Below are 144179 nucleotides of genomic sequence, written 5' to 3'. Positions count from 1 at the left end.
TGCTTGTGTTGCGATCGAAAGGTCGAGATCTATTATTTTTCTACCTACGTGACTTTACCGAAAGAACCAAAGAGTATGGATTCCTGCAGTCACGAAAGCTTCAAATCAAGAGTGATACCCCGTGTTGGATTTTTTCATGTCATGAGCGGTTGTAAAGGGAATGTGCATCAGAATCGTGTCCATCGAATGACGGGTCATATATTTTTTACTTCCCTCGCCCTTGCAGAGTTTTATTATTCTGTTATCAAACTGCGGGCCGTTGTTCCGCCCTACTCGTGATTGTGTGTTATTCTGCGGGATATTGCTCTGCCCTAACAATCTTGATGTTGCTAAATATTAGCCAGGACGGCTATTTTTTTTAAAGAGAGCGGGGGGTGATGGAGTATAGCAGGGCGGACTGGTGGCCAGAAGTAGTAATTGCGGGTGTACCCACCCAAGGGGAGACAGTATACATGGGAAAGTCCACAAGCGGAAGAACTGGGCCAAGGGTCATGGAAGGGATCCATCTTTGAGCTCCCAGAACCAGCTAGAAGGTTCGAGAAGCGGGCGTGGCCAAGGCAGGGCCGGGCCCCGCTGGAAGCATGTAAGGGGGTGAGAGAGGGAGCGCGGCTGTCCGTGGGAATCGGGGTCGTCTCGCCGTGGAAGTCGTCATCGCCATCGTCGCTGGCGTCCTTGTCATCGCCATCGTCGCCACTGCTGGATAGTCAGCCAGCCATCCAGGCAGTTAGCGCCACCGAACTTGATGCTCAGTGAGTTGTGTAGTGTGAGTACAAAGGTCTCCAGTTATTGTCTCCTACATTACACATGCAAATGTACAATATCTATTCCGACGAGTCCAAGAAGGATTTTCTGTTATAACCGTAACACGCTGACAATATCGCCATTTAATAATAATAATAATCATGCATTTATTTTGTACAGCACATTTCCCACGCGCATGTTAGCACGAATGGGTGGGGGGCCTGGCGGGTGAGAGTCCGGAGAAGTGGGGGTCTGGACGCGTGGTGGCACGGACGGGCGTAGATCCAGATGGGTGGTGGCATGAGCGGGTGGGGGCCCAGACAGGTGGCGGTCTGGACGCGTGTGGGTCTGGATGGGTGGGGGTCTGGACAGGTGGAAGTTGGGACGCGTGTGGGTCTGGATGGGTTGTTTCACGAACGGATGGAGGTGCAGATAAGTGGTGGTCCAGATGGGTAGGTGTCTGGATGGGTCGGGGTCCAGGTGGGTTGGAGCCCGGAGGGGTGAGGGTCCGGATGGATGAGTGTCTGGACGGGTGATGCCATGAACGGTTGGAATCCCAGTCAGGTGGGTGTCCAAACGGGTAGGGGCATGGACGGCTTGCATTTTGGATGTGTGGGGGTCCGAATGTGTGGGGGCACGGACGGGTGGGGGATCGTTTGGGTGGGAGTACGGATGGGTGGGGTTTCAGATGGGTGGGGGCACGGATGGGTGGGGGCACGGATGGGTGAGGTTTCAGATGGGTGGGGGCACGGATGGGTGGGGGCCGGGATGGGTGGGGGCCTGGATTGGTGGGGGGCCGGACGAATGAGTGCCTGGACGGGTGGTGCCATGAACGGCTGGAAGCCCAGTCGGGAGGGTGTCCGCTCGGGTAGGGGCATGGATGGGTTGGAGTCTGGACGTATCGGGGTCCGAATGGGTGGGGGCACGGATGAGTGGGAGCACGGACGGGTGGAAGTCTGGACGACTGGGACAGCTGGGGGAACGGACGGGTGGGGGCTCGTTTGGGTGGGAGTCTGGACGTTTGGGGTCTCCGACGGGTACGTGTCCAGACGAGTGAGGACCTGGACGGGTGGGGGTCTGAGCGGGTGGGGGCCTCGAGTTGATGCTTGTCAGTGGATGATGAGAGCAATGATGGTTGATAGCATCTGCGTATCTTCATTGGGGAAGAGTTCCGGACGGCTGCCCATGCAGCCGGTCGTGGGTGGGATGAGGAAGTGGTGGGGCCGCGACCACGGGGCCGAGCGTCGTCGTCGTCCTCAGCACGGGCTCCCCAGGAGACGAGACGTTGAGACGACTTGCGCACAAAGTGCCACGTTCTCTTGCGCCTGCTCTTGGGTTCGCAAGGCTCACTCGTTTGTGCTGCTGCTGCTGCTGCTGCCTGCGTCACCCACGGGTGTTGGAGAGCTTTTTGTGGGGTGAGTCGCTCTTCTGGGTTCCAACTGAAAAAATAAAAAGTAAGTACACTTCTTAAAATCTTGATTTGAAGCTTTCGTGACTGTAGGAATCCATACATCTTTGGTTATTTCGGTAAAGTCACGTAGGTAGAAAATAGAATTAAAGAAATCACGACATTTCGGGCACAACACTTGACGGACGCTTGTGTTGCACCCGAAACGTCGTGATTTATTTAATTTTATACTCTACGTGACTTTACCGAAATAACGAAATTAAAAATAGACACCGTTCCCCATAACAGAGGTGTTTTGCGTTAGATCGCGGAAACGTGAATGTGTCGTAAAACCCGCCACCACCCGGCAGCCAATTATTAAGGTTCGCTGCGTAAACATGCCAATTAGTTACTGGTTCAACACACCGATGTGCTGGAGCGGAAACCAACAGCATTTACCATCCGAGCCTCGTGACGTTTCGCCAGTAATTACAACCAGCCTCATCAGGTGACAGCCAGAATTGTGGAGAAATCCTCCTAACCCAAGAAAAACCTCTCAGGGATAATATTGGTCGCACAAGCCTACGTATTAAACCTCTTATGGATAATATTGGTCGCACAAGCCTAAGTGTTAAACAAACACTATTGCCTATTTAATTCACGTGTAAATTAACCGCGAATTGTTATTTTCTAAGCGGGGGCAACGTTTATTCACAAAAATCCTTGTGCTTTTTACACGCTTTTATTTAACTCTGTCTGTTGTCGTATCCTCAAAAAATATTGTAACTCAATTTTTACCCACTTCTCAATGTGCTATCGACTGCAAACTTGGTATACTTATGTCATACTGATGACAAGACTATATTCTATTGTAAAAAAATCCAAAACATATATTTTTAATCATTTTACACGCTTTTATTTAACTCACTCCGTCTATTGTCGTATCCTCAAATCTTGTAACTCAATTTCAACCGTCTTCCCAATGCCGTATCGACTGCAAACTTGGTATAGGTGTGTCATACTGATGACAATACTATATTCTATCATTAAAAATATATATTTTTAAACAATCTTTTTTACGGGTATAATTGTCCACGCTCAACTCATGTTGCCTGTAAATCACCACGTGGTCCCTTATGTCACGGCAAGCCTCGGGGAGCCACGCCCAGGGGCGGGGGATGTGGAAGGAGGGGAAGGGCGATGGGGGAAGGGGGAGGGGCGAGGGGGGAATGGAGCACGGGGAGGGGCAGCTCAGAGTTGGCCGGGGGGGGGACGCTCCCTTACGTTGTGGCAAGCTTCGGGGCCACTTCCTGGAGTCGTGGAGTTCTGCCATTACTTGTACGGTACATTTCATTAAAGCGTGTTTTAAAAAAAAAGTTTTTTAAATCATTGTATTTGAAGCCCGTGTCTCACCATTCAAATTATGTGACCATTTTAGGAATATAAAAGTGTGAAGATGACTTTTCCTACTTGACGCATCTCGACAGAGACATTGGGTGAGTGCCGGAGGCTCATCAGTGCCAAGTTGCTGGTGCTTTAAATTTCGATTTAAAGCTTTCGTGACTGCAGGGATTCATCTTCTTGGTTCTTTCGGTAAAGTCACGTAGAAGGGAAATAATAAAATAATAAAAATAAAACATAATAAAATCATTCTCACGACGTTTCGGCCACAACGCAAGCAGCCGTCCTCATGTGAAGAACAGGTCTGTCGGAAAGACAGCGTCTGAATGAACACCACCAGGCTTGGCAGTGTATATTTAAGCTGGGTTGGAGGGGGAAGAGCGCCTTGACAAAGCAATTTGCATTTCAAGAGGAATTTAGCATATTTATGGGAAATGCAGATATGGGATTAGTCACTACTTGTGGAATGCGAAGGAGGTGGGCGGGGGGTTTCAAAGTCATATTGTGCCCGTGCATTATGCTTGCTCCATGCTCATTCTATGCATCCTTTGGTAGGATGCGCTGGCACTGATTGTAACAGAGAGAATTAGAATTTGATTCAGATTTATTCCTATTTTACTTTGGAGGGAAACTATTACGGATGATTATATGCTAAATTCCTCTTGATATGCAAATTCATTTTTCAAGGCGTCCTTCCCGCTCCAATCCAGCTTAAATATACGCTGCCAAGCATGGTGGTGCTCATTCAGACGCTGTCTTTCCGACAGACCTGGTCTTCACCTGAGGACGGCTGCTTGCGTTGTGGCCGAAACGTCGTGAGAATTATTTTATTATGTTTTATTTTTATTATTTTATTATTTCCCTTCTACGTGACTTTACTGAAAGAACCAAGAAGATATTTCCGAACATTATTTGCCCCGGAAACCGAACGAAATCCAGAGGTCGAACGGGCAATCGCGACTTGAAAGAACCTGTACGGCTGAGATGCGTATGGACAGCGTGCATGACGCTTGCCCAGTCAAAGGGGACTCCCCTTAATTCTAGATTTGAAGCTTTCGTGACTGCAAGGATTCATATTCTTAGGTTTTTTCCAGTAAAGTCACGTAGGTAATTTTTTTTTTTAACAAAAGTAAAATGATAATAAAATAAAAATCACGACGTTTCGGAGGCAACACAAGCTTCCATCTTCAGGTGGAACCGTCACAGCACGATTGCTGTATGAAGTGAGAGAACTTCCAAGAAAACAGTCCTTGTATATATACTAGTTGAGGGCGGGAGGAGCCAAGGTAGGCCCTGGATATTATTATTGTGAGGGTCGGCGCGGCTGAAGCACGCTTCTAGGAATGAGCCTTTGTTGTGTAGACTAGGTGCGGCTGCTGTAAATGTGCGTGTAAATGGGACTGAGCCTCTTGTTATGTAGAGGTGGTGCGGCTGAAACCGCTGCCAGGAATGAGTCTTTGTTGTGTAGACTGTTTGAACTGGGAGGTTCTAAGAGTTATGGTGCGGTTGATGTAAAGGACTCCCCTTCCAAACAATAACAGCACCACCACCTCCTCCCCCTCACCACCTTCCACTAAAGCCATCAACTCTCCTTACTATAGGTAAATTGAAGTTCTATGTTCATTTATTTCATTTATTCCATTTATTTATTCATTTATTCCATTTATTGTGTTTCTTGTTTTTTTGTATGATTGTATGCATGTAATTACTGTAAACTTCGTGTAAAAATGCTTTATAATGAGAGATTGCTTGTGTCTGGAACCAATTAATGTCATTTCCATTCATTCTTATGGGGAAAATTAATTCAGTGTTCGAACAAATCGGTGTTCAAATGGCCTTCTGGAACGAATCAAGTTCGATCTCTGGAGGGATACCACTGTACTCATGTCTGCCGCGGGTATTTTCACAAATGCATCCAATAAAATAAAGGGAGATGCCAAAGAGCTGCATGCGGCTCCAGAGCTTCAGGTTGACGACCGCCAGAGGTCGCAACCGGGTACCCGATACCTGTACCCTACCCGATACCCGGCTACCCGTACCCGGCCGGGTACGGGTACCCGTTTGCGACCCTGGTGCGGCCGGGTACGGGTACGGGTAGGCCGTGAGTCACTGGTGAGTCACCGTTTGTCACTCATTTCCCAACGTCTTGTCTCTTCTCACAATTCAAGTTCCTAGAATCAACCCACCCGCGCCTGCAACATGGCTTCATCCCAGAGGTCGCAATCGGGTACCCGTACCCTACCCGATACCCGGCCGGGTACGGTTAGCCGGGTATCGGGTAGGGTACGGGTACCCGTTTTCGACACTGGTGCGGCCGGGTACGAGTACGGGTAAGGAATCAAAGCCCGTTTGCGACCTCTGACGACCGCTAGCCTACGGCATTAGTCTGCTGCCATTAGTGAGCGATGATTGCTGCCTTGTGAGCAATAATCCACATCGAATAACTCGCGGTGTAAGTTTTGAATTTGACAAAACTTTAGCCCTGACGCCGGCCCACAATGGCCTACTCTTGCGACGAATGTCACGGGATCACTGCCTCCTGCTTCGAAGCGCAGAGGTGGCGTGGAGCGTTACCATGTGGTGGTTCTTACATACTCGTTGATAACACTGGTCAACAAAAAAAAAAACATTTTTTCTGGCCTGGACTTTTGCAGCTGTTTTAGACTAATTTCAGGGTGCTGATTCCAAATCTGATCTCAGATTTGCTCTATCACATCTCATTTTTATGCTATCGGCATACCCCATTTTCATTGATTTTACCCGATATTAACTCTGTCACTTATGATTGCAAGTTGTTGCGAGTCAGTGACTGCTTTAGTGTTAAAATATGGTGCTGTATTTTTAGGACAGTGTGTTTATAATACCATTTTATGTAGATATCCACATTTATTAAATATTTTTCTTCTGCAGTTTTTATTGAAAATGCAATATTTGATATCTCAAAAGCCTGATGTGATAGACAAAAACTGATGCCAGATTTGGAATCAGCACCCCAGAATTACCTTAAACCCGTTGGAATACCTTATGCCAGAAAAAGTGTGTTGACCAGTGAAATCAGGTGGGCACAAGTTGCAAGTGAAAAGTGACATTTTCAGTTTCATTTTCATTGATTAGGTAGAGCCCTGTGAGCCATTCGGCTCTTGAATCGGGTGCAACCGCAAGAAACTAAAACGTGAACAAGAAACATCTTAAAGTGACTACGTGCAAACAGAAGAATCCAGGAAAAATCAGCAAAGTCTTCCATAAAAAGCACCATATATCAACGCTGTGTGCAAAAATCCCAGTGGGATGCAAGTCAAACAACAACAACCACAAGACCATTTAGATTAAAGTTGTCCGTCTAACTCTGTACTACAATAGACAAATATGGCTAAATTCTAGATTAGAAGTTTTCATGATTGCAAGGATTCATACTTTTTGTTTTTTTCGGAAAAGTCACGTAGGTGAAACAATAATAAATGAAAAAACAACTAAATTAAATCACGGCGTTTCGGAGGCAACACAAGCTTCCGTCTTCGGGTGGAACCTGTAGTGATTTCGGCTCCGAAACGTCGTGATGTAATTGAGTTGTTTATTTATTTATTTATTCCTACGTAACTTTACCGAAAAAAATATGGCTAAACCAAAACGTTTTCCAAATCACCAAAATAAAGCTATAAAAACAATGTCACAACAGTGATCATAGGACATCGTGATGAGGGGGTGGGGAGGATGAGTTACACGAGGGGACGGCTGCTGTATATTTGTTCTCCCTGTGGTCGTGTGTATTTTTTTCTGGGTCCTACGGTTTTTTCTGCACATTTAGAATCAACATCACGTGTTCAGAGTATTTGACCGTTGCTATAAATTACCAGTTGATGATCAGCCACTTCGTTCAGCTATCATTTGTGGCCAGGTTGCTTCTGAAAAAGAGCCATACAGCTCAGTGGGCATACCTGGTAAAATAAAAAAATAGTTTTGTTTAGATTGGCGGGTGACTGGTCTAGGAGTTTTAGTCGGGAAGATGTGATCGTTCGTTGAGCTCAGTCTGCTAAGTGGGGACATTGCAGGAATATTCCCAATTGCTCCTCCCCACCTCCCATTGTGTCGAAATTCACGTCCGATATGTAATCGGACGTGAATTTGTGAGTAAAATGCCGAGGGAAATTCATAGTGGGACACTTACCGTAGGAGACACCTGATGAAATGTTGGAAATAGCTGCCCAAGCCGTTCAGGAACTTGCCGAGAGGAAAGCAGGGAGGCATTCGTTCGATGCATCCCTCTGTCAGCTGTCCAGATTTGTCTGGGGAAGGGACAACAGATAACGAAATGGATCACAGTAACACATTCTTGCGGAGGGAGCTGGTAGGAACGTTGGGCTGCTCAGTCAATGGCCAGGGTCAACGGCGGCGTGGTGTATTCCGCAAATATGGCCGACTGTGAGGGCGGGCACAAGCCGGCGTGAGTAAGTTAAACGTTGAGTTTTATAAGGGCACCACGGGGTGACCAGCCCCTCTCCACCCAGCCCCACCCCTCCTACCCCCTACCCAGCCCACCCTCCCCACCCAGCCCCTCCCTCCCCACCCAGCCTCTCCCTGCACGACGGACGGACGGACACAATAATCCCCTGTGGGCTGGTGTAACCAGGAGGTTCCTACCAGTATTAGCCTTCTATACAACAACAGCAAAGGTGCAGACAATCATTGAGTGGAAATGCCAATGAGGGAATTCTTCAAGCTAAAGCACGAGACCCCATTGTCATCTAGCGCCGTCCTATTTCCAGAACGTCGGTGGAACGCGGCCACTAATTGAAAACGAATTTATTTGAGAGCTGCTTTTGGTTTTTGATTTAAAGCTTTCGTGACTGCAGGGATTCATATTCTTGATTCTTTCGGTAAAGTCACGTAGAAGGGAAATAATAATAATATAAATATAAAACAATACAAATTCTCACGACGTTTCGACTGCAACACAAGCAATCATCACCAGGTGTTAAATTTTCTTGCTGTGGATTTCACACCTGATGATGATTGCTTGTGTTGCAGTCGAAACGTCGTGAGAATTTTTATTGTTTTATATTAATATTATTTTATTATTTCCCTTCTACGTGACTTTACCGAAAGAACCAAGAATATAGCTGCTTTTGGTGTTTAGTTTGTTGTCCTTCCCTCGGGCAACCTCTGATCTGCATGGTTGGCTACGTACGGTGCGAAAGAAGTTAAACGTACATACATAGCGTAGCACCACTGCATTCCACTCTACTCTCGCGTCCTGCCGATCTCGCCACATTCTCAATTGCGTCCACGTCCATCCACTTAGTGTCCATCATAATTTAGAATGTGTAATGCGCACGGTATTTAATCACTCGCGATGAGAGAATTACGGTCCTCAGAGGCGCAAGTCACCACAGGCAAGCAGGAAGGCAGCCACGCATTGGACTCGAATCAACTGGCTAAGCCTTATGGCTCTCTGTATTTGAACGTGTTATCTATCATACTGGTGGTTTGGCTGCTACAGCTCCTTACTATTAAAATTCCTTCCCTTTATTACTGCTAACCCTACCTCCTCCCTTTGTTGCTGCTAATCCTACATAATGCACGGGCATAATATGACTTTGAGACCCCCCCCCACCTCCTACGCATTCCACAAGTAGTGACTAATCCCATATCTGCATTTTCCATAACTATGCTAAATTCCTCTTGATATGCAAATTCCTTTGTCAAGGCGCCCCTTCCCCCCCCTCCAACCCAGCTTAAATATACGCTCCAAGCCTGGTGGTGTTTCATTCAGACGCTGTCTTTCCGACAGACCTGTTCTTCACCTGAGGACGGCTGCTTGCGTTGTGGCCGAAACGTCGTGAGAATTGTATTATTTTATTATGTTATATTTTTATTATATGTTATATTTTTATTATTTTATTATGTTTTATTTTTATTATTTTATTATCTCCTTTCTACGTGACTTTACTGAAAGAACCAAGAAGATATTTTATACTGTTAAAGTATCCTTTTATATTACAAGACAAGGCCCACTGAGATATGTAGACCTGTTTTATCAGAGAAATGGCTATCACAGACGGTAGCTCAACCAAGTGGTATATCATTACGTCAAGATTTATAGCGGCCAAATACGTTTAAACGCGTGATGTTGATTCTAAATGTGGAGGGGGAAACTGAAGGACGTGGAGGAAAATGCACGCAACCAAGAGGAAAACACTCGAACTCAAAATACAGGCATCAGGGCATCCAATTCGCTTCTAGATGTGAAGCTTTCGTGACTGCAAGGATTCACACTCTTAAGTTCTTTCGGTAAAGTCACGTAGGAGAAAATAATAAAAAGAATAGAAAAAATATCAATTTATAGAAGGTTTTTTTTAAAATCTGTATTATTTATTTGTATTATTTATTTGTATTATTTCTTTGTATTATTTATTTTTTACCTACGTGACTTTACCGAAAAAACCTAAGAGAATCCAATTCGCATCTGCGTTATAAAAAAAATGTGTTTCCGAATGCATTAATCACGCTACATCCATTTCACGTCATTAAAAAAATGCGTTATAGCAGAACTGACTGTCTGTATTTTTCGCTTACCGAAATACATGTTCCGAAGTGGTGCAGCCTCCAGCATTTCTGACGGAGGTCCACCCAGGATCTGGAAATAGATTTCACGTTTTAATAAGTTTTTTTAAAACTCTTTTATCTGCCACAAAACTGACACCTTTTTACAAGGCAAAGGAGGGCTCGTGATGTGAATGCTTACCCCGAGCTCTCAATACTCTGATGGTGGCGTTGTCTTTGAGTTGTGCGCCTTTTGGCGTCATCTGGTCGAACACCGTGTGAGACTAGGCTCTAAGAAAAGCTGTCTCTGGTGTGGACCAATCAATTTCAAGGACAATGCATACATTATCAGAGTGCTGTTTTTTTTTGCATTCTGACCGCAGGTATTGTGGTCAATGCAAAACATGATCCCTTGTAAAAAGGTGTCAGTTTTGTGCCAGATAAAAAGGTAAAATAACCTATTATTATATTTTGCTACTGGCAAAGGTGGTCTCATGAAGTAGATTACACGTCTCTAAGTGTATCGCTGCAAAGTTCAGACTTTCTTGCATTCACGGTTTGATATAAATTTGATTACTTTTCGATGATGCATCCAATCAGTCGGATCGAACCTGCAAGTTGTGCCGTCGCAAATGTCGCATTTCGCAAGCGCTTGCCACTAACAGTTTGAAAACCCCCCCAGCTGCGATGAATTTCCACGTGATGATAAGCCAATTTGTTGAGCTGTCATTGATGGCAAGGTCGCTTCTGCAAAATAAGTTAATCCCTCCGTGGGGGTTGCCTGGTAGGATGGGGATGTACTCTTTGTTTTTTTCGGTAAAGTCACGTAGGTAAAAAATAAAATAAAAATAAATTAAATCACGACGTTTCGGAGGCAACACAAGCTTCCGTCTATTTTTATTTTCTTTTTGACCTACGTGACTTTACCGAAAAAACCAAAAAGTATGGACCCTTGCAGTCACGAAAACTTCAAATCTAGAAAGGATGGGGATGGTTTACTTTTATTTGTTTGTGTTTGGGTGATTTGTTTACTGTGTGTGTACTTTACACTCCTAACGTGTTTTGTACTTTTCGATTTAAAGCTTTCGTGACTGCAGGGATTCATATTCTTGGTTCTTTCGGTAAAGTCACGTAGAAGGGAAATAATAAAATAAAATAAACATTTATTGTTTTTTATTATAAAAGTGCTCTGTGTTTAATGGGTAATCATAGCCACGTGGTTTGGCTTGTCGTAAGGACATTTTAAAGATAAATTGTTATCACCTGTGAATGACAAATTATAGCAACTTTCATATATTATTGCACTTATACAGGCAGTCCTCTACTTACGATGGAGATGCGTTACGACGATCCCATCGTAAGTCGAAAATATCGTAAGTGGAAGATGGCCTAGCCTACCCTGGAGTCTTAAAGAATGGTGATAATTTAGCAAAACAGAGCAATTTACAGTACGTACTGTATAAACTATATACTGTATGTATTTATTAATCACAATACTGTATTGTGCAGTAAAATGTGAAATAAAAACAAGGTACAGTAAATTCTTTGCCTACCTATATGAACTGCAATTGAATAGAAAGTTTTTTCAGGAAACAATCCTATCTGCTGTAAAAACTTTTGACATGCATTGAACGTATCGTATCGTGGTAACCCTAAAATGAAATCGCTAAAGCTACGTATCACACACATGCATTGAACGTATCGTAACGTATCACATTGTACTGTACCCACCAAGATTCTGTCCGTAGTCTGCATACTTGAACGATGTTAGGTTGTTGATGGCAATTTTATCGTATCGCCATCGTAAGATCGAAATATCGTAAGTCGGACCCCATCGCAACTCGGGGACTACCTGTATTCTCCTACAAAACGGCCACGTCACGTGACTCTACAGTGCGGTGACTGTACCTTCGTGAGGCCAGGGACATCCAGCCAGAATTTCCACGTCGGAAGCAGCCTTTTGCCCACCGCCAACTCGGCGAGGATGACGCCAACAGACCAGAGGTCGATGGGCGAGCCGTATGGGAGACCCAGCAGAGCTTCGGGGGCCTTGTAGCCCGGGGTCCCCATCACCTGGACAACTGTACAGAAGGAAGAGACGATGGTGGTGGTCCATTAAGTGTCCTGCCGGAGCGCAAAGTTGTCTTGCGATGTTTTCTCACGCGATGCGCTCAACTAACCCTTGGACGTGTGGATTTACCAGAGGTGTGGACTCGAGTCATGTGACTTGGACTCGAGTCAGACTCGAGTCATGAATTTGATGACTTGCGACTCGACTTGGACTTGCATAACAATGACTTTGTCCCACCTATGAGATGTGGACTCGAGTCATGTGACTTGGACTCGAGTCAGACTCGAGTCATGAATTTGATGACTTGCGACTCGACTTGGACTTGCATAACAATGACTTTGTCCCACCTCTGGGATTTACCCCTGGGATGTGAACCAGAGTTCTGAAGAAGCCCTTCTTTCAATGGATCTAGCATAACCTTAAATTTCGATTTAAAGCTTTCGTGACTGCAGGGATTCATCTTCTTGGTTCTTTCGGTAAAGTCATGTAGAAGGGAAATAATAAAATAATAAAAATAAAACATAATAAAATAATTCTCACGACGTTTCGGCCACAACGCAAGCAGCCGTCCTCAGGTGAAGAACAGGTCGTGAGAATTATTTTATTGTGTTTTATTATTATTTTATTATTTCCCTTCTACGTGACTTTAGCATAACTTTATTACCCAGCGCTTAGGCAGTGTCGCTTATATTAACAGAAAATAGTACTCTAGGAGACATGGTACATTGCAAATAACACCATCCTATTGTAAATTGGTATGATGAACTCGTTGATTTGTTAGTGTCTAGTTACAACGGCATCTCAGGGGTTGTCACGTGCTCCTGTTTGGGGAAGTGAACACCAGATATAACTTACACGGTTCATCTTCGTTAAAGCAGGAGTTGAAGTCGATCATTTTTATGGAGCCCTTGTCATGGTCGTCCACCATTATGTTTCCCTGAAGAAGAGAAAATGTGTGTGCATTAGGCTATAGGTCTGAGCATGACACGTCGCCTGCACACTACACAACTATAGACTGCACTATACTATACACTACACTACTATACACTACACTACTATACACTACACTACTATACACTACACTACTACACACTACTATACACTACTATACACTACACTACTATACACTACACTACTATACACTACTATACACTACACTACTATACACTACTATACACTACACTACTATACACTACACTACTATACACTACTATACACTACACTACTATACACTACTATACACTACACTACTATACACTACTATACACTACACTACTATACACTACACTACTATACACTACTATACACTACACTACTATACACTACACTACTATACACTACTATACACTACGCTACTATACACTACTATACACTACACTACTATACACTACACTACTATACACTACACTACTATACACTACACTACTATACACTACTATACACTACACTACTATACACTACTATACACTACACTACTATACACTACTATACACTACACTACTATACACTACACTACTATACACTACTATACACTACACTACTATACACTACACTACTATACACTACACTACTATACACTACACTACTATACACTACACTACTATACACTACTATACACTACACTACTATACACTACTATACACTACACTACTATACACTACACTACTATACACTACTATACACTACACTACTATACACTACACTACTATACACTACTATACACTACACTACTATACACTACACTACTATACACTACTATACACTACACTACTATACACTACACTACTATACACTACTATACACTACACTACTATACACTACACTACTATACACTACTATACACTACTATACACTACACTACTATACACTACACAACTATACACTGCACTATACTATACACTACACTACTATACACTACTATACACTACACTACTATACACTACACTACTATACACTACACTACTATACACTACACTACTATACACTACTATACACTACACTACTATACACTACTATACACTACACTACTATACACTACACTACTATACACTACTATACACTACACTACTATACACTACACTACTATACACTACTATACACTACACTACTATACACTACACTACTATACACTACACTACTATACACTATACACTACACTACTATACACTACACTACTATACACTACACTACTATACACTACACTACTATACACTACTATACACTACACTACTATACACTACTATACACTACACTACTATACACTACACTACTATACACTACACTACTATACACTACACTATACACTATACACTACACTATACACTACACTACTATACACTACACTACTATACACTACACTATACACTATACACTACACTATACACTACACTACTATACACTACACTACTATACACTACACTACTATACACTACACTACTATACACTACACTATACACTACACTATACACTACACTATACACTACACTACTATACACTACACTACTATACACTACACTATACACTACACTACTATACACTACACTACTATACACTACACTACTATACACTACACTACTATACACTACACCACTATACACTACTATACACTACACTACTATACACTACTATACACTACACTACTATACACTACACTACTATACACTACTATACACTACACTACTATACACTACACTACTATACACTACACTACTATACACTACACTACTATACACCAGAGGTGGGACAAAGTCATTGTTATGCAAGTCCAAGTCGAGTCGCAAGTCATCAAATTCATGACTCGAGTCTGACTCGAGTCCAAGTCACATGACTCGAGTCCACACCTCTGCTATACACTACACTACTATACACTACACTACTATACACTACACTACTATACACTACACTACTATACACTACACTACTATACACTACTATACACTACACTACTATACACTACACTACTATACACTACACTACTATACACTACTATACACTACACTACTATACACTACTATACACTACACTACTATACACTACACTACTATACACTACTATACACTACACTACTATACACTACACTACTATACACTACTATACACTACACTACTATACACTACACTACTATACACTACACTACTATACACTACACTACTATACACTACTATACACTACACTACTATACACTACTATACACTACACTACTATACACTACACTACTATACACTACTATACACTACACTACTATACACTACACTACTATACACTACTATACACTACACTACTATACACTACACTACTATACACTACTATACACTACACTACTATACACTACACTACTATACACTACTATACACTACACTACTATACACTACACTACTATACACTACTATACACTACACTACTATACACTACACTACTATACAGTACTATACACTACACTACTATACACTACTATACACTACACTACTATACACTACTATACACTACTATACACTACACTACTATACACTACACAACTATACACTGCACTATACTATACACTACACTACTATACACTACTATACACTACACTACTATACACTACACTACTATACACTACACTACTATACACTACACTACTATACACTACACTACTATACACTACTATACACTACACTACTATACACTACTATACACTACACTACTATACACTACACTACTATACACTACTATACACTACACTACTATACACTACACTACTATACACTACTATACACTACACTACTATACACTACACTACTATACACTACACTACTATACACTATACACTACACTACTATACACTACACTACTATACACTACACTACTATACACTACACTACTATACACTACACTACTATACACTACTATACACTACACTACTATACACTACTATACACTACTATACACTACTATACACTACTATACACTACACTACTATACACTACACTACTATACACTACACTACTATACACTACACTACTATACACTACACTATACACTACACTATACACTACTATACACTACACTACTATACACTACACTACTATACACTACACTATACACTATACACTACACTATACACTACACTACTATACACTACTATACACTACACTACTATACACTACACTACTATACACTACACTACACTATACACTACACTACTATACACTACACTACTATACACTACACTACTATACACTACTATACACTACACTACTATACACTACTATACACTACACTACTATACACTACTATACACTACTATACACTACACTACTATACACTACACTACTATACACTACTATACACTACTATACACTACACTACTATACACTACACTACTATACACTACACTACTATACACTACACTACTATACACTACTATACACTACACTACTATACACTACACTATACACTATACTATACACTACACTACTATACACTACACTACTATACACTACACTACACTACTATACACTACACTATACACTATACACTACACTATACACTACACTACTATACACTACACTACTATACACTACACTACTATACACTACTATACACTACACTACTATACACTACTATACACTACACTACTATACACTACACTACTATACACTACTATACACTACACTACTATACACTACTATACACTACTATACACTACACTACTATACACTACACTACTATACACTACACTACTATACACTACACTACTATACACTACTATACACTACACTACTATACACTACACTACTATACACTACACTACTATACACTACACTACTATACACTACACTACTCTACACTACTATACACTACACTACTATACACTACACTACTATACACTACACTACTATACACTACACTACTATACACTACACTATACACTACACTACTATACACTACACTACTATACACTACACTACTATACACTACTATACACTACACTACCATACACTACACTACTATACACTACACTATTATACACTACACTACTATACACTACACTACTATACACTATACACTACACTACTATACACTACACTACTATACACTACACTACTATACACTACTATACACTACACTACTATACACTACTATACACTACACTATACACCAGAGGTGTGGACTCGAGTCATGTGACTTGGACTCGAGTCAGACTCGAGTCATGAATTTGATGACTTGCGACTCGACTTGGACTTGCATAACAATGACTTTGTCCCACCTATGAGATGTGGACTCGAGTCATGTGACTTGGACTCGAGTCAGACTCGAGTCATGAATTTGATGACTTGCGACTCGACTTGGACTTGCATAACAATGACTTTGTCCCACCTATGCTATACACTACACTACTATACACTACTATACACTACACTACTATACACTACACTACTATACACTATACACTACACTAGGAGTCTGCAGTATGACATGTGCAGACTCGTCACCAATCACTGCGGCCTCAGTAGCAGTCGTTAGACAGTCACAGATACGAGTTTTCGTCATTACTGTGGGGGTCTTACGGACTATAAGAAAGGCCGTAAAAGCGGAGGGTCGCAAGCCAAACCGTTGTAAGCCAGAGGTCACCTGTATACAGGCAGTCCCCGAGTTACGAGGGTCCGACTTACGATATTTCGATTTTACGATGGCGATAGCGATACGACAAAACCTAACATCGTTCAAGTATGCAGACGACGGACAGAATCTTGGTGAGTAAAGTACAATATGATACGTTACGATACGTTCAATGCTTGTGTGATACCTAGCTTTAGCGATTTCATTTTAAGGTTACCACGATACGATACGTTCAATGCATGTGTGATACCTAGCTTTAGCGATTTCATTTTAAGGTTACCACGATACGATACGTTCAATGCATGTTAAACGTTTTCATAGCAGATAGGATTGTTTCCTGAAAAAACTTTCGATTAAGTTGCAGTTCATATAGGTAGGCCACGAATTTACCTTGTTTTTTTTACTTTACATTTTACTGTGCAATACAGTATTGTAATTAATAAATACATACAGTATATAGTTTATACAGTACGGTACTGTAAATTGCTCTGTTTAGCTAAATCATCACCATTCTTTAAGACTCCCGGGTAGGCTGGGCCATCTTCGGCTTACGATATTTTCGACTTACGATGGGGTCGTCGTAACGCATCTCCGTCGTAAGTCGGGGACTACCTGTATTTTGTCACAACAGATTGGACGCTTTGGTTAACAACAATAGCGCCAAATGTAATATCCACCTAAATTTGTAAGAAAGAAGTCTGATGCTGGATTAAACCTGTCAAGCTCAAGATAACATGAAGTGGAGGCATGCGATGACCTCAACTGTGAGCCTCATTGAGATATGATCCTCCAAACTTACCGGTGTGATGTTCCCATGAACAACTTTCTTTTCCATAAAGAAAGCCACGACCTTCAGCAAAGATCGTGCGTACAATTTAGCAACGTCCAAAGGGAAGGCCCCTTTCTCCCGCTGGACATTCTGAAGATTCCCTCCCCTAAAGACAAAAACACATCCAATACCGGCACAGTCATACATATTCCAATGTAAATGTGCTTACACATCTAATATACATGTGCACTGAATATTGTTACACCGTAATGGTGAGGTGAGGCTTAAGATGTGTACACATTCCTGGAATGTCCATTGATTTAAACCGACTTAAAACATTCCGACTGTTTAAATTTCCATTTAAAGTTTTCGTGACTGCAGGGATTCATCTTCTTGGTTCTTTCGGTAAAGTCACGTAGAAGGGAAATAATAAAATAATAAAAATAAAACATGATAAAAGACATTATTTTATTATTTCCCTTCTATGTGACTTTACCGAAAGAACCAACAAGATTAATTCCGACTGTTTACCAGATGTTTTGCAGCAAATAAAGAAACATTCTTGACAGATTCTATTCTAATCTATATATATATGAAAGGGAAATTTGAGAATGTGTGTGTCTGTCGAAACGTTTAGCGTACTTCCCGACATGCAACAAACTAGACATTTGGCATGTGGGTAGTTTCCGTCTGTACACAATGCAAAAAGTATAAAAATAATACTTTTGTATATTGGGGGGGGGGGGGGACACATGACTCTGTAAAGCAATTTGGTGGAATCCTTACCTGATGAGACTAAGAACGAGGTGCATTTTCCCATTCCACATGAATTCATCCAACAGCCTGATGACCCTCCTGTTTCTCAATTTTTTGAGGAAGGCAGCTTCATGCATACGATCCGCCTCTGTCATGCTGTGTGTAACGAATTCGACACAGATCAGACATCTCATCACAAACTACTACGAACCTCCATAACCGTGTACACCGAGAACTCTTTTAAACTTAACTATTATAGATTCAGTAGTAATAGGTTTTTACTCTTTCAACTGGTACAAAAAGTGACACCTTTATACAAAAAACTGACACCTTTATACAAGGCATCATGTACCAGTTGAAAGCGTAAAAACCTATTACTATATTTTGCCACTGGTAAAGGAGGTCTCATCGCTTACCTCGAGCTCTCAATACTCTGATAGTGCGCTGTTTTTTGAGTTGTACGCCTTTTGGCGTCATCTGGTTCAACACCAATGGAGACTAGGCTCTAAGAAAAGCTGTCTCGGGTTGTGGACCAATCAACTTCAAGGACAGTGCATATCATTATCAGAGTTGTTTCTTTTTGTTTGCATTTTGACTGCTTGTGTTGTGGTTATTGAAAACATGATGCCTTGTATAAAGGTGTCAGTTTTTGTACCAGTTGAAAGGGTAAAAACCTATTACTATATTTTGCCACTGGTAAAGGAGGTCTCATATTATAGATTCGTTTTACAAGGTGAGGCCTATTGAGCCATGTAGTTCTTTTTCAGAAGTGACTTGGCTACAAATGATAAAATATTAAAAAATACTTTTTAAAAACACGCTTTAATGAAATGTACTGTCCGAGCTGCCCCTCCCCCTGCCCCCTTCCCCCATCGCCCCTCCCCTCCTTCCACATGCCCCGCCCCTGGGCGTGGCTCCCTGAGGCTTGCCGTGACGTAAGGGACCGTGGTGATTTACAGCGAACGTGAGTTGAGCGTGGATAATTATAGCCGTAAAAAAGATTGTTTAAAAATGTTTTTTCTTTTCAATGATAGAATATAGTATTGGCATTAGTATGACATAGCTATACGAAGTTTGCAGTCGATACGACATTGGGAATACGGTTGAAATTGAGTTACAAGATTTTTGGATACGACAACACATACAGTAAGTTAAATAAAAGCGTGTAAAAAGTTTTAAAATATTTGTTTTGGATTTTTTATGATAGAATATCGTGTTGTCATCAGTATGACATACCTATACCAATTCTTTGGTTCTTTTCGGTTAAGTCACGTCTAAAAATAAAATAATAAATCAAAATAAAACAACACATTACGACGTTTCGATTGCAACACAAGCAATCGTCATCAGGCATAAAAGAAATAGCAACAACAATCTAACTAGAAAACTATACTCTCAGGTTTTTTCGGTAAAGTCACGTAGGTAAAACATTAAAAGTAATGAAAGTAAAATAAAACAAAACAAAAATAAAAATAAAATTCACGACGTTTCGGAGGCAACACAAGTCTCCGTCATCAGGTGGGACCGTCACAGCCAGATTAGCTGCATCAAGTGAAGCAATGATTCAAGATGTAATCCCTTATAAGCAAGTTGAAGGGGGGGAGGAGAGGGGGGGGGGAGTTCATCAGAATGTGGTAGCCAATGAATGGAACGTATCGGGAGGGAGGGGGGTGGGAGGGGGAGGGAGCCAACAAAACATTTGGCGACGGCTTGGACGCGGCTGCTGCGCACGCCAACACAATGGGCAGAGAGGGGGGAGGGGAGGTCTGATACACATGATAGAACAAAGGAACGAAAATGCCCATGTTTATACCAATGCAGGCTGAAAAATGAAGAGAGTACTGTTAAAAATAACTGGGGATGTTAACACTCGGTGAAGTAAATTAAAATAGTGCCTGTCAGATAAGATGGTCCAAAAAGTGTAATTAAGTCTTTTTTGCGTGGTTAATAACATCTTTCCAGTGATTACTGAGTTTGTACCCATCATCACGGTTGAAATTATGTCTGTGTTTGTATATTTGTATGGCTTCGTGTACAAACCTTTGATGGTAGCCAGGAGGCTTGCAGAGAACCTTGGTCTCGGAAAAGACAATTTCATGAGAGCCCGCCGAGTTGTAGCAATGATCGGCAACGGCCGAAGAATCAGTTCTGCCGTGTTTCAGATCTGACTTGCTACATTGGAGAAACAAAACGTCATGTTGCTGATCGTGTCCGCGAGCACAAGTCAGATCTGAAACACGGCAGAACTGATTCTTCGGCCGTTGCCGATCATTGCTACAACTCGGCGGGCTCTCATGAAATTGTCTTTTCCGAGACCAAGGTTCTCTGCAAGCCTCCTGGCTACCATCAAAGGTTTGTACACGAAGCCATACAAATATACAAACACAGACATAATTTCAACCGTGATGATGGGTACAAACTCAGTAATCACTGGAAAGATGTTATTAACCACGCAAAAAAGACTTAATTACACTTTTTGGACCATCTTATCTGACAGGCACTATTTTAATTTACTTCACCGAGTGTTAACATCCCCAGTTATTTTTAACAGTACTCTCTTCATTTTTCAGCCTGCATTGGTATAAACATGGGCATTTTCGTTCCTTTGTTCTATCATGTGTATCAGACCTCCCCTCCCCCCTCTCTGCCCATTGTGTTGGCGTGCGCAGCAGCCGCGTCCAAGCCGTCGCCAAATGTTTTGTTGGCTCCCTCCCCCTCCCACCCCCCCTCCCTCCCGATACGTTCCATTCATTGGCTACCACATTCTGATGAACTCCCCCCCCCCTCTCCTCCCCCCCTTCAACTTGCTTATAAGGGATTACATCTTGAATCATTGCTTCACTTGATGCAGCTAATCTGGCTGTGACGGTCCCACCTGATGACGGAGACTTGTGTTGCCTCCGAAACGTCGTGAATTTTATTTTTATTTTTGTTTTGTTTTATTTTACTTTCATTACTTTTAATGTTTTACCTACGTGACTTTACCGAAAAAACCTGAGAGTATGAATCATTGCAGTCACGAAAGCTTCAAATCTAGAATTAGAAAACTATAGACCGACATACGACATAAGAATAATTCCTGCAGTCACGAAAGCTCCCAAATTAAGATTGATACCTATACCAAGTTTGCAGTCGATATCACATTGGGGAGTGTGTAGAAATTGAGTTACAAGATTTCTTTTTTGAGGATACAACAGACGAAGTGAGTTAAATAAAAGTGTGTAATAATGGCTCAATGAAGTGGCTGATCATTTGGAAATGTACAGCACCCAAATATACTCTATAATTCTAGATGTGAAGCTGTCGTGACTGCAAGGATTCATACTCTTAGGTTTGTTCGTTAAAGTCACGTGGGTAAAAAATTAAATTAAAAGTTAATGAAAGTAATAATGGAAATAAAATAAAATAATAAATCACGACGTTTCGGAGGCAACACAAGCCTCCGTCATCAGGTGGGACCGTCACAGCTAAAATTACTGCATCAAGTGAGGCAAATTCCAAAAAGACCAGCCCTTAAATACAAGTTAAGGGAGGAGGGGCTTATCTGAATGTGGTAACCAGGGAATGGAACGTGGAGGTGGTGGGCGGGGCTACTAGAGAAATTGGTCAACGTCGACCTGTGCAAGAAAACGGAGCTTTTATTTTATTTCCATTATTACTTTTATTAACTTTTAATTTTATTTTTTACCTACGTAACTTTACCGAAAAAAACCTAAGAGTATGATATACTCTATGAAGCAAGCGTTTCGAAATGTTGAGAGAAAAACCGGCGGACGCGGAGAAAAATGCGCATGACCACGGTGAGAGAGAGAACACGCCAACTCCAAATATACAGCAGGTGAAGCATTAGGGGCCTTCGCTTGAGATCCACAACATTTCAAATGGTAGACTATGAATGGTGCAGGATGCTCAACAAAGAAATGGAATTTGATGGGGAACGCGATACGGCATCCTCCGATTAGCATGGTTGGCTATGTACTGTGTCAAAGAAGTTCAACATACATATGTATTATGCTATACACTACATACTACACTACACACTACACTATACACTACATACCACACTACACACTATACTATACACTACATACAGTAAAACCTTGGATTGCGAGCATAATTCGTTCCGGAAACGTGTTTGTAATCCAAAGCACTCGTATATCAAAGCGCTCGTACATCAGTTGTGATCACGTGCCGCTCGGCAGACACGTATTGCAAGACCTCCCTCGTTTATCAAATTAATATTTATTTTAAAAATGTGCTCGTCTTTCAAAACACTCAGACCAAGTTACTCGCAATCCAAGGTTTTACTGTATTTCACTACACTATACACTACATACTACACAACACACTATACTATACACTACATACTACACTACACACTATACACTACATACTACACAACACACTATACTATACACTACATACTACACTACACACTATACACTACATACTACACAACACACTATACTATACACTACATACTACACACTATACTATACACAACATACTACACTACATACTACACTATACTATACTAAATTAGACTCATTTTTTTACTGCTTTTTGTGTTTAGTTTGTTCGCCTTACCTGACAGACCCCCGATTAGCACGGTTCGCTACGTACAGTGCGAAAGAAGTTCAACATACACCCTTGGAACCTCATTTGCCAGTAGCAAAATATGCTAATTGTTTTTTTACCCTTTTATCTGGCAACAAAACTGACACCTTTTGGCATCATCTGGTCCAACACCATGTGAGACTAGGCTCTAAGGAAAGCTGTCTCGGGTGTGGACCAATCAATTTCAAGGACAGTGCATACATTATCAGAGTTGTGTTTTTTGTTTGCATTCCGACCGCAGGTATTGTGGTCAATGCAAACATGACTCCTTGTAAAAAAGGTGTCAGTTTTGTTGCCAGATAAAAGGGTAAAATAACAATTATCATATTTTGCTACTGGTAAAATGAGGTTCCAATGGTGTAAATGCTTAACCCGAGCTCTCATACTCTGATGGTGCATTGTCTTTGAGTTGTGCGCCTTTTGGCGTCATCTGGTCCAACACCATGTGAGACTAGGCTCTAAGAAAAGCTGTCTCGGGTGTGGACCAATCAATTTCAAGGACAGTGCATACATTATCAGAGTTATGTTTTTTGTTTGCATTCTGACTGCAGGTATTGTGGTCAATGCAAACATGACTCCTTGTAAAAAAGGTGTCAGTTTTGTTGCCAGATAAAAGGGTAAAATAACAATTATCATATTTTGCTACTGGCAAAATGAGGTTCCAATGGTGTAAATGCTTAACCCGAGCTCTCATACTCTGATGGTGCATTGTCTTTGAGTTGTGCGCCTTTTGGCGTCATCTGGTCCAACACCATGTGAGACTAGGCTCTAAGAAAAGCTGTCTCGGGTGTGGACCAATCAACTTCAAGGACAGTGCTGTTACATTATCAGAGTTATGTTTTTTGTTTGCATTCCGACCGCAGGTATTGTGGTCAATGCAAACATGACTCCTTGTAAAAAAAGGTGTCAGTTTTGTTGCCAGATAAAAGGGTAAAAAAACAATTATCAAGTTCAACTCACATTAAGAACCGTTTACTTCTGCAAGTCACGGAGCTTTCCATTGATTTGCTCCCATTTCCCGAGGCAGATCTTTCGAAAAAATTCACAAGCTTGCAAATTAAAATCGTCGTACAAGTTCCAACGTATTCTCACCTGTCAGCATTGTGTGTAACCTTCACTGCTACTTTGATGTTATTCTCGCTGTCCACGCATTCAAATACGTTGCTATATATTCCTGAGCCGAGTTGGGACAAAAGATAATATTGGCGATTGATGTAGAACTTCTGTACCTAGGCATAGGGAAAGGGTTGGGGGGGGGGGTGCGGAAGAGGAATGGGATTAGTGAGTGCAGCACGTGGCAGTTTATACCGTAATGGATATCCATTGTAATACAGTGGTACCTCGGTATACGTCGTTAATTCGTTCCAGAAGGTAGGAGGACTTACACCGAAAATGACGTAGACACCAAACGAATTTTTCCCATAAGAAATAAAGGGAAAGGAAATAATGGCATATTATACATTAATGGGGTTGTATAAAATAATTTAGACACTATTATTACTAAAATTCATACATAAATTAAAATAAATGCATAAATAAATTACAATAAAATAAATTAGAATTTTTTTTTTTACATCACTTTAGCTTGCTGAGAGGAGTTCATAGCCCAAGAGGATGGTGTTGAGGAAGGGGAGGAGTCGTGAACGGGGTCTACGCGGGTACGCGGTGACTCATCCCGACCTATACAAGTTCTAGCAAGACGTTGTATCTCAAGCAAGACGTATCCCAAGCAAGGCATCGTATCCCAAGCAAGACGTTGTATCCCAAGCAAGACGTTGTATCCCAAGCAAGACGTTGTATCCCAAGCAAGACGTTGTATCCCAAGCAGGACGTCGTATCCCAAGCAAGACGTCGTATCCCAAGCAAGACGTCGTATCCCAAGCAAGACGTCGTATCCCAAGCAAGACGTTGTATCCCAAGCAAGACGTCGTATCCCAAGCAAGACGTCGTATCCCAAGCAAGACGTCGTATCCCAAGCAAGGCGTCGTATCCCAAGCAAGACGTATCCCAAGCAAGACGTCGTATCCCAAGCAGGACGTCGTATCCCAAGCAAGACGTCGTATCCCAAGCAAGACGTCGTATCCCAAGCAAGACGTCGTATCCCAAGCAAGACGTCGTATCCCAAGCAAGACGTCGTATCCCAAGCAAGACGTCGTATCCCAAGCAAGACGTCGTATCCCAAGCAAGACGTCGTATCCCAAGCAAGGCGTCGTATCCCAAGCAAGACGTCGTATCCCAAGCAAGGCGTCGTATCCCAAGCAAGGCGTCGTATCCCAAGCAAGGCGTCGTATCCCAAGCAAGACGTCGTATCCCAAGCAAGGCGTCGTATCCCAAGCAAGGCGTCGTATCCCAAGCAAGACGTCGTATCCCAAGCAAGGCGTCGTATCCCAAGCAAGGCGTCGTATCCCAAGCAAGGCGTCGTATCCCAAGCAAGGCGTCGTATCCCAAGACATTTTTTTCTCGTCAAAACACGACGTATACCAAATTCGACGTATTTCAAAGCGGTCGTATGCCGAGGTGTGACTGTAGATGTCATTTGTAATTTATATGCATTCATTACCCCCCCCCCCCCACCATCTCCCTCTGGCCTTCGCACGTGATTGGCTCGCACGTGACGACATGGCATTTATCCTTTCTCTATTTAAGACAGCAACAGGAGTTCTAGATTTGAAGTTTTCGTGACTGCAAGGATTCATACTCTTTGTTTTTTTTTGGTAAAGTCATGTAGGTAAGAAATTAAAATAAATTAAATCACAGTAAATCACTGTATTAAGTGAAGAGAGAGCTTAGAGCTCTCTTCACTTAATACAATAATTTTGCTGTGACGGTTCCACCTGAAGATGGAAGCTTGTGTTGCCTCCGAAACGTCGTAATTTAATTTAATTTCTTACCTACGTGACTTTACCGAAAAAACCAAAGAGTAGAAACAGGAGGTTTTCTCCACAACTCTGGCAGTCGCCTGATGATGCTCTTAATCATTACCGTGTTTACTCTCCAACACACTGGTGTCCTGTCCCAGTAACGAATTGGCATGCTCTGTTTACGTGACAAAACTTACTAATTGGCTGTGTTGGGTGGTGGCGGGTTTAATGGCACATTCAAATGTACGTGATCTAACCCAAAAACATCTATAATTGTTCTTTGGTTCTTTCGGTTAAGTCACGTCTAAAGATAAAATAATAAATTAAAATAATAGCGACGTTTCGATTGCAACACAAGCAATCATCATCAGGCATAAAAGAAATAGCAACAAAAATCTAACTAGAAAACTATAGACAGACATACAAGCAGACAGACATCACAAGGACACACAGAGAGAGGACACATATCGGCACAGAGAGAGTGTGTTGACCGACTCTCTGTGTTGCATTACATCACGTTTCGATATTTTGCGAGGTTATTTAATTTTAGTGTGCCTTCCTAATTTTCAAGCTTGCGTGCCGTGCCACGTCGTCATCTTACTTGCGCAGCAGCAACACGTTGCCGTACACTCATTGATATGCTAATTTTCTCTGCCCCCTCCCTCTCTCCGTCCCCGCCCCCCCCTCTCTATATTTAAGGGACCGTCACAGAAACGACCCCTCTCTCTGTGCCGATATGTGTCCTCTCTCTGTGTGTCCTTGTGATGTCTGTCTGCTTGTATGTCTGTCTATAGTTTTCTAGTTAGATTTTTGTTGCTATTTCTTTTATGCCTGATGATGATTGCTTGTGTTGCAATCGAAACGTCGCTATTATTTTAATTTATTATTTTATCTTTAGACGTGACTTAACCGAAAGAACCAAGAATAATTCCTGCAGTCACGAAAGCTCCAAAATTAAGATCTATAATTGTGTTTAGACAGTAGGTCACACGACCCCCGACCCTGACGACCCCTGACCATGGACGTCCAGATCGCCATGGAAGTCCAGTTCACCATAAAAATCCAGTTTACCATAGAAGTCCAGTTTACCATGGAAGTCTATTTTACCATGGAAATCCAGTTTAGGATGGAAGTTGAGTTTACCATGGAAGTCTAGTTCAACATGGTAGTCAAGTTTACTATGGAAATTCAGTTTACCATGGAAATCCAGTTTACCATGGAATTCCAGTTCGCCATGGAAATCCAGTTTACCATGGAAGTTCAGTTACCATGAAAATCCAGTTCACCATGGAAGTCCAGTTCACCAAGTAATCCAGTTTACCATGGAAGTCCAGTTTAGGATGAAAGTCAAATTTACCATGGAAATCTAGTTTACCATAGCAGTCCAGTTCACCATGGTAGTCAAGTTCACTATGTAAATTAAGTCTACCATGGAATTCCAGTTCACCATGGAAATCCAGTTGACCATGGAAGTCCAGTTCACCATGGAAGTTGTTTACCTTGAAAATCCAGTTTACCATGGAAGTCTAGTTTACCATGGCATGGTAGTCAAGTCCACTGTGGCAATTCAGTTTACCATGGAAATCCAGTTTACCATGGAATTCCAGTTCGCCACGGAAGTCCAGTTTACCATGGAAGTCCAGTTCAACATGGTAGTCAAGTTCACTGTGGCAATTCAGTTTACCATGGAATTCCAGTTCACCATGGAAATCCAGTTGACCATGGAAGTCCAGTTCACCGTGGAAGTTCAGTTTACTTTGAAAATCCAGTTTACCATGGAAGTCTAGTTTACCATGGCAGTCGAGTTCACCATGGTAGTCAAGTTCACTGTGGCAATTCAGTTTACCATGGAAGTCCAGTTCACCATGGAAGTCCAGTTCACCATGGTAGTCAAGTTCACCATGGACATCTAGTTCACAATGGACATCCAGTTTACCATGGAAGTCCAGTTTACCATGGAAGTCCAGTTCACCATGGAAGTCCAGTTCACCATGGTAGTCAAGTTCACCATGGACATCTAGTTCACAATGGACATCCAGTTTACCATGGAAGTCCAGTTTACCATGGAAGTCCAGTTCACCATGGAAGTCCAGTTCACCGTGGAAGATCAGTTCATGGGCAGAGGTCGGCAAGCGTCGTTTCTTGACTTTAATGACGGACCACCATCTTGTATCCAAGTGCATTGTGGCTCTTGAAATATGGATTTTTATTTTCCCCACCGAATTCAACAACAAAAGCGTCTCGCCGTCGTCTTGGTTGCCGACTCGTGGTTGAGTTTGTGTGCTGCTGTAATATTTCCACGCGGTGAAAATGACCGTCGGCTTCGTTGCGCTATAATTTGTGATGGTGAAGTTGCTTTTGAAAAATATCTACACGGGCTCAGTGAGGTCTTCCCTGGTAAACATAAACAAATTGTTTACGTAGTTAAGTTTAATAGTTTAGCTCACCAATTTAAGTTTCATGGCTCTGGAGAAGCCGTGGAAGAGCCCAGTGGAGGCAGGCATGGCTCCACGAGGTGCCGCGTGACGTCACCAGGATGAGTGACGTAACAGCGAATGCGGGAATCTCCTGGCACGTGACCAAAAACGAGAGACGTCATACAAAAAACACATTTTCCTGCGGAGGGAGCTGGTAGGAACGTCGGGTTGCTCGGTCAATGGCCAGGGTCAACGGCGGCGTGGTGTATTCCGCAAATATGCCCGACTGTGAGGGCGGGCACAAGCCGGCGTGAGTAGGTTAAACGTTGAGTTTTATAAGGGCACCACGGGGTGACCAGCCCCTCCCCACCCCCCACCCAGCCCCGCCCTCCCCACCCAGCCCCTCCCCACCCTCCCCTCCCCACCCAGCCCCACCCTCCCCACCCAGCTCCTCCCCACCCTCCCCACCCAGCCCCTCCCCACCCTCCCCACCCAGCCCCTCCCCACCCTCCCCACCCAGCTCCTCCCCACCCTCCCCACCCAGCTCCTCCCCACCCTCCCCACCCAGCCCCTCCCCACCCTCCCCTCCCCACCCAGCCCCTCCCCACCCAGCCCCTCCCCACCCTCCCCACCCAGCCCCTCCCCACCCAGCCCCTACCTCCCCACCCAGCCCCTCGCTGCATGACGGACGGACACAATAATCCTCTGTGGGCTGGTGTAACCAGGAGGTTCCTTACCAGTATGAAGTATTCTCTACAGCACTGTTGTGTAAAGGGGCCATCCATAAATGGCGTCACGCACCTGGGGGGGGGGGGGGGTCAGACATTTGTGACGATGTGTGACCGAAAGAACCAATAATATCATTAAACTTTAAAAAAAAGGTAAATTAAATGATTAAATTAAAATATTTAACTAAACTATCTTAGAATTTAATGTTTAATTTTTATTATTTTATTATTTCCCTTCTACGTGACTTCACCGAAAGAGCCAAAAATATGAATCCGTGCAGTCACGAAAGCTTTAAAAATCGAAATTTAATATGATAGTTTACTAAAATAGTTTAATTTAATAATTAAATTTACTTTCAGACCGAGTCCCGGTCAGAGCACGGAGTGAGACGCGCAAGCTCCACGAAAGCGATCACGTGCCGCGTGACGTCACTGGAAGGAGTGACGTAATAGCCAGGAGTATCTCGGCACGTGACCACTAAGGAGTGACGTCATGCACGCTGAACGCATGCCCCGGGGCACGGAGTGAACAAAAACGTTCACGCGGTTAAGAGGAAAGTGAATAAGTTCGAGTTTAAGAAAACTTCTTTTAAAATTAATGAAATGCACTGTCCGAGCTGCCCCTCCCCCTTCCCCCATCGCCCCTCCCCCCTCCTTCCACATCCCCCGAGGCTTGCCGTGACGTCAGGGACCACGTGGTGATTTACAGGCAACGTGAGTTGAGCGTGGACAATTAGAGACGTAAAAAAGATGGTTTTATATATTTATTTTTAATTTTCTTTTATGCCTACCAGTATAAATGTGATCTTGTTCAAGAGATGCGGTGGATCTCAGCCGACTTTCAACTGGTGCTTCAAATAGGACATCGGACGCTAGAAAAATGATGGTTCAATAAACGATGAACAGACCACACGGTGAATTTAACTCGGCATTGGTATTAATCACAGTCTGGATTAATAATATCACCTTACAATACACACACGTGGTGAGCGAGTGTGGTGAGCGAGTGTGGTGAGCAGTGTGGTGAGATCTGCCCCAGGTATTTCTTAAAAACACCGCGCTCTGGGCAATTATTAGTCTGTTTTTATTAACAGGACCCTGCGGGGTGGGCTGGTAGGAATAATACTAATACCGGTACAGGGATATCGACCGCACACACACGCACACACACACACGCACACACACACACGCACACACACACACATACACGTACACACGCACACACACACGCACACACACCGCACGCACACACACACACGTACACACACATGCACGCACGCACACGCACACGTAATGAAGTTGTGTTGCTACGCTTCCAGTTCGCCGTGAATAACGATCCGAAGCCCAATAGCGCCCATTCATCACGCCGCTCGAGTGGGCCGGACACGCACGCACGCACACACACAGTCACACATATACACACACGCACGCACACACGCACACACAGACACGCACACACACGCGCATACACACGCACACACACGCACGCACGCAAACACACACGCACACGCGCATACACACGCACACACACACGCACACACATACACACACGCACACACATACACACACGCACACACACACGCACACACATACACACACGCACGCACGCTCACACACACGCACCTCTCACCTGCAAGGCAGCGGTCGCCGCTTCTCCTCCCACATCTCTCGTCGCGGCAGCTGTAACGATGGTGCAAGTTTGTTTTTATCATCAATTCCTCCTCCAGCCCTCCCCGCCACTGTTCACCCACCAGAATAAATGAGTTCGCCCAGAGTCAGTCGATCAAAAAGTTTCGCCGTGAGGCGCCGGAAGCGACGGCCATCTTGTTTAATTCACAGATCGCAGGGGGAGCGGGCGGCCATCTTGTCGGGCAGGGTCATGCCAAGTGTTTGCAGTGTGGGGCGATGTTGATACACGGACGGACGGACGGACGGACGGACGGACGGACGGACGGACGGACGGACGGACGGACGGACGGACGGACGGACGGACGGACGGACGGACGGACGGACGGACGGACGGACGGACGGACGGACGGACGGTATAATCTATTGGTGGTCTGGTCCACTTCATTCCTACCAGTATTACCACGCTTTCTATTAACTCACTCTCTCTGTTGTTGTTGTCGTATCCTCAAATCTTGTAACTAAAATTTTGCTCACTTCCCAATGTGGTATCGACTGCAAACTTGGTATACTTATGTCTTACTGATGACAATACTATATTCTATCACTAAAAATAAAATATTTTTTTATAAACCATCTTTTTACACGCTTTCTATTAACTCACTCTCTTGTTGTTGTATCCTCAAATCTTGTAACTCAATTTTTGCCCACTTCCAAATATGGTATCGACTACAAACTTCGTATACTTATGTCATACTGATGACAATAAAACATAAATATTTTTAAACATTCTTTTTTATATGTTATGTTTCGGCTTGGGTCTAATTGTCCACGCTCAACTGACGTTGGCTGTAAATCACCACGGCCCCTTACGTTGTGGCAAGCTTCGGGGTCACTTCCTGGAGTCGTGGAGTTCTTCCATTACCAGTACGGTACATTTCATTAAAGCGTGTTTGTACAAAAGTATTTTTAAATATTACTTATTGTGTTTTAATGATGGTTGCGCTACCAACGGTACACGAGCTGCACAAAGTAAGGCGAGTACAGTAGGGGGATGTTGCCATGTGACGCGGTGACTTTGCGAGGTGGTGGTGATCGTGGTGGTGGTGATGGTGGTGGTCGTGGTTGTGATCGTGGTGGTGATCGTGGTGGTCGTGGTTGTGATCGTGGTGGTGGTGATCGTGGTGGTGGTGATGGTGGTCGTGGTGGTGGTGATTGTGGTGGTGGTCGTGGTGGTGGTGATGGTGGTTGTGATAGTGGTGGTGGTGATAGTGCTAGCCGTGGTTGTGGTGATGGTGGTTGTGATAGTGGTGATGATATTGGTGGTGGTGATCGTGGTGGTTTTGGTGGTGATAGTGGTTGTGATAATAGTGGTAGTGGTCACAGTGGTTATGATTTAGTGGTGGTACTGATAGCGGTGGTGATGGTATTGGTGATGGTGGTTATGATAGTGGTGGTGGTGATAGTTGTGATTATAGGGATGGTGGTGATAGTAGTGATAGTGGTGGTAATGGCGGTGATGATAGTAGTGGTGATGAGTGGTGGTGATAATGGTGATGGCGATAGTGGTGTTGGTGATAGTTGTGGTGATGATAGTGGTGGTGATAGTGATGATAGTGTTGGTGATAATTATATAATAGTGGTGATAGTGTTGGTGGAGATTGTGATATTCGTGGTGATAGCAATGGTGATGATGATGGTGATGATAGTTTTAATAATGGAAGTTGTGAGAGTGATGGTGGTGATGACAATGGTGGTGATCTTGGTGGTGGTGATCATGGTGGTGGTGATCATGGTGGTGGTGATCATGGTGGTGGTGATCATGGTGGTGGTGATCATGGTGGTGGTGATCATGGTGGTGGTGATCATGGTGGTGGTGATCATGGTGGTGGTGATAGGCCTGGGTTAAATGTGAAGTGACATAGCGCTGCCTGTTGTACAGCAGCTGCAACTGCAGGTGGACACTTAGCGCACACGCTGCTGAGCATACACACGGTGTGTGTGTGCCGGCAGGGCGGAGGAACTGGGGCAAGGGTCGTGATAGACCTCGTGGGGAGGCCCCTGGAACCCTCTGGAGGGTTCGAGAAGGGAGGAGGCGTGGCCAGGGCGGAGCCAAGCGTGGTGAGGGCGGAGCCAAGCGTGGCCAGGGCGGAGCCAAGCGTGGTGAGGGCGGAGCCAAGCGTGGTGAGGGCGGAGCCAAGTGGGGCCAGGGCAGAGCCAAGTGGGGCCAGGGCGGAGCCAAGCGTGGCCAGGGCGGAGCCAAGTGTGGTGAGGGCAGAGCCAAGTGGGGCCAGGGCGGAGCCAAGCGTGGCGAGGGCGGAGCCAAGCGTGGTGAGGGTGGAGCCAAGCGTGGTCAGGGCGGAGCCAAGTGGGGCCAGGGCGGAGCCAAGCGTGGTCAGGGCAGAGCCAAGCGGGGCCAGGGCGGAGCCAAGCGTGGCTAGGGCGGAGCCAAGCGTGGCGAGGGCGGAGCCAAGCGTGGTCAGGGCGGAGCCAAGCGGGTCAGGGCGGAGCCAAGTGGGGCCAGGGCGAAGCCAAGCGGGGCGAGGGCAGAGCCAAGCGTGGTCAGGGCGGAGCCAAGTGGGGTCAGGGCGGAGCCAAGCGGGGCGAGGGTGGAGCCAAGCGTGGTCAGGGCGGAGCCAAGTGGGGTCAGGGCGGAGCCAAGTGGGGCCAGGGCAGAGCCAAGTGGGGCCAGGGCAGAGCCAAGCCGTGCCGAGGGGAATAAAAGCAGCGGAGAGCGGGGAGCTCCGGGCTGCCGGTTCTGGGAGTGAACTCGTCTCATCGCCGCCCTCGTCGCTGCCGCCCGATCATTGCGCGGCGGACAGCGGTTGGCTGTCTCGGTCGACGCCGTCGGTGCAACGCGGACAGGGTCGTGTGTGGGACGGGTCGTGCCGCAGCGTGGTGACGAGGGAGAGGGGGCACTAGTGGTGGCGTGAACTCAACAACAATAAGACGACGGTGCCTCCTGCGACCACCTCGTCTTCGACTGAGTGTGTGTGCGACGCACGCCACTCGCACACAAGCCCCGAGCAGAAGAAACGCACACACCGACACTACAAATGTATAATAGGAAGTCCTCGGCTGAGAAACACAATTCTTTTCTGAGACCCGTTCTTAAATCGAACGGTTTGGAAGAACACAACAATGTACTGTATTTAAATGCCCATGACATTTGTTACGATTCAACCACCAGTTTCATCAGTGAAACATCTTGGTAGCGGAATTGTAAATGTGGTGGGTTTACTCTCAAACATATCGGTGTGTTGAACCGGTAACTAATTGCCATGTTTTGTTGACATGAAAACTCTAATAATTGGCTGTGTTGGGTGGTGGCGGGTTTTACGACACATTCACGCGATCCAACCCAAACCACCTCTGTTATGGTACAACAGTCTCTCTGTTAATTTCGTTATTTTACGAAGTGTTCTTTTTTTCCAGTTGGGACCCAGATTAGTGACTCCCCCCAAAAGATGCTCTCCAACACCTGTAGATGACGGGGTATCAGCAGCAGCAGACACCGATGACCCTTGCGGGCCGAAAGAGGAACCGGTTGCTGACGCCTTGATAGGATGTCACGATGATTCTCAAAGGAAGAGGATCCCAACCGAAAATCAGGCGCAAAAGAACGTGGCACTTTCTGCGCAAACTCTTTAATACGTCTCTGCAGTTGTTGTGGAGGTCGTGCTGAGTTTGACGATGCACGGCCACGCGGTAGCAAACACACCGCTTCCTCATCCCACCCACTACCAGCTGCACCCGCAGCCATCCAGAACACTTCTCCGATGCACATAAGCAGCTGCTTGCTATCATCATGAATTCGATCATCATTCACTTCCAGGCAACAGCTGGAGGCCCCCACTTGTCCAGGCCCCCCCCCACCCATCCAGACCCCCACCCAACCAGACCCCCACCCATCCGTGCCACCACCCGACTAAGCCACCGACCCGTCCGTGCCCCCACCCGTCCGTGCTCCCACACGTCCGTGCCCCCACCCAGCCGGGTACGGGTAGGGTACGGTCGGGTACGGGTACCCGTTTGCGACCCTGGTGCGGCCGGGTACGGGTAAGGAATCAAAACCCGTTTGCGACCTCTGCCACTTGGTTCTGGCCACACCACCCCTCGAGTTCTGCATCGGCCCTTCAATCGGCATTGCTCACTCACAGAAATACTATTTATTGACTCACACAATCCAGCCTGGTTAAACCCACGATGGATCGTAGGCTGACCAGCCTAAATGTTTCTAACCGGCGAAGATGTTCCATTCAGGGGGTCCACGTTTCGTAAGTGTAGAGGAGGGCATGACCGTGGCTGAGAAGACCTGAAGCTTCGTGCGGAGCGAGACCAGGTAGCTTCCACACAGCGTTACGCAGGCAAAGAAAAGATAATGCCGCTCGACTGATTCGGAGTGAGACCTCTCCTGTCAAACCGGAGCCTGTCATGAGCACACTGCCCAGGTATGGGAAACTCTCCGCTCTCCCCACAACTGCCCCATCACCGATTGGGAGTTGTGGGGGTGGAGTGTCCGATGGTACAGAATACCCAGGCAGGTGCTTAGTTTTTGTGGGGCTGATGGTTAGTGGCACGCTCCAGGTTCAGCAACAGCGCCTCCAACTCCTCCTATGAGTGAGCAGCAATCACCAGATCGGCAAACATAACATGGTTGACCAATAGGGAGCCATTCCTTGACCGCACCCGGGCATCAATCAGCCTCCAATTGTATCTGTGCAGCTATCGAAGGCCTCACGAATCCACATCTTTATCATCCCATCATCACCACCTTCACCCCCATCACCACCAACTTCATCAGCATGCACCAGTTGCATGATACAGGCGGCCCCCGCTGTTACGTTACAATGCGTTCATGGAAAAGCCGTCGTCATAAATCAGATCATCATAGAACTAGACCCCTATTTTTTTCCCATAGACAGTAAAAACATCAATTGCTGATGTGTTTTTTTTCCTTGCATTGGCCGTATTTAACAGGATTTATTAGGTAAACATCTACACAAACACTCGAGAATAACAAATGCTCAACACCAAAGTCACATCAGAGACGCGTCGGAAGATGCGTCGTAAAATCAAGTTTCTGCGTCGTAAATCGATCCACGATGGCGGTACATAAACGTTGCGAATGTGGACCGCAGTAAACCAGAGACCGCCACCTGCATTTCGACCAATCACAAACAATCGCTTCCGACTTACAAACGGAAATGTCACCACGCGTGTAAAGAAACAACTTTAATAAAACATCACATGATCGTCACGTGTCAGTTACGCGCGAGACACAGAGCAGTGGCGCAGTGGTTAGCGCCTCGCGCTCCGAACCCGCTGACTTTGAACTCAATCCCGGCCATCCGTGCCCCCAAAAAGTAACCTGCAGCGCCACACCTATTACCATCATTAGGGGAAAAAACGGTGATCCAATCTTAGACCCCCAGGAACAGGTTGGCAGATTTGCTGAGCATTTCTGTGAGGTCCTGGGGGAGGGGAAATCCCTCAGCCAGGAAAACATCATGGCACAAAGTGGGGATAACCCTTGCTGAGGCTGCGGTGCCTCAAATATTGGAAGAGGTCACCCAATGTAAGTGGCTGGCTGAGGTGCCATCTGTTGAGGAAGTACTGAAGGCGATCTGGAGTCTGAGACCAGGAAAGGCACCGGGCAGAGATGATCTCCCAAGCGAAATGCTGATAGTGATCCTGGCCAACCGAACCGGTCCTGGGAACCCACCTCTCACCATTCTCCTGCCAGCACTGACCAGCGCGGTGAAGTATGGCTACCGCTGCCTTCATCTAGCAGTGGATCGACCAAGGCTCGTAAACCATCACTATCACTACTCCACAGATGATTCTTGCTTCTGGAAATAACTTTATTTTGCGCCTTAAAAACAATCCGTGACTCAGAAGGGTGCTCAGCAATCTGCGGTAACAGATTTTGGATTCTTGTATCCATCCGTGTGGCGCTTTTCATCGTCACCCACTCGTATACAGCGCGGTGGGATTTCCCCGGGCTCCCGGGACGCGCGCGTCATTTCCCGTGATCCTAAACCACCGCTCCTAAAACTCCACAATCGTTTAAAAATCATTCTCCACAAATTTGCACTTTTGAAACAAACAACCTCTTTCGATTTAAAGCTTTGGCGACTGCAGGGATTCATATTCTTGGTTATTTCCCTTCTACGTGACTTTACCGAAAGAACCAAGAATATAAAACAACCTCTCGTCGCCACACGTGTCAAAATGTCATCCTCCGTTGTCCTTCCCCCACAACCTCCGATGCGAAAGAAGGTCAACGTACGTACAACATATTTGCCGTCATTGCCATGATCCTCAGCCGTGATCAATTCACCGCTGGATGAAGGCCTCCCCACCGGGCCGCCAACCCACGTGCCGATTCCATCGCTCCATCTCCCCCGTTGACGAGCTCCAGAATGCACTCCGTTCCGCACCCACTATGCCTGTGATTTATCCTTGGAACATTTAACAACCTCCCTCCACCCCCCCAACAATGAAACACACACCGCTCCACATGTGACGCAATGAATTGTTCAACAAGGGCACCACGGTGGCAAGATGTTAACTACCTCGCCTGGTGTGCAGGAGGTCGTGGGTTCGATCCCAACCCTGACGACGCCTGCTGCTGTATATTTGGAGTTTGCGTCTCTCTCTCTCATCATCATCACGGTGGCTAGGAGATGTTAACTACCTCGCCTGGTGTGCAGGAGGTTGTGGGTTCGATCCCAACCCTGACGACGCCTGCTGCTGTATATTTGGAGTTTGCGTGTCTCTCTCTCATCATCACCACGGTGGCTAGGAGATGTTAACCACCTCGCCTGGTATACAGGAGGTCGTGGGCTCGATCCCAACCCTGACGACGCCTGCTGCTGTATATTTGGAGTTTGCGTCTCTCTCTCTCTCCCCGTCGTCACGCAGATTTTCCTCTGGATCCTCCGCTTTTCCCCTCCACATTTAGAATCAACATCCCGCGTTCAGAGTATTTTCCACGCGATAAGCCACTTGGCTGAGCTATCATTTGCCGCCGGGTCGCTGCTGAGAAAGCGCTAGTGGGCCTTAGCTGGTGAAGTAAAAACAGTAAAATGTTTTTTTTTTTAGCGAATGCACCAACTCCATAGGATTCTCGCTAAAGCCACGGTCAGTTCATCGTCGACGTTAATTGAAGAGTTTTGCATGCGACTGGCCGCTGGCCACTTTCCCGCACCTCCGTTAAGCGCCGTTGGCTACGCTCGGCGCTAAATAATGTCACCGTTCATACACAAACATGAACAATTTCAACATACACACAAGCATACGTGCGGCTGTGTGAACCAGCAGTACCACCCTTGTGGTGGGGGAGGCGGGGGGGGTGGGACGCTATCCGGCAGTGCGCGTAGCTATGGACTGGGGGTGGGTGGGGGTGGGTGTAAATCCACTGCTTTAGATAATTCAGCACTACTACGATCCAGACACCATCACTATCATTTCGACTCCTCTGCTACCGCCACCACCACCACGGCAGTAGCCCGGGCTAAGCCGAGCCCGTGGTCCCGGGCTCCGGTTTGGGCACCGCTGAGCCCGTCCCACCAGGCGCCGTCCCCGAAGCCGTGCCGACACCACCAACGGCACCGCCAACGGCAGCGGCCGCCACCCCCCGCCACCGTCACCGTCACGGCGTTGTTCGTGGCTCCTCCTGCTGCTCCTGCTGCTGGTCCCGGCGTGCCCGGCTTGCGCAGCACCACCATGGGCTGGCCGTCGACGCCCTCCTGCTTGACGGCGATGAGCTGCGGCACGCCGCCGGCGACGCTCCTCGCCGCGACGCCGGCGCCCAGCGAGGACGACGCCCCCGCCGGCGTCGGCGTCACCGGCTTGCCGGTCACGTCGAGCGACGAGGAGGAGGGCGACGAGGAGGACGAGGAGGACGAGGAGGAGGAGGGCATCACCGAGACGGTGATGCCCGGCGCCAACTTCTGGCTGGGCGCGAGCAGCTTCACCACGGTGGGCGTGCCGCCGGCCGTGGCCATCGTGGCCGACAGGGACGAGGACAGCGAGGAGGCGGTGGCGGGCGACGAGGTGGAGGAGGGCGACGAGGTGGAGGAGGACATCGGCAGGATCTGCGTGGGGAGAAGCCGGGAGGTTTTTTTTTCCGCGGTGGAGGAGCGTTTGTCTGCGTGGGTGCTCGCTAACAGCACTTGCCCCAACAGTCGATTAAGGCTATATGGGAGATCATTGCCTTTGTTTTTTCGTGCGCGTAGCAACATCATCAACGTCGTCATTATTCTATCATCTTCAATAGATCATCATCATCGTCCTAATTTAAACATGGCCAATAGCAGCAAAAACATCAACATTATCGAGTGTGTTTGTGTGCATGTGTGCTAACAGCACTTGCCCCAACAGTCTCTTAAGGCTATCACGGGGGATCTTTGTCTTTGTGTGCGTACGCGTGAGAGTCTCGCTTGGTCCTGGGCCCTCCCCTAGGTCGACTTAGCTTCAAATGAGTACCTGGTGCGGTGGTGTGTAAACACGAGCACTGGGGAGACAAAGGCGGCCGGGCGTGGTGCTGGCCACCCACCCCCCTCGTGTGCCGTGCCGGCCTTCATAGGTGCTGCTCGCTAACAGCACTTGCCCCAACAGTCTGTGAAGGCTATAAAGGGGATTTTGCCTTTGTTGTCTGTGTGCACACGTGTCTGTGTGTCTGTGTGCACACGTGTCTGTGTGTGTCTGTGTGTACACGTGTGTCTGTGTGTGTCTGTGTGCGTCTGTGTGCACACGTGTGTCTGTGTGTACATGTGTGTCTATGTGCACACATGCGTCTGTGTGTGTCTGTGTGCACACGTGTGTCTGTGTGTGTCTGTGTGCACACGTGTGTCTGTGTGTACATGTGTGTCTATGTGCACACGTGCGTCTGTGTGTGTCTGTGTGTACACGTGTGTCTGTGTGTACACGTGCGTCTGTGTGTGTCTGTGTGTGTGTACACGTGTGTCTGTGTGCACACGTGCGTCTGTGTGCACACGTGTGTCTGTGTGTAGACGTGTGTCTGTGTGTGTCTGTGTGTACGCGTGTCTGTGTGTACACGTGTGTCTGTGTGTGTCTGTGTGTGTCTGTGTGTACACGTGTCTCTGTGTGTGTATCTGTGTGTGTGTGTACACGTGTGTCTGTGTGTCTGTGTGTGTGTGTCTGCGTGTACACGTGTCTGTGTGTGTCTGTGTGTGTCTGTGTGTAGACGTGTCTCTGTGTGTGTGTCTGTGTGTACACGTGTCTCTGTGTGTGTGTCTGTGTGTGTCTGTGTGTGTCTGTGTGTGGGATCACCTGTGTGGGGCCGGTGGGGGCCGACACGACGATGAACTTGGGGGGCAGCCCAGACGCGTCGCTGCCCCCCTGCAGGGACGTGGAATAGAGCCCCCCCCCTGAGCCTGGCACCTTGATGATGGTGGAGGAGCGAGGGGGCAGCGCCGTCTGGGGGCTCGCGAGCGAGTGAGGGGCACCGATGGCGCCACGCACCTGGGGGGTGGGCACGGAAGCAACGTCAGCAACGTCGTCGTCATCAACACATCGTCGTCGTGATCAAACTACCCATCGTCGTCGTCGTCGTCCATACAGCGTCACAACTTGCAGGCGAGTTAAGTGGTGGCGGGCTTCAGCCGAGTACAGTGCTGTTCACGTGATGGCGGTGAGTGAAGGTGAGCGCGTGGCGGTTGTTGGGGTTACGACGGAGGGACTGAGGTGGTGAGTTTGAAGCCGCTCACCTGCCGGTGAGTGAAGGTGAGCGTGGGGCGGTTGTCGGGGTTACGACGGAGGGACTGAGGTGGTGAGTTTGAAGCCGCTCACCTGCCGGTGAGTGAAGGTGAGCGTGGGGCGGTTGTCGGGGTTACGACGGAGGGACTGAGGTGGTGAGTTTGAAGCCGCTCACCTGCCGGTGAGTGAAGGTGAGCGTGGGGCGGTTGTCGGGGTTACGACGGAGGGACTGAGGTGATGGTGGTGAGTTTGAAGCTGCTCACCTGTGGGTGAGTGAAGGTGAGCGTGGGGCGGTTGAGCTGCAGGCCCTGAGCGGTGATTGAGGAGGAGGAGGAGCTGACCTGCACGCGGGCCTTGGTGACGTGGGTGCACAGCAGGGGGCCCAGGTGCCCATAATCCGCCTTGTAGGCCTCGGCGCTGTCGGGGCCCGGACGCAGCTTGACCAGCACCGGCGCGCAGTGCTTCTGTTGATCACAAAGCGCAGCCGCGTCACCACCGCTGTACCACCAACACCACACCGCTGTACCACCAACACCACACCGCTGTACCACCAACACCACACCACCAACACCACACCGCTGTACCACCAACACCACACCGCTGTACCACCAACACCACACCACCAACACCACACCGCTGTACCACCAACACCACACCGCTGTACCACCAACACCACACCACACCGCTGTACCACCAACACCACACCACACCGCTGTACCACCAACACCACACCGCTGTACCACCAACACCACACCGCTGTACCACCAACACCACACCGCTGTACCACCAACACCACACTGCTGTACCACCAATACGACACTGCTGTACCACCAATACGACACTGCTGTACCACCAATACGACACCGCTGTAGCACCAACACCACACCACTGTACCACCAACACCACACCACTGTACCACCAACACCACACCACTGTACCACCAACACCACACCACTGTACCACCGACACCACACCACCATCATCATCATCCACTACCGCCTCTCACAACAAAGATCCCCCGTATAGCCTTAACAGACTATAGGTATTATATTCTTGGTTCTTTCGGTAAAGTCACGTAGAAGGGAAATAATAAGATAATATAAATATAAAACAATAAAAATTGTATAGGGGCAAGTGCTGTTAGCGAGCACTTATGAAGGCCGGCACGGCACACGAGGGGGTGGGTGGCCAGCACCACGCCCGACCGCCTTTGTCTCCCCAGTGGCGATGTTTACTCACCGCACCAGGTACTCATTTCAGGCCGAGTCGACCTAGGGGACGCCCAGGACCGGTTCAGATAATCGTCACTGGTGTTGGCCGTGAGTGGGAATCGAACCCGGATCGCCAGGTTCATAGCGCAGCGCGCTAACCGCTACACCACCGCTCCCCACAACTACCGCCCCTCACACCACCACCGCCACACACATACACACAACAACCGCCATTCGCCACTAAGTGGCGGTGACGTCACCACGACGCTTGTGCCAGGCCAAGTGCACCTTGAGGCCACGTGAAGTGTCGAACGCCCGCTGGCAGGAGGTCACGGGGCAGACCCAGCAGGTGCCACGGGTCGACTGACTGAGATGACCGAGATGACTGGCTGATGCGCCACCTGTGCCCCCTACTGTACCAACTTGCTGTGCTTTAGCCACCCGGCGCTCCGCGTGTGTGCACACACACACGCGCACACACACACACACAAGCACACACACACACACACGCACACACACGCTCGTCTGACCAGCAGCAGCGTCTGCACGTGCTGTGCCCCGATCTTGTCGATGTTGCTGATCACTGGGCCCTCCAGCACCTGCCGGATGCGGTCGCCCTCGGCGGGGAGACGCGGGATGACGAGCGTCTTGATCACCTGCGTGCGCACGCGGACAAGGAGGCCGTTGGGGCAAGTGCCGTTAGCGAGTAGCGGCACCGGCGAAGGCCGGCACGGCGCACGAGGGGGCGGGAGACCAGCACCACGCACGGCCGCCTTTGTCTCCCCAGTGGCGATGTTCACTACACACCGCACCAGCTACTCACGTGAAGCTGTTGAGACGACAGTAGTGTGTAGTGTATAGTAATGTGTATTGTATAGTATAGTAGTGTATAGTAGTGTGTATTGTATAGTATAGTAGTGTATAGTAGTGTGTATTGTATAGTATAGTAGTGTATAGTAGTGTGTATTGTATAGTATAGTAGTGTATAGTAATGTGTATTGTATTGTATAGTAGTGTATAGTAATGTGTATTGTATAGTATAGTAGTGTATAGTAGTGTGTATTGTATAGTATAGTAGTGTATAGTAGTGTGTATTGTATAGTATAGTAGTGTATAGTAGTGTGTATTGTATAGTTTAGTAGTGTATAGTAATGTGTATTGTATAGTATAGTAGTGTATAGTAATGTGTATTGTATAGTATAGTAGTGTATAGTAGTGTGTATTGTATAGTATAGTAGTGTATAGTAATGTGTATTGTATAGTATAGTAGTGTATAGTAATGTGTATTGTATAGTATAGTAGTGTATAGTAGTGTATAGTGTATAGTAGTGTAGTGTATAGTAGTATAGTGTAGTGTATAGTAGTGTATAGTAGTATAGTGTAGTGTATAGTAGTGTATAGTAGTATAGTGTAGTGTATAGTAGTGTATAGTAGTATAGTGTAGTGTATAGTAGTGTATAGTAGTATAGTGTAGTGTATAGTAGTGTAGTGTGTATTGGTGATGTTTACTACACACCGCACCAGCTACTCAAGTGAGGCTGTTGAGACGACCTAGGCGAGGCCTAGGATCGGGTCAAATAATCGTCACTGGTGTTGGCCATGAGCGGGAAGTGTATAGTAGTGTATAGTGTATAGTAGTGTATAGTAGTGTGTAGTGTATAGTAGTGTGTAGTGTATAGTAGTGTGTAGTGTATAGTAGTGTAGTGTATAGTGTATATTAGTGTATAGTAGTGTAATGTGTATAGTAGTGTATAGTGTATAGTAGTGTAGTGTATAGTAGTGTGTAGTGTATAGTAGTGTATAGTAGTGTAATGTGTATAGTAGTGTATAGTGTATAGTAGTGTAGTGTATAGTAGTGTGTAGTGTATAGTAGTGTATAGTAGTGTAATGTGTATAGTAGTGTATAGTAGTGTAGTGTATAGTAGTGTATAGTAGTGTATAGTAGTGTATAGTAGTGTATAGTAGTGTATAGTAGTGTAGTGTATAGTATATAGTGTATAGTAGTGTGTAGTGTATAGTAGTGTATAGTAGTGTGTAGTGTATAGTAGTGTGTAGTGTATAGTAGTGTATAGTGTATAGTAGTGTAATGTGTATAGTAGTGTATAGTAGTGTATAGTAGTGTATAGTAGTGTATAGTAGTGTAATGTATAGTAGTGTATAGTGTATAGTAGTGTAGTGTATAGTAGTGTAGTGTATAGTAGTGTGTAGTGTATAGTAGTGTGTAGTGTATAGTAGTGTAGTGTATAGTAGTGTAGTGTATAGCAGAGGTGTGGACTCGAGTCATGTGACTTGGACTCGAGTCAGACTCGAGTCATGAATTTGATGACTTGCGACTCGACTTGGACTTGCATAACAATGACTTTGTCCCACCTCTGGTGTATAGTGTATATTAGTGTATAGTAGTGTAATGTGTATAGTAGTGTATAGTGTATAGTAGTGTAGTGTATAGTAGTGTGTAGTGTATAGTAGTGTATAGTAGTGTAATGTGTATAGTAGTGTATAGTGTATAGTAGTGTAGTGTATAGTAGTGTGTAGTGTATAGTAGTGTATAGTAGTGTAATGTGTATAGTAGTGTATAGTGTATAGTAGTGTAGTGTATAGTAGTGTATAGTAGTGTATAGTAGTGTAGTGTATAGTATATAGTGTATAGTAGTGTGTAGTGTATAGTAGTGTATAGTGTATAGTAGTGTGTAGTGTATAGTAGTGTGTAGTGTATAGTAGTGTATAGTGTATAGTAGTGTAATGTGTATAGTAGTGTATAGTAGTGTATAGTAGTGTATAGTAGTGTATAGTGTATAGTAGTGTAGTGTATAGTATATAGTGTATAGTAGTGTGTAGTGTATAGTAGTGTGTAGTGTATAGTAGTGTGTAGTGTATAGTAGTGTATAGTGTATAGTAGTGTATAGTAGTGTATAGTGTATAGTAGTGTGTAGTGTATAGTAGTGTGTAGTGTATAGTAGTGTGTAGTGTATAGTAGTGTAGTGTATAGTATATAGTGTATAGTAGTGTGTAGTGTATAGTAGTGTGTAGTGTATAGTAGTGTATAGTGTATAGTAGTGTATAGTAGTGTAGTGTATAGTATATAGTGTATAGTAGTGTGTAGTGTATAGTAGTGTGTAGTATATAGTAGTGTGTAGTGTATAGTAGTGTATAGTGTATAGTAGTGTATAGTGTATAGTAGTGTATAGTATATAGTGTATAGTAGTGTGTAGTGTATAGTAGTGTGTAGTGTATAGTAGTGTAGTGTATAGTATATAGTGTATAGTAGTGTGTAGTGTATAGTAGTGTGTAGTGTATAGTGTATAGTAGTGTATAGTGTATAGTAGTGTAGTGTATAGTATATAGCAACAATGACTTTGTCCCACCTATGAGATGTGGACTCGAGTCATGTGACTTGGACTCGAGTCAGACTCGAGTCATGAATTTGATGACTTGCGACTCGACTTGGACTTGCATAACAATGACTTTGTCCCACCTCTGGTATATAGTGTATAGTAGTGTGTAGTGTATAGTAGTGTATAGTGTATAGTAGTGTATAGTAGTGTATAGTGTATAGTAGTGTAGTGTATAGTATATAGTGTATAGTAGTGTGTAGTGTATAGTAGTGTGTAGTGTATAGTAGTGTAGTGTATAGTATATAGTGTATAGTAGTGTGTAGTGTATAGTAGTGTGTAGTGTATAGTAGTGTAGTGTATAGTATATAGTGTATAGTAGTGTGTAGTGTATAGTAGTGTGTAGTGTATAGTAGTGTAGTGTATAGTATATAGTGTATAGTAGTGTATAGTGTATAGTAGTGTAGTGTATAGTATATAGTGTATAGTAGTGTATAGTGTGTAGTAGTGTATAGTGTATAGTAGTGTATAGTATATAGTGTATAGTAGTGTGTAGTGTATAGTAGTGTGTAGTGTATAGTAGTGTGTAGTGTATAGTAGTATATAGTGTATAGTAGTGTATAGTAGTGTATAGTGTATAGTAGTGTAGTGTATAGTAGTGTATAGTAGTGTAGTGTATAGTAGTGTAGTGTATAGTGTATAGTAGTGTATAGTAGTGTATAGTAGTGTGTAGTGTATAGTAGTGTATAGTGTATAGTAGTGTATAGTGTGTAGTGTATAGTAGTGTATAGTAGTGTATAGTAGTGTATAGTAGTCTAGTGTACAGTAGTGTAGTGTATAGTAGTGTATAGTAGTGTAGTGTATAGTAGTGTAGTGTATAGTGTATATTAGTGTATAGTAGTGTAGTGTATAGTAGTGTGTAGTGTATAGTAGTGTAGTGTATAGTAGTGTATAGTAGTGTGTAGTGTATAGTAGTGTATAGTAGTGTATAGTAGTGTATAGTGTATAGTAGTGTGTAGTGTATAGTAGTGTATAGTAGTGTATAGTAGTGTATAGTGTGTAGTAGTGTATAGTGTATAGTAGTGTATAGTATATAGTGTATAGTAGTGTGTAGTGTATAGTAGTGTGTAGTGTATAGTAGTGTGTAGTGTATAGTAGTATATAGTGTATAGTAGTGTATAGTAGTGTATAGTGTATAGTAGTGTAGTGTATAGTAGTGTATAGTAGTGTAGTGTATAGTAGTGTAGTGTATAGTGTATAGTAGTGTATAGTAGTGTATAGTAGTGTGTAGTGTATAGTAGTGTATAGTGTATAGTAGTGTATAGTGTGTAGTGTATAGTAGTGTATAGTAGTGTATAGTAGTGTATAGTAGTCTAGTGTACAGTAGTGTAGTGTATAGTAGTGTATAGTAGTGTAGTGTATAGTAGTGTAGTGTATAGTGTATATTAGTGTATAGTAGTGTAGTGTATAGTAGTGTGTAGTGTATAGTAGTGTAGTGTATAGTAGTGTATAGTAGTGTGTAGTGTATAGTAGTGTATAGTAGTGTATAGTAGTGTATAGTGTATAGTAGTGTGTAGTGTATAGTAGTGTATATTGTAGTGTATAGTAGTGTAGTGTACAGTAGTGTAGTGTATAGTAGTGTATAGTAGTGTATAGTATAGTAGTGTATAGTAGTGTAGTGTACAGTAGTGTAGTGTATAGTAGTGTATAGTAGTGTATAGTATAGTAGTGTATAGTAGTGTGTAGTGTATAGTTGTATGTGTGTACGCATGTTGAACATCTGTTGCACTGTACATAGCCAATCGTGCCCATCGGTGGTGCAGCATCAGAAATGGGGTCAGTGCGACGACCTCCCATTGGCCAACCGGAGTGCCACTGACCAGAGGTCGCAAACGGGTTTTGATTCCTTACCCGTACCCGGCCGCACCAGGGTCGCAAACGGGTACCCGTACACGTAACCGGCCGTACCCGTACCCTACCCGTACCCGGCCGGGTACGGGTAGGGTACGGGTATCGGGTACCCGATTGCGACCTCTGGGATGAAGCCACGTTGCAGGCGCGGGTGGGTTGATTCTAGGAACTTGAATTGTGAGAAGAGACAAGACGTTGGGAAATGAGTGACAAACGGTGACTCACCGGTGACTCACGGCCTACCCGTACCCGGCCGCACCAGGGTCGCAAACGGGTACCCGTACCCGGCCAGGTACGGGTAGCCGGGTATCGGGTACCCGGTTGCGACCTCTGCCGCTGACTGTCACGAGAGGGAGCGGAGGCGGCGTGTGGGGGGGTTGGGGGTTGGAGAGGGGGGGGTTGAGGGGGGGGGTTGAGGGGGGGGGCTGAGGGGGGGGGCTGAGGGGGAGGGGCTCACGTCGAAGCCGAGCTCGGCCAGGCCCGCGATGCAGCCGTAGCGTGTGGTCCACGGCGTCTTGTCGTCGTGCAGACTCTGCGAGACACAAAGTTACACAAAGTCAAAAGATCCCCCCCCCGTATAGCCCTGACGGCCTGCTGGGGCAAGTGTTGCTAGCAAGCATGGCACACGAGGGGGTGGGTGGGTGGCCGGCACGATGGCAGAGCACCTTTGTATCCCCGCCGCTAGCAACAAGCAATGCACACACAGACAGTTGGTGTACTTGGATACGAGAGTTGCGCATTTATAAATTAACTCACTTAACAAAGGTCCCCCGTGTAGCCTTAACATACTTGTGGGGGCAAGTGCTGTTGGCGAGTAGCACCGATGAAGACCGGCACGGCACACGAGGGGGTGGGTGGTCAGCAGAGTGTGAGTGAGTGGAGTTTGTGTGATCTCCCCCTGTTCTACAGAGTGAGTGTAGTTTGTATGATCTACCCCTGTTCTACAGAGTGAGTGAGTGAGTGGAGTTTGTATGATCTACCCCTGTTCTACAGAGTGAGTGAGTAAGTGGAGTTTGTATGATCTCCCCCTGTTCTACAGAGTGAGTGAGTAGAGTTTGTATGATCTCCCCGTTCTGCAGGGTGTGAGTGAGTGGAGTTTGTATGATCTCCCCGTGCTCTACAGAGTGTGTGAGTGAGTGTAGTTTGTGTAATCTCCCCCTGCTCTACAGTGTGTGAGTGAGTGGAGTTTGTATGATCTCCCCCTGTTCCACAGAGTGTGAGTAAGTGGAGATTGTATGATCTCCCCCTGTTCTACAGAGTGAGTGGAGTTTGTATTATCTCCCCCTGTTCTACAGAGTATGTGAGTGGAGTTTGTATGATCTCCCCCTGTCCTACAGAGTGAGTGAGCGGAGTTTGTATCTTATCCCCCGGTACTGCAAGAGTGTGCGAGTAAGTGGAGTTTGTATGATCTCCCCCTGTTCTACAGAGTGTGTGAGTAAGTGGAGTTTGTATGATCTCCCCCTGTTCTACAGAGTGTGTGAGTAAGTGGAGTTTGTATGATCTCCCCCTGTTCTACAGAGTGAGTGAGTAAGTGGAGTTTGTATGATCTCCCCCTGTTCTACAGAGTGTCAGTAAGTGGAGTTTGTATGATCTCCCCCTGTTCTACAGAGTGAGTGGAGTTTGTATGATCTCCTCCTGTTCTACAGAGTGTGAGTGCGTGGAGTTTGTATGATCTCCCCCGGTACTGCAGTGTGAGTGAGCGGAGTTTGTATGTTATCCCCCGGTACTGCAAGAGTGTGTGAGTAAGTGGAGTTTGTATGATCTCCCCCTGTTCTGCAGAGTGTGAGTGAGTGGAGTTTGTGTCATCTCCCCCTGTTCTGCTGAGCGAGTGAGTGGAGTTTGTATGATCTCCCCCTGTTCTACAGAGTGAGTGGAGTTTGTATGATCTCCTCCTGTCCTACAGTGTGAGTGAGTGGAGTTTGTATGATTTACCCCTGTTCTACAGAGTGTGTGAGTGCGTGGAGTTTGTATGATCTCCCCCTGTCCTGCAGGGTATGAGTGAGTGGAGTTTGTATGATCTCCCCCTGTCCTACAGAGTGTGAGTGAGTGGAGTTTGTATGATCTCCCCCTGTCCTACAGAGTGTGAGTGAGTGGAGTTTGTATGATCTCCCCCTGTTCTACAGAGTGAGAGTTAGTGCGTGGAGTTTGTATGATCTCCCCCTGTTCTACAGAGTGTGTGAGTGAGTGGAGTTTGTGTGATCTCCCCCTGTTCTACAGAGTGTGTGAGTGAGTGGAGTTTGTGTGATCTCCTCCTGTTCTACAGAGTGAGTGAGTGGAGTTTGTGTGATCTCCCCCTGTACTACAGAGTGAGTGAGTGGAGTTTGTATGATCTCCCCCTGTCCTACAGAGTGTGTGAGTGGAGTTTGTATGATCTCCCCCTGTCCTACAGAGTGTGAGTGAGTGGAGTTTGTATGATCTCCCCCTGTTCTACAGAGTGAGTGAGTGGAGTTTGTATGATCTCCCCCTGTTCTACAGAGTGAGTGAGTGGAGTTTGTATGATCTCCCCCTGTTCTACAGTGAGAGAGAGTGAGTGGAGTTCGTGTGATCTCCCCCTGTTCTACAGAGTGAGAGTGAGTGAGTGTAGTTTGTATGTTATCCCCCTGTCCTACAGAGTGTGTGAGTGCGTGGAGTTTGTATGATCTCCCCCTGTTCTACAGAGTGAGTGAGTGGAGTTTGTGTGATCTCCCCCTGTCCTACAGTGTGTGAGTGAGTGAGTGGAGTTTGTATGATCTCCCCCTGTTCTACAGAGTGAATGAGTGGAGTTTGTGTGATCTCCCCCTGTTCTACAGAGTGAGAGTGAGTGGAGTTAGTATGATCTCCCCCTGTTCTACAGAGTGAGAGTGAGTGAGTGTAGTTTGTATGTTATCCCCCTGTCCTACAGAGTGTGAGTGAGTGAGTGTAGTTTGTATGATCTCCCCCTGTCCTGCAGAGTGTGAGTGAGTGAGTGGAGTTTGTATGATCTCCCCCTGTCTTACAGAGTGTGTGTGAGTGCGTGGAGTTTGTATGTTCTCTCCCGGTACTGCAAGAGTGAGTGAGTGTAGTTTGTATGTTATCCCCCTGTTCTACAGAGTGAGAGTGAGAGAGTGGAGTTTGTATGATCTCCCCCTGTTCTACAGAGTGAGAGTGAGAGAGTGGAGTTTGTATGATCTCCCCCTGTTCTACAGAGTGAGTGAGTGGAGTTTGTATGATCTCCCCCTGTTCTACAGAGTGTGAGTGAGTGGAGTTTGTATGATCTCCCCCTGTCCTACAGAGTGTGAGTGAGTGGAGTTTGTATGATCTCCTCCTGTTCTACAGAGTGAGAGTGAGTGAGTGGAGTTTGTATGATCTCCCCCTGTTCTACACAGTGATTGAGTGAGTGGAGTTTGTATGATATCCCCCTGTCCTACAGAGTGAGAGTGAGTGGAGTTTGTATGATCTCTCCCGGTACTGCAAGAGTGCGAGAGTGAGTGGAGTTTGTATGATCTACCCCTGTCCTACAGAGTGTGTGAGTGCGTGGAGTTTGTATGTTCTCTCCCGGTACTGCAAGAGTGAGTGAGTGTAGTTTGTATGTTATCCCCCTGTTCTACAGAGTGAGAGTGAGAGAGTGGAGTTTGTATGATCTCCCCCTGTTCTACAGAGTGAGAGTGAGAGAGTGGAGTTTGTATGATCTCCCCCTGTTCTACAGAGTGAGTGAGTGGAGTTTGTATGATCTCCCCCTGTTCTACAGAGTGTGAGTGAGTGGAGTTTGTATGATCTCCCCCTGTCCTACAGAGTGTGAGTGAGTGGAGTTTGTATGATCTCCTCCTGTTCTACAGAGTGAGAGTGAGTGAGTGGAGTTTGTATGATCTCCCCCTGTTCTACACAGTGATTGAGTGAGTGGAGTTTGTATGATATCCCCCTGTCCTACAGAGTGAGAGTGAGTGGAGTTTGTATGATCTCTCCCGGTACTGCAAGAGTGCGAGAGTGAGTGGAGTTTGTATGATCTACCCCTGTCCTACAGAGTGTGTGAGTGCGTGGAGTTTGTATGATCTCCCCCTGTTCTTCAAGGTATGAGTGAGTGGAGTTTGTATGATCTCTCCCTGTTCTACAGTGTGTGAGTGAGTGAGTGGAGTTTGTATGATCTCTCCCTGTTCTACAGAGTGAGTGAGTGGAGTTTGTATGATCTCTCCCTGTTCTACAGTGTGTGAGTGAGTGAGTGGAGTTTGTATGATCTCTCCCTGTCCTACAGAGTGTGTGAGTGCGTGGAGTTTGTATGATCTCCCCCTGTCCTACAGAGTGTGTGAGTGCGTGGAGTTTATATGTTCTCTCCCGGTACTGTAAGAGCGTGAGGCCTCTGCCGGGTCCACGGAGTGCAACGGAGACAGCAAAGGAGGCAATGAGCACCTTCACGAAGGTCTTGGTCGAGCGGGACTGGATGTTGTTCGTCGTAGAGCTGAAGTTCTTGCAGATCTGGGCCATGAGGCGCGCGGCAAAGTCGCGCAGGGCCCAGTGGTTGTCCACGTCGGGGCGCAGGCAGAGCTGGCGGCTCACGATGCACGTCACCACCGCGGGGATCAGCTCGTGCAGCTGCACAACGGGGGACACATCAAGACCAAAGAGTGGGCGGCGCGGTGGTGAGATGGTAACTGGATCACCTGGTATGCAGGAGGTCGTGGGTTCGAGTCCGACGCTGATGCATGCTGCTGTGTATTTGGGTCCTCCGGTTTTGATCTCCGCATTTAGAATCAAAACCGTGCGTTCAGAGCATTTGGCTGCGATATATTTCCACGAGATAAGCCACTTGATTGGGCTATTATTTGAGAAAAAAAAGATCCCCCGTGTAGCCTGTACCAGACTGTAGGGGCAAGTGCTGTTAGCGAGCAGCACCTATGAAGGCCGGCAAGGCACACGAGGGGGTGGGTGGCCAGAACCACGCCCAGCCGCCTTTGTCTCCCTAGTGGCGATGTTTACACACCGCACCGGCTACTCATTTGAGGCCGAGTCGACCTAGGGGGAGGCCCAGGATCGATTCAGAAAATCGTCACTGGTATTGGCGGCCATGAGCAGGAATCGAACTTGGGATGCCGGGTTCGTAGTGGAGCGCACTAAACACTTTGCTACACACGCACAGACACGCACAGACACGCACAGACATACAAACACAAAGATCTCCGGTGTTGCCGTTCAAAGGCTGTTGAAGTATGCAAAGACACACACTCACAAAACGCAGTAAAACACGCATGCGTACAAAGACAAAGATCCTCATAGCCTCAACAGACTGTTGGGGCAAGTGCTGTTGGCGAGTAGCACCAATGAAGACCGGCACACTGTGGCAGACGAGGGGGTGGGTGGGTGGCCAGCACCACGCCTGACGCACGGAGCCACAGACACACAAAGCAACATCATCCTGCGCCCATCTTCGCGGACGGCGTAGAACCACCGAGCGGTGCAGATTCCACATTCCCAAAGCCAGCACCGCTCTCACCAATCTCCCACTGAGGAAGCAGTGTGTGAGCTGGGTGGTGGTGGGTGGTGGGGTGAGGGTGTTCACACGAGCTCACGTATTTCTCCAGGTAGAGCGTCTGGTTGTCCAGCAGTGCCTTGGTCATCCTCATGAGGTAGATGAGCAGAGCCAGGTTGTTCTGAGCGACGTTCACGCGCACCTGCAGGTGCCGGGGGGGTAGTTCACAACGGCAGTGCCAGAGACAATGGTAGTGCCAGAGACAATGGTAGTGTCAGAGACAATGGTAGTGTCAGAGACAATGGTAGTGTCAGAGACAATGGTAGTGTCAGACACAATGGTAGTGTCAGAGACAATGGTAGTGTCAGAGACAATGGAAGTGTCAGAGACAACGGTAGTGTCAGAGACAATGGCAGTGTCAGAGACAACGGTAGTAGTGTCAGAGACAATGGTAGTGTCAGAGACAATGGAAGTGTCAGAGACAATGGTAGTGCCAGAGACAATGGTAGTGTCAGAGACAATGGTAGTGTCAGAGACAATGGAAGTGTCAGAGACAACGGTAGTGTCAGAGACAATGGCAGTGTCAGAGACAACGGTAGTAGTGTCAGAGACAATGGTAGTGTCAGAGACAATGGAAGTGTCAGAGACAACGGTAGTGTCAGAGACAATGGCAGTGTCAGAGACAATGGTAGTGTCAGAGACAATGGTAGTGTCAGAGACAACGGTAGTGTCAGAGACAATGGTAGTGTCAGAGACAATGGTAGTGTCAGAGACAATGGCAGTGTCAGAGACAATGGTAGTGTCAGAGACAATGGTAGTGTCAGAGACAACGGTAGTGTCAGAGACAATGGCAGTGTCAGAGACAATGGTAGTGTCAGAGACAATGGTAGTGTCAGAGACAATGGTAGTAGTGTCAGAGACAATGGTAGTGTCAGAGACAACGGTGATCCTGGGTTCCGGCCCGGAGCAGCCGAGGCTACTGCATGGCGAAGCCGAGTGAACTCACTCCTACTCTTAGGTTTTTTCGGTAAAGTCACGTAGGTAAAAAAATGAAATTAAAAGTTAATAAAATAATGGAAATGAAATTAAATAATAAATGACGATATTTCGGAGGCAACACAAGTCTCCGTCATCAGGTGGGACCGTCACAGCTAAAATTACTGCATCAAGTGAGGAAATTTAGCTGTGACGGTCCCACCTGATGACGGAGACTTGTGTTGCCTCCGAAACGTCGTCATTTATAATTTTACTTTACTTCCATTATCACTTTTATTAACTTTTCATTTTATTTTTTCACCTACGTGACTTTACCGAAAAAACCCAAGAGTATGAATCCTTGCAGTCACGAAAGCTTCGAATCTAGAATTGAACTCACTCCCTCAGAGATGAAGGTGCTGAACCGTGGCAGCATCTGGTACAGCCCCGGGTCGCTAGCGATGCTCTGCAGTGCTTCCTGTAACACGCACAAAGACAAAGATCCACCGTGTAGCCTTAACAGTATGTTGGGACAAGTGTTGTTACAGAGCACCTATGAAGGCTGACACGGCACACGAGGGGGTGGGTGGCCAGCACCACGCCTTTGTATCCCCAGTGGCGATGTTTACTACACACCGCACCAGGTACTCATTTGAGGCACACACACATGACAAGAACAGCAACCGCCATTCGCCACTAAGGGGCGGTGACATCACCACGGTGTCTGTGCCAGGCTATGTGCACGTTGAGGCCATGTGAAGTGTCGAAAGCCTGCTGGAAGACCGTCACGGGGCAGACCCAGGTGCCACGGGTCGACTGACTGAGATGACTGGCTGATGCACCACCTGTGCCCCCTACTGTGCTGACTTGCTGTGCTTTAGCCACCCGGCGCTCCGCTCATTGTTGTGAGCGTCGCTCCTCCGCCCTCCGTTGTTGTTGGAGGGCGACTGCCTCCAACTGCCCAGTAGCGTCCTTCACGAGCTTCCTCTACAGAGCCCGATCTTGACACCGCTGGTACCAGTCATCGGCAAGTCCACTCAGCTCCACGTCCTCTTGTACCACATCACTCCATCTCTTCTCTAGCCCGTGCAGCGCCAATTTAGCCCCCTCTATCCGGCCAAACAAAAGCTGTTTAGGCATGAGGTAACTGGGCATGCGGGCTACATGACCCAGTCAAAGCAGATTTGCCTGCCGGAGGAGGTCACCGATGGAACTTTGTCCAGATCTTTCAAGGATTTGTGAGCTCCTCACACAATCCAGCCTGGTTAAACCCAGGATGGATTGTAGGCAGGCCAGCCTAAATGTTTCTAACCGGTGAAGATGTTCCATTAGGGGGGTCCACGGTTCGCAAGCGTCAAGAAGGGAGGGAATGACTGGCTGAGAAGACCTGAAGCTTCATGTGGAGCGACAGACCAGGTAGCTTCCACACAGCGCTATGCAACCAATGAAAAGATAATGCCGCTCGACTGTTTCGGAGTGAGACCTCTGCTGTCAAACTGGAGCCAGTCATGAGCACACTGCCCAGGTGTGTGAAACTCTCCACTCTCTCCACAACCGCCCCATTATAAATTGGGAGTGGTGGGGGTGGAGTGTCCGATGGTACAAAATACCCAGGCAGGTGCTTAGTTTTGGTGGGCGTGATGGTAAGGCCCCACCTTGTAGTGGCACCCTCCATGTTCAGTAGCAGCACCTCCAACTCCTCCTCTGAGTGAGCAGCAATAACCAAATCATCGGCACACATAACATGGTTGACTAATAGGGAGCCGTCTGTTGACTGCACACGGGTATCGATCAGCCTCCCATTGTATCTGTACCAGATGGAAATTCCTCCGGTACAGCCATGGAAGGCTTCACTAACTACGTGGTCGAAACAGATGTTAAATCATGTGGGAGCCAGAGGACATCCCTGTCGCACCCCAAGATGAAGAGGGAATGGCTCAGACTCCCGGTGACGTAGTTTTGTCCGGGCCCACTCACCATCATGAAGGTCCTTAATGATTGTGAGCAGAGTCAGGGACTCCGAAAGCACGAAGAACCCAGAGCCTAGGTCTACTGATGGTATCATAGGCCTTGACCAGGTCAACAAAGCAGAGATGTAGGTCTTGTTGGAATTCCCTACACCTCTGCTGTAGCAGACTGACAGAAAATATGGCATCTGTGCAGGACCGCCCTTTCCTGAAACCGCATTGGGGCTCCGCAAGCCTCTCCTCAGCGTGCCTAGCAAGGCGATGTTGAATAATCCTTGCCAGGACCTTTCCCGGCACACTGAGGAATGAGATGCCCCTGTAGTTGTTGTGGCAGTCTGTGCGGTCCCCCTTCTTAAAGAGGGAGACCACCAGGGCATCCTTCCAATCTTGCAGAACCCGTCCAGTGGTACAGACTGTTGCTATGATGTCATGTAGGGCAGTCTGTGCACAAACGCTACCCTCCCTTAGCATTTCACTTGAGAGATCATCCCTGCCCAGTGCCTTTCCTGATCTCAACTTCAGTACTTCCTCAACAGATGGCACCTCAGCCAGCCACACACAGGCAGTAACTCCTTCTTCCAATCTTGACTTAAAGCTTTCGTGACGCAGATAGGTTCAAAGATGACGACCGCTTGTGTTGCGATCGAAACGACGTGGCTTTTTTGTTATTTTATTTTAACCTATCTAGGTGACGTCACCGAAAGACCCACAGAATAGACTTCTTCCAATATTTGAGGCACCCCAGCCTCAGCAGGGTCATCCCCACTTGACTCCATGATGTTTTCCAGGCTGAGGGATTTCCCCTCCCCCCCCTCCAAGACCTCACAGAATTGCTCAGCAAATCTGCAAATCTGTTCCTGGGTGTCAGAGGTTGGATCACCCTTCTTTCCCCTAATGATGGAGATAGGTGTGGCGTTGCAAGTTACATTTTTGATGGCATTGAGGCAGATTCCATCTCCTCAGCAACTTACGTAGTGTTTTTTTTTATCTACGTGACTTTACCGAAAGAACCAAGGAATATCGACATGGATTCGTTTTTTGGTTCACAGCACAAAGTTATGGTTCATGATCGATCTCCTGAGGTTAGGCCACACGTAACGATGCAACGTCAACACAAACCACCAAACGCATCCAATCCAATCAAACTGCCACGTGTACAAGATAACCGGCTGTGTGGATATCTGGCTGTGTGGATATCCGGTGACGTGGTTATCAGGCTGTGTGGCTATACAACTATTCATAATATAGGTTTTTGGGTGAGATCGCGTTATTTATAAATGTGTCGTAACCCTCCACCACCCGACACGGCCAAACAGTAAAAAACTGTCACGTTTTTCAAAGGACAAAATAATTCACTTCTTTAGCCCACCGGTGTGTTGAAGAGAGAATCAACAGCATTTTAAAATTTGAGTAGCACGACGTTTCGCTGGTAATTACAATCAGCTTCATCGGGCAAGAATGGTGAAGCTCTCCTACTATCCAACTACAGTAGAACCTCTGGTCACGACCATAATTCGTTCCATAACTTTGGTCGCAACCCCATTTGGTCGTGACTCCAACCTAATTTCCCCATTGGATTGTCCGTAAATACGATTAATCCGTTCCAGACTCCTACGAACTGAATATAAATATTGTTTTTTAAAGATTTTTAAGCACAACAATAGTTAATTATGCCATAGAATTCACAGTGCAATAGTAAACTAAATGTAAAAACATTGAATAACACTGAGACAACCTTGAACAACAGAGAAAACGAACATTTGCCGCGTCAAGGTTTAGAATCGTTCAACAAGATGATTGTTTCGTCTGCTACATCAGTCGGTCGATTCTGAGAGAGAGAATATTCACATGAGCAATTCATGTTTCTATTGAAAGTAAGTTAACAGTAATATTTGGGTACAATATTGTTTTTGGAAGCATTCACCGTAATATCGTGTGAACGTTTACTTCACCGCATCATCGAATGAATGATGCGAGAAGAAATTAACGGGATCTTATGTTAGCGATTTACGTACTCGGCGCTTTCGCTCTCTAAATTACGGCTTGAATGAGGGGGGAGGGGTATGACTACACTCACAAAATTAATATCTTACTAGGAATTCAATATAACAAAAGTTATATATATATATAACTGTTACGCTTTGTGTTGTTTGTAAACAAACAACAGGAAATTTGGCACTTACAAAAGAAAATGGCGCAGAAGGGGAAATCGGCCGCGGCCGTGTTTGATCGCCACCCGAGTTTGTGTTCGTGACCAGATTCCAAAAATTTGTGAATTTTTTGGTCGTAACCCGATTTGGTCGTGGTCAGAAGCGTTTGTGACCAGAAGTTCTCCTGTATGTGGCTATCATCCGGCTGCGTGGCTATCATCCGGCTATGTGGCAATCCGGCTGCGTGGATATCCGGCGGTGTGGATATCCATTGGTGTGGATATCCGGTGGTGTGGATATCCATTGGTGTGGATATCCGGTGGTGTGGATATCCATTGGTGTGGATATCCATTGGTGTGGATATCCATTGGTGTGGATATCCGGTGGTGTGGCAATCCGGCGGTGTGGCTATCCGGCTGCGTGGATATCCGGTGGTGTGGATATCCATTGGTGTGGATATCCATTGGTGTGGATATCCGGTGGTGTGGATATCCGGCGGTGTGGATATCCATTGGTGTGGATATCCGGTGGTGTGGATATCCATTGGTGTGGATATCCGGTGGTGTGGATATCCATTGGTGTGGATATCCGGCGGTGTGGCTATCCGGTGGTGTGGATATCCGGTGGTGTGGATATCCATTGGTGTGGATATCCGGTGGTGTGGATATCCATTGGTGTGGATATCCGGTGGTGTGGATATCCGGTGGTGTGGAAATCCATTGGTGTGGATATCCGGCAGTGTGGCTATCCGGTGGTGTGGCTATCCGGCTGCGCGCGTCACCGCTCGCTTGGACTCGCAGGAGCCGACGCAGGCCTCCGTGATCTCCTTGTAGTAGAGCTGCTGCTCCACGGAGAGCTCGTGCGTGGCGCGCGCCTTCACGCGCACGGCGGCGCCCTCCGCAGGCACCTTCCTCTTGTCCTTGCCTGCGCGAGACGCGGCGGGAGACGGGGCAGAGGGGCAGTGCGGGCGCGTGGGAGACGGAGGGAGAGAGGGCATGGACGTATGGACGTTTGTACTCTAATAATAATAATAGTTCAATTTATAACGCGCACAAATTTGCAGACGTAGTGGCCGCAACTCAGAGGCGCGGAGCCAAGCTCAGAGTCGCTCGAAAGCACGTGGTTGTAGAGGTGAGTTTTTAAGTCTCTCTTGAAGGAGGCGATTGAGGTGATGCTGCGAATGTGCAGAGGGATATCGTTCCAGACTGAAGTTCTTTCGCGCCGTACATAGCCAAACCGTGCGATTCGGAAGTGCGGGCTCATCGGAAGTGCGGACAGACGTGGCGAGGGAGTGGGTGGGAGAGGCCTGGTGTTCGTGGGACTGAGGGTGTGAGTGGGAATCGAACTCGGGCCGCCGGGATTTGTAGAGCGGCGTGCTGACCCCAACCAAAATGCTCCCACCAAGACAAAGAACCCCTGTATAGCCTCAAGAGACTTTATGGGGCAAGTGCTGTTAGCGAGCACCTATGAAGGCCGGCACGGCACACGAGGGGGTGGGTGGCAAGCACCACGCCCGGCCGCCTTTGTCAACCTAGATTTCCTAAAAATCCCTAGTGCCCATTCTTTTTAAACCACACCAGGTACTCATTCGAGGCTGAGTCGACCTAGAACTGGTGCAAATAATCATCACCAATGTGGGCCGTGAGCAGGATTCTTACTCCAGTCGCCGGGTTCGTAGCGCAGTGCGCTAACCGCTGCACTACCACTCCCCCAAACAACAACAACAACCGCCATTCGCCACTAAGTGGCGGTGACGTCACCACGACGCCTGTGCCAGGCCATGTGCACCTTGAGGCCACGTGAAGTATCGAACGCCCGCTGGCAGGAGGTCACGGGGCAGACCCAGCAGGTGCCACGGGTCGACTGACTGAGATGACCGACTCCCCCCACACGCGCCCGCACACAAAGATAAAGATCCCCCATATAGCCTTAACAGACTGTAGGGGCAAGTGCTGTTAGCGAGCACCTATGAAGGCCGGAACGGCGCGCGAGGGGGTGGGTGGCCAGCACCACGCCCGACCGCCTTTGTCTCCCCAGTGGCGATGTTTACACACCGCACCAGGTACTCATTTGAGGCCGAGTCGACCTAGGGGAGGCCCAGGACCGGTTCAGATAATCGTCACTGATGTTGGCCGTGAGCGGGAATCGAACCCGTGTCGCCGGGTTCATAGCGCAGCGCGCTAACCGCTACACTACCGCCTGCACACACACGCACAGACTCACACACACGCACACACGCGCGTGCTCGCACACACACACACACACGCGCGTGCTCGCACACACACACGCGCGTGCGCGCACACACACACACGCGCGTGCTCGCACACACACACACGCGCGTGCTCGCACACACACACACACGCGCGTGCTCGCACACACACACACACACGCGTGCTCGCGCACACACACACACACGCGTGCTCGCGCACACATACGCGCGTGCTCACACACACACACGCGCGTGCTCACACACCCACACACACACACGCGCGTGCTCACACACACACACACACGCGCGTGCTCACACACACACACACACGCGTGCTCACACACACACACACACGCGCGTGCTCACACACGCACACACACACGCGTGCTCACACACGCACACACACGCGCGTGCTCACACACGCACACACACGCGCGTGCTCACACACACACACACACGCGCGTGCTCACACACACACACACACGCGCGTGCTCACACACGCACACACACACGCGTGCTCACACACGCACACACGCACACACACACGTGTGCTCACACACACACACACGTGTGCTCACACACACACGCGTGCTCACACACACACACGCGTGCTCACACACACACACGCGTGCTCACACACACACGCGTGCTCACACACCCACACACACACGCCACACTCATACACACACACGCGTGCTCACACACCCACACACACATGCGTGCTCACACACACACACACACGCGTGCTCACACTCACACACACACGCGTGCTCACACACACTCACACACTCACACACCCACACACACACGCTAACACACCCTTGCCGTCGGAGGTCCCGCTCGTGGAGGCCTTGTGTCCAGGCTTGAGGTTCCCGTCGCTCTGTCCGGGCTTCATGATCCTCATGGGCTCCGTCGCCTCCTTCTTCTGCTGCTCCTTTGGCGCTGGGGGTGGTGGGTGGTGGGAGGGGGGTGGGGTGGGGTGGGCGTGATGAGGGATGCAAAGTTAGTCGGGAATATGGCATTTATCTTGGTTCTTTCGGTAAAGTCACGTAGAAGGGAAGTAACAAAATAATAAAAATAAAACATAATAAAATAATATAATTATATTATAATATAATGTTTTATTTTTATTATTCTATTACTTCCCTTCTACGTGACTTTACCGAAAGAACCAAGAAGATGAATCCCTGCAGTCACGAAAGCTTTAAATCGAAATATGGTATTTGTGCAGGACCGCCCCAGCCTGAAGCCACATTGAGCCTCCAAATTCAATCCCATAGGTTCCAGTGTTGACAATGGTCAGAATGAGTGACCCCCAGACTGTGTCCACTAACAATTACTCAAGTAAACACCTTGACTGTGGGGGAACACAGGCCGCATGGCACATGAAGCTGCTTCAATAATACAAACATACTGCCAAAGCTCTGCGATCCGGCATTTTACCATCCGGAATGTCCCTATTAACCGGCGTCTGTCATAGGCTGCAATACGAATCTTCCTTCAACGTATCCGGAAACATTCCGGCAGCCATCCGGCATCTTCCCCGTGCGCTTATCGTAGGTCCGTTTGTTTTTTACGGGAGATTCGGGACGCTGCCGAGTGGTGGTGGTGCCAGGGGCAGTCTGTCCATACAGTCCGTTCGTCCATCAAAGTTTCAGTTTTTCAGTTTCATTTATTTGGTATAGCCCTGCGAGCCATTCGGCTCTTAAATCGGGTGCAACCGCAACAAAGAAAACATCTTAAAGTGACGATGTGACTTAGTGCCAAACAGAAAAATCCAGGAAAAAACTGAAAAGTCTTCCAGAAAAAAAGCACCGTACACCAACACTGTGTGCAAAAATCCCAGTGGGATGCAAGTCAAACAACAACAACAACCACAAGACAACTTAGATTAAGGCCATCATTCTAACTCCGTACTACAACAAACAAAACATGGCCAAACCAAAAAAACTTTCGAAATCACCAAAATAAATCCATAAAAGCAATGTAACAGTGATCATAGGAACTGTAACCGAATTTTCACAATAAACGACATAAACAACATGTACCTAATACCCTGTAGCCATAGCTGGCTGCATGAGTCACTCCACAACAGCAGGAGCATCAGTAGGAGTACCAACATTTTTCAAATGCACCTTCAAAGGTTGACAATAACCACGACACACGTCATTGGGATGAGGAGTCTGGGGTTCGGTGAAAACGCAGGTGGCTGAAAAGGTCAATCTGAGCCCGAAACACTCCTGGGGCACACTGGACATGCCGTGTTGGTAACAGCCTCCTGGGAGACGGGTCTCTTGATACGGGCCTTGCGCCGTTATCTCTTCAGCATGGCAGTAGTACAGTACGTACAGTAATGTACTGCTGTACACTGTACCCTAATCGGCCCCACTGCTTCTCTGCATTGAACTTAGAGAATACTCAACAACCGTCTTTGTAAAAAGGGTATCTTATTATTATTTATTCTTGTCATCGTTAAAATGTCACATTACGATTTAAAGCTTTCGTGACTGCACGGATTCATAGTCTTGGTTCTTTCGGTAAAGTCACGTGGAAGGGAAATAATAAAATAATAAAAATAAAACAACATTTTCAGATAGTTCAGTTAAATAGTTTAATTGAATAATTTAATTTACCTTTTTTAAAGTTTAATATGATATTCTTGGTTCTTTCGGTAAAGTCACGTAGAAGGGAAGTAATAAAATAATAAAAATAAAACATAATAAAATAATTCTCACGACGTTTCGGCCACAACGCAAGCAGCCGTCCTCAGGCGAAGAACAGAGCTGTCGGATAGACAGCGTCCTAATGGATCATTATTGTTTTATTTTTATTATTTTATTATTTCCCTTCTACGTGACTTTACCGAAAGAACCAAGAATAAAATTATTATTTGTTTCTTTCGGTTAAGTCACGTCTAAAGATAAAATAATAAATTTAATTAAATAATAGAATACGACGTTTCGATTGCAACACAAGCAATCATCATCATCATATTCTATTATTTAATTTAATTTATTATTTTATCTTTAGACGTGACTTAACCGAAAGAAACAAATAATAATTCCTGCAGTCACGAAAGTTCTAAAATCAAGAATAAAATGTCTACATTCGTTTCTTTCTTGAAAAGTGTTTTAATGCTTTCGCTACGTTGTCCCCACCTGAAGTAGGGCGCTTGTGTTTCCCCTGAAACGTCGTGATTTAATTTACTTGCATTATTCACCTGCGTGACTTTACCCAAAAACCCAAAGAGTACCACGTCATGGCCTCGATACACGTGGGGAGTGCTCGTGTAGCGGACAGCGCACTGCACTACGAACCCAGTGACCAGAGTCCGAGTCCCACTCGCAACCAATAACCGTGACGAGAATTTGAACCGATCCTGTGTCTCCCCCCGAAGTCGATTCAACCTTAAATGTCTGGCACGGTGTGTTCTGAACATCGCCACTAGGGATACAAAGGTGATCCGGCATGATACTGGCCACCCACCCCCTCGTGTGCCATGCCGGCTTTTATAGGTGCTCGCTAACAGCACTTGCCCCAAGTCAGTTAAAGGCTATACGGGGGATCTTTGTCTGTGTGTGTTTTTTGTGGTGTAAATACTCACTGGGAGGCGGGTTCTCAGGAATGGACGGCTGAACACCCTCTATGCTCAGCCAGTGAGCTGCAACACATCACAACACATCACAACACACCATCGGAGTCAAGTTGAAACTACAGTGAAACCTTGGATTGCGAGTAACTTGGTCTGCTAGTGTTTTGCAAGACGAGCTAAATTTTTTAATAAATATTAATTTGATAAACGAGCGAGGCCTTGCAATACGAGCAGTGCGTACAGTATACCACTGTAGTACGTACAGTATACCACTGTAGTATGTACAGTATACTACTGTAGTACGTACAGTATACGCTTTGTCTGCCGAGCGTCACGTGATCACAACTGAGCCAATGGTGCTTCTCTCTTTCTCTCGCTGCGCATTGTGGGTAATGGTCTCCCATGCTCGGTCTCAGTCGGCGTGCCTCACTCGTATAGTCAACATCCGTGCGAGCGTTTACCGTTTACTAAAGCGTTGTGACCACGTGTGTGCGTAAAGCATTGTTTTTATTTTGTGTCCAAGTGTAGTGGCTGTTCTTTAGTAACTGTACTGCAACACTGTTTTTGCCACCTCAAGAGGAGGCAAAAGCAAGTGTCGCACGAAAAGAAAAAGATTCCCGTGAGCCAACAGATGGCAGTGATTCCGTTAGTGATCGTGAAAGTCTAGATTTGAAGCTTTCGTGACTGCAAGGATTCATATTCTTAGGTTTTTTCGGTAAAGTAAGGTAGGTAAAAAATTTAAATTAATAAAAGTCAAATAAAAAATAAAATAAAAATCACGACGTTTCGGAGGCAACACAAGCTTCCGTTTTCAGGTGGAACCGTCACAGCACGATAGCTGTATCAAGTGAGAGAAATTCCAAGAAAACAGTCCTTGTATATATACTGGTTGAGGGTGGGAGGAGCCAAGGTAGGCACCTGGATATTATTTTATTTACTTCACAGCGGTGACGGTCGCGGTGGCGATGACATCCTTCGTCGAGCGCGTACAGAGAGCCGTAACACCGCTCCCACCACTCGTTATGAACGTGCCGATGACCTTCACGACAAAACAATTTGTGCAGTGCGCGTGCGGCGTGTGTGTGTGTGGAGGGGAGCTTAGGGCCAACACCAGTGACAATTATCTGAATCGGTCCTGGGCCTCCTCTAGGTTGACTCAGCCTCAAATGAGTACCCGGTGCAATGTGCTAACATAGCCATTGGGGTAGACAAAGGCGGTCGGGGGTTGTGTTGGCCACCCACCCCCTCGTGTGCCGTGCCAGCCTTTATAGGTGCTCGCTAACAGCACTTGCCCCAAGTCAGTTAAAGGCTATATGGGGGGTCTTTATCTTCTGGACCCGAGTTTGATTCCCGCTCATGGCCACAAACTCCAGTGGCCATGACGTGAATATTCCCCTTAGCACTCCACACACGGGCCGATGTCATCGCTCCATCTCCTGGGTGGGACGTCTTATCCCGACGAGTTCCATCAACCTCAGCTGCCGCCGAGTCGTTCGTCCCAGCCGCCTGGCATCGCCGCTAGTGGCCCTGACGTCTCCCTACCCAAGCCCACTCACATCCCTTAAACACTCTCAACGATGCCATTAACCCGCAAACTTCCTCCAATCCACGTGCTCCGCTCTCACGTGACGATTATCACTGACACCAAGTGACGTCCTGGGCCTCCGCTAGGTCGATTCAGCCTCAAATGAGTACCTGGTGCGGTGTAAACATCGCCACCGGGGAGACAAAGGTGGCCGGGTGTGGTGTTGGCCACCCACCCCCTCGTGTGCCGTGCCGGCCTTCATAGGTGCTGCTCGCTAACAGCACTTGCCTCAACAGTCTGTTAAGGCTACACGGGTGATCTTTGTCTTTTGTTTGGGGCGGGGCGGGGTGTGCGTGTGTGGGGGGGGGCTCCCCTGCCCACCCTTGAGGCTGATGTCGAGTGGCACGCGCGGGAGCGGCGTGTTGATCATGTCGCTCAGGTTCACTTCCTGCTCCTCGTAGAAGAACAGCTCCCGCCCTCCTCCGCTCGCGTAGCGGAACGGGATGAACTCGGCCGACTGGAACCCGTACAGGGGCTGAACACGCGAACACGCAGACACACATACACACACGCACACACACATACACACGCACACATACACACGCACATACACACACACATACACACGCACACACATACACACGCACACATACACACGCACATACACACACGCACACACACATACACACATACACACGCACATACACACAGACACACACACATACACACACGCACACACACATACACACGCACATACACACACACATACACACGCACACACATGCACACACACACACACATACACACACACGCACACACACACGACGATTAACACAAAGATCCCCCGTATGGCCTTAACAAACTGTTGGGGCTAGAATCGTTAGCGAGTAGCACCTATGAAGGGCAGCACGAACACACACACACACGTAAGCACATGCTAGCACACGCAAACACACGCATGTGCGCAGGCAGGTGAGCACACAAACACCAATCTATATTTTTTCACCAGTTACTAAAAAAAGGTCACAATCTTCCTGCACAGTAAACAGTCTGGTTTTCCAGAGGATTACTGTACCACCACATCAACGATGGATTTATGACATTTTAGCTTGGGTAACATTGATAAAAGCCACTCTACTACCGTGCACTATTCCTCGACATGTCAAAATTAATTCGACACCGTTGACCATGATATTCTACTGACAATACCTTCCTCGACTAACATTTTCAGACGGTACAGTGAGATTGCTACCTCTCAGACCGTTTTCAAACGGTACATCGTGGTAACGTGTAGTCCACGAATATTTAAAATAACAAAGGGTATTCCAGAAGGTTCCATGCTGGGTCCAATTCTGTTCTTGTATTTAAGCAACATTGGACTAATCTTAAATCACTCAGAACTCAATCCCTTTGCTGACGACAAAGTCATCCTAGTGTAGAGAAGTTCCGACGGACGTACTCGTAGACGGAGGTAAGTTAAGGGCTTCCGATAGGGTTTATTAAAGCTGTTACAATACTACACAGCAGGGTACACAACTCCCAGAGGCTAGGGGTCCTACTCTGAGTCCGGGTCCCTGCCGGCTAGCTCCGGTCTCTTTCTCTCTCGTGTCGCATCGTGGGACTCTGCCGACTCCACCGAGCGGAGAGAGAAGCACCTCTACGGCGACCACCGGCTTCTCCCCAGACTCCCTATTCGATCCCTCTCTCTACCCCTGGTTCCCTCTTCACCCTGCTTACTCTACCCGTTCCCACAGTGACCCCGCTTACGTCACGGGGTCTCCCTTAAGTACCGTAGGAGACGTGACGTCATCGCACTGAACGGCACACCTGACATCACGTCCCCATTTTACTCCTCTACACTAGTATTGGATGCATCCCCCGAGAGGGAAACGTGGGTCGCCGGGTTCATAGCGCAGTGTGCTATGAACCCGCTACTCTAAACTCCTGTTCCCCACTCCACTATGCTCCCACGGGTGTCTGTGTGCGCGTGCTCTCACCGGGAAGATGAGCACACACACAAGCGTGTGACAAAGATCCCCCGTGTAGCCTTAACAGATTGTTGGGGCAAGTGCTGTTAGCGAGCACCTATGAAGGCCGGCACGGCACACGAAGGGGGTGGGTGGCCAGCACCACGTCCAGCTGCCGCCTTTGTCTCCCTAGTGGCGATGTTTACACATCGCACCAGGAACTCATTTGAGGCGGAGTTGTCCTAGGGGAGGCCTTGGACCGTTTCAGATAATCGTCACTGGTGTTGGCCGTGAGCAGGAAACGAACTCGGGTCACCGGATTTATTGCGCAGCGCGCTAACCGCTGCACTACCGCTCACGCAGGCACAAAAACAAAGATCTCCCGTATAGCCTTAACAAACTGTCGGGGCAAGTGCTGTTAGGGAGCACCTATGAAGGCCGGCACAGCACATGAGGTGGTGGGTGGCCAGCACCACACCCAGCCGCCTTTGTCTCCTGAGTGGCGATGTCTTTACACGCTGCACCAGGTAGTCATTTGAGGCCGAGTCGACCTAGGGGAGGCCCAGGAGCGGTTCAGATAATCGTCACCGATATTGGCCGTGAGCTGGAGTCGAAGTCAGATCGCCATGTTCGTAGCACAGCGCGCCAACCGCTACACAGACACACGGGCAGGGACAAACACACACACCTACCTCAATGTTGCGTATCTTCAGGGCGTGGTCGAGGTCGGATGTGCTCAGTTTTTTCCGCTTGCCATGGCGCATGAATTTGGCCGCCTCCTGCACATCACCAACATCGACATCAACAATAGCAAATACTGCAAGGGAGTAATCGGCATCAGCATGATCAACACCAAAAGCAACGTCAACATTCTCATCACTATCAATTACAACATAACCTATAATTGTTTTTTTACCCTTTTATCTGGCAACAAAACTGATACCTTTTTTACAAGGAGTCATGTTTGCATTGACCACAATACCTGCGGTCGGAATGTAAACAAAAAACTCAACATTGATAATATGCACTGTCCTTGAAACTGATTGGTCCACACCCGAGACAGCTTTTCTTCGAGCCTAGTCTCACATGGTGTTGGACCAGATGACGCCAAAAGGCGCACAACTTAAAGACAATGCACCATCAGAGTATGAGAGCTCGGGGTAAGCTACTGGCAAAGGAGGTTCCAATGGTACAACATAACCATCAACACTCCTGCTGCAGCCGCGAGATGTTAACTACCTCGCCTGGTATGCAGGAGGTCGTGGGTTCAGTCCTGACTCTGACGCCTACTGTATATCTGGAGTTCGGATGTCTCTCTCCGCATGGTTGCGTGGATTTTTCTCCGTGTCCTCCGGTATTTTCCTTCCACATTTGGAATCAATGTGCGTTTAAAGTATCTGGCTACTATAAGTTTCCACACGGATGTATGTTGAAATTATTTTGCACGTAGCCAACCGTGTTAGTCGCATGCCCGATGATAAGCCACTAAATTGGACGATCATTTGTGGCCAGGTTGCTTCTGAAAAAGAGCTATTTACCTGGTAAAAAATAAAAAATATTTAGTTTTAGTTTTATTTTTATTCTAAACTAATTAACCCTTTTCCATTCTGATGATGTACGTGTACGTCATTCCGTTCCGGAATCGTGAGAACACCAAAATAAAATAACTCCAATAATAATAATAAGGGTTTTTCCCCTTTTTTTCTGGCAACAAAACTGAAACCTTTTTACAAGTGTAGAGGAGCAGTGAGTGACGTCGCGCGGAGACCCTGGGGGACGGTAACGTCATGTCCCAGGGGGGTATTTAGGGGGAAGCACGTGACGTAAGGGGGGTCGTTGTGGGAGCCGGGAACGGGAGAGGTTGTAGGTTGGGACCCGGGGTAGCGTAGCTCTGACACGAGGCTAAGGGTGGCTACTCACCCGACCGGCCGAAGTGCGGTTCGCCCTCGGCCGTTGCAGGGAGGAGAGCCCAGAAAGCAGAGGTCGCAAACGGGTTTTGATTCCTTACCCGTACCCGTACCCGGCCGCACCAGGGTCGCAAATGGGTATCCGTACCCGGCCAGGTACGGGTACCCGTTCCCTACCCGTACCCTACCCGAAATGAGTGACAAACGGTTACTCACCGGTGACTCACGGCCTACCCGTACCCGGCCGCATCAGGGTCGCAAATGGGTACCCGTACCCGGTGAGGTATGGGTTCCCGTTCCTTACCCGTACCCGTACGCTACCCGAAATGAGTGAAAAACGGTTACTCACCAGTGACTCACGGCCCACCTGTACCCGTACCCGGCCACACCAGGGTCACAAACGGATATCCGTACCCGTACCCGACTGGGTACGGGTAGCCGGGTATCGGGTACCCGGTTGCGACCTCTGCCAGATAGCCGGGGTGGTAGCATCCCCAGGACTCTGTCCCCTGAGGAGTATAGTCTAGGGCGTCCCTTGTTAGGCATAAGCCCCAAATAAACTTGGCGTGAGCCCCCTACAACTCACCTGCCTCCCCGTCGTAGTTTGCACCATAACACAAGGAATCGTGTGTGCATTAACCACAATGCTTGTGGTCAAAATGCAAACAAAATAACACACTCTGATAATATACGCATTGTCCTTGAAACTGATTGGTCCACACCAGAGACGGCTTTCTTTTGAGCCTCGTCTCAATTGGTGCTAGACCAGAGGACGCCAAAAGGCATGAAAAAAAAGTGAAAAACCCCTATTATTATACTCTTAGGTTTTTTCCTATTATTATATTTTGGTACTCGCAAAGGAGGGTCTAATGATAAAACAACTCCATCGGCACATCTTCAGGTTAGAAGACGTACCGAGACTCCCAGAAGGCCGTGCGGGAGGGCATGTGGCAAAGTGCGGCGCCAGCTATCATAGAGTAGTGGCGGTCGTGTCGCAACAGTTCTCTGCGGCGAGTAACAACGTCTTTAAAAACAACGGCGCTACGCCTCCCCAAATAAAATTAACCGAGCCACTTGCACCTTCCGAGATTTGGCGGTGAATGGGACACCTACCCTGCCAGTTGCTGACAGACATCTCGGAAAGGGGATTAAAGGGGATTAAAGAGCGAACGTCTGGCCCCCTCACCTGCGACAGCTCCTTGAGTCGGAAGCCAACCTCCTCTGCGAGCAGCTGACACGCGTCCTCCGACATCTGCGCGAGTCCCACGGACTCGCCGATGAGCTTCACCGACTCGACGGGCAGCAGCGTGCCGCTCACGCGCGACTTCTTCTCCTCCGCCATCGCCCCTCGTGCCAGGCACAGCTGCGCTACGCAACGACGCACGGACAGACGGGGGTGGCGTGGGGGGGGGTCAAGAGTTACAGGGAGATAGGGGGGGCAGGGGGTACAGGGAAATGGGGAGGCAAGGATGTATGTTGAACTTTTTTCGCACCGTACCTTGCCAACCGGAGGTGCGGGGAAAGGACAATAAACTGAACTGAAGAAATTAATTTTCGAATTTAGATTTAAAAGTGCATTGCTCCAGTGGCTTTCTGACCCACCCTACCGGACATCTGTGAAAAATAGCTTTACAACTCATCGGATTCCTCCAGTACAAATGAAGATTCTGAATCTGGCTTCCTAATATCAGAAGGACGAGTGTTCCAGACGGCGGCAGACGCGTATCTGTAAAAGCGCGCGAAGCCAAAGTCCGTCGCTGCGAGGATGCCCGCAGTTCATGCGATGGTTCATGCTCCTTGACGAAATCAGCAAAGCATTGTGGTTCATTTGTCGTAAGCACTTTGTGTGCAATGAAGACATGTCTGTCATACACAAGTGGAACAGACAGTGTATCTAGAACAAGGAGTTGGCAACCGGCAGCTCTGGAGCTGCATGCGGCTCTTTTAGGACTGCTTCGTGATGTTATCTATTAAGGACACGAATTGCGGCTCTTGAAATATTGAGTTTTCTTTTACAGAATTCCCAAAAAAGCCCTCATCTAGAATAACACTGGTCAACACACTTTTCTGGCATAAGGTATTCCAACGGTTTTAAGGTAATTTTTTTAGGGTGCCGATTCCAAATCTGGCATCAGTTTTTGTCTATCACATCAGGTTTTTGAGATATTAAATATTGCATTTTCAATAAAAACTGCAGAAGAAAAATATTAAATAGATGTGGATATCTACATAAAATGATATTATAAACACACTATCCTAAAAATACAGCACCATATTTTAACACTAAAGCAGTCACTGACTCGGAACAACTTGCAATCATAAGTAACAGAGTTAAGATAATTGGTTTTTTACCCTTCTATCTGGCAACAAAACTGACACCTTTTTACAAGGAGTCATGTTTGCATAGACCGCAATACCTGCAGTCATAATACAAACAAAAGAACATAACTCTGATAATGTGCACTGTCCTTGAAGTTGATTGGTCCACACCCGAGACAGCTTTCCTTAGAGCCTAGTCTCACATGGGTTGGACCAGATGACGCCAAAAGGCGCGCCTTTTGGCGTCATCTGGTCGAACACCATATGAGGCTAGGCTCTAAAGAAAGCTGTCTCTGGTGTGGACCAATCAGTTTCAAAGACAATGCATACATTATCAGAGTATTGTTTTTGTTTGAATTTGACTGCAAGTATTGTGGTTAATGTAAACATGATTCCTTGAAAAAGGTGTCAGTTTTGTTGCCAGAAAAAAGGGGAAAAACCCTATTAGTAGATTTTGGTACTGGCAAAGGAGGTCCCATGATGTAGACAAATACATTTAACAAATGCATACAAGATTTGACAATACAACAACGACAACAACAGACATATTGAGTTAAAAGAAAGCGTGTAAAAAGATAGTAAAATTTAATATTTTTCATGTTTTTTTTTATGATAAAATATAGTTTTGTCATCAGTATGACATAAGTATACCAAGTTTGCAGTCGATACCACATTGGGAAGTGGGTTAAAAGTGAGTTACAAGATTTGAGGATACGACAACAACAGACAGAGTGAGTTAGAAGAAAGCGTGTAATAAAAAGAGACCGACAGAGATAAGGCATGGCCACTCAAAGCAGCAGTGTCCTTCTGTAACAATGGCACTCCTACAGAAGGATACTGCTGCTGCATCTAAGCTGGACCCAAAGAACCATCGAAGAAGACGACCTGTAGATGATGATGATGATGCAGGCAGTGATGAAAAGGTACCCAGCACTGTTTAGACACATTGAGTTAGGATGGACAACAACAGGAAAATGTAAAGTGTGTGGTTTGCAAACAATTGAAGGAACCGGGAAAGAGAGGAAAACCTTGATTTGAATGTTTCGTGACTGCAGGAATCCATACTCTTTGGTTCTTTCGGTAAAGTCACGTAGGTAGTTATTTATTTTCTACCTACGTGACTTTACCGAAAGAACCAAAGCGAAAAAGAGGAAGACCTGCTGACAGAGAATGGGTTGACAACGACGACGGTGCCAGAAAGATGTGGCTACTACTTGAGCAATATTGGCACAACGAGCCAGAGGAAAGTGGGAACAATAAAAGAAACCTGTAGTTGACACCTCGGGGGCTATCTGCCCACGGATCGTGGTGATGATGTACTACACTATACACTACAATATACACTACACCACTATACACTTGGCTATATACTATACGATACACTATGATGTGGCACTACTTGAGCATGCTGGCACTACAAGACAGAGGAAAGTGGATGCAAGAAATTACTAAATGTGAAATGGAAACCACCGTTGGCTATCTGCCCATGGATCGTGATGATACACTACACCATCCACTACTATACACTACGTTGTACACTACACTATAATGTGACACTGCTTGAGCATATCGGCATGACAAGACAGAGGATGCAAGAAATGACAAAATGTGCAGTGGACACGTAGGGGACTATCTGCCCATGGATCGTGGTGATGATGATGATACACTACACTATACACTACACCATTAAACACTACTATATACTACAACACTATACACTACACTATGATACACAATATACACTACGCTATACACTACACCACTAAACACTACTATATACTACACCACTATACACTACGCTACTATACACTACACTACTATACACCACACTACTATACACCACGCTACTATACACTACACTACTATACAATACTATACACTACACTATGCTACGCTACTATACACTACACTACTATACACTACACCACTAAACACTATACTACTATACACAACTATACACTACACTACTATACAATATACGTACTATGATGTGGCACTACAGGACAGAGAGGAAAGTGGAAACAACACAAATGACGCAATGTGTAGTGGACGCACACCACAGGCAATCTGCCCGTGATAATTCAGTTTATTTATTTTACCATTTAGTTTCATTTTACTTATTATAACCCTGTGAGCAATGCGGCTCTTGACTCGGGTGCAACCAAAACAAAAACATGAACAAGAAACATCTTAAAGCGACTACAACCCAACAGACAAAAAATCCTGGAAATACAGCAAAAGTTTTCCCAAAAAACACAAAATAATGATGAATGCTCCCAATGCGGTTCGATAAAGATGCTTAGCATTCAATTCAAAGCACGCTTAACAGTACGGCTAATACTACAAATGCACCACAACATAGGTTTGTTTGGGGTAGATCGCGTAAATATATAAATGTGTGTCGTTAAACCCGCCACCACCCGACACAGCGAATTCGTGAAGGTTTGTGGCGTAAACGGAACGTGGCCAATTCGTGTGTTGGGAGAGCAAATCCACAACATTTATAATCAGAGTTCGACGTTTCGCCAGTGATTACGACCGGCATCATCAGGCGGACAGGCAGATGGACAATCTCACACGCGATCAGCCTCAGCTTTGATAATTGTTTTTTTTACCCTTCTATCTGGCAACAAAACTGACACCTTTTTTTACAAGGAGTCATGTTTGTGCATAGACCATAATACCTGCAGTCATAATGCAATCAACTTCAAGGACAGTGCATACATTATCAGAGTTGTCTTTTGTTTGCATTATGACTGCAGGTATTGTGGTCTATGCAAACATGACTTCGTGTAAAAAAAGTGTCAGTTTTGTTGCCAGATAGAAGGGTAAAAAAAAACAATTATCATATTTTTTACTGGCAAATGCTAAATGAAGGCCGCCGCTAAATCTCACAGCCTACCCCTTGTAATGCAACACACCAAAATTAACACATCGTCTGAAGTGATAATGATGATGTATACGTAGGAGACAGTGGCTAGCGAGCGTTAGTGTTAATTTGATTGTTAATACGTTTTAAATCGGGGCTTTCTTACCGAGTTTACGTTGAATCCGATCGGACGTGGACAAACCTCCGAATGGCTTTCCTTGATACGTCGTATATACCTTCGCTTGGCGTCTGTAGAAAACCTAATTTGATATCTATTTTAAAACAACATTTTTTATTCCGTTTCACATTTAACAAAACACTTTAACCCGCATAAAATAATCGGGGCCGACCGTCCCCATCAACAATAGCCCGTGGGTTTCCTGGCCCCCTTCATCGGCCATCTTAGGTAGGGGGGTGGGGAAACAGTGACATCATCAGCTGCTCGTCCACTGTCCAATGGGAACATAGCCCTGAGCAAGATGGCCGCCATAAACCGCCCCTCCCTCCGCCACTTCCCCCTACCCCGCTCCCCTACCCCGCCCCCTCGTCCCGCCCTTCCATACCCCGCCCCCCTACTCCCCCCCTACCCCGCCCCTCTGCCCCGCCCCCATTTACACCTCACTACCTCACCCCCTACAACGCCCCCCCCTACCCCCCTGCCCCGCCCCCCTCTACACCTCACTACCCCACCCCCTACAACGCCCCCCCCTGCCCCACCCCCCTTACCCCCCCTACCCCACCCCCCTTACCCCCCCTACCCCACCCCCCTTACCCCCCCCCACTGCCCCACCCCCCTTACCCCCCCTACCCCGCCCCCCTACAACGCCACCCTCAACCCGCCCCCCTTACCCCCCCCACTGCCCCGCCCCCCTTACCCCCCCTACCCCACCCCCTACCCCGCCCCCCTACAACGCCACCCTCAACCCGCCCCCCTTACCCCCCCAGCCCCGCCCCCCTCGACTCCGCCCCCCTAAATTTTAATACTCCGACTGATGATCCTGCTGTTGTAGAGTGACCCATACAGCCAGCTATGGCTGCAGGGTTTGCTAGTACATGTTATTTATGTCGTTTATTGTGAAAATTCCATCACAGTTCCTACGATCACTGTTTCATTGCTTTTATGGCTTTATTTTGGTGATTTCGAAACGTTTTTTGGTTTGGCCATGTTTGTTTGTTGCAGTACAGAGTTAGACTGATGGCCTTAATCTAAGTTGTCTTGTGGTTGTTGTTGTTGTTTGACTTGCATCCCACTGGGATTTTTGCACACAGCGTTGGTGTACGGTGCTTTTTTTTTCTGCAATGTTTTGCTGTATTTTCTTGGATTTTCTGTTTGCACTTAGTCACATAGTCACTTTAAGATGTTTTTTGTTTATTGCGGTTGCACCCGATTCAAGAGCCGAATGGCTCACAGGGCTACACCTCCTAATAAATTAACTTGAACAACCCGCCCCCTCGACCCCTCCCCCTTTCGTCAACCCACGTGGTTTCGCGAGGTGCCCAATCAGAGACTCCCTCGCCCGCCTCTTAGTAATCCCCGGCAATCGATTCGAATTCATTGATCTTTTATAATCGATTCTTAACGAACGGATAATCGAGAATGGCCGAGGAATCAGAATCTTTCATTGAGACTGGAGAAATCCGATGAGCTGTGAAGTGTAGTAAATGAAAGCTAAATCACGAAACAGATCATTAAAATAGATACTATAATATATAGGGCCGTCCATAAATGACGTCACGCACCTAGGGGGTGGGGGGGGTCAGACATTTGTGACGATGTGTGACGAGGGGGGGGGGGTTCAGAAATGTGACGTCACATCAAAATGCGCAACTTTAAATCAAGTTCAAGTTCATTTATTAGGTATAGCCCTCTTCTTGGTTCTTTCGGTAAAGTCACGTAGAAGGGACATAATAAAATAATAAAAATAAAACATTTATTATGTTATAAAATAAAACATATTTATTATGTTTTATTTTTTTATTTTATTATTTCCCTTCTACGTGACTTTACCGAAAGAACCAAGAAGATGAATCCCTGCAGTCACGAAAGCTTTAAATCGAAAGGTATAGCCCTGTGAGCCATTCGGCTCTTGAATCGGGTGCAACCGCAACAAACAAAAAAAAACATGAACAAGAAAACATCTTAAAGTGAATATGTGACTGAGTACAAACAGAAAATCCAAGAAAAGACAGCAAAATGTTGCAGAAAAAGCACAGTACACCAACGATGTGTGCAAAAAAATCCCAGTGGGATGCAAGTCAAACAACAACAACAACCACAAGACAACTTAGATTAAGGCCATCAGTCTAACTCCGTACTACAACAAACAAACATGGCCAAACCAAAACACTTTTCGAAATCACCAAAATAAAGCCATGAAAGCAATGAAACAGTGGTCATAGGAACTGTGACCGAATTTTCACAATAAATGACGTCACGCGATTTTGGACGATTTTTGACCCCCCCCCCCTTCGTCACACGGCATCACAAAAAGTCAGACCCCCCTCAAATATGACGTCACAAAGCTCTGCCCGCCCCCCCCAAAAAGAAAACATGCTTCAAATCGCTTTAAACTATTGTCATTGTAGTGCGTATTTAATGTGGCGCTGCACTCTGATGTTGTAGGAGAAAACATTTATTAAAAAGTATATTTAATTAAGTAGAACGTGTTGTCTATATTTATTTAAAGTTGTGCATTTTGATGTGACGTCACATTTCTCAACCCCCCCCCCCCCTCGTCACACATCGTCACAAATGTTTGACCCCCCCCCCACCCCTAGGTGCGTGACGTCATTTATGGACGGCCCCTAAACCCACCACAACATTTACAATTACTCTTTGGCTCTGTCGGTAATATCCTTGGTTGGTAAAGTCACGTAGAAGGGAAATAATAAAATAATAAAAATTAAACAATTACATTCTCAGATAGTTTAGTTAAATAATTGAATTTAATAATTAAATTTACCTTTTTAAAAAATAAAGTTTAATATTATATTTTTGGTTCTTTCGGTAAAGTCACGTAGAAGGGAAATAATAAAATAATACAAAAAAACTTTTAAATTCTCAGATAGTTTAGTTAAATAGTTTAATTTAATAATTTAATTTCCCTTTAAAAAAAAAGTTTAATATGTTCTTCGGTTGAAAAAAGTGGCGGTTTAAAAAAAAAATGTTCTTGCTGTGGTCTTCACACCTGATGATGATTGCTTGTGTTGCAATCGTCGTGAGAATTTTATTGTTTTATTTTTAATATTTTATTATTTCCCTTCTACGTGACTTTACCGAAAGAACCAAGAATATCATATTAAACTTTAAAAAAGGTAAATTAAATTATTCAATTAAATTATTAAACTAAACTATCTGATAATGTTATTGTTTTATTTTTAATATTTCCCTTCTACGTGACTTTACCGAAAGAAGCAATAATATCATATTAAACTAAAAAAAAGGTAAATTAAATTATTAAATTAAACTATTTAACTAAACTATCTGATAATTTGATTGCTTTATTATTTTATTATTTCCCTTCTACGTGACTTTACCGAAAGAAGCAATAATATCATATTAAACAAAAAAAAAGGTAAATTAAATTATTAAATTAAACTATTTAACTAAACTATCTGATAATTTGATTGTTTTATTTTTAATATTTTATTATTTCCCTTCTACGTAACTTTACCGAAAGAAGCAATAATATCATATTAAACTTTAAAAAAAGGTAAATTAAATTATTCAATTAAACTATTTAACTAAACTATCTGAGAATTTTATTTTTATTTCCCTTCTACGTGACTTTACCGAAAGAACCAAGAAGATGAATCCCTGCAGTCACGAAAGCTTTAAATAAAAATGTCTTTCGGTAATGTCACGTAGAAAGAAAATTAATTAAATAAATCGGAGTACGACGTTTCGCCCGTAATTACGAGCAGCATCATCAGGTGACATGCGGCTGTTGTGAAACGACCTCCCATCAGCTGTCCTCGAGTGAACCGGCGGAATCGATACACCAAGTCGATTAATTCGGTAATCGATTCCTACAACGCGCAAATAACAATACTGTACTGTAAATTGAATCGAAAATGTGTAATCGGTAATGTTGTGGTAATCGATTCCCTACGCGCGCTTAATCTTGTAGAACATTTCTACAGAATCGATTCCCCCGTTAACACAACAATGAAATCGCTTAAACGATTCGCCACAATCGGCTTCACCGCCTCAACTAAAACCGATTCGCAAAAATCGAATTGATGACAAATCGTTAAACCGATTCACACGCGCGAGGTTTAGCGCTCAAACGCATTCCCCTGGAACGGAATCGATTCCTGCAACGTATGAACCGACACTGATCGAAAATCGATTCTCTCTCCCACACTCCCTTCCCCAATGTTGGGGTTGGTTTTGGGTCGCGGGCAGAGACGGTGGTGGTGGTGGTGAGGCCGAGTTAGTTTAGTTGTGGTGGTGGTGGTGAGGCAGAGTTAGTTTAGTTGTGGTGGTGAGGCCGAGTTTGTGTAGTTGTGGTGGTGGTAGTGGTGAGGCCGAGTTAGTTTAATTGTGGTGGTGGTGGCCGAGTTGGTGGTGGTGAGGCCGTTTGAGTTTAGTTGTGGTGGTGGTGAGGCCGAGTTAGTTGGTGGTGGTGAGGCCGAGTTAGTTTAGTTGTGGTGGTGAGGCAGAGTTAGTTTAGTTGTGGTGGTGGTGGCCGAGTTGGTGGTGGTGGTGGCCGAGTTAGTTGGTGGTGGTGAGGCCGTTTGAGTTTAGTTGTGGTGGTGGTGAGGCCGAGTTAGTTGGTGGTGGTGAGGCCGCCTGAGTTGGTGGTGGTGGTGAGGCCGAGTTAGTTTAGTTGTGGTGGTGGCCGAGTTTGTGGTGGTGGTGGCCGCCTGAGTTGAGTTGTGGTGGTGGTGAGGCCGAGTTAGTTGGTGGTGGTGGTGAGGCCGTTTGAGTTTAGTTGTGGTGGTGGTGAGGCCGTTTGAGTTTAGTTGTGGTGGTGGTGGTGAGGCCGAGTTAGTTGGTGGTGGTGGTGAGGCCGAGTTAGTTGGTGGTGGTGAGGCCGCCTGAGTTGGTGGTGGTGGTGAGGGCATCTGAGTTAATTGGTGGTGAGGGCATCTGGGTTAATTGGTGGTGGTGGTGGTGATGGGCACAGCGGGTGGCGTGGCTTTGAATACATTCGTTGTTTAGGGAGGGAGGGAGGGGTGTTTGGTGGTGGTAGTAGTAGTGGTGGCGATCTTCACCCAACTCGAAAAAAGTTACAGGGAAGTAAGGGGGGGCTCGGTGGGGTGGGTGGTGAGGGGGGCTCGGTGGGGGGGGGGCTCGGAGGTCTACGAGGGGGGTGAGGTGAGGTGAGGAGGTCTACGAGGGGGGTGAGGTGAGGTGAGGAGGTCTACGAGGGGGGTGAGGGGGGTGAGGCGAGGAGCACGTGGCAGCGATGGCGCCAACAACATGGCGACGAAAACAACAACAACAACAACAACAGCCTCGACGGAGAAATCAACAGCGACGGGGTGGCACTCGACCGGCTCGATCGACCACCACCACGAGGCCCAAGCAGCAGCCCTCCAAAGCAACAGCAGCAGCCGCAGCAGGCAACGCCGTCTCGCTCGACCCTCCCGCCGGCGAGGCTCTGCTGCCTCTCGAGAGTTGCATGTGTCCCGTGTGTCTGGACATCCTCGTGGAGCCGGTGACGATGCCGTGCGGACACTCGCTGTGCGCTCCCTGCTTCGCGCAGTGCGTCGAGAAGGCGGCCCTCTGCTGCCCGCTGTGCCGGGCCCGCGTCTCCAGCTGGGCCCGGCGGAGGGCCCGCGAGCCGGGCGGTCTCCTGGACGCGGCGCTGTGGAACAAACTGCGGGCACAGCACCCCGAGCGGTGCCTCAAGAGGATGCGGGAACGTGGTGACGGTGGTGGTGGTGACGGTGGTGACGGTGGTGGTGGTGATGGCGGAGGTGGTGACGGCGGAGGTGGTGATGATGATGGTACGGGGCATGCTGATTTGATGTCATTGGTTTGGTTTGGTGGTGGACGTGGTTGTGGTGGTGATGGTGGTGATGGCGGAGGAGGTGATGATGGTACGGGGCATGCTGATTTGGTGTCATTGGTTTGGTTTGGTGGTGGACGCGGTTGTGGTGGTGGTTGTGGTGGTGATGATGATGGTACAGGGCATGCTGATTTGGTGTCATTTGTTTGGTCTGGTGGTGAACGTGGTTGTGGTGGTGATGATGATGGTACGGGGCATGCTGATTTGGTGTCATTGGTTTGGTTTGGTGGTGGACGTGGTTGTGGTGGTGGTGGTGGTGGTGGTGATGGTGATGATGGTATGGGGCATGCTGATTTGGTGTCATTTGTTTGGTCTGGTGGTGAACGTGGTTGTGGTGGTGGTGGTGATGACGATGGTACGGGGCATCCTGATCTGGTGTCATTGATCTGATCTGGTGGTGGACGTCGTGGGTGGTGGTCGTGGTGACTGGTACGGGCATCCTGATCTGGTGTCATTGATATGATCTGGTGGTGGTGGTGATGACGATGGTATGGGCATCCTGATCTGGTGTCATTGATATGATCTGGTGGTGGTGGTGGTGGTGATGACGATGGTACGGGCATCCTGATCTGGTGTCATTGATCTGATCATGTGGTGGACGTGGTTGTGGTGGTGGTGATGACGATGGTATGGGGCATCCTGATCTGGTGTCATTGATATGATCTGGTGCTGTTACTGGGATTGGTGGTGATGATGGTACGGGGTATCCTGATCTTCTGGCGTCCTTGATCTTTTTTACTGGTGGATGTGGTTGTGGTGGTGGTATGGCGAGCGGTGGCTCAGTGATTAGCACGCTGCGCTAAGAACACAGCAACCTGAGTTCTAAACGATAACCGACGTTGTATTTTACCAAGTAAGGCCCACTGAGCTATGTAGCTCTTTTTCAGAAGCGACTTGGCTCGCTAACAGCACTTGCCTCCGTAGCCTGTTAAGGCTATATGGGGGATCTTTGTCTTTTGGAGATTATAATGGTATGGGGCCTCCTGATCTCCTGGTGTCTTGATCTGATGTTGTGGTTGTAGTGGTGATGGTTGGTGGTGGCGGTGACGATGATATTACAGGTGGTCTGATCTTTTGGTGTCTGAATCTGATCTGGTGCTGGTCGTTGTTGATGAGATGATGGCTGCGGTGGTGATTGTGGACATGATGCTACGGGGCCTGGTGTCTTGATCTGGCAGTAGGGGAATTGATGGTGGCGGTGTTGGAGATGGTGGCGGTGGTGGAGATGACGATGGTGGTGGAGATGACGATGGTGGTGGAGATGACGATGGTGGTGGAGATGACTGGTGGTGAAGATAGTGGTGATGGTAGTGGTAGTGGTGATGGTAGTGGTGGTGGTTGTGGTGATGGTAGTGGTAGTGGTGGAGGTCGTGGTGATGGTGGTAGTGGTAGTAGTGGTGGTGATTGTGGTGGTGGTAGTAGTAGTGGTGATGGTGGTGGAGGTCGTGGTGGTGGTGGAGGTCGTGGTGATGGTGGTAGTGGTGGTGGTGATGTTGGTGTCTCCACGTTGTCCCCAGGGCCGCTGTTTCAAGCTCCCGTGCTCGTCAGTCGACCCGGGGAGGTGTGGCGCGAGTACCAAGAGCAGTACGAGAAGGTGCGGAGACGTGAGCTCACACACACTCCTACCACGTGCACCACACACACGTACCACACACACTCCTACCACACGTACCATACACACGTACCATACACACGTACCACACACACGTACCACACACTCGTACCACACACACATACCACACACACTCCTACCACACGTACCACACACACTCCTACCACACGTACCATACACACGTACCATACACACGTACCACACACACGTACCACACACTCGTACCACACACACGTACCACACACTCGTACCACACACACGTACCACACACACTCCTGCCACACGTACCACACACACAAGTACCACACACGTACCACACACGCACCACACACACGTACCACACACGTACCATACACACTCCTACCACACACACTCCTGCCACACACACGCGCCACACGCACAAGTACCACACGTACCACACACACGTACCACACACACGTACCACACACTCGTACCACACACACTCCTGCCACACGTACCATACACACGTACCACACACGTACCACACACACGCACCACACACACTCCTACCACACGTACCACACACACGTACCACACACGTACCACACACACGTACCACACACACGTACCACACACTCGTACCACACACACGTACCACACACACGTACCACACACTCGTACCACACACACTCCTGCCACACGTACCACACACACGTACCACACACACGTACCACACACACGTACCACACACTCGTACCACACACACGTACCACACACACGTACCACACACACGTACCATACACACGTACCGCACACACGTACCGCACACACGTACTGCACACACGTACCCCACACACACTCCTGCCACACACACGTACCACACACGTACCACACACGTACCACACACTCCTACCACACGTACTACACACACACTCATACCACACGTACCATACACACGTACCACACACGTACCACACACACTCCTGCCACACACACGTACCACACACTCCTGCCACACACACACTCATACCACACGTACCATACACACGTACCACTCGTACCACACACTCCTGCCACACACACGTACCACACACTCCTACCACACGTACTACACACACACTCCTACCAGACACACGTACCACTCGTACCACACGTACCATACACACGTACCACACACACTCCTGCCACACACACGTACCACACACGTACCACACACTCCTACCTCACACGTACTACACACACACTCCTACCACACGTACCATACACACGTACCACACACGTACCACTCGTACCACACACTCGTGTCACACACACGTACCACTCCTACCACACGTACCATACGCACGTACCACACACACTCCTGCCACACACACGTACCACAGACTCCTACCACACGTACCATACGCACGTACCACACACACTCCTGCCACACACACGTACCACAGACTCCTACCACACGTACTACACACAAACTCCTACCACACGTACCACACACACTCCTGCCACACACGTACCACACACACTCCTGCCACACACGTACCACACACACTCCTGCCACACACGTACCACACACACTCCTGCCACACACGTACCACACACACTCCTGCCACACACGTACCACACACACTCCTGCCACACACGTACCACACACACTCCTGCCACACACGTACCACACACACTCCTGCCACACACACGTACCACACATGTACCACACACATACCACACACTCCTACCACACATACTACACGCACGTACCACACACGTACCACACACATACCACACACACTCCTGCCACACACGTGTCACACACATACCACACACGTACCACAAACTCCTACCACACGTACCACACACACGTACCACACACACGTACCACACTCGTACCACTCGTAACACACACTCGTGCCACACACACGTACCACACTCGTACCACTCGTAACACACACTCGTGCCACACACACGTATACCACACACACGTACACCACACACACGTACACCACACACACGTACACCACACACACGTACCACACAAACACTCGTACCACACGTACCACACACACACGTGCCACTTGGACCACACACACACTCGTACTACATGTACCACACATACCACACACACACGTACTACACGTACCACACACACGCACACACGTACCACGTGCACTACACACACACACATGTACCACACACACACGTACCACGTACACCACACACACGTACCACACACGTACCACACAAAGACTCGAACCACACGTACCACACACACGCACCACTTGGACCACACACACACTCGTACTACATGTACCACACATACTACACACACACACGTACTACACGTACCACACACACACACGTAGCATGTGCACCATACACACATGTACCACACACACACGTACCACGCGCAACACACACCACACACACACACTTGTACCACACACGTACCACACACGTACCACACACACGCACACGTACCACACACACACGTACCACACACACACGTACCACATACGTACCATGCACACACACACGTACCATGCACACACACACGTACCACTCGTACCACACACACGTACCACACATACCACACACACACGTATTACACGTACCGCACACACACACATACCACATGCACAACACACACACGTACCACATACACCACACACACACGTACCACGTGCACTACACATACACACACATGTACCACACACACGTACCACACACACAAGTACCACACACGTACCACACACACGCACCACACACACGTACCACACACACAAGTACCACACACGTACCACACACACAAGTACCACACACACGTACCACACACACGTACCATACACACTCCTGCCACACACACTCCTGCCACACACACGCGCCACACACACAAGTACCACACGTACCACACACACGTACCACACACACGTACCACACACACGTACCACACACTCGTACCACACACACACGTACCATACACACGTACCACACACTCCTACCACACGTACCGCACACACTCCTGCCACACACACGTACCACACACACGTACCACACACACGGACCACACACGTACCACACACACGTACCACTCATACAGCACACACGTACCACACACACTCCTGCCACAGTACTACACACACACTCCTGCCACACGTACCATACACTCGTACCACACACTCGTGTCACACACGTACCACACACACGTACCACACACGTACCACACACTCCTACCACACGTACTACACACACACTCCTGCCACACGTACCATACACACGTACCACACACGTACCACTCGTACCACACACTCGTGTCACACACACGTACCACACACACGTACCACACACGTACCACACACTCGTACCACACACACGTACCACACACGTACCACTCGTACCACACACTCGTGTCACACACACGTACCACACACGTAGCACACACGTACCACTCGTACCACACACTCGTGTCACACACACGTACCACACACACGTACCACACACACGTACCACGTACACCACACACACGTACCACACACACACTCGTACTGCATGTACCACACACTCGTACTACATGTACCACACACTCATACCACACGTACTACTCGTAACAACACACACAAGTACCACTCATACCACACACGAACACATACCACACGTACCACACACACGTACCACGTGCACTACACACACATACCACACACACACACCCTCGTACCACACACACACACCCTCGTACCACACACACACGTACTACACGTACCACACACACACACACGTACCACGTGCACTACACACACACACGTACCACACGCACACACCTACCATGCGCACCACACACACCACACACACACACTTTTACCACACACACGTACCACACACACACACACGTACTACACACGTACCACACACACACACACGTACCACGCACACACACACACTCGTACCACACACACACACTCCTGTACCACACACCCACATTTCTACCTCACATACCACACACACGTCCAATGCAATTCCCACAATATTATAGGGCATCAATGCGGACTTTTAAAACGTGTTTTAACGACGACAGAAAGATGGACAATAACTCGATCGGGAATACAAAGAATCTTAACAAGATTTGGAATGTATTGACTAGCCCGGAGATCGAACTTAATTCGTTCCAGAAGGCCATTCGAACACCGATTTGTTCGAACACCGAATACATTTTCCCCATAAGAATGAATGTAAATGACATGAATTGGTTCCAGACAAAAGAAATCTCTCATTATAAAGCATTTTTACACGAAGTTTGCAGTAATTACATGCATAGAATCATACAAAAAAAATCAAAAAACTTGTGTATGGATGAACACCAAGAAAACCACTAAAATAAAGGAAATTACTGAAAAAGTTAAGGGACGATGTTTTGCGGGTCTGCACTGGGTGAGAGCTACGTGTTAACTGAGCCTCTCATATGGTAACAACCTTTGGCCAAGCGTCATGCACACTGGCCATACGGCGTACAGGTTATTTCAAGTTGTGATTGGCCATTCGACCTCCGAATTTCGTTCGGTTTCCGGGGCAAAAAAATGTTCGGAAATATCGTTTGAACACCGATTTGTTCGAGTTCTGGTGCGTTCGATCTCCGAGGTTCTACTGTACAAACGATTCTTCAAAACCCATATTCTTAGGTAGGTAAAAAATTCAACTTAATAAAAGTAAAAAAAATCACGACGTTTCGGAGGCAACACAAGCTTCCGTCTTCAGGTGGAACAGTCACATCACGATAGCTGTATCAAGTGAGAGAAATTCCAAGAAAACCGTATTTGTATATATACTGGTTGAGGGTGGGAGGAGCCAAGGTAGGCCCTGAATATTATTTTTGTGAGGTTCGGTGCGGCTGAAGCACGCTGTTAGGAATGAGCCTTTGTTGTGTAAACCCCACGGCGACATGAACAGCACACGTCTGCACAGCGCCCCCCGCGCGTCAACGATTACAGAACACCGCCTACAACCGATTTCGATTTAAAGCTTTCGTGACTGCAGGGATTCATCTTCTTGGTTCTTTCGGTGAAGTCACGTAACTTTACCGAAAGAACCAAGAAGATGCAACCGACTCTTAAAAAAACTCCCCAGACTCAACCGACGCGCCCCGCCTGTGTGTTGGCGATCACAGGGCACGGTGGCAATGAAACGCGTACAGAAAAAGTAATATTTAAAAATACTTTTTAAAAACACGCTTTAATGAAATGTACCGTACGAGTAATGGAAGAACTCCACGACTCCAGGAAAGTGGCCCCGAAGTTTGCCACAACGTCAGGGACCGTGGTGATTTACAGCCAACGTCAGTTGAGCGTGGACAATTAGACCCAAGCCGAAACATAACATGTAAAAAAGATTGCTTACGAATTTTTTATTTTTAATGATAGAATGTAGTATTGTCATCAGTATGACATACGTATACTAAGTTTGCAGTCGATACCACATTGGGAAGTGGGTTAAAATTGCGTTACAAGATTTGAGGATATAACAACGACAACAACAGAGAGAGTGAGTTAAATGAAAGCGTGTAAAAAGATAGTTTAAAATTATTATTTTCATTTTTTATGATAGAATATAGTATTGTCATCAGTATGACATAACTATACCAAGTTTGCAGTCGATATCACATTGGGAAGTGGGTTAAAATTCCGTTACAAGATTTGAGGATACGACAACAACAGACAGAGTGAGTTCATAGAAAGCGTGCAAAACGATAATGTGGCTACCAACCCCCCACCCCCCCTCCCCCCCACCCTCCACCCCCCCACCCCCCCACCCCCTCCGCCTGCCTCCCGGCTGCAGCTGCAAGCGGAGCGGCTGGCCCAGGACGAGGAGGAGCGGCGTCTGTCGGAGCGCCTCATTGCCCAGCTGGAGGATGAGCAGCAGCAGGAGCTGGCGGCCCGAGCGCAGCAGGAGGCCATGGACAGCGAGTTGGCTCACAGGCTCAGCCTCGCCAGGGTGAGACGCACGCACGCCGTCACACGCACACACGCATGCATGCACGCACGCATGCGTGTCGTACGCGGGTGTCGCTGATACGTACATGACACGCACGCACGCGGTCACACGTACGACACGCACGCAGGCATGCGTGTCGTACGCGGGTGTCACTGATACGTACATGACACGCACGCACGCACGCACGCACGCGGTCACACGCATGCGTGTCGTACGCGGGTGTCGCTGATACGTACATGACACGCACGCACGTGTCACACACGCTGGCGTCACAAACACAAAGATATTTTATTATGTTTTATTTTTATTATTTTATTATTTCCCTTCCACGTGACTTTACCGAAAGAACCAAGAAGATGAATCCCTGCAGTCACGAAAGCGTTCAATCGAAACAAAGGTCCCCCGTATAGCTTGAGCAGACTGTTGGGGCAAGTGCTGTTAACGAGCACCTATGAAGGCCGGCACGGCACACGAGGGGGTGGGGTGGCCAACACCACACCAGGACGCCTTTGTCTACCCAGTGGCGATGTTTACTCACCGCACCAGGTACTAATTCGAGGCCGAGTCGACCTAGGAGAGGCCCGGGACCGGTTCAGATAATCGTCCCTGGTGTTAGCCGTGAGCGGGAATCGAACTCGTGTCGCCGAATTTCGTAGCGCAGCGCTAACCGCCACACCACCACTCCCCGCACGCGTATTGGACAGGCACGTCAGAGGTCGCAAACGGGTTTTGATTCCTTACCCGTACCCGGCCGCACCAGGGTCGCAAACGGGTACCCGTACCCGGCCGTACCCGTACCCTACCCGTACCCCCGGCCGGGTACGGGTAGGGTACGGGTATCGGGTACCCGATTGCGACCTCTGGGATGAAGCCATGTTGCAGGCGCGGGTGGGTTGATTCTAGGCACTTGAATTGTGAGAAGAGACAAGACGTTGGGAAATGAGTGACAAACTGTTAATCACCGGTGACTCACGGCCCACCCGTACCCGGCCGCACCAGGGTCGCAAACGGGTACCCGTACCCGGCCGGGTACGGCCGGGTACGGGTAGCCGGGTATCGGGTAGGGTACGGGTATCGGGTGCCCGGTTGTACCACCAAACTCTGGCTGCAGAGTTTGGTGGTACATGTTGTTTACGTCGTTTATTGTGAAAATTCGGTCACAGTTCCTATGACCACTGTTTCATTGCTTTTATGGCTTTATTTTGGTGATTTTCAAAAGTTTTTTGGTTTGGCCATGTTTGTTTGTTGTAGTACAGAGTTAGACTGATGGCCTTAATCTAAGTTGTCTTGTGGTTGTTGTTGTTGTTTGACTTGCATCCCACTGGGATTTTTGCACACAGTGTTGGTGTACGGTGCTTTTTCTGCAGTATTTTGCTGTCTTTTTTTGGATTTTCTGTTTGCACATAGTAACAAATTCACTTTAAGATGTTTTCTTGTTCATGTTTTTGTTTTTTGTTTGTTGTGGTTGCACCCGATTCAAGAGCCGAATGGCTCACAGGGCTACACCTAATACATGAACTTGAACTTGAATCTTGACCCGTTCCCAACAGACTGCCTCAAGCTCTCTGGCTCTCCGCCTTTTATACCAACTTGCCACCGAGGGGCGGGGCTGTGTGGGATCACGGCATCCCCCCACAGCCCCCCCTCCCCACAGCCCCCCAGGGTGGTAACCGTTGCAGACGTGGATGTGGACACCCCAGTGTAACCGTCCGTTTCCGTCCCGTAACACCCCTACACATGCATACTTGCACACAGCGATAAAACCCACTCTTCGCAACGCGTGCAAAGCCCTGTACACCCCGCTGCCAATCAATGATTTTGACATTAATCATCGCTGGCCCCCGACCTGGTGGTCGGAAATTCCACATTACTGTGACAGGGCTCCGTCCATCCGTGCGTACTGACTGCCGCCCCCCCCCCCACTATCCCTGCCCCCTGTGAAGGAGGAAGAGCCGGTGCAGATGTCATCGTGTTCCTTGATGAATCAGAGGTCGCCTTCGACGACTCTGAGTCCACGCACCCCGGTCCAGGAATCCACATCCGTCTCCAAGGGCATAGAGAGGTCAGTGGCTGACGATGACGACGACGACGATGACGACGATGTTGCCATTGCTGTGGTGATAATGGAAATGGCAACATTATCATCATCATCATATTGGTAGTGATAAAAACATGATCTTGGCAATGGCGTCATCACATCATCGTCATGGTATTGACATGTCAATGACGTCATCATAGTCTCAATGACGTCATCATTGACATCAATGTCATAATACCATGAGATTGTTGACATCACGATGATGTCTTAAAATCACCTGGCCACAAATGATGGCTTTAACGAAGTGGGCTTATCACGTGGAACTTTATTGCGGCCAAATACTCTAAACACACGTTGACTCTGAATGTGGAAGGGAAAAACCGGAGGACCCGGAGAAAAATCCACGCGAACGCGTGGAGAGAGAGAGAGACACGCAGACTCCTATACAGCAGGCGTCAGGGTCGTGATTGAACCCACGACCTCCTCCATACCAGGCGAGGGAGTTAACATCTCGCCATTGCGGCGCCCCTCATAATGATAGAGAGAGGCTGACTCAGAGAGAGAGAGGACGACTTAGGGAGATCTAGACAGAGAGGAGAGAGGGGACGACTCGGAAGAGAGAGGACGACTGAGAGCGATGTCACATCTCCGAGCCACTGCGGCACCCAATGACATCGTTGTCGCCGTGTCCCCCACCCCCCTCGTCGCTCTGTCTCCCGCAGGTTCCTCTCTCCCGTCCGGACACTACCAACGTCTCCATCGCCGCCCGTGCACCACCGCAGAACCGGACTGTCGCTGCAGCCAGGCACCAGTGCCGCCACCAGCACCATCACCACCGCCAGCAGCAGCGGGGGGAGGAGGAGGGAGGACGACACTCTCCACCACCACCAGCAGCTTCACCAGCTCCCTCACGGTAGCGCTCGCAGCAGCGACGACAGCAGGGAGGGCAGTACTCGGCAGCAGCAGCAGAACCTCCTGTGCACCAGCAGCAGCAACAGCCGGAGCAGCAGCAGCGAGGGCAGCGCTCGGCAACGGCGGCCACAGCAGCAGCAGGATCTTCTGTGTAGCAACAGCAGCAACAACAACAACAGCAGCAACAACAACAACAGCAGCAGCAGCATCAGCAGAGAGTGCCGGACACAGCAGCCACAGCTCCTCCTGCACCGCAGCAACAGCAGCAACAGCGGCGGCAGCAGCAGTAGCAGGGGCGACCGCGCGAGCAGCGGGGGCGACAGCATCACGCAGGAGCTGAACCACTTCAAGCCCATCGTGAGCTGTCCCCGCACACCGCCCAAGCAGCTCCCGGACGGGCGCGTCCTCTCCCCCGCCCTCGTCAAGGCGACGCCCATCAAGCCCACCGCCGCCACCGTAACCGCCTCGTCGTCGTCCACCTCGTCCACCTCCTCCTCGTCGTCCTCGCTGCGAGCGGAGGCGCCGGTGGTGGAGCTGGTCGCGAGCGCGGGGCGGGCAAAGGGGCGCAGGCCGTGCCGGGCGCTGGCGGAGGGAGCCTGGAGGTCGTCGCGCCGAGCGCGGCGAGCGGACGACGGCGGTGACGGAGGTGGTGGAGGAGGAGGTGGTGGAGGAGGTGGTGGAGGAGGAGGTGGTGGAGGAGGTGGTGGTGGAGGAGGAGGAGGTGGTGACGGTTGCTATGAGGAGCAGGTCCTGCGGTCCAGGTGGCGTCGCATTGCGGAGGAGCGGGAGGCGGTTGCCCGCGGCGATGACGGTACCGACAACGGTCACCGCGGCGACAACAACCACGATGATAACACCGGCGAAGATGGTGATGGTATCGTTGTCGATGGCGACGTTGCCGTCGCGGATGTTGAAGACTTGGAGCTGCCGCCCTCGCTGTTCCGCTGGCCCATGGCGCCGAGCGGATCCTCCGCGACTAAACACGACGGTGGCGGAGGAAGAGGCGAGCGGGGAGGGCCGGGAAACCACGCGACGACGCGCGGTGCCTCGGGAGCCAAGCGGCACCTCCCCTCCTCCTCGCCGCCGCCGGCAAGAAAGACCAACGGTGGCGGCGGTTGCCCGCCGGACAACAACCGCGAAGGCGACGACGACGACTCCGAAGACGACAACGTCTTCCTGACCAAGCGGGCGCCGGCTGGAAAGCGGCCTCGCCAATTGGTCTCCCCGGTGCCCCCCGCCACCTTCACGGCGGCGGCGGCGGCTCCCGGCTCTCCCCCCCTCGGCCCGGCAGGAGGAGTTGGTGGCGAACGTTGATGACTGCGACGCCGCCGTCGCCGCCTTAGCGAGGCGGCAGGACGAGGAGGACGAGGAGCGGCTGTTGCTCCAGGAGGACCGGGACCGCTGCCTCGCTCAGCGCCTCCAGCGGCAGCTCGACTCAGAGGCCAAAAAGGTCGACCGCAGCGCCGGCTCGGCCTCCGCGTACGAATTCCGGCGCCAACGCTCCTGCCACCTCACGGGGGCGGCGGGGGGGGCAACGGGGGCAACGGGGGCGGCAACGGGGGCGGCAACGGGGGCGGCTTCCGGCGGCAGACGGAGTCGGAGGTCGACCGGTGGGTCGAGGAGACGTCGGCCCAAGGAGGCCGTCGGAGACGCGCGGGGAGCGAAGGGCGGCCCCGGCAGGAAGAGGGCCGTGTCGGCAGCGGCGGCGTCGGCTGGGAAGGGCGGCGGAGGTGAAGGAAAGGTCGGGGGTGAGGTCGAGGGGGAGGGCAAGCGTGGGGGGGAGGGCATGTTGCAGGTGAAGATCAACAGGATTTTCCACAGGTGCCTGCCCGAGTCGAACGCATCCTGCTGATGAGGGCTTGGCCGTGGAGGTTAATTTCTGTCGATTTGGCCGTTTTTTTTGTTTTATCGATGTGTCGGTTTCAGAACGATGTGTGATCTGTCGTGTCGATTGGCAATTTTGTCGCCGGATTTTGGAATCCGTCTGTGGATTTGGAATGAGGCCGTCGGTATTGAATCTCGCGTCGATTTGGAAACGATCAGTAGATTTCGAATCGGAAGTGTCGAATTGGAATCGGAGCGTCGATTTGGAACCGATCTGTCCGTCGCTTGGCCGACTCGGAAATGGATTCGTCCGCTGCTCGGAACGGACGGATTGCGATGCTGGTGATGCGTGGGGGAGGAATGGACCGCTTGAGGCTTCCAGCGAAGGACATGCCGAGGAGAGGGGGGGGGGGCCGGGGGGGGGGGGCAGAGCGATTGGTGAAGAAGTTGGGACGGTGCGTCTGCGACAGACGGTCCAGCACGAGGCGGCAGGACAAGCCCTGGGTCGGTGTGGCTGCAAAGTGCGGACGGGAACGCCGACCGAATCAGACAGTGAATGTAGCAAAACGTGGCGGTGGGCGGAATCATTCACCGTGCACACACAAACAAGACAAAGATCCCCCGTGTAGCCTTAACAGACTGTTGGGGCAAGTGCCGTCAGCGAAGAGCAGCAGGCCGGCACGGCACACGAGGGGGCGGGGCGGACAGAACCACGCCCGACCGCCTTTGTCTCCCCAGTGGCGATGCTCACACATCCCACCGTATTCATTTGAGGCTGAGCCGACCGAGGGGAGGCCCACGACCGGTTCAGATATAATCACCGTCGGTGGCCGTGAGCGGGAATTGAAAACTCGGGTCGTCGGCGGGTTCGTAGCGCAGCGCGCAAAACCGCTGCGCCACCACTCCCCCGCACCCCCACTCTTGCGTACACACGCAATGAACATTCTTAGGGCGGGGAATTTATTTCAAATTTTTTCCCTCTTTCTTTCCTCTCTCTCTCGCCGCCCACATCGGCTGTCGCGGCGGAATTCACGGTCCGGGAAACGATTGCACGCCCGCGCCGGTGTGTTTTAAACTCGCCCTGAGATCTACGACGGAATCCTTTAGCCGCTGCTTGGCACAGCGAGAACGTGGCGCGTTGACAGGTTTCTTTTCCAAAAAATCCCCGCACACAGTGAGCAGCTTTGCCGCTGTCCGTAGCGTAGATCGGGAAGTTTTATTTTCGGAGGAAATCTTTACCGCAGAGGAGGGCGACGTCACCCTTTGGCCCGCCGTGCGACTGGCAAATGAATGTAGTATTCGCTTATCGCTGCCTGCCCCGTTCATCTCCGTCGTCATCAACGATCGTCATCTTCATCGTCGCGGCCACTGCCTAGTTGTAAAGCGGAGAGGGGAGGGGGGAGGGGAGTGGTGGTGTCTGCCAAAAGTACCACCGACCGATTGACTCCCCCACAAAAGTGGTGCTCGTTTTTATCGTCTCCGGAGAGAGGTGATGATGGCCAGTGTCTGCTTGGCCCCCCCCCCCCCCGGGGCGGGCGCGCGCCGAAGGTGCCGTGGACGTCGCTGGGACGCGATCAACAACAGCGGCCTGCGTCTTCAGAACGAGCTAGGGGGACCCACAGCTCCGACACCTGATTCTTACTCCTCGTCAATTACTATTTTTATTCACAAGCCAAGGATGGGGCGGTGGGCAGGCAAAGTGTTTCTTAACGATCCGGGGAATGCGGTTATTGCACCCACCATGCAGAGTGGCCACTGTCAAGCCTGGCTTTGCCACTAAAGGGTGAAAAGAGCTTTAATACGGTTTTTTTTACGTAGTTGAATTTAGGTTTTGTCGTATCACAGATTACGTTATAACGGTCATTTGCGTGAGAGATCCTCACCATGTCTCGTGTTTGCAGTTGGGGTCCTTGCCTACATTGGAAAGTTTGGGCCAATTTGTGAAATTATTATGATGGTTTTGTTTTTCTTTCTCAAATGCAAGTGTTTGGCTTCACGTGGGAAGGAACCCACCACGATAGGAGGGGGGGGGGGCGGGGGCCACACACGGCAATATGGACGGGGTGCGTTAACCCTTGAACCCCGGAGAGTGGCAACAGTGGCAGCAGTGGCAGCGTCGTTTGGGGACCGTCGAACGGCCCTGCCAACTGGGGACGACGCCGCTGATTCGGGGGCGGCTGGGCCCTCGAGGTGAGCCAGTGAGGGCGAAGCTTCGGTGCGAACTCGCGTCGCTGTTCACGACTTCAGCGTGGCCCTGCATTGGCCGAGGCGGGGTCGCCCAAAATGTTCGGAGGCACTAAACCCAACTCGGGTGGCGACTTTTTTTTGTTTTCTTCCTTTCCATTGCACAACCGAGCCGTGCCGGAGCCAGCCTGGCACGGCTCAGTGATATATTCACTGGTCAACACACTTTTTCTGGAATAAGCTATTCCAACGGTTTTTTAGGTAATTTTTTAGGGTGCCGATTCCAAATCTGGCATCAGTTTTTGTCTATCACATCAGGTTTTTGAGATATCAAATATTGCATTTGCAATAAAAACTGCGGAAGAAAAATATTAAATGTAGATATCTACGCAAAATTATATTATAAACACACTATCCTAAAAATACAGCACCATATTTTAACTCTAAAGCAGTCACTGACTCGCAACAACTTGCAATCATAAGTGACAGAGTTAATTTCGGGTAAAATCAATGAAAATGAGGCATGCCGATAGCATAAAAATGAGATGTGATAGAGCAAATCTGAGATCAGATTTGGAATCGGCACCCTGAAATTAGTCTAAAACAGCTGCAAAAGTCCAGGCCAGAAAAAAATGTTGTTTTGTTGTTGTTGACCTGTGTTATTTTTTCCACTGCCGAGCCCCGCCCCTGACGACGCGGGTGGTGTGACGCGGGGAGACACCATGTGGTTGCCACGTGACGGCCGGCGTCATTAGCCCCGCCTCCCTGGCCCTGCTTGGCCCCCCAAGCCAGATTCAGATGTCCTCTGAGGCAGAGGTCGCAACCGGGTACCCGATACCCGTACCCTACCCGATACCCGGCTACCCGTACCCGGCCGGGTACGGGTACCCGTTTGCGACCCTGGTGCGGCCGGGTATGGGTACGGGTAGACCGTGAGTCACTGGTGAGTAACTGTCACTCATTTCCCAACGTCTTATCTCTTCTCACAATTCAAGTTCCTAGAATCAACCCACCCGCGCCTGCAACATGGCTTCATCCCAGAGGTCGCAATCAGGTACCCGATACCCGTACCCTACCCGTACCTGGCCGGGTAGGGTACGGGTATCGGATACCCGTTTGCGACCCTGGTGTGGCTGGGTACGGGTAAGGAATCAAAACCCGCTTGCAACCTCTGCTCTGAGGCCAGCAGCACATCGGCATTTCGACCTGGCTCGGTTCTTCAAACAGTCCCAATGGACAAATAAAAAAACAACAACACGATCCGTGTACCCATGCCGTGCTGGCAGAGCGTCGGTTCGGCTCACATTGTGACGGTCATGAAGTTGGCAGTCCGTGCAATCTCGGTATTGGTCGCCTCCCAGCAGCCCATGTGGTCTATGGCTTATTTGAAAACTCTGTGACCCACCAACCCTTGTGGGTCCAGACTCCCTTTACCAATGTTACCAGGAAGTCTGTGATGCTAATAAAGGATATTGTTACTTTAGCATCGACTGATTTTCATTGTCGCTTGAAAGTGAATTACATGCAGTCACTCGCCTCTCAAGCTACTCCCCTCCACGCACTCTCCTACCTCTCATCTCACTCCACTCCCCTCCACACACTCTCCTACCTCTCCCCTCTCATCTCACTCCACTCCCCTCCACGCAGTCTCCCACCTCTCCCCTCTCATCTCGCTCCACTCCCCTCCACGCACTCTCCCACCTCTCATCTCACTCCACTCCCCTCCACGCACTCTCCCACCTCTCCCCTCTCATCTCACTCTACTCCCCTCCACACACTCTCCCACCTCTCTCCTCTCATCTCACTCTACTCCCCTCCACGCACTCTCCTACCTCTCCCCTCTCATCTCACTCTACTCCCCTCCATGCACTCTTCCACCTATCCCCTCTCATCTCACTCCACTCCCCTCCACGCACTCCCACCTTTCCCCTCTCATCTCACTCCACGCACTCTCCTACCTCTCCCCTCTCATCTCACTCCACGCACTCTCCCACCTCTCCCCTCTCATCTCACTCCACTCCCTCCACGCACTCTCCCACCTCTCATCTCACTCTACTCCCCTCCACGCACTCTCCCACCTCTTCCCTCTCATCTCACTCCACTCCCCTCCACGCACTCTCCTGCCTCTCCCTCTCATCTCACTCCACTCCCCTCCACACACTCTCCCACCTCTCCCCTCTCATCTCACTCCACTCCCCCCCACACACTCTCCCACCTCTCCCCTCTCATCTCGCTCCATTCCCCTCCACGCACTCTCCTGCCTCTCCCCTCTCATCTCACTCCACTCCCCTCCACGCACTCTCTTGCCCCTCCCTATCATCTCACTCTACTCCCCTCCACGCACTCTCCTGCCTCTCCCCTCTCATCTCACTCTACTCCCCTCCACGCACTCTCCTGCCCCTCCCTATCATCTCACTATACTCCCCTCCACGCACTCTCCTACCTCTTCCCTCTCATCTCACTCCACTCCCCTCCACGCACTCTCCTGCCTCTCCCTCTCATCTCACTCCACTCCCCTCCACGCACTCTCCTACCTCTCCCCTCTCATCTCACTCCAGTCACTCTCCCACCTCTCCCCTCTCATCTTACTCCACTCCCCTCCACGCACTCTCCCACCTCATCTCACTTCACTCCCCTCCACGCACTCTCCTACCTCTCATCTCACTCCACTCCCCTCCACACACTCTCCCACCTCTCCACTCTCATCTCACTCCACTCCCCTCCACGCACTCTCCCCCCTCTCCCCTCTCATCTCACTCCACTCCCCTCCACGCACTCTCCCACCTCCCCCTCTCATCTCACTCCACTCCCCCCCACGCACTCTCCCACCTCTTCCCTCTCATCTCACTCCACTCCCCTCCACGCACTTCCCTACCTCTCCCCTATCATCTCACTCTACTCCCCTCCACGCACTCTCCTACCTCTCCCCTCTCATCTCACTCCACTACACTCCACGCACTCTCCCCCCTCTCCCCTTTCATCTCACTCCACTCCCCTCCACACACTCTCCCCCCTCTCCCCTCTCATCTCACTCCACTCCCCTCCACACACTCTCCTACCTCTCCCCTCCCATCTCACTCTACTCCCCTCCACGCACTCTCCAGCCTCTCCCCTCCCATCTCACTCTACTCACCTCCACGCACTCTCCTACCTCTATCCTCTCATCTCGCTCCACTCCCCTCCAAGCACTCTCCTACCTCTCCCCTCTCATCTCGCTCCACTCCCCTCCACGCACTCTCCTACCCCTCTCATCTCATCTCACTCTACTCCCCTCCACTCACTCTCCTACCTCTCCCCTTTCATCTCACTTTACTACCCTCCACGCACCCTCCTACCTCTCATCTCACTCTGCTCCCCTCCACGCACTCTCCTACCTCTCCCCTCTCATCTCACTCTACTCCCCCCCACGCACTCTCCCACCTCTCCCCTCTCATCTCACTCTACTCCCCTCCACGCACTCTCCTACCTCTCGCTTCTCATCTCGATCCACTCCCCTCCACGCACTCTCCTACCTCTCCCCTCTCATCTCACTCCACTCCCCTCCACGCACTCTCCTACCTCTCCCCTCTCATCTCACTCCACTCCCCTCCACGCACTCTCCCGCCTCTCCCCTCTCATCTCACTCTACTCACCTCCACGCAATCTCCCGCCTCTCCCTTCTCATCTCACTCTACTCACCTCCACGCACTCTCCTACCTCTCCCCTCTCATCTCACTTCACTCCCCTCCACGCACTCTCCTACCTCTCCCCTCTCATCTCACTCCACTCCCCTCCACGCACTCTCCCGCCTCTCCCCTCTCATCTCACTCTACTCACCTCCACGCAATCTCCCGCCTCTCCCTTCTCATCTCACTCCACTCCCCTCCACGCACTCTCCCGCCTCTCCCTTCTCATCTCACTCTACTTCCCTTCACGCACTCTCCCACCTCTCCCCTCTCATCTCACTCCATGCACTCTCCCACCTCACCCCTCTCATCTCACTCCACGCACTCTCCCACCTCTCCCCTCTCATCTCACTCCACTCCCTCCACGCACTCCCCAACCTCTCCCCTATCATCTCACTCTACTCCCCTCCTCACACTCTCCTACCTCTCCCCTCTCATCTCACTGTACTCCCCTCCACACACTCTACCACCTCTCATCTCACTCCACTCCCCTCCACGCACTCTCCTGCCTCTCCCCTCTCATCTCACTCCACTCCCCTCCACGCACTCTCCTGCCTCCCCTCCACGCACTCTCCTGCTTCTCCCCTCTCATCTCACTCCACTCCCCTCCACGCACTCTCCTGCCTCTCCCCTCCATGCACTCTCCCACCTCTTCCCTCTCATCTCACTCTACTCCCCTCCACGCACTCTCCTGCCTCTCCCCTCATCTCACTCCACTCCCCTCCACGCACTCTCCTGCCCCTCCCTATCATCTCACTCCCCTCCACGCACTCTCCTGCCTCTCCCCTTTCATCTCACTCCACTCCCCTCCACGCACTCTACCACCTCTCATCTCACTCCACTCCCCCCACGCACTCTCCTACCTCTCCCCTCTCATCTCACTCTACTCCCCTCCACGCAATCTTCTGCCTCTCCCCTCCACGCACTCTCCTGCCTCCCCTCTCATCTCACTCCACTCCCCTCCACGCACTCTCCCCCCTCTCATCTCACTCCACTCCCCTCCACGCACTCTCCCACCTCTCCCCTCTCATCTCACTCTACTCCCCTCCATGAACTCTCTTACCTCTCCCCTCTCACCTCACTCTACTCCCCTCCACGCACTCCCCTGCCTCTCCCCTCTCATCTCGCTCCACTCCCCTCCACGCACACCCCTGCCTCTCCCCTCTCATCTCACTCCACTCCCCTCCACGCACACTCCTGCCTCTTCCCTCTCATCTCACTCCACTCCCCTCCACGCACTCTCCTGCCTCTCTCCTCCACGCACTCTCCTGCCTCTCCCCTCTCATCTCACTCCACTCCCCTCCACGCACTCTCCTGCCTCTCCCCTCCAGGCACTCTCTCACTTCTCCCCTCTCATCTCACTCCACTCCCCCCCACGCACTCTCCCACCTCTTCCCTCTCATCTCACTCCACTCCCCTCCACGCACTCTCCTGCCCCTCCCTATCATCGCACTCTACTCCCCTCCACGCACTCTCCTGCCCCTCCCTATCATCTCACTCCACTCCCCTCCACGCACTCTCCCCCCTCTCATCTCTCTCCACTCCCCAGCCAAACGCACTCTCCTACCTCTCCCCTCTCATCTCACTCCACTCCCCTCCACGCACTCTCCCCCCTCTCATCTCACTCCACTCCCCTCCACGCACTCCCCTACCTCTCCCCTATCATCTAACTCTACTCCCCTCCACGCACTCTCCCACCTCTCATCTCACTCCACTCCCCTCCACGCACTCTCCCACCTCTCCCCTCTCATCTCACTCCACTCCCCTCCACGCACTCTCCTGCCTCTCCCCTCTCATCTCACTCGACTCCCCTCCACGCACTCTCCTGCCTCTCCCCTCTCATCTCACTGCACTCCCCTCCACGCACTCTCCCACCTCTCATCTCACTCCACTCCCCTCCACGCACTCTCCCACCTCTCCCCTCTCATCTCACTCCACTCCCCTCCACGCACTCTCCTGCCTCTCCCCTTTCATCTCACTCCACTCCCCTCCACGCACTCTCCTGCCTCTCCCCTCTCATCTCACTCCACTCCCCTCCACGCACTCTCCTGCATCTCCCCTCTCATCTCACTCCACTCCCCTCCACGCACTCTCCCGCCTCTCCCCTCTCATCTCACTCCACTCCCCTCCACGCACTCTCCTACCTCTCATCTCACTCTACTCCCCTCCACGCACTCTCCTACCTCTCCCCTCTCATCTCACTCTACTCCCCCCCCACGCACTCTCCCACCTCTCCCCTCTCATCTCACTCTACTCCCCTCCACGCACTCTCCTACCTCTCGCTTCTCATCTCGATCCACTCCCCTCCACGCACTCTCCTACCTCTCCCCTCTCATCTCACTCCACTCCCCTCCACGCACTCTCCTACCTCTCCCCTCTCATCTCACTCCACTCCCCTCCACGCACTCTCCCGCCTCTCCCCTCTCATCTCACTCTACTCACCTCCACGCACTCTCCTACCTCTCCCCTCTCATCTCACTCCACTCCCCTCCACGCACTCTCCCGCCTCTCCCCTCTCATCTCACTCTACTCACCTCCACGCAATCTCCCGCCTCTCCCTTCTCATCTCACTCTACTCACCTCCACGCACTCTCCTACCTCTCCCCTCTCATCTCACTCCACTCCCCTCCACGCACTCTCCTACCTCTCCCCTCTCATCTCACTCCACTCCCCTCCACGCACTCTCCCGCCTCTCCCCTCTCATCTCACTCTACTCACCTCCACGCAATCTCCCACCTCTCCCCTCTCATCTCACTCCATGCACTCTCCCACCTCACCCCTCTCATCTCACTCCACGCACTCTCCCACCTCTCCCCTCTCATCTCACTCCACTCCCTCCACGCACTCCCCAACCTCTCCCCTATCATCTCACTCTACTCCCCTCCTCACACTCTCCTACCTCTCCCCTCTCATCTCACTCTACTCCCCTCCACACACTCTACCACCTCTCATCTCACTCCACTCCCCTCCACGCACTCTCCTGCCTCTCCCCTCTCATCTCACTCCACTCCCCTCCACGCACTCTCCTGCCTCCCCTCCACGCACTCTCCTGCTTCTCCCCTCTCATCTCACTCCACTCCCCTCCACGCACTCTCCTGCCTCTCCCCTCCATGCACTCTCCCACCTCTTCCCTCTCATCTCACTCTACTCCCCTCCACGCACTCTCCTGCCTCTCCCCTCATCTCACTCCACTCCCCTCCACGCACTCTCCTGCCCCTCCCTATCATCTCACTCCACTCCCCTCCACGCACTCTCCTGCCTCTCCCCTTTCATCTCACTCCACTCCCCTCCACGCACTCTACCACCTCTCATCTCACTCCACTCCCCCCACGCACTCTCCTACCTCTCCCCTCTCATCTCACTCTACTCCCCTCCACGCAATCTTCTGCCTCTCCCCTCCACGCACTCTCCTGCCTCCCCTCTCATCTCACTCCACTCCCCTCCACGCACTCTCCCCCCTCTCATCTCACTCCACTCCCCTCCACGCACTCTCCCACCTCTCCCCTCTCATCTCACTCTACTCCCCTCCATGAACTCTCTTACCTCTCCCCTCTCACCTCACTCTACTCCCCTCCACGCACTCCCCTGCCTCTCCCCTCTCATCTCGCTCCACTCCCCTCCACGCACACTCCTGCCTCTCCCCTCTCATCTCACTCCACTCCCCTCCACGCACACTCCTGCCTCTCCCCTCTCATCTCACTCCACTCCCCTCCACGCACTCTCCTGCCTCTCTCCTCCACGCACTCTCCTGCCTCTCCCCTCTCATCTCACTCCACTCCCCTCCACGCACTCTCCTGCCTCTCCCCTCCACGCACTCTCCCACCTCTCCCCTCTCATCTCACTCCACTCCCCCCCACGCACTCTCCCACCTCTTCCCTCTCATCTCACTCCACTCCCCTCCACGCACTCTCCTGCCCCTCCCTATCATCGCACTCTACTCCCCTCCACGCACTCTCCTGCCCCTCCCTATCATCTCACTCCACTCCCCTCCACGCACTCTCCCCCCTCTCATCTCACTCCACTCCCCAGCCAAACGCACTCTCCTACCTCTCCCCTCTCATCTCACTCCACTCCCCTCCACGCACTCTCCCCCCTCTCATCTCACTCCACTCCCCTCCACGCACTCCCCTACCTCTCCCCTATCATCTAACTCTACTCCACTCCACGCACTCTCCCACCTCTCATCTCACTCTACTCCCCTCCACGCACTCTCCCACCTCTCCCCTCTCATCTCACTCCACTCCCCTCCACGCACTCTCCTGCCTCTCCCCTCTCATCTCACTCCACTCCCCTCCACGCACTCTCCTGCCTCTCCCCTCTCATCTCACTCCACTCCCCTCCACGCACTCTCCCACCTCTCATCTCACTCCACTCCCCTCCACGCACTCTCCCACCTCTCCCCTCTCATCTCACTCCATGCACTCTCCCACCTCACCCCTCTCATCTCACTCCACGCACTCTCCCACCTCTCCCCTCTCATCTCACTCCACTCCCTCCACGCACTCCCCAACCTCTCCCCTATCATCTCACTCTACTCCCCTCCTCACACTCTCCTACCTCTCCCCTCTCATCTCACTCTACTCCCCTCCACACACTCTACCACCTCTCATCTCACTCCACTCCCCTCCACGCACTCTCCTGCCTCTCCCCTCTCATCTCACTCCACTCCCCTCCACGCACTCTCCTGCCTCCCCTCCACGCACTCTCCTGCTTCTCCCCTCTCATCTCACTCCACTCCCCTCCACGCACTCTCCTGCCTCTCCCCTCCATGCACTCTCCCACCTCTTCCCTCTCATCTCACTCTACTCCCCTCCACGCACTCTCCTGCCTCTCCCCTCATCTCACTCCACTCCCCTCCACGCACTCTCCTGCCCCTCCCTATCATCTCACTCCACTCCCCTCCACGCACTCTCCTGCCTCTCCCCTTTCATCTCACTCCACTCCCCTCCACGCACTCTACCACCTCTCATCTCACTCCACTCCCCCCACGCACTCTCCTACCTCTCCCCTCTCATCTCACTCTACTCCCCTCCACGCAATCTTCTGCCTCTCCCCTCCACGCACTCTCCTGCCTCCCCTCTCATCTCACTCCACTCCCCTCCACGCACTCTCCCCCCTCTCATCTCACTCCACTCCCCTCCACGCACTCTCCCACCTCTCCCCTCTCATCTCACTCTACTCCCCTCCATGAACTCTCTTACCTCTCCCCTCTCACCTCACTCTACTCCCCTCCACGCACTCCCCTGCCTCTCCCCTCTCATCTCGCTCCACTCCCTCTCCCCTCTCATCTCACTCCACTCCCCTCCACGCACACTCCTGCCTCTCCCCTCTCATCTCACTCCACTCCCCTCCACGCACTCTCCTGCCTCTCTCCTCCACGCACTCTCCTGCCTCTCCCCTCTCATCTCACTCCACTCCCCTCCACGCACTCTCCTGCCTCTCCCCTCCACGCACTCTCCCACCTCTCCCCTCTCATCTCACTCCACTCCCCCCCACGCACTCTCCCACCTCTTCCCTCTCATCTCACTCCACTCCCCTCCACGCACTCTCCTGCCCCTCCCTATCATCGCACTCTACTCCCCTCCACGCACTCTCCTGCCCCTCCCTATCATCTCACTCCACTCCCCTCCACGCACTCTCCCCCCTCTCATCTCACTCCACTCCCCAGCCAAACGCACTCTCCTACCTCTCCCCTCTCATCTCACTCCACTCCCCTCCACGCACTCTCCCCCCTCTCATCTCACTCCACTCCCCTCCACGCACTCCCCTACCTCTCCCCTATCATCTAACTCTACTCCACTCCACGCACTCTCCCACCTCTCATCTCACTCCACTCCCCTCCACGCACTCTCCCACCTCTCCCCTCTCATCTCACTCCACTCCCCTCCACGCACTCTCCTGCCTCTCCCCTCTCATCTCACTCCACTCCCCTCCACGCACTCTCCTGCCTCTCCCCTCTCATCTCACTCCACTCCCCTCCACGCACTCTCCCACCTCTCATCTCACTCCACTCCCCTCCACGCACTCTCCCACCTCTCCCCTCTCATCTCACTCCACTCCCCTCCACGCACTCTCCTGCCTCTCCCCTTTCATCTCACTCCACTCCCCTCCACGCACTCTCCTGCCTCTCCCCTCTCATCTCACTCCACTCCCCTCCACGCACTCTCCTGCATCTCCCCTCTCATCTCACTCCACTCCCCTCCACGCACTCTCCTGCATCTCCCCTCTCATCTCACTCCACTCCCCTCCACGCACTCTCCTACCTCTCCCCTCTCATCTCACTCCACTCCCCTCCACGCACTCTCCTGCCTCTCCCCTCTCATCTCACTCCACTTCCCTCCACGCACTCTCCTGCCTCTCCCCTCTCATCTCACTCCACTCCCCTCCACGCACTCTCCTGCCTCTCCCCTCTCATCTCACTCCACTCCCCTCCACGAACTCTCCTACCTCTCGCCTCTCATCTCACTCCACTCCCCTCCACGCACTCTCCTACCTCTCCCCTCTCATCTCACTCCACTCCCCTCCATGCACTCTCCTGCCTCTCCCCTCTCATCTCACTCCACTCCCCTCCACGCACTCTCCTGCCTCTCCCCTCTCATCTCACTCCACTCCCCTCCACGCACTCTCCTGCCTCTCCCCTCTCATCTCACTCCACTCCCCTCCACGCACTCTTCTGCCTCTCCCCTCTCATCTCACTCCACTCCCCTCCACGCACTCTCCCACCTCTCATCTCACTCTACTCCCCTCCACGCACTCTCCCACCTCCCCTCTCATCTCACTCCACTCCCCTCCACGCACTCTCCTGCCTGTCCCCTCTCATCTCACTCCACTCCCCTCCACGCACTCTCCCACCTCTCATCTCACTCTACTCCCCTCCACGCACTCTCCTGCCTCTCCCCTCTCATCTCACTCCACTCCCCTCCACGCACTCTCCTGCCTCTCCCCTCTCATCTCACTCCACTCCCCTCCACGAACTCTCCTACCTCTCGCCTCTCATCTCACTCCACTCCCCTCCACGCACTCTCCTACCTCTCCCCTCTCATCTCACTCCACTCCCCTCCATGCACTCTCCTGCCTCTCCCCTCTCATCTCACTCCACTCCCCTCCACGCACTCTCCTGCCTCTCCCCTCTCATCTCACTCCACTCCCCTCCACGCACTCTCCTGCCTCTCCCCTCTCATCTCACTCCACTCCCCTCCACGCACTCTTCTGCCTCTCCCCTCTCATCTCACTCCACTCCCCTCCACGCACTCTCCCACCTCTCATCTCACTCTACTCCCCTCCACGCACTCTCCCACCTCCCCTCTCATCTCACTCCACTCCCCTCCACGCACTCTCCTGCCTGTCCCCTCTCATCTCACTCCACTCCCCTCCACGCACTCTCCCACCTCTCATCTCACTCTACTCCCCTCCACGCACTCTCCCACCTCTCCCCTCTCATCTCACTCCACTCCCCTCCATGCACTCTCCTGCCTCTCCCCTCTCATCTCACTCCACTCCCCTCCACGCACTCCCCCACCTCTCATCTCACTCCACTCCCCCCCACGCACTCTCCTACCTCTCCCCTCTCATCTCGCTCCACTCCCCTCCACGTACTCTCCCACCTCCCCCCTCTCATCTCGCTCCACTCCGCTCCACGCACCCTCCCACCTCCCCCCTCTCATCTCACTCCACTCCCCTCCACGCACTCTCCCACCTCTCCCCTCTCATCTCACTCTACTCCCTTCCACGCACTCTCCCACCTCTCTCCTCTCATCTCACTCTACTCCCCTCCACGCACTCTCCTACCTCTCCCCTCTCATCTCACTCCACTCCCCTCCACGCACTCTCCCACCTCTCATCTCGCTCTACTCCCCTCCACGCACTCTCCTACCTCTCCCCTCTCATCTCACTCTACTCCCCTCCACGCACTCTCCCACCTATCATCTCACTCTATTCCCCTCCACGCACTCTCCTACCTCTCCCCTCTCATCTCACTCCAGTCACTCTCCCACCTCTCCCCTCTCATCTCACTCCACTCCCCTCCATGAACTCTCCTACCTCTCCCCTCTCATCTCACTCTACTCCCCTCCACGCACTCTCCTGCCTCTCCCCTCCACGCACTCTCCTGCCTCTCCCCTCTCACCTCACTCCACTCCCCTCCACGCACTCTCCCCCCTCTCATCTCACTCCACTCCCCTCCACGCACTCTCCCACCTCTCCCCTCTCATCTCACTCTACTCCCCTCCACGCACTCCCCTGCCTCTCCCCTCTCATCTCACTCCACTCCCCTCCACGCACTCTCCTGCCTCTCCCCTCTCATCTCACTCCACTCCCCTCCACGCACTCTCCTGCCTCTCCCCTCCACGCACTCTCCTGCCTCTCCCCTCTCATCTCACTCCACTCCCCTCCACGCACTCTCCTGCCTCTCCCCTCCACGCACTCTCCCACCTCTCCCCTCTCATCTCACTTAACTCCCCCCCACGCACTCTCCCACCTCTTCCCTCTCATCTCACTCTACTCCCCTCCACGCACTCTCCTGCCCCTCCCTATCATCTCACTCTACTCCCCTCCACGCACTCTCCTACCTCTCCCCTCTCATCTCACTCCAGTCACTCTCCCACCTCTCCCCTCTCATCTCACTCCACTCCCCTCCACGCACTCTCCCCCCTCTCATCTCACTCCACTCCCTCCCCACGCACTATCCTACCTCTCCCCTCTCATCTCACTCCACTCCCCTCCACGCACTCTCCTGCCCCTCCCTATCATCTCACTCTACTCCCCTCCACGCACTCTCCCCCCTCTCATCTCACTCCACTCCCCCCCCCCACGCACTCTCCTACCTCTCCCCTCTCATCTCACTCCACTCCCCTCCACGCACTCTCCTGCCCCTCCCTATCATCTCACTATACTCCCCTCCACGCACTCTCCTGCCCCTCCCTATCATCTCACTCCACTCCCCTCCACGCACTCTCCCCCCTCTCATCTCACTCCACTCCCCCCCCCCCACGCACTCTCCTACCTCTCCCCTCTCATCTCACTCCACTCCCCTCCACGCACTCTCCTGCCCCTCCCTATCATCTCACTATACTCCCCTCCACGCACTCTCCTACCTCTCCCCTCTCATCTCACTCCACTCCCCTCCACGCACTCTCCTGCCTCTCCCCTCTCATCTCACTCCACTCCCCTTCACGCACTCTCCTGCCTCTCCCCTCCACGCACTCTCCTGCCTCTCCCCTCCACGCACTCTCCCACCTCTCCCCTCTCATCTCACTCCACTCCCCCCCACGCACTCTCCCACCTCTTCCCTCTCATCTCACTCTACTCCCCTCCACGCACTCTCCTGCCCCTCCCTATCATCTCACTCTACTCCCCTCCACGCACTCTCCTGCCCCTCCCTATCATCTCACTCTACTCCCCTCCACGCACTCTCCTACCTCTCCCCTCTCATCTCACTCCAGTCACTCTCCCACCTCTCCCCTCTCATCTCACTCCACTCCCCTCCACACACTCTCCTGCCTCTCCCCTCTCATCTCACTCCACTCCCCTCCACGCACTCTCCTGCCTCTCCCCTCTCATCTCACTCCACTCCCCTCCACGCACTCTCCTGCATCTCCCCTCTCATCTCACTCCACTCCCCTCCACGCACTCTCCTGCCTCTCCCCTCTCATCTCACTCCACTCCCCTCCACGCACTCTCCTACCTCTCCCCTCTCATCTCACTCCAGTCACTCTCCCACCTCTCCCCTCTCATCTCACTCCACTACCCTCCACGCACTCTCCCCCCTCTCATCTCACTCCACTCCCCTCCACGCACTCCCCTACCTCTCCCCTATCATCTCACTCTACTCCCCTCCACGCACTCTCCCACCTCTCATATCACTCCACTCCCCTCCACGCACTCTCCCACCTCTCCCCTCTCATCTCACTCCACTCCCCTCCACGCACTCTCCTGCCTCTCCCCTCTCATCTCACTCCACTCCCCTCCACGCACTCTCCTGCCTCTCCCCTTTCATCTCACTCCACTCCCCTCCACGCACTCTACCACCTCTCATCTCACTCCACTCCCCCCACGCACTCTCCTGCCTCTCCCCTCCACGCACTCTCCTGCCTCTCCCCTCTCATCTCACTCCACTCCCCTCCACGCACTCTCCCCCCTCTCATCTCACTCCACTCCCCTCCACGCACTCTCCCACCTCTCCCCTCTCATCTCACTCTACTCCCCTCCATGAACTTTCCTACCTCTCCCCTCTCATCTCACTCTACTCCCCTCCACGCACTCTCCTGCCTCTCCCCTCCACGCACTCTCCTGCCTCTCCCCTCTCAACTCACTCCACTCCCCTTTACGCACTCTCCCCCCTCTCATCTCACTCCACTCCCCTCCACGCACTCTCCCACCTCTCCCCTCTCATCTCACTCTACTCCCCTCCACGCACTCTCCTGCCCCTCCCTATCATCTCACTCTACTCCCCTCCACGCACTCTCCTGCCCCTCCCTATCATCTCACTCCACTCCCCTCCACGCACTCTCCCCCCTCTCATCTCACTCCCCTCCCCCCCCACGCACTCTCCCACCTCTCCCCTCTCATCTCACTCCACTCCCCTCCACGCACTCTCCTGCCCCTCCCTATCATCTCACTATACTCCCCTCCACGCACTCTGCTACCTCTCCCCTCTCATCTCACTCCACTCCCCTCCGCACTCTCCTGCCTCTCCCCTCTCATCTCACTCCACTCCCCTCCACGCACTCTCCTGCCTCTCCCCTCCACGCACTCTCCTGCCTCTCCCCTCCACGCACTCTCCTGCCTCTCCCCTCTCATCTCACTCCACTCCCCTCCACGCACTCTCCTGCCTCTCCCCTCCACGCACTCTCCCACCTCTCCCCTCTCATCTCACTCCACTCCCCCCCATGCACTCTCCCACCTCTTCCCTCTCATCTCACTCTACTCCCCTCCACGCACTCTCCTGCCCCTCCCTATCATCTCACTCTACTCCCCTCCACGCACTCTCCTGCCCCTCCCTATCATCTCACTCTACTCCCCTCCACGCACTCTCCTACCTCTCCCCTCTCATCTCACTCCAGTCACTCTCCCACCTCTCCCCTATCATCTCACTCCACTCCCCTCCACGCACTCTCCCCCCTCTCATCTCACTCCACTCCCCCCCCACGCACTCTCCTACCTCTCCCCTCTCATCTCACTCCACTCCCCTCCACGCACTCTCCTACCTCTCCCCTCTCATCTCACTCCACTCCCCTCCACGCACTCTCCCCCCCTCTCATCTCACTCCACTCCCCTCCACGCACTCCCCTACCTCTCCCCTATCATCTAACTCTACTCCCCTCCACGCACTCTCCCACCTCTCATCTCACTCCACTCCCCTCCACGCACTCTCCCACCTCTCCTCTCTCATCTCACTCCACTCCCCTCCACGCACTCTCCTGCCTCTCCCCTCTCATCTCACTCCACTCCCCTCCACGCACTCTCCTGCCTCTCCCCTCTCATCTCACTCCACTCCACTCCACGCACTCTCCCACCTCTCATCTCACTCCACTCCCCTCCACGCACTCTCCTGCCTCTCTCCTCCACGCACTCTCCTGCCTCTCCCCTCTCATCTCACTCCACTCCACTCCACGCACTCTCCCACCTCTCATCTCACTCCACTCCCCTCCACGCACTCTCCCACCTCTCCCCTCTCATCTCACTCCACTCCCCTCCACGCACTCTCCTGCATCTCCCCTCTCATCTCACTCCACTCCCCTCCACGCACTCTCCTGCCTCTCCCCTCTCATCTCACTCCACTCCCCTCCACGCACTCTCCCCCCTCTCATCTCACTCCACTCCCCTCCACGCACTCTCCTGCCTCTCCCCTCCACGCACTCTCCTGCCTCTCCCCTCTCAACTCACTCCACTCCCCTCCACGCACTCTCCCCCCTCTCATCTCACTCCACTCCCCTCCACGCACTCTCCCACCTCTCCCCTCTCATCTCACTCTACTCCCCTCCATGAACTCTCTTACCTCTCCCCTCTCATCTCACTCTACTCCCCTCCACGCACTCCCCTGCCTCTCCCCTCTCATCTCGCTCCACTCCCCTCCACGCACTCTCCTGCCTCTCCCCTCTCATCTCACTCCACTCCCCTCCACGCACTCTCCTGCCTCTCCCCTCCACGCACTCTCCTGCCTCTCCCCTCTCATCTCACTCCACTCCCCTCCACGCACTCTCCTGCCTCTCCCCTCCACGCACTCTCCCACCTCTCCCCTCTCATCTCACTCCACTCCCCCCCACGCACTCTCCCACCTCTCCCCTCTCATCTCACTCCACTCCCCTCCACGCACTCTCCTGCCCCTCCCTTTCATCTCACTCTACTCCCCTCCACGCACTCTCCTACCTCTCCCCTCTCATCTCACTCCAGTCACTCTCCCACCTCTCCCCTCTCATCTCACTCCACTCCCCTCCACGCACTCTCCCCCCTCTCATCTCACTCCACTCCCCTCCACGCACTCTCCCCCCTCTCATCTCACTCCACTCCCCTCCACGCACTCCCCTACCTCTCCCCTCTCATCTAACTCTACTCCCCTCCACGCACTCTCCCACCTCTCATCTCACTCCACTCCCCTCCACGCACTCTCCCACCTCTCATCTCACTCCACTCCCCTCCACGCACTCTCCCACCTCTCTCTCATCTCACTCCACTCCCCTCCACGCACTCTCCTGCCTCTCCCCTCTCATCTCACTCCACTCCCCTGCACGCACTCTCCTGCCTCTCCCCTCTCATCTCACTCCACTCCCCTCCACGCACTCTCCTGCCTCTCCCCTCTCATCTCACTCCACTCCCCTCCACGCACTCTCCCACCTCTCATCTCACTCCACTCCCCTCCACGCACTCTCCTGCCTCTCCCCTCTCATCTCACTCCACTCCCCTCCACGCACTCTCCTGCCTCTCCCCTCTCATCTCACTCCACTCCCCTCCACGCACTCTCCCCCCTCTCATCTCACTCCACTCCCCTCCACGCACTCTCCTGCCTCTCCCCTCCACGCACTCTCCTGCCTCTCCCCTCTCAACTCACTCCACTCCCCTCCACGCACTCTCCCCCCTCTCATCTCACTCCACTCCCCTCCACGCACTCTCCCACCTCTCCCCTCTCATCTCACTCTACTCCCCTCCATGAACTCTCTTACCTCTCCCCTCTCATCTCACTCTACTCCCCTCCACGCACTCCCCTGCCTCTCCCCTCTCATCTCGCTCCACTCCCCTCCACGCACTCTCCTGCCTCTCCCCTCTCATCTCACTCCACTCCCCTCCACGCACTCTCCTGCCTCTCCCCTCCACGCACTCTCCTGCCTCTCCCCTCTCATCTCACTCCACTCCCCTCCACGCACTCTCCTGCCTCTCCCCTCCACGCACTCTCCCACCTCTCCCCTCTCATCTCACTCCACTCCCCCCCACGCACTCTCCCACCTCTCCCCTCTCATCTCACTCCACTCCCCTCCACGCACTCTCCTGCCCCTCCCTTTCATCTCACTCTACTCCCCTCCACGCACTCTCCTACCTCTCCCCTCTCATCTCACTCCAGTCACTCTCCCACCTCTCCCCTCTCATCTCACTCCACTCCCCTCCACGCACTCTCCCCCCTCTCATCTCACTCCACTCCCCTCCACGCACTCTCCCCCCTCTCATCTCACTCCACTCCCCTCCACGCACTCCCCTACCTCTCCCCTCTCATCTAACTCTACTCCCCTCCACGCACTCTCCCACCTCTCATCTCACTCCACTCCCCTCCACGCACTCTCCCACCTCTCATCTCACTCCACTCCCCTCCACGCACTCTCCCACCTCTCTCTCATCTCACTCCACTCCCCTCCACGCACTCTCCTGCCTCTCCCCTCTCATCTCACTCCACTCCCCTGCACGCACTCTCCTGCCTCTCCCCTCTCATCTCACTCCACTCCCCTCCACGCACTCTCCTGCCTCTCCCCTCTCATCTCACTCCACTCCCCTCCACGCACTCTCCCACCTCTCATCTCACTCCACTCCCCTCCACGCACTCTCCCACCTCTCATCTCACTCCACTCCCCTCCACGCACTCTCCTGCCTCTCCCCTCTCATCTCACTCCACTCCCCTCCACGCACTCTCCCACCTCTCATCTCACTCCACTCCCCTCCACGCACTCTCCCACCTCTCATCTCACTCCACTCCCCTCCACGCACTCTCCTGCCTCTCCCCTCTCATCTCACTCCACTCCCCTCCACGCACTCTCCCACCTCTCATCTCACTCCACTCCCCTCCACGCACTCTCCCACCTCTCATCTCACTCCACTCCCCTCCACGCACTCTCCTGCCTCTCCCCTCTCATCTCACTCCACTCCCCTCCACGCACTCTCCCACCTCTCATCTCACTCCACTCCCCTCCACGCACTCTCCCACCTCTCATCTCACTCCACTCCCCTCCACGCACTCTCCCACCTCTCATCTCACTCCACTCCCCTCCACGCACTCTCCTGCCTCTCCCCTCTCATCTCACTCCACTCCCCTCCACGCATTCTCCTGCCTCTCCCCTCTCATCTCACTCCACTCCCCTCCACGCACTCTCCCACCTCTCCCCTCTCATCTCACTCCCCTCCACGCACTCTCCCACCTCTCCCCTCTCATCTCGCTGTGGGAGCCGCCTCCCCCCGCGTCTGAGCGGTTCGATGTCGCCCACGTGACGTCTCCCCCCGCCCCCCGCATCCTCAGCGCGCGTCGTCATATAGCGTGGGAGACGCAAAGTCAAACTCGTCGAAATAAAGTTCTGCTCGGCATCTGCATCGCCTCGTAGAAAGCGGGGACCACATCGTTCTCCGCCCCAGCGGCGGAGGGAGTAGAGTTCATCATCCCGCAGTCGCCGTGGCTGCGTTGAGCGATTTCAAATCGACATCGCAATTTGAAACAATGCGATTAGCAAATCTCAAAGGCTGCGATTTTTTTGCGATTTGACAATTCCTATTACTGATCGGAATTGTTTTATTTTTTATTATTATAACTTTACTTATTTAACTTAACAATTGCTCTATGTTTTATTGCTCCATTTCAATTTAAAAAAATGCATGTTGGACGCAATTAATATATTTTAAGTTCTCATCCTTGCATTTTAATATTTAGAGCAGTTCATATTGTGATGGTATCGTATGGTAATGCTCCATCACATGTTTTAAATCTATTACACAGTGAATATTGAACCGAAGCTTGACCTACATTCTTTAAATCGCAAATCAAATTGCAATCGCAATATCTTGTCAGAAGAATCGAAATTCGACGTTTTACCAAAATCGTTCAGCCCCAGTTGAGTTCCGGGTGGGTGAGTGAGTGGGTGAGTGAGTGAGTGACTGAGTGAGTGACTGAGTGAGTGACCGAGTGGGTGACTGAGTGAGTGACTGACTGAGTGAGTGACTGAGTGGGTGCCTGAGTGACTGACTGAGTGGGTGACTGAGTGACTGACTGAGTAGGTGACCGAGGCGTTGCAGTTGGCGGTCAATCCGGGCCAAGGCCGTAGCCGTGGAGTCAAAATTGGGGGGGGACCAAATCTCCCAGGGGTCCTGTGGGTCCCAACCCAGAAAAATATCGACATTTGAAAACTCATTTCCTGGCCAAAATATTAAAAAAACTCACTAACACACGGGATGGACTTTTTATTTATGTTTTACAATAATGTCTAGTAGTGTATTGTATTACATTGCTCAGTTTTAACTTTTTATTTACCATTTCTTGTTTCATTGTATGCAATGGCAGAGATTAGGGATTCATAAAGTATAACCATAACCACAATCATATCAACAGAAATCTACGCATTGATTTATATGAAGACAAGTCCAGATATTGTGGCCAAGGTTTAGCAAATTGTTCTTTTTATTTACATAGCATAGACATTACAATTTTTTATAGCAATATATTGGGGGGGGGACATTTTGAGCATATTTGAATATTGGGGGGGGGGGGGGTGTCCCCTCCCCCCAATATATTATAATTAGGGCAGAGGTCGCAAACGGGTTTTGATTCCTTACCCGTACCCGGCCGCACCAGGGTCGCAAACGGGTACCCGTACCCGGCCGTACCCGTACCGTACCCGGCCGGGTACGGGTATCGGGTACTTGATTGCGACCTCTGGGATGAAGCCATGTTGCAGGCGCGGGTGGGTTGATTCTAGGAACTTGAATTGTGAGAAGAGACAAGACGTTGGGGAAATGAGTGACAAACGGTGACTCACCGGTGACTCACGGTCTACCCGTACCCGGCCGGGTATTGGGTAGGGTACGGGTATCGGGTACCCGATTGTGACCTCTGAATTAGGGCCTTGATGCACGACCCGGTAGACGCAGCAGCAGCAGCTCCCTCCCATTGGGGGCCTGTTTGGCAACCTCAATTCGCGTGCCACCAGAAATTATCCCCCGCGGTGTTGCTACTTGGGTCGGTCGCAGGGAGCCGAGGCCGAATCGTGGAATCCGATCATTTGTCATTTCCGAGCCAGCGGCATCCCACGTCACGGGAGTGAAACATTCGCAAACATAATCGATGATTTACAACGTCCGTAATAATTGTGTCAATCAGCTGCCCGATCATTCATGGACCCCTAAGACAAAGATCCCCCGTGTAGCCTTAGCAGGCTGTTGGGGCAAGTGCTGTTAGCGAGCAGCACCTGTGAAGGCCGGAACGCACACGAGGGGGTGGGTGGCCATCACCACCCCCGGCCGCCTTTGTTTCCCCAGTAGCAATGTTTACACGTCGCACCAGGTACTCATTTGAGGCTGAGTCGACCTAGGGGAGGCCCAAGAACGGTTCAGGTAATCGTCACTTGGTGTTGGCCGTGAGCGAGAATCGAACTCGGATGGCCGAGTTCGTAGCGCAGCGTAGCGCTAACCACTCCACCACCACTCCCCCCCCACACACACACGCGTTCCGTATATAATGTAACATTTATTATAATATATAATACAAGCATGATTTGGTGTGTATATATACATCTCAATAAACAAATTTGCGTAAACATGTTTTATGTACATATTAATTTCTTTATACATAATACTCCGAACAGGGTGCTGTATTCATTTAATGCTTACGCAAGGTAAAGGTTCAGGCCCTGCAGGTGCCAAGCTCACGCCACCGCTAGCAGAAGCGGCCCGGCTAGGCGGCTGAGCATGGCAAGAGCTGTCAGTACCCACACTTTACCCCACCACCGCATGTGACGAACCTGCGCACATTGCCTCGTGGTGGCCCATTTGTGTGGTGGTGGTGGTCGTGGTCGTGGTGGTGGTCGTGGTGGTGGTGGTCGTGGTGGCGGTCGTGTGTGTTGGTGGTGGTGGTCTTGGTGGTGGTCGTGGTGGTGGTCGTGGTGGTAGTGGTTTTGGTGGTCGTGGTGGTGGTCGTGGTGGTCGTGGTGGTGGTCGTGGTGGTGGTTGTAGTCGTGGTGGTAATCGTGGTGTTGGTTTTTTGTGGTGGTCGTGTGTGTTGGTGGTGGTGGTAGTGTTGGTGGACTTGGTGGTGGTTGTGGTATTGGTGGTGGTATTGGTGGTCTTGGTGGTGGTGGTAGTGTTTGTGGTCTTGGTTGTTGGTGGTGCTGGTCGTGGTTTAGTGGTGGTCGTGGTGGTCGTGGTGGTCTTGCTTGTAGTGGTTGTTGTGGTGGTTGTGGTGGTCGTGGTGTTCGTGGTGGCGGTTGTGGTGGATGTCTACTGGACATCCGTGAAACTGCTGAACATCTGTGAAACAAACATCTCCAGTATAAATAAACATTCCGATTCAGGTGGTGGGGGGGGGATTCCCAGAAACCTGCCCCCAAATTGAACTCCAGGACGACGAGGGAGAGGGCCTTTGCACTGAGGCCGCACCACCCGTTATTTATTTATTTATTTGCCCCCCCCCACTCCCCCCCCAAAAAATCCATTTCCATTTGCCCCCATCGTCCAATAGGGGGCGCTCACAGCGAGCAGAGCACGGCCCCGCGGAAGCGGATATCACAGAACAACCACCGAGATCTCCGTCTGTCTCCCAGTGACGCTCTGGTACAGGCAGAACGACCCGCAGAAGTGGACATCACAGAGTTACCACCGAGATCTCCGTCTTCTTTAATTGTCGGTCTGATGCACACACGGTGGCTCGCGAAAACGAATGTTGCAGAGCTACGTCTGAGGATCCCGTCCTCTTGACGTCGTCAGCTCTGGTCCACACGCACACGCACACACGCACACACACACACGCACACATGCGCACACATGCGCACACCCACGCACGCACACGCGCGCACACGCACGCACACACACGCACGCACACATGCGCACACCCACACACACGCAGTAGGGGGCAGCACTTGCCCACCTCTTTGCCCTGCCACCGAGGAATTGTCATCGCTCGTTGCGTGCCGCTCAAACCGAAACTTGAATTTGTCAACAACGAAAAGTTCGCAGCATCAGCGGGAATTTCGCGAATTTGCGTGCAAAAATGAAACTCGATGAGATCAGGGTGTTTTTGGGAAGTAATTGGTGACCAGGCTGAAACCAGAAAGTGCATTGAGGGGAGGAGATTGAGATGAGAGGGGAGAGGTAGGAGAGTGCGTGGAGGGGAGTGGAGTGAGATGAGAGGGGAGTGGAGTGAGATGAGAGGGGAGAGGTAGGAGAGCGCGTGGAAGGGAGTAGAGTGAGATGAAAGGGGAGAAGTAGGAGAGTTAAGAGTCCATGAAGGTCGTGATCGTGAATTTGCCCCGGGGCTTTGCTTTCGGGTGACCCCCCCCCCCCCCCCACGGTGTACGGAGGGAGTGGAGGCAGCAGTAGCAGCAGCAGTAGCAGCAGCAGGAGCAGCTGCAGGAGGATGGAGCGAGCCCTTATCCCGGTCGCCACGCCGAGGGTCCCGCGTTGGCCTGGGCCAGCGAGCAGTAGTCCGAGCCGGCGGCGAGCGGCCCGGCACACGTGACCACCGTGACCGCCACCGCCGCCGCCGCCGCCACGACGACCACGGAGGCAGCGGACGGAGTAGGAGGAGGAGGTGGTGGTGGTGGTGGAGTCGTGGCGATGGAGGGGATGAGCGGTTGTCGGGCGGCCTCCGAGGATTGGCACTCGGAGATGATCTCCACGCTTGAGAAGATCTCCTCCGGCACGCGGCACGTGGGGGCCTGGCACGAGAGGCAGGACCGTGCGCTCGGAATCGCGTCGTGGTGGCCGGGAGATGTTGACTACCTCGCCCGGTGTGCAGGAGGTCGTGGGTTCGATCACAGCCATGAGGCCTGCTGTGTGGTTTTTAGAGTCTGCGTGTCTCCTTCTGTCCCTGTGGTCGCGTGGATGTTTCTCGCTTTGGGTCCTCCGGTTTTCCCCTCCACATGTATAATGTTACATCACCCGTTTGGAGTTTTTGGCTGCTGCTGCTGCTGCTATAAATGCCATTTGTAATAACCAATGGGCCTTAGCTGAAAAATACTAAAAATACTACCTTCGTCTTAGAGTTTTAATCTAAAATTTTTTTTATGAGGATCCAGAGAAAAATCTACACGAACAGGAGAAGAGAGAGAGAGAGAGACACGCAAACTCCAAATATACAGCAGCAGCAAGCGTCAGGGTTGGGATTAAACCCACGACCTCCTGTACACCAGGTGAGGGAGTTAACATCTCCCCATCGCGGCGCCCCTAATAATAATATAACAGTGATAACGATAGACAGAGAGGACGACTCAGAGATAGAGGATGACTCAGAGAGAGAGAGGACGACTCAGAGAGAGATAACGACTAAGAGAGAGAGAGAGGACGACTCAGAGAAAGATAGAGATAGAGAGAGAGGACGACTCAGAGAGAGAGAGGACGACTCAGAGAGAGAGAGGACGACTCAGAGAGAGAGGGCGACTCAGAGAGAGAGGACGACTCAGAGAGAGAGGACGACTCAGAGAGAGAGAGGACGATTCAGAGAGAAAGGACGACTCAGAGAGAGAGGACGACTCAGAGAGAGAGGACGACTCAGAGAGAGAGAGCGACTCAGAGAGAGAGGACGACTCAGAGAGAGAGAGGACGATTCAGAGAGAAAGGACGACTCAGAGAGAGAGGACGACTCAGAGAGAGAGGGCGACTCAGAGAGAGAGAGCGACTCAGAGAGAGAGGACGACTCAGAGAGAGAGAGAGAGGACGACTCAGAGAGAGAGGACGACTCAGAGAGAGAGAGGATGACTCAGAGAGAGAGAGAGGACGACTCAGAGAGAGAGAGAGAGGACGACTCAGAGAGAGAGGACGACTCAGAGAGAGAGGACGACTCAGAGAGAGAGGACGACTCAGAGAGAGATAGAGAGAGAGAGAGAGGACGACTCAGAGAGAGAGAGGGCGACTCAGAGAGAGAGGACGACTCAGAGAGAGAGAGGACGACTCAAAGAGAGAGGACGACTCAGAGAGAGATAGAGAGAGAGAGAGAGAGAGGACGACTCAGAGAGAGAGGACGACTCAGAGAGAGAGAGAGAGGACGACTCAGAGAGAGAGAGGACGACTCAGAGAGAGAGAGGACGACTCTACCCGTCGAGTCGTCACCTGTGCGAGCTGCTGCTCCTTGCCGACTTTGAGGTCGAGGAGGAGGTCGCTGGGCCCAGGGACTCGAGGCCAAACGTGGGCCTTGAGCATCCTGCGTGGGACGCGCACACAGACAAAGGTCCCCCGTGTAGCCTTCACAGACTGCTGGGGCAAGTGCTGCGAGTAGCACCTGTGAAGGCCGGCACGGCGCACGAGGGGGTGGGTGGCCAGCACCACTCCCCGGCCGCCTTTGTCTCCCTAGTGGCGATGTTTACTGCACACCGCACCAGGTACTCATTTGAGGCTGAGTCGACCTAGGCGAAGCACAGGGCCTGGTTCATGTTAACCGCCACTGAATGTGCTGCTGGCCATGAGCGGGGATCGAACTCGGCCCGTCGGGTTCGTAGCAGAGGTCGCAACCGGGTACCCGATACCCGTACCCTACCCGATACCCGTACCCTACCCGATACCCGTACCCTACCCGTACCCGGCTACCCGTACCCGACCGGGTACGGGTACCCGTTTGCGACCCTGGTGCGGCCGGGTACGGGTACGGGTAGGCCGTGAGTCACTGGTGAGTCACCGTTTGTCACTCATTTCCCAACGTCTTGTCTCTTCTCACAATTCAAGTTCCTAGAATCAACCCACCCGCGCCTGCAACATGGCTTCATCCCAGAGGTCGCAATCGGGTACCCGATACCCGTACCCTACCCGTACCCGGCCGGGTATCGGGTAGGGTACGGGTACCCGTTTGCGACCCTGGTGCGGCCGGCTACGGGTAAGGAATCAAAACCCGTTTGCGACTTCTGGTTCGTAGCGCAGCGCACTGATCACACAGGCACCGTACGCTTGGTAGCGTGCACCTAGCCTGGCACAGGCGCCGTGACGATGTCACCGCTGGTCACGTGCGTGTGGAGGAAGAGCCACACAGCGGAGTGCGGGCTAATCTCCATCTGTTCCACACTCCCTTCCCAACCCTGTGGGTGGGCGAGTGGTGAGGATGTGTGTGGGTGGTGAGGAGGTGAGGCGACTGGTGAGGAGGTGTGTGGGTGGTGAGGAGTGTGTGTGGGTGGTGAGGTGTGTGGTGAGGTGGTGTGTGGGTGGTGAGGTGAGTGGTGAGGTGGTGTGTGGGTGGTGAGGGGTGGGTGGTGAGGTGGTGTGTGGGTGGTGAGGGGTGGGTGGTGAGGTGGTGTGTGGGTGGTGAGGGGTGGGTGGTGAGGTGGTGTGTGGGTGGTGAGGAGTGTGTGTGGGTGGTGAGGTGTGTGGTGAGGTGGTGTGTGGGTGGTGAGGTGAGTGGTGAGGTGGTGTGTGGGTGGTGAGGTGTGTGGTGAGGTGGTGTGTGGGTGGTGAGGTGAGTGGTGAGGTGGTGTGTGGGTGGTGAGGGGTGGGTGGTGAGGTGGTGTGTGGGTGGTGAGGAGTGTGTGTGGGTGGTGAGGTGTGTGGTGAGGTGGTGTGTGGGTGGTGAGGTGAGTGGTGAGGTGGTGTGTGGGTGGTGAGGGGTGGGTGGTGAGGTGGTGTGTGGGTGGTGAGGTGGGTGGTGAGGTGGTGTGTGGGTGGTGAGGTGTGGGTGGTGAGGTGAGTGGTGAGGAGGTGAGTGAGTGGTGAGGAGGTGAGTGGTGAGGAGTTGTGTGGGTGGTGAGTTGGGTGGTGAGGTGGTGTGTGGGTGGTGAGGTGTGGGTGGTGAGGTGAGTGGTGAGGAGGTGTGTGGGTAGTGAGGAGGTGAGTGGTGAGGAGTTGTGTGGGTGGTGAGTTGGGTGGTGAGGTGGTGTGTGGGTGGTGAGGTGGTGTGTGGGTGGTGAGGTGGGTGGTGAGGTGGTGTGTGGGTGGTGAGGTGGGTGGTGAGGTGGTGTGTGGGTGGTGAGGTGAGTGGTGAGGTGGTGTGTGGGTGGTGAGGTGAGTGGTGAGGTGGTGTGTGTGTGGTGAGGTGGTGTGTGGGTGGTGAGGTGTGTGGTGAGGTGGTGTGTGGGTGGTGAGGAGGTGAGTGGTGAGGTGGTGAGTGGGTGGTGAGGTGTGTGGTGAGGTGGTGTGTGGGTGGTGAGGTGAGTGGTGAGGTGGTGTGTGGGTGGTGAGGTGAGTGGTGAGGAGTTGTGTGGGTGGTGAGGTGGGTGGTGAGGTGGTGTGTGGGTGGTGAGGTGTGTGGTGAGGTGGTGTGTGGGTGGTGAGGAGGTGAGTGGTGAGGTGGTGAGTGGGTGGTGAGGGGTGGGTGGTGAGGTGGTGTGTGGGTGGTGAGGTGAGTGGCTGGTGAGGTGGGTGGTGAGGTGGTGTGTGTGTGGTGAGGTGAGTGGTGAGGAGTGTGTGTGGGTGGTGAGGTGAGTGGTGAGGTGGTGTGTGGGTGGTGAGGAGGTGAGTGGTGAGGAGTTGTGTGGGTGGTGAGTTGGGTGGTGAGGTGGTGTGTGGGTGGTGAGGTGGTGTGTGGGTGGTGAGGTGGGTGGTGAGGTGGTGTGTGGGTGGTGAGGTGGGTGGTGAGGTGGTGTGTGGGTGGTGAGGTGAGTGGTGAGGTGGTGTGTGGGTGGTGAGGTGAGTGGTGAGGTGGTGTGTGTGTGGTGAGGTGGTGTGTGGGTGGTGAGGTGTGTGGTGAGGTGGTGTGTGGGTGGTGAGGAGGTGAGTGGTGAGGTGGTGAGTGGGTGGTGAGGTGTGTGGTGAGGTGGTGTGTGGGTGGTGAGGTGAGTGGTGAGGTGGTGTGTGGGTGGTGAGGTGAGTGGTGAGGAGTTGTGTGGGTGGTGAGGTGGGTGGTGAGGTGGTGTGTGGGTGGTGAGGTGTGTGGTGAGGTGGTGTGTGGGTGGTGAGGAGGTGAGTGGTGAGGTGGTGAGTGGGTGGTGAGGGGTGGGTGGTGAGGTGGTGTGTGGGTGGTGAGGTGAGTGGCTGGTGAGGTGGGTGGTGAGGTGGTGTGTGTGTGGTGAGGTGAGTGGTGAGGAGTGTGTGTGGGTGGTGAGGTGAGTGGTGAGGTGGTGTGTGGGTGGTGAGGTGAGTGGCTGGTGAGGTGGGTGGTGAGGTGGTGTGTGTGTGGTGAGGTGAGGAGTGTGTGTGGGTGGTGAGGTGAGTGGTGAGGTGGTGTGTGGGTGGTGAGGTGTGTGGTGAGGTGGTGTGTGGGTGGTGAGGAGGTGAGTGGTGAGGTGGTGAGTGGGTGGTGAGGGGTGGGTGGTGAGGTGGTGTGTGGGTGGTGAGGTGAGTGGTGAGGTGGTGAGTGGGTGGTGAGGTGGTGTGTGGGTGGTGAGGTGAGTGGTGAGGTGGTGTGTGGGTGGTGAGGTGAGTGGTGAGGTGGTGTGTGGGTGGTGAGGTGAGTGGTGAGGTGGTGTGTGGGTGGTGAGGTGGGTGGTGAAGTGGTGTGTGGGTGGTGAGGTCAGTGGTGAGGAGGTGTGTGGGTGGTGAGGAGGTGAGTGGCTGGTGAGGAGTTGTGTGAGTGGTGAGGTGAGTGGTGAGGAGTTATGTGGGTGGTGAGGTGAGTGGTGAGGAGTTGAGTGGGTGGTGAGGAGTGTGAGTGGTGAGGAGTGTGTGTGGTGAGGTGAGTGGTGAGGAGTTGTGTGAGTGGTGAGGTGAGTGGTGAGGAGTTGTGTGAGTGGTGAGGAGGTGAGGTGAGTGGTGAGGAGTTGAGCTGTACCATCTGTACTTGACGGTGAGGCACAGGATGAGGAAGACGAGGATGACAGGAGCGACGAGCGCCATCGCGACCAGGAGCTCCTGCCCCTCTTCACCCTCGTGCAGCCGCGCTGTACACACACGCACAGACAAAGGTCCCCCGTGTAGCCTTGCCGGACTGCTGGGGCAAGTGTCCCATACTGGGGGCGTGCGCGCGACAAAGAGCTTCCTAGCACTTCGGATTTCTTTGCTGCTCCCGCATCAGAGGGCTGTAGGTCTCTCCGTCACCGGGCGCCAATGTGGCCGGGAGATGTTGACTACCTCGCCTGGTGTGCAGGAGGTCGTGGGTTCCATCCCGACCCTGACGCCTGCTGCTGTATATTTGGAGTCTGCGTGTCTCTCTCATCATCATCATCACGGTGGCTATGAGATGTTAACTACCTCGCCTGGTATGCAGGAGGTCGTGGGTTCGATCGCGACCCTGACGATGCCTGCTGCTGTATATTTGGAGTCTGCGTGTCTCTCTCATCATCATCATCACGGTGGCTAGGAGATGTTGACTACCTCGCCTGGTGTGCAGGAGGTCGTGGGTTCGATCCCGACCCTGACGCCTGCTGCTGTATTTTTTGAGTTTGCGTGTCTCTCTCTCATCGTCATCACGGTGGCTAGGAGATGTTAACTACCTCGCCTGGTGTACAGGACGTCGTGGGTTCGATCCCGACCCTGACGCCTGCTGCTGTATTTTTTGAGTTTGCGTGTCTCTCTCTCATCGTCATCACGGTGGCTAGGAGATGTTAACTACCTCGCCTGGTGTACAGGAGGTCGTGGGTTCTAACCCGATCCTGACGCCTGCTGCTGCTGTATATTTGGAGTTTGCGTGTCTCTCTCTCTCTCATCGTCATCACGGTGGCTAGGAGATGTTAACTACCTCGCCTGGTGTACAGGAGGTCGTGGGTTCTAACCCGATCCTGACGCCTGCTGCTGCTGTATATTTGGAGTTTGCGTGTCTCTCTCTCTCTCATCGTCATCACGGTGGCTTGGAGATGTTAACTACCTCGCCTGGTGTACAGGAGGTCATGGGTTCCATCCCGATCCTGACGCCTGCTGCTGTATATTTGAGTCTGCGTGTCTCTCATCATCATCATCACGGTGGCTATGAGATGTTGACTACCTCGCCTGGTGTACAGGAGGTCATGGGTTCCATCCCGATCCTGACGCCTGCTGCTGCTGTATATTTGAGTCTGCGTGTCTCTCATCATCATCATCACGGTGGCTATGAGATGTTGACTACCTCGCCTGGTGTACAGGAGGTCGTGGGTTCGATCCCGACTCTGACGCCTGCTGCTGTGTATTTGTAGTTTGTGTGTCTCTCTCCTTGGTGCAGGTGGATTTTTCTCCAGGCCCTTCGGCGTTTCCCTCCCACATTATTAGTCAACGTCACACCTCCAGACAATGTAGCTGCTATCACCATCACCACTCTCATCACCACTATCATCATCACCACTGTCATCACCACTGTCATCACCACTATCATCACCACCACCACCATCACCACTATCATCACCAGCACCACTATCATTAGCATCACCATTATCATTACCGCCACCACTATCATCATCACCACTATCATCACCATCACCACTCTCATCACCACTATCATTAGCATCACCATTATCATTACCACCACCACTATCATCACCACCATCATCATCACCACTATCATCACCATCACCACTCTCATCACCATCACCACTGTCATCAACATTATCATTACCACCACCACTATCATCATCACCACTATCATCAGCATCACCACCACCACCACCACCATCATCACCACTGTCATCAGCATTATCACCATCACCACCATCACCATCACCACCACCACCACCGTCACCTGGGATCACGAGGTGCTGCCACTCGCTGCAGTGATCCCAGCACTTCTTGGTGTCCCCGATGACGTCCCAGCTGTCACACAGCCGGGCCTGCACCGCGATGTGGTGCACCTTCTCATTGTCCACGAACGCCATGGGCTCCTTCCTCTCGATACAAATCTGCAGGAGGATTAGATTTCGATTTAAAGCTTCTTTCGTGACTGCAGCGATTCATCTTCTTGGTTCTTTCGGTAAAGTCACGTAGAAGGGAAGTGATACAAGAATAAAAATAAAACATAATAAAATAATATAATATAATAATATGATCATATAATATTATTATATTTCGATGTAAAGCTTTCGTGACTGCAGGGATTCATCTTCTTGGTTCGTTCGGTAAAGTCACGTAGAAGGGAAGTAATAAAATAATAAAAATAAAACAATAAAACAATTCTCACGACGTTTCGGCCACAACGTGAGTAGTACTAATCACATACCTGCATTTCCCATAAATATGCTAAATGCCTCTTGATATGCATATTCTTTTGTCAAGGCGCCCTTTCCCCCCTTCCAACCCAGCTTATATATATGCTCCAAGCACGTGTGCTGTTTCATTCATACGCTGTCGCCTCGACAGACCTGGTTTTCACCTGAGGACGGCTGCTTGCGTTGTGGCCGATACGTCGTGAGAATGGTTTTATTATGTTTTATTTTTTATTATTTTATTACTTCCCTTCTACGTGACTTTACCGAAAGAACCAAGAAGATGAACTACAGGAGGATGATGACGAGGAGGAGGTTATGAGGTGAGCTTCATCTTCAACATTCATCCACACTTTTCGATTTAAAGCTTTCGTGACTGCAGGGATTCATCTTCTTGGTTCTTTCGGTAATGCATGGGCATAATATGACTTTGAAACCCCCCCCGCCCACCTCCTACGCATTTCCCATGAATATGCTAAATTCCTCTTGATATGCACATTCTTTTTGTTAAGGCGCTCTTCTTCCACCTCCAACCCAGCTTATATATGAGCTCCTAGCTTGGCAGTGTCTCATTCTTCACCTGAAGACGGCTGCTTGCGTTGTAGCCGAAACGTCGTGAGAATTATTTTATTTTATTATGTTTTATTTTTATTATTTCATTACTTCCCTTCTACGTGACTTTACCGAAATAACCAAGAAGATTCATCCACACGTTGACCCTGGCCATTGAACGAGCGACCCAACGTTCCTACCAGCTCCCTCCGCAGGAATGTGTTGTCCTAACCTACGTGACTTTACCGAAAGAACCAAGAAGATTCATCCACACGTTGACCCTGGCCATTGAACGAGCGACCCAACGTTCCTACCAGCTCCCTCCGCAGGAATGTGTTGTCCTAACCTACGTGACTTTACCGAAAGAACCAAGCAGATTCATCCACACGTTGACCCTGGCCATTGAACGAGCGACCCAACGTTCCTACCGGCTCCCTCCGCAGGAATGTGTTGTCCTAACCTACGTGACTTTACCGAAAGAACCAAGAAGATTCATCCACACGTTGACCCTGGCCATTGAACGAGCGACCCAACGTTCCTACCGGCTCCCTCCGCAGGAATGTGTTGTCCTAACCTACGTGACTTTACCGAAAGAACCAAATGGCATAAATGCGCGTCTCATGGGACCGTTTTTGCCGGCATCAAACCTTTATCATGGCTCCAAAGAAACTCAAGTACATCGTGATGGAGCTGCTGTTAACCCCGAGCTATAAAAGCTCTGATACGCGTGGCATTATTCTTTGGTTCTTTCGGTAAAGTCACGTATAAAGATAAAATAATAAATTAAATAATTGCATACTACGACGTTTCGATTGCAACACAAGCAATCGTCATCAGGTATAAAAGAAATAGCAACACAAATCTAACCAGAAAACTATAGACAGACATCTTCTTGGTTCTTTCGGTACAGTCACGTAGAAGGGAAGTAATAAAATAATAAAAATAAAACATAATAATATTTTATTTTTATTTTATTATATTATTTTATTTTATTATGTTTTATTTTTTATTATTTTATTACTTCCCTTTTACGTGACTTTACCGAAAGAACCAAGAAGATGAATCCCTGCAGTCACGAAAGCTTTAAATCGAAATATAGACAGACATATAAGCAGACAGATATCACAAAGATACACACAGAGAGAACACGTATCGGCACAAAGAGAGAGGGATCGTCTCTGTGACGAGGCCTTAAATATAGAGAGGGGGGCGGGGGCGGAGAGAGGGAGGGGGCAGAGAAAAAATTAGCATGTCAATGAGTGGACAACGACGTGGTACGGTACGCAAGCTTGAAAATCAGGAGAAAGGCACACTAAAATTAAATAACCTCGCAAAATATCGAAATGTAATGTAATGCAACACAGAGAGTCGGTCAACACACAATTAACGCATAGCCCGGTCGATTACGTATTTCAAAGAACGCGTGGCATTGTCTGTGTACTGGCCGCATTTTGGCGTTCTCTGGTTCAACACCGGTGAGATTTGGCCACGCAAAAGGCCGTCTGTGGTGCAGGCCAATCAGTTTCAAAGACAAATGCATCGACTAGATCTCGTCAGAGCGTGCTCATTAGCACGTTCGTCGCAAGTACTGTGTGTGTGTGGTGAATGCAGACTTGATTTCTTCTCGCAAAGAGTTTGATATATGTGGCGTTGGGACGTCTTTACGCAACTCCGGTTTTATTGCCAGAAAGAGGTAAAGCCTATTCTTATTTTATTATTCTATAACGCCCCTGTTCATGATGATGCTGATGCTGATAATGGCTGTTGCTGATCATGCTGCCGATGCTGCCGATGATGATGGTCGTAATGATGACAGTGATGATGGTATTGGTGATGGGGGACAGCTACTGCTGATGATGCTGATAACGGCTGCTGCTAATGATGCTTGCCGATAGTGATGGTAGTAATGACAGTGATGATGACACTGCTGATGATGCTGCTGCTGATGATGATCTTGATAACGGCTGCTGAAGATGGTGCTAATGATGCTGATGATGGTGCTGATGATGATGCTGATGATGATGGTGGTGCTGACGATGATGGTGGTGCTGACGATGATGTTGCTGATGATTATGGTGCTGATGATTATGATGCTGATGATGATGCTGCTGATGATGACGGTGCTGACGATGGTGATGCTGCTGATGGTGACGGTGCTGATGATGATGGTGCTGATGATGATGGTGCTGATGATGATGGTGGTGATGATGATGGTGCTGGTGGTGATGGTGGTGGTGCTGATGATGGTGGTGGTGCTGATGATGGTGGTGGTGCTGATGATGGTGGTGGTGCCGACGATGGTGGTGGTGCTGATGATGGTGGTGGTGCTGATGGTGGTGGTGCTGATGATGGTGGTGGTGCTGATGATGGTGGTGGTGCTGATGATGATGGTGCTGATGATGATGATGGTGCTGATGATGATGATGCTGATGATGGTGATGATGGTGATGATGGTGCTGACGACGATGGTGCTGCTGATGATGATGCTGCTGATGATGGTGACGGTGGTGGTGGTGCTGACGATGGCGTGGTCCTCACCGTGCCCACGCTGTCCGTCATGCACACGTTGTACACCAGGATGCTCGGTAGTCTCGAGATGGGCGTCAGGTCGGGAACTTCCCAACTCACCACCAAGTTCCCATGGCTGTCATTCTTCAGGGAGAGATTCCCAGGCCCCGGGGCTTGGACTGGGATACAAATGCGGACGGGAAAATCACATTAGGGGTGCCGCTGAGACCCCTATAGACGCACACAGAGTGAGCCGGGCTTGGTTGGAGTGAGGTGGTGGTCTCAGCCTGGTCGTCAGTGACTCACGCAGAGTCATTGAGGGTGGCTAGGAGATGTTGACTACCTCGCCTGGTGTGCAGGAGGTCGTGGGTTCGATCCTGACCCTGACGATGCCTGCTGCTGTATGTTTGGAGTCTGTGTCTCTCTCATCATCATCATCACGGTGGCTAGGAGATGTTGACTACCTCGCCTAGTGTACAGGAGGTCGTGGGGGGGGGGGGGGTGATGGGGATGTGGGGTTGGGGGGGTGAGAACATCGTCTGTGTGTGCCCGTACTCAGTCTTCTCGCCGGCAGCGTGCGGTAGACGGGTCGCACCCTCGCATCCAGACTGCTGATGAGCACCGAGATGCCGTGGCACAAGTCCACCGGCTCGCCCACGGGGAACGAGGCCCGCAGGAGCTCCGAGCCGAGCCCCGAGGAGCCCGGGGTGGAGCCCATCACGACGGCGCCCTCCCTCACCTCCCTCACCTCGCCCTCCCTCGCCTCCCTCACCTCCCTCACCTCCCTCACCTCGCCCTCCCTCGCCTCCCTCACCTCGCCCTCCCTCACCTCGCCCTCCCTCACCTCCCTCACCTCCCTCACCTCGCCCTCCCTCGCCTCTCTCACCTCCCTCACCTCCCTCGCCTCCCTCACCTCCCTCACCTCGCCCTCCCTCGCCTCCCTCACCTCGCCCTCCCTCACCTCGCTCACCTCCCTCACCTCGACCTCCCTCACCTCGCTCCATTTGCTGCGCATGGTGGGCCTGAGGCGGGGAGTGGAGTGAGGAGTGAGTGAGGAAAGAGTGGGGAGTGAGGAAAGAGTGGGGAGTGAGTGAGGAGAGAGTGGGGAGTGAGTGAGTGAGGAGTGGGTGGGTGGGTGAGTGAGTGGGTGAGTGGGGAGAGAGTGGGGAGTAAGTGAGTGAGTGAGGAGTGGGGAGAGAGTGTAGTGAGTGAGTGGGGAGTGAGTGAGTGAGGAGTGAGGAGTGGGTGAGTGAGTGAGGAGTGGGTGAGTGAGTGAGGAGTGAGGAGTGGGTGAGTGAGGAGTGAGGAGTGGGTGAGTGAGTGAGGAGTGGGTGAGTGAGTGAGTGAGTGGGGAGAGAGTGGAGTGAGTGAGTGGGGAGTGAGTGAGTGAGTGAGGAGTGAGTGAGGAGTGAGTGAGGAGTGGGTGAGGAGTGGGTGAGTGGGGAGTGAGTAAGGAGTGAGTGGGTGAGTGAGTGGGTGAGTGAGTGAGTGAGGAGTGAGTGGGTGAGTGAGTGAGGAGTGAGTGAGTGGGTGAGTGAGGAGTGGGTGAGTGAGGAGTGGGTGAGGAGTGAGGAGTGGGTGAGTGGGTGAGTGAGTGAGTGGGGAGAGAGTGAGTGGGTGAGTTGGCGAGTGAGTGGGGAGTGAGGGAGTGAGTGAGTGAGGAGTGAGTGAGTGAGGAGTGAGTGAGTGGGGAGTGAGTGAGGAGTGAGTGGGTGAGTTAGTGGGTGGGTGAGTGAGTGGGGAGTGAGTGAGTGAGTGGGGAGTGAGTGGGGAGAGAGTGAGTGAGTGAGTGGGTGGGTGAGTGGGTGGGTGAGTGGGGAGTGAGTGAGGAGTGAGTGAGGGGAGAGAAGGGATGGAGAGGGAGTGAGCGGTGGTGGAGGGAGTGGAGCGAGAGAGGGATAGGGGGCCGTCCATAAATGACGTCACGCACCTAGGGTTTGGGGGGGGTTTGAGAAATGTGACGTCACATCAAAATGCGCAACTGTAACTAAATATGGAATTGTAATGACACTAATTGTTATAACAACACTTAATTAAATAGACTTTTTGATAAATGTTTTGTCCTACAACATCAGAATGCAGGGCCACATTAAATTCACACTACAATGACAATATCTTCTTGGTTCTTTCGGTAAAGTCACGTAGAAGGGAAGTAATAAAATAAAAAAAATAAAACATGATAAAATAAAATTATTATGTTTTATTTTTATTATTTTATTACTTCCCTTCTACGTGACTTTACCGAAAGAACCAAGAAGATGAATCCCTGCAGTCACGAAAGCTTTAAATCGAAATTTACAATGACAATAGTTTAAACCGATTTGAAGCATGCTTTACTTTCAAAATGGAAATATGTTTTTTGGGAAGGGGGGGGGGGACAGAGCTTTGTGACGTCATATTTGAGGGGGGGGGGGTCTGACTTTTTGTGACGCCGCGTGACAAGTGCGGGGGGGGGTGGGGGGGGTCAAAAATCGTCCAAAATCGCGTGACGTCATTTATGGCCGGCCCCAAGGGAGCGCGAGGCGTGCTGACCAGTATGTGAGGGAGTAGCGCACGCCAGGCGGGGCCTGCGGGCCAGGCCGCCACGTGCAGACCACGTGGTCCGAGTAGAAGGGTTGCACACAGAGCACGTCACGTGCCTCACTCCCACGGATGCCTGCACACAGCAGGGGACACGTGGTGGGGGCGGGGGGGGGGGCACAGGGTGAGGGGGCGGGGCACAGGGACACGTGGTGGGGGGCGGGGCACAGGGACACGTGGTGGGGGGGCGGGGGGCACAGGGACACGTGGTGAGGGGCGCAGGGGCACGTGGTGGGAGGGGCACATGGACACGTGGTGAGGGGCACGTGGTGAGGGGCACGTGGTGAGGGACACGTGGTGAGGGGCACAGGGTCACGTGGTGGGAGACACATGGACACGTGGTGGGGGTGGGCAGGGGCACGTGGTGAGGGGCGCATGAACACGTGGTGAGGGACGCATGGACACGTGGTGGGGGGGGCGGGGCACAGGGTCACGTGGTGGGGGGCGGGGCACAGTGACACGTGGTGAGGGGCACAGGGTCACGTGGTGAGGGGCACAGGGACACGTGGTGAGGGGCACAGGGACACGTGGTTCGGGGCGGGGGGGCAGCACACCCCATCAAGTAACGCTGACGCCACCACACACGCAGAAGTGCCAGGCTAGGTTCACTTTGAGGGTGAAGTGAGGAGCTGAGGGGGTGCAGTAATTGATGCCGTTCAATGCCTAGGCAGGTTCTTCGTTTTTTTTTGTGTCGGCGCTGATGGCAAGACCCCCACATCTCAGTGGCACGCTCCAGGTTCACCAGCAGAGCCTCCAACTCCTTCTCCGAGCGAGCAGCAATCACCAGATCACCGGCGTTCGTAACGCGGTTCACGAATCTGGAGCCATCCCTCGACCCCATCCAGACATCGATCAGCCTACGGCAGTATCTGTGCAGTGTCCTTCACTGAGGCACGCACTTGACTTTGAAGCAACAGGTTAATCACAGAGCCACCCCCAAACAGGGCCAACTACATAAACGTGCACACGTTAACCGAGAGCTTGAATCTAAATCGTCTTGTGGTTGTGATTGTTTGACTTGCATCACACTGGGATTTTTGCACACGGCGTTGTAAGGCGGTGTTGTTGTTTTTAAATCCTTTATATTAAATTCGCTTGCTTGCTTGCGTGCTTGCGTGCTTGCTTGCTTGCTTACGACCGTGCAAATCTTTCGGTCGTTTTTAAACCCACTTCCCGTGATCCAATCGAGCTGGCATTTTCCACACAGACTCGTTGTGCGTGACAATAAATTTTCGTGAAATTTTTTTTCCAAAATTTTACACTGTTTAGGGAATTTTTTAAAAAATATTTAATTACCAATTGCTTAATGCTGGCAGACAATCATCTGACCCATAGGTGGCAGCCATCTCAAGCCAGAGGACGAGAGGACTCTAGCCGCCCGTTTCAAAGACCAATGTGGGCTGGGTTGTGGCCCATTGAACACGCATATAAAAGATGTATAGTGAAAAAGTTAGTTTTTACGGGTTAATTTTTTTTTGTGCTCTGGAAGATTTTGCTGGTCTATCCCAAGAAGTTTCTGTTTGTGCGTCGTCGCTTTAAGATGTTCACATTTTGTTTGATGCGGTTGCCCCCTACTCAAGAGCCACATGGCTCACAAGGCTACACCTGATAATTGTTTTTTTACGCTTCTATCTGGCAACAAAACTGACACCTTTTTTTACAAGGAGTCATGTTTGCATAGACCACAATACCTGCAGTCATAATGCAAAAAAAAACATAACTCAGATAATGGACAGTGCATACATTATCAGAGTTATGTTTTTAATAAAAATAATAATAGAAATAAAATAATAAAAAATCACGTCACAGCTACATTTACTGTATCAAGTGATTCATATTCTTAGGTTTTTTCGGTAAAGTCACGTAGGTAAAACATTAAAATTAATAAAAGTAAAATAAAAATAAAATAAAAATCACGACGTTTCGGAGGCAACACAAGCTTCCGTCTACGTGACTTTACCGAAAAAACTAAGAATATGAATCCTTGCAGTCACGAAAGCCTCAAATCTAGAATGTATCAAGTGAGGCACAGATTCCAAGATACAAGCTCTTAAATACAAGTTAAGGGGGGAGGAGGGGAGGAGGGGCTTATCTGAATGTGGTAGCTAATGAATGGAACGTATTGGGAGGGGGGGGCGGGGCTAAAAGAGAATAAAATGTGCACGTGGACCTGTTTGTGCACAAGCACCTGTTGGTGGACATGCTAGAAGAGAACGAAAATGTCCATGTTGTTGTTTGTACCCAGCGTTGGCTGACAATCAAATACAAACAAGTAAACCCGTAAAAACAACGTTTTTCACTATAAATCCTTTATATGCGTGGCATCGGGGCGGCTAGAGTCCTCTCGTCCTCTGGCTTGAGATGGCTGCCACCTATGGGTCAGATGATTGCATTGCACCATTAAGCAATTGGTACTAAAATATTTTAAAAAAATTCCCTAAAAAGTGTAAAATTTTGGAAAAATGTTTTCACGAAAATGCATTGTCACGCACAACGAGTCTGTGTGCAAAATGTCAGCTCGATTGGATCACGGGAAGTGGGTTAAAAAACGACCGAAAGATTTGCACGGTCGTAAGTGAGCAAGCGAACTTAATATAAAGGATTTAAAAAGGAGAATGCTGTTATACCCCCCCCCCCCACTGCCGAGCCTCGTACGCGCATTCGAGGCCGAGTCTACCTCGGGGAGTCCCAGGAAAGCGGTTTCAGATCGGTGTCCCGCAAACGGTTTTTGATTCCTTACCCGTTCCCGTACCCGGCCGCACCAGGGTCGCAAACGGGTACCCGTACCCGGCCGGGTACGGGTACCCGTTCCCTACCCGAAATGAGTGACAAACGGTGACTCACCAGTGACTCACGGCCTACCCGTACCCGTACCCGGCCGGGTACGGGTAGCCGGGTATCGGGTAGGATACGGGTATCGGGTACCCGGTTGCGACCTCTGGCGAGCGGGCAATCCAACTCGGGTCGCCGTGCAAAGGGGATGGTGGGAGGCTGGTGGGGGGGGGGGGGGTACGGGGGGTGGGTGGTGGAGGGGGTCAGAGTCGTTACGTGAAAGGGTCTCACCTGGTGGTTCCCACGTGATCAGCTCGCACCTGGGGTCTCCCTCGGGGGTCAATGCCCCCTCATCTTCGCTCCCCTCGTCGCCGTCGTCGTCGTCGCTGGAGTGGCACATGGAGGGTCTCTGTGCGTCGCATCCCTGGCCGCACTCGGAACTCAGATCCGCTCCTCCTGCCTCCCCCTCCTCCTCCCTCCCCTCCTCCTCCTCACCATCACCGTCACCGTCATCATCATCATCAGCACGTCTGTTGAGGCAGACAGCGGCCGTGATTCTTCGATCGGGCTGGAACGGGAGGAGCGCTTGACCGCAGCAGGAGGTGTATTCCTGGCGGGCGGGGTGGACAACGGGTGGACAACGGGTGGACAATGAGTGGTCAATAGGTGGACAATGAGTGGTCAATAGGTGGACAATGTGTGGTCAATAGGTGGACAATGGGTGGACAACGGGTGGACAATGTGTTGTCAATAGGTGGACAATGTGTGGTCAATAGGTGGACAATGTGTGGTCAATAGGTGGACAATGAGTGGTCAATAGGTGGACAATGTGTGGTCAATAGGTGGACAATGGGTGGACAACGGGTGGACAATGGGACGTAACCAGAGTCGTGGTGAGATGTGCGTCAACCACCACCACCACACAATGACAAGCTCTCTAATTGGCCGATGGAATCTGAATAATATAAATAGAGGACTGCAGATCTTGCACCTTGTTGGCAGCGCTGGTTCCTCACCGCCACGTGGCTGCTGCTGCCTTCGTCTGTGACTCCACCTCCTGGTGCCTCTGAGTCGTTCTCTCTCTCTCTCTGAGTCGTCCTCTCTCTCTCTGAGTCGTCCCCCCTCTCTCTCTGAGTCGTCCTCTCTATGAGTCGTCCTTTCTCTCTGAGTCGTCCTCTCTCTCTCTCTCTCTGAGTCGTCCTCTCTCTCTGAGTCGTCCTCTCTATGAGTCGTCCTCTCACTCTGAGTCGTCCTCTCTCTCTCTCTCTGAGTCGTCCTCTCTCTCTGAGTCGTCCTCTCTCTCTGAGTCGTCCTCTCTCTCTCTGAGTCGTCCCCCCTCTTTCTCTGAGTCGTCCTCTCTATGCGTCGTCCTTTCTCTCTGAGTCGTCCTCTCTCTCTCTCTCTCTCTGAGTCGTCCTCTCACTCTGAGTCGTCCCCCCTCTCTCTCTCTCTCTGAGTCGTCCTCTCTCTCTCTGAGTCGTCCTCTCACTCTGAGTCGTCCCCCCTCTCTCTCTCTCTGAGTCGTCCTCTATCTCTGAGTCGTCCTCTCTCTCTTTCTCTGAGTCGTCCTCTCTTTCTCTCTCTCTGAGTCGTCCCCTCTCTCTCTGAGTCGTCCTCTCTCTCTGAGTCATCCTCTCTCTCTGAGTTGTCCTCTCTCTCTCTGAGTCGCTCTCTCTCTCTCTCTGAGTCGTCCTCTCTCTCTCTGAGTCGTCCTCTCTCTCTCTGAGTCGTCCTCTCTCTCTCTCTGAGTCGTCCTCTCTCTCTCTCTGAGTCGTCCTCTCTCTCTCTCTGAGTCGTCCTCTCTCTCTCTGAGTCGTCCTCTCTCTCTCTCTGAGTCGTCCTCTCTCTCTCTGAGTCGTCCTCTCACTCTCTGAGTCGCTCTCTCTCTCTCTCTGAGTCATCCTCTCTCTCTGAGTCGTCCTCTCTCTCTCTGAGTCGTCCTCTCTCTCTCTGAGTCATCCTCTCTCTCTCTGAGTCGTCCTCTCTCTCTCTGAGTCATCCTCTCTCTCTGAGTCGTCCTCTCTCTCTCTGAGTCGTCCTCTCTCTCTCTGAGTCGCTCTCTCTCTCTCTGAGTCATCCTCTCTCTCTCTGAGTCGTCCTCTCTCTCTCTGAGTCGTCCTCTCTCTCTCTGAGTCGTCCCCTCTCTCTCTGAGTCGCTCTCTCTCTCTGAGTCGTCCTCTCTCTCTGAGTCGTCCTCTCTCTCTCTGAGTCGTCCTCTCTCTCTCTGAGTCATCCTCTCTCTCTCTGAGTCGTCCTCTCTCTCTCTGAGTCGCTCTCTCTCTGAGTCGTCCTCTCTCTCTGAGTCGTCCTCTCTCTCTGTCTCTCTCTCTGAGTCGTCCTCTCTCTCTCTGAGTCGTCCCCTCTCTCTCTGAGTCGCTCTCTCTCTCTGAGTCGTCCTCTCTCTCTGAGTCGTCCTCTCTCTCTCTGAGTCGTCCTCTCTCTCTCTGAGTCATCCTCTCTCTCTCTGAGTCGTCCTCTCTCTCTCTGAGTCGCTCTCTCTCTCTCTGTCGTCCTCTCTCTCTCTGAGTCGTTCCCTCTCACTCTCTGAGTCGTCCTCTCACTCTGAGTCGCTCTCTCTCTGAGTCGTCCTCTCTCTCTGAGTCGTCCTCTCTCTCTGTCTCTCTCTCTGAGTCGTCCTCTCTCTCTCTGAGTCGTCCTCTCTCTCTCTGAGTCGTTCCCTCTCACTCTCTGAGTCGTCCTCTCACTCTCTGAGTCGCTCTCTCTCTCTCTGAGTCGTCCTCTCTCTCCGAGTCGTCCTCTCTCTCTCTGAGTCGTCCTCTCTCTCTGAGTCGTCCTCTCTCTCTCTCTGAGTCGTCCTCTCTCTCTCTCTCTCTCTCTCTCTCTCTCTCTCTCTCTGAGTCATCCTCTCTCTCTGAGTCGTCCTCTCTCTCTCTCTCTCTGAGTCGTCCTCTCTCTCTGAGTCGTCCTCTCTCTCTCTCTCTCTCTCTCTCTCTCTCTCTCTCTCCGAGTCGTTCTCTCTCTCTGAGTCGTCCTCTCTCTCTCTCTCTCTCTCTCTCTCTCTGAGTCATCCTCTCTCTCTGAGTCGTCCTCTCTCTCTCCGAGTCGTCCTCTCTCTCTTTTTCTCTGAGTCGTCCTCTCTCTCTGAGTCGTCCTCTCTCTCTCTCTCTCTCTGAGTCGTCCTCTCTCTCTGAGTCGTCCTCTCTCTCTGAGTCATCCTCTCTCTCTGAGTCGCTCTCTCTCTCTCTGAGTCGTCCTCTCTCTCTGAGTCGTCCTTTCTCTCTGAGTCATCCTCTCTCTCTGAGTCGTCCTCTTTCTCTCTGAGTCGTCCTCTCTCTCTCTCTCTGAGTCGTCCTCTCTCTCTCTCTGAGTCGTCCTCTCTCTCTGAGTCGTCCTCTCTCTCTCTTTCTCTCTGAGTCGTCCTCTCTCTCTCTCTCTGAGTCGTCATCTTTCTCTCTGAGTCGTCCTCTCTCTCTCTCTGAGTCGTCCTCTCTCTCTCTGAGTCGTCCTCTCTCTCTGAGTCGTCCTCTCTCTCTCTTTTTCTCTGAGTCGTCCTCTCACTCTCTGAGTCGCTCTCTCTCTCTGAGTCGTCCTCTCTCTCTCTCTGAGTCATCCTCTCTCTCTGAGTCGTTCCCTCTCACTCTCTGAGTCGTCCTCTCTCTCTCCGAGTCGTCCTCTCTCTCTCTCTCTCTCTCTCTCTCTCTCTGAGTCGTTCCCTCTCACTCTCTGAGTCGTCCTCTCTCTCTCCGAGTCGTCCTCTCTCTCTCTCTCTTTCTCTCTGAGTCGTCCTCTCTCTCTGAGTCATCCTCTCTCTCTCTGTCCCAATCGTCCTCTCTCTCTCTGAGTCGTCCTCTCTCCGAGTCGTCCTCTCTCTCTGAGTCGTCCTCTCTCTCTGAGTCGTCCTCTCTCTCTGAATCGTCCTCTCTCTCTCTCTGAGTCGTCCTCTCTCTCTGCCTGAGTCGTCCCCTCTCTCTGCCTGAGTCGTCCCCTCTGTCTCTGCCTCTCTCTCTCCGTGAGCGAACGACTCCTGTGCCGTCGCCATAATGACTCCACTGAAATCAGTGCAATCATCATCGGCTCAGCACTGCGCCATAGACAACACAAAGACAAATGTCCCCCGTGTAGCCCACGTATGCTACTGGGGCAAGTGCAGCTAAACGAGGAGCACCTACGGAGGCTGGTGTGGGCACGGCCAAGCCACGGCCGCCTTTGTCTCCCCAGTGCCGATGTTTGGTATACCAAACAAACCAGGGGCACTGTACTCATTTGAGGCTGAGTCCACCTAGAGCACTCACGTTCCACTCGCCGCGTTGTCCGTTGCGAGCGTAGATGCTGTAGTTGGCTTTGGGCGCCTGAGGATGCCATCGCAACATCACCGTGTCGTGATTCTCGCTGTGTTCCAGACTCAGGTTCGCGCCTACGGAGACAACACCATCATCACCATCACCATCACCAACATCATCACCAACATCATCACCAACATCACCGTGTCGTGGTTCTCGCTGTGTTCCAGACTCAGGTTCGCGCCTACGGAGACAACACCATCATCGCCGACATCATCACCATCATCATCATTACCAACATCACCATCAACATCATCATCACCCCCAACATCATCACCAACATCATCATCACCGACATCATCAACATCACCATGAACATCATCATCACCGACATCATCATCACCGACATCATCATCATCATCAACATCACCCCCAACATCATCACCAACATCCTCATCAACATCACCATCATCGACATCACCATCCCCCCCAACATCATCACCAACATCATCATCACCATCATCATCACCATCATCACCATCAACATCATCACCAACACCATCATCACCACCACCATCATCATCATTACCGACATCATCATCACCGACATCATCATCACCGACATCATCATCATCATCAAAAACATCACCATCACCCCCAACATTATCACCAACATCACCATCAACATCATCATCACCGACATCATCATCACCGACATCATCATCACCGACATCATCATCACCGACATCATCATCACCGACATCATCATCATCAACATTACCATCACCCCCAACATCATCACCGACATCATCATCACCGACATCATCATCATCATCAACATCACCATCACCCCCAACATTATCACCAACATCACCATCAACATCATCATCACCGACATCATCATCACCGACATCATCATCACCGACATCATCATCATCAACATTACCATCACCCCCAACATCATCACCAACATCAACATCATCATCACCGACATCAACATCACCATCACCCCCAACATCATCACCAACATCACCATCATCATCACCGACATCATCATCACCGACATCATCATCACCGACATCATCATCATCATCAACATCACCATCACCCCCAACATCATCACCAACATCATCATCACCGACATCATCATCACCGACATCACCATCATCATCATCACCACCATCATCATGACCAACATCACCCTCATCATCAACATCGCCAACATCGCCAACAGCACGACCATCTCAACATCAACACCACATCCTCGACATCACCGCCATCTGAACATCATCACCATCTCATAATCGTCACCATCTCAATGCCATCTTAACAACATTCTTGCGACCAGAATCAACATCACTACCATCTCAACAACATCACCAAAATCATCATCTCAACATCATCATCACCAATTCACTCACTCCCCCTCCCTCCCCCTCCCTCCCCCTCTCTGTGTTGTGAAATGTAATCAGGTGGTTGTGTGTCTGTGCGTCTGTGTGACTGTGTGTCTGTGTGTCTGTGTGTCTGTGCGTCTGTGCGTTTGTGTGTCTGTGCGTCTGTGTGACTGTGTGTCTGTGTGTCTGTGTGTCTGTGCGTCTGTGCGTTTGTGTGTCTGTGTGTCTGTGTGTCTGTGTGTCTGTGCGTCTGTGCGTCTGTGCGTCTGTACGTTTGTGTGTCTGTGCGTCTGTGTGACTGTGTGTCTGTGTGTCTGTGCGTTTGTGTGTCTGTGTGTCTGTGCGTCTGTGCGTCTGTGTGTTTTTAGTGCGTGGGGAGCGGTGGTGCCGCGGTTAGCACGCCGCGCTACGAACCCGGCGGCCCGAGTTCGATTCCAGCTCATGGCAAACACCATCCGCAACAGTCTGTTAAGGCTACACGGGGGACCTTTGTAATCCTATCTTGCGTGTATGTGCATGTGTATGTACGTGTGTATGTACAGTAGTTGAGACAAGAGATGAAGTGATGTGGTGCAGGAGGATGTGGAGCTGAGTGGACTTGCCGCTGACCGGTACCAGCGGTGTCAACAGGCCTTCCAACAACGAGCGGAGGAGCGACGCTCACAACAACGAGAGGAACGCCGGGCGGCTAAAACGCAGAAAAGTTGGCACAGTGGGGAGCATAGGCGGTGCATCTGCCAGCCATCTCAGTCCTCCTGCACCTAGCCTGGCACAGCAGTCAACCCACGGCACCTGGGTCTGTCCCGTGACTTCCTGCACCTAGCCTGGCACAGCAGTCAACCGATGGCACCTGGGTCTGTCCCATGACCTCCTGCACCTAGCCTGGCACAGCAGTCAACCCATGGCACATGGGTCTGTCCCGTTGCCTCCTGCACCTAGCCTGGCACAGCAGTCAACCCATGGCACCTGGGTCTGTCCCGTGGCCTCCTGCACCTAGCCTGGCACAGCAGTCAACCTATGGCACCTGGGTCTGTCCCATGACCTCCTGCACCTAGCCTGGCACAGCAGTCAACCCATGGCACCTGGGTCTGTCCCGTGGCCTCCTGCACCTAGCCTGGCACAGCAGTCAACCCATGGCACCTGGGTCTGTCCCGTGGCCTCCTGCACCTAGCCTGGCACAGCAGTCAACCCATGGCACCTGGGTCTGTCCCATGACCTCCTGCACCTAGCCTGGCACAGCAGTCAACCCATGGCACCTGGGTCTGTCCCGTGGCCTCCTGCACCTAGCCTGGCACAGCAGTCAACCCATGGCACCTGGGTCTGTCCCGTGGCCTCCTGCACCTAGCCTGGCACAGCAGTCAACCCATGGCACCTGGGTCTGTCCCGTGGCCTCCTGCACCTAGCCTGGCACAACAGTCAACCGATGGCACCTGGGTCTGTCCCGTGACCTCCTGCACCTAGCCTGGCACAGCAGTCAACCCATGGCACCTGGGTCTGTCCCGTGGCCTCCTGCACCTAGCCTGGCACAGCAGTCAACCCATGGCACCTGGGTCTGTCCCGTGACCTCCTGCACCTAGCCTGGCACAACAGTCAATCCATGGCACCTGGGTCTGTCCCGTGACCTCCTCCTCACGTGAGGGCCTCAAGGTGCACCTAGCCTGGTACAAGCGCCGTGGCGACGTCACTGCCACTTAGTGGTGATTCGTGGCTATTTTTGTATGTTTGCATCTTGATGCCGTCGTGTTTCCGCGTCGATGTATGCGTGTGTGCTGGCTAACAGCACTTGCCCCAACAGTCTGTTAAAGGCTCATACGGTGGTAGCTTTGTCATTGTGTGAAGCCCTTACCCTGTTGCAAACTTGTTCCTGCAACCGACGCGGTCAGTGCAGAAGACACCTCTCCAATCGTCAACATCATCGCGATCATCGCCGTCGCGATCATCATCATCATGTCCTCCTGCACACCACAAACCCACAGCGGCCTTAGCAAACACCCATCAAGGTGCCGGACGGGCACACGAGGCAGTACCGTGGACAGCACCACGCCCGGCCGCCTTTGTATCCCCAGTGGCGATGTTTACGACGCACCGCAGCAGGTACTCATTTGAGGCTGAGTCGACCTAGGGGGATTGGCAGTGGCCGTGAGCGGGAATCGAAACCGGGGCCGCCGGGTTCGTAGCGCGGCGCGCTAACCGCGGCACCACCGCTCACCACGCACTTAAAACACAGACACACAGACGCACAGACGCACAGGCACGCAACCACACAGACACAGACACACAGTCACACAACCACACAGACACAGACACACAGTCACACAGACACCTGAGGGGGCAGGGAGGAAGCGCGTCTTGTGATCTGGTGAATACGGTTATTCCCCTACCCAAACAAATACAAAGATCCCCCGTGTAGCCTGTAATAGACTGTTGGGGCAAGTGCTTTAAGCGAGCAGCACCTATGAAGGTCGGAAAGGCACACAAGGGGGCGGGTGGCCAGCACCACGCCCGGCCGCCTTTGTCTCCCCAGCGGCGATGTTTACTAAACACCGCACCAGGTACTCATTTGAGGCTGAGTCGACCTAGGGGGATTGGCAGTGGCCGTGAGCGGGAATCGAACCCGGGTCGCCAGGTTCGTAGCGCAGCGTGTTAACCACCACTACCGCCACCACCACCACCACCAACCACCGCCACCAACCACCACCACCAACCACCACCACCACCACCAACCACCACCACCACCAACCACCGCCACCACCACCGCTACCACCACCACCAACCACCACCACCACCGCCACCACCACCACCACCTCCACCACCACCACCAACCACCACCACCGCCACCACTGCCAACACCACCAACCACCGCCACCACCACCGCCACCACCACCACCTCCACCACCACCACCACCAACCACCACCACCGCCACCACTGCCAACACCACCAACCACCGCCACCACCACCGCCACCACCACCGCCAGCACCACCGCCAGCACCACCGCCAGCACCACCAGCCAGCACCACCAACCACCACCACCACCGCCACCACCACCACCGCCACCACCACCGCCAGCACCACCGCCACCACCACCAACCACCAACCACTCACCTTGAGTCCGCGTTATCGCGTGGCCACGGGTGGGAGGGCGAGACGTGGAGTCCAACCCAGGATCTCTCCCTTCAAGGCCCGAGAGCTGCCCTCTCTCGCTGTGGTCGCTGTGAGAAGACGCAAATCAGCCCGCGGTCACTCCCCTGCGTCCGTGCGCCCCAAAGTGAATCGTCAATGTGGGTGGTGCTAGGAGCGGTGGCGCAGCGGTTAGCGCACTGCGAGCCGAGGCCCCAGGAGACCCCCAATTCACGGCCAAGGTCAGTGGCGAGTGGTGATACTTTAATGGGCTCACACCCGCCGCCTCCCCGGAGAGAGACTCATAGAGATGCATAGAGACCCGTAGAGACATAGAGATACATAGAGATGTATAGAGATACACAGAGACACATAGAGACACATAGAGACACATAGAGACACAGAGACACAGAGACACATAGGGATTCATAGAGACTTATAGAGATACACAGAGACCCGTAGAGACCCATAGAGACCCATAGAGACACAGAGACCCATAGAGACACAGACACAGAGACCCATAGAGACCCATAGAGACACAGAGACCCATAGAGACACAGAGACCCATAGAAACACAGAGACCCATAGAGACACAGACACAGAGACCCATAGAGATTCAGAAAGACTTATAGAGTTACACAGAGACCCATAGAGACCCATAGAGACCCATAGAGACACAGAGACCCATAGAGACACAGAGACACAGAGACACAGATACCCATAGAGACACTGATACCCATAGAGACACAGAGACATAGAGACACAGAGACCCATAGAGATTCAGAGAGACTTATAGAGATACACAGAGACCCATAGAGACCCATAGAGACACAGAGACCCATAGAGACACAGAGACACAGAGACACAGATACCCATAGAGACACTGATACCCATAGAGACACAGAGACACAGAGACACAGAGACCCATAGAGATTCAGAGAGACTTATAGAGATACACAGAGACCCATAAAGACACAGAGACCCATAGAGACACAGAGACACAGAGACCCATAGAGATTCAGAGAGACTTATAGAGATATACACAGAGACCCATAGAGACATAGAGATTCATAGAGACGTATAGAGATACACAGAGATCCATAGAGAGCCATAGAGACCCATAGAGATTCAGAGAGACTTGTAGATATACACAGAGATCCATAGAAACCCATAGAAACACATAGAGACCCATATATACTTATAGAGATCCATAGAGACCCATAGCGAATCACAGAGTCATAGAGACCCATTTCAAGAAGAACCACGGCTCGTATGAAAGCTGCCCCTCAAAGCTCCGCACAGACGGATTCAAGAATCCCGCGCTGTGATTCCAATCTGATGTGCCCCCCCCCTCCTCCCCTCGCACCCCCCCCCCATCAAGCCGATAGCACCTGGGTGTCCCAGAGCGGACTGCTGGGACGAGCTGACCACTCACCAGCAGCTGGTCTGGCCGTGTGAGCGACTCCGCGAATGTTGACAGCAGACGGCTTGGGAATCCCCCCTCACCCCCTCACCCCCACCCCCTCTACCCCCACCCCCCCCTACCCCCACCCCCCCTACCCCTCATTCCTCTCCCATCCCCTTCAGCTCCTCAAACCCCTCCCCATCAAACCCCCAAATCCATCACCGCCCCCACCCCCATCACCCCCAACCCCCACCCCCTCACACCCTCACCCCCCCCACCTCCCTCACCCCACCCCCCCTCACCTCCACCCCCCCACACCCCCACCTTCCCCCCACCGCCCTCACACCCCTCACCTCCCCACCCCCCCGCACCCCCCCCGCCCCCGCACCCCCCCCGCCCCCGCACCCCCCC

The 144179-nt window shown here is 50.7% G+C and overlaps 4 protein-coding genes and 1 long non-coding RNA gene across 5 annotated transcripts; 1 reads left to right on the top strand and 4 right to left on the bottom strand.

Annotated features, from left to right (window-relative positions):
* Positions 1 to 37120: 37120 nt before the first annotated feature.
* Positions 37121 to 75030, bottom strand: LOC144950163 (transcription initiation factor TFIID subunit 6-like). Its single transcript, XM_078880232.1, is given in 16 exon segments — positions 37121 to 39154; positions 39156 to 39617; positions 40816 to 41007; positions 41505 to 41705; positions 42983 to 43108; positions 48153 to 48227; positions 52058 to 52240; positions 53215 to 53316; positions 54490 to 54567; positions 58988 to 59130; positions 61235 to 61357; positions 64020 to 64076; positions 65914 to 66067; positions 68192 to 68278; positions 70593 to 70774; positions 74761 to 75030. Coding segments are annotated over 15 exon segments (2259 nt in total). The 5' UTR covers positions 70749 to 70774; positions 74761 to 75030; the 3' UTR covers positions 37121 to 39034.
* Positions 75031 to 79917: 4887 nt separating this feature from the next.
* On the top strand, positions 79918 to 92962 carry LOC144950139 (uncharacterized). Its single transcript, XM_078880201.1, has 7 exons — positions 79918 to 79948; positions 79989 to 80552; positions 82132 to 82208; positions 88005 to 88160; positions 90104 to 90222; positions 90921 to 92337; positions 92402 to 92962. The coding sequence occupies exons 2-7, from the start codon at positions 80009 to 80011 to the stop codon at positions 92960 to 92962; spliced, it is 2874 nt and encodes a 957-aa protein (XP_078736327.1). The 5' UTR covers positions 79918 to 79948; positions 79989 to 80008.
* Positions 92963 to 116692: 23730 nt separating this feature from the next.
* LOC144950203 (uncharacterized) lies at positions 116693 to 129002 on the bottom strand. The gene is made up of 6 exons (XM_078880278.1): positions 128813 to 129002; positions 128288 to 128436; positions 124738 to 124894; positions 122863 to 122971; positions 119286 to 119376; positions 116693 to 117895 (listed from the first exon to the last, which is right to left on the bottom strand). Exons 1-6 carry the CDS (start codon positions 128973 to 128975, stop codon positions 117608 to 117610), a joined length of 957 nt encoding a protein of 318 aa, XP_078736404.1. The 5' UTR covers positions 128976 to 129002; the 3' UTR covers positions 116693 to 117607.
* On the bottom strand, positions 128975 to 134044 carry LOC144950138 (uncharacterized). Its single transcript, XM_078880200.1, has 4 exons — positions 133901 to 134044; positions 130790 to 130913; positions 129185 to 129279; positions 128975 to 128991 (listed from the first exon to the last, which is right to left on the bottom strand). Exons 1-4 carry the CDS (start codon positions 134007 to 134009, stop codon positions 128975 to 128977), a joined length of 345 nt encoding a protein of 114 aa, XP_078736326.1. The 5' UTR covers positions 134010 to 134044.
* A 79-nt stretch (positions 134045 to 134123) lies between these two features.
* LOC144950202 (uncharacterized) lies at positions 134124 to 141162 on the bottom strand. The gene is made up of 3 exons (XR_013640356.1): positions 141091 to 141162; positions 137863 to 137984; positions 134124 to 134219 (listed from the first exon to the last, which is right to left on the bottom strand). It is a non-coding gene; the product is annotated as an uncharacterized LOC144950202 (long non-coding RNA).
* Positions 141163 to 144179: the final 3017 nt, after the last annotated feature.

The sequence above is a fragment of the Lampetra fluviatilis genome, chromosome 56 (genome assembly GCF_964198595.1).
Source record: "Lampetra fluviatilis chromosome 56, kcLamFluv1.1, whole genome shotgun sequence".
Classification (NCBI taxonomy): Eukaryota; Metazoa; Chordata; class Hyperoartia; order Petromyzontiformes; family Petromyzontidae; genus Lampetra; species Lampetra fluviatilis.
Note: the sequence above shows the minus strand (reverse complement) of the source record. Positions and strands in the feature narration are given on the sequence as shown.

Coding starts and splice junctions, on each gene's coding strand:
- LOC144950139 (XM_078880201.1), top strand. CDS start 80,009: ATGGCGCCAACAACATGGCGACGAAAACAACAACAACAACAACAACAG. Junction 82,209..88,004: donor ACCAAGAGCAGTACGAGAAG/GTGCGGAGACGT, acceptor TCCCGGCTGCAG/CTGCAAGCGGAGCGGCTGGC. Junction 90,223..90,920: donor GTCTCCAAGGGCATAGAGAG/GTCAGTGGCTGA, acceptor TGTCTCCCGCAG/GTTCCTCTCTCCCGTCCGGA.
- LOC144950203 (XM_078880278.1), bottom strand. CDS start 128,975: ATGGGCTCCACCCCGGGCTCCTCGGGGCTCGGCTCGGAGCTCCTGCGG. Junction 119,377..122,862: donor CTCACCGTCAAGTACAGATG/GTACAGCTCAAC, acceptor CGTCCCACGCAG/GATGCTCAAGGCCCACGTTT. Junction 117,896..119,285: donor AGGAGCAGCAGCTCGCACAG/GTGACGACTCGA, acceptor CTCTCGTGCCAG/GCCCCCACGTGCCGCGTGCC.
- LOC144950138 (XM_078880200.1), bottom strand. CDS start 134,009: ATGTGCCACTCCAGCGACGACGACGACGGCGACGAGGGGAGCGAAGAT. Junction 130,914..133,900: donor GATCACGTGGGAACCACCAG/GTGAGACCCTTT, acceptor TGCTGTGTGCAG/GCATCCGTGGGAGTGAGGCA. Junction 129,280..130,789: donor CGCTACTCCCTCACATACTG/GTCAGCACGCCT, acceptor TCCCCGCCTCAG/GCCCACCATGCGCAGCAAAT.